The sequence below is a fragment of the Tachypleus tridentatus genome, chromosome 1 (genome assembly GCF_004210375.1).
Source record: "Tachypleus tridentatus isolate NWPU-2018 chromosome 1, ASM421037v1, whole genome shotgun sequence".
Taxonomy (NCBI): Eukaryota; Metazoa; Arthropoda; class Merostomata; order Xiphosura; family Limulidae; genus Tachypleus; species Tachypleus tridentatus.
This window is the reverse complement of record NC_134825.1, coordinates 46078663-46211661: the sequence shown is the minus strand read 5'-3', so window position 1 is coordinate 46211661 and position 132999 is coordinate 46078663. Positions and strand designations below refer to the sequence as shown.

Genomic DNA, 132999 nt, shown 5'->3' with positions numbered 1-132999 from the left:
TTTCTAATTTAGCAGCGTAAGACTAGATAGAAGGCAGCTATTCATCACCACCCACCGCCAACTCTTCGGCTACTCTTTTACCAACTAATAGTGGGATTGACCGTCACATTATAACACTCCCACGGCTGACAGGGTGAGCATGTTTAGTGCGACGAGGATTCGAATCCGCGCACCTCGGATTACGAGTCAAGTGCTTTAACTACCTGGCCATTTCGGGCCTTATGCTGTATTATGAATCACGTTATGGTAATTTTTAAAATAAGGTAACTTGAGCTTGTCTATTTCTTTTAGGAAATACCGCTTTACACCTTACTAATCTAGGTAACATACAAACTAAACTTGTTGGTAAATGTAAATTTTAAAAAATAATTTAAAAATTTAAAATATAAATGTATGTCCTTCATAGATACGATTTGTTTTCCTGATACTTGTTTAATGCAAAGAGTGGGCGAACCAAGGTATCGTACCAAAGTTTTCTAGAAATGCAAAGAAAAAAAAAGGCTTATAAAAAGCTTTTATAATTTATTGTGTCAATTTATTTAAACACTTTGCTGGAGCCAGACATTCAGAATTCAAGGTTTCCGGTTGGTCGTTCATGATACAGATAACCAAAAGATCGTTAGTTTTCTATATTTCACTCTGTGGTTTAATTGCAAAATTATTCATTCATGAATAACGTAAGTACGTAATAAGCTCGCGTTACTTATTTTACGTGTAAGCGGTATATTAACAAGTTTGATTGCAAGACTTCATATATTTCTATAGCGAAATTATTTCACATTATTAGAAACATTTGGCCTAAAAACGAATTAGAAAAATTAAATTTTTTTTGTTAAACAATAAAAAAACAACCTTCCGAGTATTGTAGTTATACTTTGTTCAATTTAGTTATACATTTATAGTTCATGTATAAGAAATAGTTAGAAAAGAAATATCTTGTTGAAGGTACTAATTTACAGAAAAATCTAAGTTTTTGATTTTAAAATGTGCTTTTCACTCGCAGTCTTGGATAATACCCACATAAATCGAACATAACTTTTAGGATTTTGCTTTTTATTAGCAATTGACAATAGTTAAAAGTGCTACTTTTATACAGTTCGTATTAAAAATGCAAATTCAAAAAATAATAAGATATTAAGGAATAAAGATAATGGCACAGTTAAATAAGCTGAAAAATATTCATTTGAAGAACCTTAAAAATGTTTACATCAGAAGAAAACCAATACAACCAATAAGTGATTAATAATAACTTTTATTTTTTTCTAATTTAAACACAAAGCTGCACAATGAGCTCTGCTCACTGCGGGTGTTGAAACCCTAATTTTAGCGTTACAAGTTGTGAAACTGCTGAGCTACTGGGAAAGATTTTGCTTCATTAAAACACTGCGTAATTCAGTCCAAACACTTGCTTAAGATGAGTGTAACTACATTTTATGCACAACACAAAGTAAAACATTTTCACGTTTCGCGATTATTCAGTTTTTAGCGGTATAAGTTCGCAGACATGCCGCTGTGCTACTGGGACCTTCTCGTTAGGGTGATAGGCTCGCATTCTGTGGGTTGTGAATCCGAATCTCGTCACCAAACATGCCCGTCCTTCAAGCAGTGGGGGCGTTAAACAATAACTGCCAATGTCACCATTCGTTCGCAGAGAATAACTCAAAAGAGTTTACGGTAAGCGCTGTTGACTGGCTGCTTTCCCTCAAGGTTTTCATTTCGAAATTTGGAACGGCTAATGCAGATATCTTTCAAGTAGTTTTATGCGAAAATTATGCGTTTGTGTTTTTCTTATAGCAAAGCCACATCGGGCTATCTGTTGATCCCACCGAGGGAAATTGAACCCCTGATTTTAGCATTGTAAGTACGTAGACTTACCCCTTAGTACCGGGGGGCATTATACGAAAATGAACAAAGAAATATACTGCATTCAGCGGTCATATTAATGCAGAATTTCGCATTGCACATAAAGGAGACTTAGTTAAAATAACAGCACTACGTTTCTAAAACACATGTGCTGATACCTTTTAGTTTACATTACAAAGTTTTGTCGATTTTTTATATAATGCAAAGGAGAAACCGTTCCACTGCTCCAAGCATATTCTGAAAAAGAGAAAAAATTCCGGAAACATATAGAGTTCGATGAGAATTTAAAGTGTTGTTACCATAATAAAATTAATATTACCTAACTAAACTCTGGGTTTTCTTGTTCTATACTTCCTATTGGATTGTGAGGTGGTTAGGGTGCTCGACTCGCTATCTGCGGGTTGCGGGTTTGAATCCCCGCCCCACTAAACATGCTCGTCCTTTTCAGCTAAATTCAAAACAAACCAAACTAATTTATTAGACTGAATATATTGTTAAAGTGTTCTACAGTAGCTCAGCGGTAAATCTGTAGGCGTACGACACTAAAATGACATTTCGATACTCATGGTGAACACAGCATAGATAGTTCAAGGTAAAGAATGAACAAGTCATGTTCTCTCAAGACGGCTGGTATGGGTATTAAAACTGTAATTAAAATAAAGTACAGAACAAAGTTTCGACGTTCATAGGTCTGTTTTTTTGTTTTTTTAATTTCGCACAAAGCTACTCGAGGGCTAACTGTGCTAGCCGTCCCTACTTTAGCAGTGTAAGACTAGAGAGAAGGCTGCTAGTCATCATTACGCACCGCCAACTCTTGGGCTACACTTTTACCAACAAATAGTGGGATTGACCGTCACATTATAACGCTCTCACGGTTGAAAGGGCGAACATGTTTGGTGCGACCTGGATTCGAATCCGCGACCCTCAGATTACGAGTCAAACGCCTTAACCTACCTGGCCATGCAGGGCCGTTCTTAGGTCATCTTCAGGTTAAGTGAAAATACATTTTTCTTCAAGTGAGTTTCTTGTCATCATGAATGAACCAGTCAGTATGTTAACTATTGCGGTTACTTTGTACGAGTAAGTTTGTTTTGTTTTTTCCTTTAATTAACGTCATTTATAACGTAGGCGTATAACAACTCATGGTAGTGAACTAGTATTCAAGTTTCTAGAAACTTTAAAGGAAGAAATAAAGTAATGTATTAGCGTTACTTAGACTGAGCACTTGATTATTTTCACCAGGTAACTTAAAATATTTCCCCAAAGATGACTAAGCTACTGCTGTTTTTTATTAACTTTGTGTATTTCAAGTATAACACTTCTGATTAAGTCTTATAAAGGCGGTTACACAGTAGTTTCAAAGCTGTATTAATTAAAAGAATTAAGTAAAAAAAAAGAAAGAGTACTTGTTGTTTCTAACTCAAATTTTGTTGTTCCGGACATTGAACTATATGAATTGGTCACTTCTGTAGCAACACCAATAGTATATGTTATGTAAAACAGTACATTATCTTTAAGTTACACACTAAATACAGCATCAAATGATTGTTAAGCTAAACTACATGATCAAAGTATTTTTTAAAAGCAAACCTACAAGAAAACAAAACAACTTAAACAAGGCATTTTAAACAACAACAGAAACATACTATCATACATTATTGCTTCTTGAAGTTACCAAAAGTGTCAACGGATATAACATATACGTAAGTGTATAAATAAAAAATGGTGGACAAATCAAAAGAATTCCTAGGGTACAGACTGTATTGTGTGATATAAAATGTACCTTAGTTCTGGAGGTGATAGAGAAGGTAGGACCCACATTCCGGTGGGGATACACCATTTATCAGTCTTAACCTTCGTTCCAGTTTCACGTGAAGAAATTATAAACAATAATAAAATAATTAAAAGAAATAGAATTTGGAAATGCGAGACGTGGGTGCTTAAGCCCACAACGTTCAACATTTATATCACCCTTCACTGCCTGCAGACAGTTATGAGAAGGTAACTGTTCTCCAAAGTAAAGAAGAAAAAGAAGTAATAATAATAATAAAATTACCTCCTGAAGTTGGTAGTCACGACCCCATAATGGTGGTAAGATACTAACAAGTGGCCCAGTAGACAAATTATACTAGTTTTAAGGATCCCAACCAGTTATCTAAACTAACTAATATAACTCCTAACCACCACCCATTAAGTTCACTGTAACTACCAATTTTCAAACTAAACAAGCCTTTATATGCAACGATGTGTTCATCCGCATAAAAGTAGTGCCAAGCTGTTTAAATGACTTTGTTAACAACTAAAAATATTTATCAGAAACTTTCAGAAAAATGTCTTTAAAATTTTCTTTTTTATATTTATTTAATGCATTTTTATATGTGTTACAGAATATTTTAATAATTTTATTTGGAGTTTCTCTATTAAATCCATTAAATATTAGTTGTTGCGCCAATAATTCAACATCAATAATAAAGTAATGTAATTTATTTCACATTTTACAAAATCTGAATAACTGTGAAGTTATAATGCTTATGACAGAAGATGATGGTACATTACTGTTAAAATAAGATAAACCATATATTAGAAAATAAAATTATTTTATTTTATCAAAAATACATTCATGTGTGTGTATGTGCGTTGATATAACTTTCATATAAATAATTCTTAAATAAAGTAGTGTTCATGCTCTCTTCTTTCCAAAATGTTTTCCAGTGGATTAGCAGCAAGTTTACGTACTTGCAATGCTAAACCTGATTCCGCGTAGTGAACAGAGTGCTGATATCCTTCTGCACTACGAAAACAACAACGGTATCCAAAATGTTGACTAGTTAAAAAAATTAAGGATCTCAGAAGTACATGTTATTTGTATTTTGTGTGTGTAACTCAAAAGAGGGAAATACATTGTACAATATGTATGTAGTTCCTCTCATGACGGGAATCTGGATAAATTAACGAACTGTTAAGTGTAGCTATAACCATATAATTTCAAACTAAATTAGTATTGGTAGTGAAATGTTTTTTACTACCATCTATGGCCATCTGCATCCTAATATTAATAACTGCATAACTTTAATATACTATAATTAATATATATAAATTTCTTATTTCACCTTAATTTTGAGTTCAGTCGTTGCTATATTGAAAGAGCCGTCAAATAGAGTTCTGTTTGCCATCCTTATAAGTGGTGTCTAGCCTTTTTGATGCTATTATTTCGTGACCTGCGTTTTTGACTAGGACTGGCTTTGTAATGAAACTTTTGTCACCAACTGATACTATGTATGTCCTGTAAAGACTCTGAAAACGTCAAGTTTGAGTACCCAAAAAAATGGAAATAGTTTTACAGAAGGTAATATGTTAGTGTACAAAAGATACAAACAGGTAATGAAAAGTTAATGTGAATATCCTAAAGATGAATAGGCAACGAAAGATCAACTGTGTGTGTTCAAAGGATACAAACAGATAATGAAAGGTCAGCATTGTTTATCCAAAAGATACAAACAGGTAATGAAAGGCCAACTGTGTTGATCCCAAAGATACAAACAGATAAACGATGTTTGTTTGTTTTAAATTTCGCGCAAAGCTACACTAGAGCTATCTGTACTAGCTGTCCCTAATTTTGCAGTGTAAGACTAGAGGGAAGGCAGCTACTTATCACCACCTACCGCCAACTCTTGGGCTACTCTTTTACCAACGAATAGTGGGATTGACCGTCAAATTATAACACTTCCATGGCTGAAAGGGCGAACATGTTTTGGTGTGACTGGGATTCAAACCCGCGACCCTCAGATTACGAGTCGAGTGCCTTAACCATCTGGCCATGCTGTGACACAGATAACTAAAGGCCAACTGTATGTATCCAAAAGATACAACCAGGTAAGAAAATACAAGCTGTATTTATCAAGATCCAAACAAGAAACAAAAAAATCAAATGCTGGTGTCTAAAAGGTTAAAAGAGATAATACAAAGTGAAATATTGGTGTCCAAAGGATACAAATATGTAACAAAAACTGTACTTACTGAGACAAAAGCACGAATTAATACCAATATTCAAGTGTTCATTTAAGTTGACATAATCGTATTTATTTATTTATGATTTTAAATAAGTGTCTAAGGAGAAAGTTTATTACAATTCAAGTTGTGTATAAGATTTGTGAACTTATTTAATTGACGTGTCACTTTTGGCTTTCACAATTACAGTCTAAAGACAATCTGCAACCTCTAGTCGTTCCTTTCACCTACAACTCGTTTCTGCAATTATATACTACTTTTTTTTTAATAATAAGTGTCTAAAATTTCGAAATTAAGTATTCCATTTTAGTCCTCGAATATTTTCTAGTTGTCATGATGTTAAGTTATTTATAAATCTTTCAGTTGTACATTTCTCATCAATCAACATGTATCTTTAAAAGACTTTCAAATTTTGGTGTGTCCTACTAATGTCTGTTTTCTCCAAAGCTAGAATTCATCTTTTTTATTTCTGCAGAAGATGAAAAAATAAGGTGCAGTTGTAATATAACGCCTGCATTTAATAAGAATAGGAAAGATAATGTACTATTTGATATTTCATACTTTTTTTTACAGTTCTCCATTGAAACATAAACTCTGTGTGTGTGTACACATTATTTATACAGTTATGATAGCTGTGATGAACAAATACACAAGCTGTATTGGGAAGTGTTTACTACACACACATACTATGGACCTAATTCACTGACAGTTGAAACCATCACAATATATCACTTCAAACGATTCCTTACTTCACGTGCACTGGAAATATAATTTATATTCTGCCGTATGGCCTACTTTCAATAGGATGAGATCACATTAACAGACTTTTGCCCCTATGTTTTCAATGTAAGACTTCTAAAAGTTCAACCTTGAAAAAGGGAACCGTTACCAATTAAAATATACAAGCTTCAACACATCGTGACCAAATTTCAGATGACGTACTACCCATGTATTCCTAGGGTTATGTGTACAAATTAATAATCTATAGAATAAACTGATGCAATATATTATACGTTCCTATGCAAAAAGTTGAGACAATATTACTCAATTGTTTTCAGTTGTTTACAACAGCAAGAAATTTATACTGTGACATACAGAACAAATAAAAAAAAACAACGTTCGGTATATAGGTACAAGACTGTTACATTTGACAAATATAACACAGCATATACCTTGTTTATATTCTTAACAGACACGTTGTTTTCACTTTCTAACCTTTGCTTTGTCATGACAAGTTCACTTACCCTTTCGTCAAGAAAAATCTTGACTTTGCATCTGTTAAAAAGGAAAAATATATATATGTAATTTACCTAATAGATGTTCATTCCTATCACTGAAGTAAAATGCTTTTTAGCTTGTGATTATGTAATTTCCCTCTTTACCCAATGTGTAGCCTCACACCTTTGAGTACTTTTGATCATTTTTATTGTGTTGTTTTGAAATCCATGCTTGATTGTGTCAGATTTAACAAAGTCCAAATAATTCATTCAGATTTCACACAAAGTTTGTGTTTAAACATAGGAGAAAAAAAAGTTTTTTCACTATCATCAGAATGGATTATGGGTTTCTCCCTTCTCAATAGTAAGATTAATTATCTGGAGTATGTGTGGGAGAAACTACTTAAGAATCTGTTTGTTTGAAGATGAACACTAAGCTACACAATGGACTAATTATGCTCTGCCCACCACGGGTATCAAAACCCATTTTTAGCGTTGTAAGTCGGCAGACTTACTGTACCATTAGGAGATTAAGAATCTGAAGAAACGGTTATGGCTTTACTTTGAAATAACCTTTTAAAATTATTTTAAACAAAAATAATTTACTCAAAATGACAGTAAATGAAATGTCTAAATGAATATATCTGCTTTACTAGAAAGTGGCTTTACAATCACATAATGAAGCTATAGTACATAGGCGGGTCTCCTCCTAGTACAGTGGTATGTCTACAGATTTACAACCCTGAGATCAGGGGGTCGATTCTCCTCGATGGGCTCACCAGATAACCTAATGTGGCTTTGATATAAAAAAAACACACACGCATAACTAACCTAATTCAGCGAATGGGAAATCTACATAACTAAACTTCCACAGCATACGCAAAAATCAGTGAAATATTTTTTGTATTTGTACGGCCACAAATTACCGCCTTTTACTTATGGAGGAGGATATTGTTTCATCGCAAAAAACATTTTTAAAAATCTCATGTAGGACACATTCGACGGAGTGTCAAGATATGCAGAGATATTAAGATATACCTGCTCATGAGAAAAGTCGTCGTATGAATCCGTGACGTCCCTATGTAATTGTAAGGATTCGTTCTAATTTTCCACGACAAATCTGCATTATTTTCAACTTCATGCTGCCTAACCTTTAGTATCTTAAAGTGATTTTAGCCGTTCAGTATATTATTCATGATATTGAACTGTTTACAAATTTCACATAATTTTAAGAAAAATAAAGACATTGCGATAGAAATGCAAATTTCATTTTAGTTTATGATACAAGTATCGTCTAGTTTTCAAATTTTGTTACAAGTTTGTTTGTTTTTTGTATTTCGCACAAAGCTACTCGAAGGCTATCTGTGCTAGCCGTCCCTAATTTAGCAGTGTAAGACTAGAGGGAAGGCAGCTAGTCATCACCACCCACCGCCAACTCTTAGGCTACTCTTTTTTACCAACGAATAGTGGGATTGATCGTCACTTTATAACGTCCCCATGGCTGAAAGGGCGAGCATGTGTGGTGTGAGGGGGATGCGAACCCGCGACCCTCAGATTACGAGTCGCACGTCTTAACACGCTTGGCCATGCCGGGCCCTTGTTACAAATTACAAATTGAGGAACGCCGTTGAGATGTACAACGGAGAACTAAACTAGGTTTGAAGTCCCATATTTGAACCTAGAAGGTCCAGATGTCCAGTGGGTTTTTCCTCACTCCAGACAGTTGAGTTACACGCTGAAATCTAATGCTGACGATTCTACTGATGTTTAAAGTAAATTACAGAGGACGTTACTGACGCAATTTGTTTATTTTGAATTTCGCGCAAAGCTACTCGAGGGCTAGTTGCGCTAGCTGTTCTTCATTTAGCAGTGCAAAGCTAGATGGAAGGCAGCTAGTCATCAACACTCACCGCCAACCCTTGGGCTACGTTTTTACCAAGGAATAGTGGGATTGACCGTCAAATTATAACGCCCTCACGGCTGAAAGGGCAAGCATGTTTGGTGTGACGGGGACTCAAACCCGCGACCCTCGGATTACAAGGCGAGCGAGTTAACCACTTGGCCATGCCGGGCTTTACTGACGCAATTAATTAGGATTTCATTGGTATTTTTCACTGATTTGTACTGGTAATAGTTTTACAAATGCTGGCTTAATCCTGGATGTTAAATTTTATTTGGGCACCAACCATAAATAGAACTTTAACGACACTTTTAAAATAATGGCTTACTACTAACCCTTTCACTGCGACTGCTCTTAACACGCAATACATCATAAACGCATTCAACATAAAGTTTGTGACAATTACACAGTCCATTTATAGATCTTATACTTAAATAAGCAATTTTATTTTATACATAAAAAATAACCCTTTTTGAATATAAAACTAATTATACAAAGAGAAAATTCCGTTGACCTAGCACTAGATGGCCTTTTAACAAAATTATCTTTATGATGAGACTAATTACATATAATGTAACTATCTTACTTTTTCATCAGTTCATTTGAATTTTGAATTTTCTGAGAGTAGAGGGTGGCGTTTGTTAAAAGACTGTCTGACAGTAGTAATTTAGTAAAGATATCATATTCGTTGCGCGTGATACTCTGTTAGCCTGTGTGTGTGTTTTCTTACAGCAAAGCTACATCAAGCTATCTACTCAGTTAAACGAGGAGAATCAAATCCCTGATTTTGGCGTTGTATATACGTAGACTTATCGCTGTACCAGCGAGAGACTTATGTTAGCTTTTGTTAGTTTACATTTTTGTAATTTAGTGGTGTATAATTAAATACGTTTGTTTATGCTGGGCACACATACTTTATTATTGGTATGATATATGCAGCATATAATATGCTTTGTATATTTTATTTATGTTTTCTAGTGAGATGCCTTGATCCTCACAAATTAGATTTGTAAGATAAAAACGTGAATCTGGTTTCTGGTTGTTGTTTAGTAAAGAGGCCTTCGTTCTTAGCTGTTAGTTGATTGCTTGGTTCTGTTAAAAGGAAGCCAGTGCATTCTTCCACTACATACGGTAAGTTGGAAAATCTATTTTTACAACATGAAGCTATTACACGCGAGCTACAATTGTCCGTAAGTTGTTACGCACGCGAGCGGTTCTTTGCAGGTCATGTCTATGGATGTAAAATATTGATTAATGTATTTTACTGGCAAATATTTTGCTTTCTATCGTTCGCAATGAACATGTAGTTTTGTTCTCACATACATTTCCATAACTGTCGATAATATATATATATAAAATACAAATTTTATTTTTAAGTATATAACCTTCTAAAATGTATAAAAACATTATAACCCGAACGTTTTAGAAAGGTGGACCTTCCTTCTTCAGGGCTCGACATGGCCAGGTGGTTAAGGCATTCTACTCGTAATCCGAGGGTCGCGGGTTTGAATCCCCTTCATATCAAACATGCTTGCCCTTTCAGCTGTGGGGGCGTTATAATGTGACAGTTAATCCTACTATTCGTTGGTAAAAGAGTAGCCCAACAGTTGGCGGTGGGTGGTGATAACTAGCTGCCTTCCCTCTAGTTTTACACTGCTAAATTAGGGACGGCTAGCGCAGATAGCCCTCGTGTAGATTTGCGCGAAATTCAAAATACAAACAAACAAACAATCCTTTTTTCAGATTTCTAGTTTTCCCTTAAAGAAGAAAGGCCCACCTTTCAAAAAAGCTCGGTTTATAGGTTTTTATGCATTTCTATCAAGACTTCTTGAATCTACGTGATTTCCTTACATATGAATAACATTCTAAAATAATATTACTACTGTATCCAGCTATCGATTTTCTCAGTAGCAAGTGGTCTTAGGTTCCATAACGTGTTTACTGGAGTTAATGGTGAGATATACTTTGGTCTTTGTTGATTATGTTTGATACAGTTTTCAGTGCACTTAATAAAACTATTTTTTACCACATTGTTCTTGAAATAGTCTATTAACCTATTAAGAAGTATGTTTGATAATATAATGATATTTGCTAGCTGAGTAGAAATGTACTTGTAATTCTGAGAATTCCGTATGCTTTAGTGATTACTAAGTTTTGTCTTATTTTCAGATTGTTTATTTTTGATATAGCTAAACTTAACCATGCAAGGCAATCATACTCTGTCATTGGAATTAGGTATGCTTTATAAATTTTCATTTGGTGTACCCTTGAGATTTGCCAATTAGACATTATACATAATTAGCTACCTTATTTTATTTGTGATTTCTTTTTTTTTTTAGCCCAATTTAGTTTTCAATGACGGATTAAAGTCACAGATTTAGCTGTTGTGGCTATATAGAAAAGGATTCTGTTCGGGTATAATTTTTAAGTGATTTTATAGATAATATAAATTTTTGTTTTAGGAGTGTTTATTTTGTTTATCTAAGTGTTACAATAGTTTTCATATTAATTCAACATTGTAAATATCAAATTAACTGGAACTAGTAAGGGCACATGTTATATTGTTAGTACTGGCCATTAGCCACACAGTCAAAGAAAATCCAGTCTGCTTAGCTATAACTAAGGCATCTGTTTTAAATGGATTAATGTCTCACATATTTTATAACATGTGTAAGTGACATAAATAATCTCCATATACAAATTTCATGCAAGTGCAATACACTCATATCTTTGTATTGTTTTGATTTTTCAAAGTTAAAGTTAAATCAACATTACTTTTCAGATTATTTGAACCTAAGATACAAATGTTAATAAGTAAAAACTCATCATTCCAACAAATAATTGGGATTAAATAAACATCATATAAAAATTGAAGACAGAAAAGAAGTAACCTCAATGAGAAAGGAATGTTTAAAAACCCGCTGAAAGGAAATGAATACGGATCTACAAGGATAAACATGAAATAACAAAAATAGAGTGCAAGAATTACGTTTATTATCATCCTATAAATCTCCTCAAGCGCCAAAATGTTTTAAACTTGCCCTTATTTGTGTAAGGCTTTATATGATATAACCAGTAGAAAACTGTGTGGACTTCCTGGCCATTCAGCAACAAGATGTTGTACCAAACGTAAAATATATATATATACATATTGGAGTGGTAGAGAAAAAAGATATGGAAGTTTTAATAAAACATTATGGTTTAATAGGAAAAGTCAGTCATCGTAAGTTGTACAAGTAAAGGAGATAAGGAAAAGATTGAAGGTCAGTTTGGTACACGATAATCTTGCCTGTTGAAACTTCTTTATTTTGATTCTGTTAGGATTACATTAATTGACCCGATGTATAATTTGTTTTGAGAAACTCAAAACATGTGATATCGGTTTAGTAATCTAAAACCTGTTAAATGAAAAGAGATGTACAAAAGATTCGAACAAAAAGAAACATTTGCAAACAAATGATTAAGATTTTCTGGTTTGTTTGTTTTGAATATTGGGCGAAGCTACACTACGGCTATCTGTGCTAGCTGTCCCTAATTTTGCAGTGTATGACTAGAGGGAAGGCAGCTAGTCATCACCACCCACCGCCAACTCTTGGGCTACTCTTTTACCAACAAACAGTGGGATTAACCGTCACATTATAATGCCCCCACGGCTGAAAGAGCGAGCATGTTTGGTATGAAGGGGATTCGAACCCGCGACTCTCGGATTACAAGTCGAGTGCTTTAAACACCTGGCCATGCCGGGCCAATAATGTATTAACATTTTTCTATATAATGTGTATATTTACCACAATAATTTGGTTACCTTTGTCATCTTTGGTTGTGGCAATGTTTTTATTATATTTCAAAGCCTTTAGATCCAAAATTATTTTGTGTGATATTATTTCAACCATAAGTGTAATTGTTTATGACCAGTCTTGAATCCAAATTGATTTTGTTTTTAGTTTTAGATGAGAGAGAAAGTTTAAGTTAGATTCAGTAACTGGGATTAAACTGTGTATGGTGTTAGTTACAATATTATTTATACAAACATTTATTTTTTGCCTGATAACTTTAACTGGCCTCATGCATTTATTTGATAATTGGATAAATTTATCGCTTTTGGATGTAGATCTATGTATAATCATTATTCTTATCAGTATATGGAGTCCAGAAAAGTAATATGTGACTTAGATAAGTATCAGATTCATTCTGTAGTTTTTATTTATACACAAGACAATCATTTCACTAGAAGTTGGTCCGGCACGGCCAGGTGGTCAAGGCGCTCGACTCGTAATCCGAGGGTCTCGGGCTCGAATCCCCCTCACATCACACATGCTCGCCCTTTTAGTCGTGGTGGCGTTATAACGATTCGACCAATTCCGCTATTCGTTGATAAAAGAGTAGCCCAAGAGTTGGCAGTGGATGGTGATGACTAGCTGCCTTCCTTCTAATCTTACACTGCAAAATTAGGGACGGCTAGTGCAAATAGCCCTCGTGTAGTTTTGTGCGAAATTCCGAAACAAACAAACAAACACTAAAAGTTTAATTTTTATTCTTCCGAGTAAGGCTTGGCACATTTGTGGATTTACACGCTTTTTTAAGGTAGAAATTTATTATTTATCTGTGTAACTTTGTTTCTGACATAATTTCTTTAGATATTACATCTTTATTCACTTCAGGCTACGTTAAAGCTGCTACTGACGGTTTTAATGATAAGCTAATTTGTTATCACATTTCTCCAATTGTAATTTGAGGTATCATAAACTTAATGGAAAGTTATAGTATTTTCATCGAGAATTAGTAAAATAAGTAATTCACTTTCTTTTGATTTTCGGTATGTATAAACTCTGATTTCTTTCCGTAGAAACGTCGAATTTTCGGAATCATTTGCAGTCACTGGTCTGCCATATATAGATTCATGTAACCCTTTATTTCGAAAAAATCGTGTGTGTTTTACACTCTAAGATACATAACTCTGACATTTTAAAGAAATAAGCTATCTTGGTTATGTGACCATAGATAGAGGATACAAACCAATCATCGTTAATAAAACTATTGACAAGAGAATTGGTAAATTTGTCTAATGTCACGACATTTTCAATTGTTTATACAAAAAAAATACATACATTTAAATGTTGTGATAAAACAACATTTTATGACGTGTAACATAACATGATATCAAAAATAATTACAGCATCCTATTGGATGAGACAGAAGTGATTTGTCCCATAAGGAATAATATTGAACTGAAAGTAAGAGAATAGCTAGAAATAATTAAACACAAATATTTCTCTTTAAATGAATGTGAATGTCCTTCAGTGACGCTTTTATCAATATTGTATGAACATATATATTTATCAACATTATATTTTTATTATTGTTGTGTAATTATGTTAAATAGACATGTATTTATTTATGTTATTTCATTAAACTGTAATCTTAACTTACAATTGACATGGACCATGTCTTAAAGGAACGATTTTATTTTTATCTTAAATGTAGTGTATGTATATTTATATACCTTTCTCGTCTGTTTTCATCTTGCTTCGTGATAGCCTGAAATGTGGTTGAAACGTGTGTATTATATCTTTGTTGTTGTTTTTTTTCAAGTAAATACATGTCGCTTGAACAACGTATTAAAAGATATGAGTAAACTAACTAAACACTTCATTGTTAAGAATTACGATTGAAAATACAACTTTTGTACGTAGGACTCCTGTTAACTGATAAACAGAATATGTGGAAAGTATATCACTGCATTGTTTCTTCCAAGGTAGAGTTGTAATAACCACACATTGGTAAAATTGTCAGTCATAACAAATTCAAGCCTAAGCAAGCTATCATATCCTATTTTCTTGTTTTTAAATTGGTGAAGAAAAGAAAATTATGGTTTCTCTTAGGGAAGAAGTTTGATATTAAACACGATTTATCTTTAAGAACTTTTAATTTTTCAAGACATCGCATTACCATGACTTTTCAGTGAAATAACCCACAAAAACTGCAATGAAGTGAAAAGTAAACATTTCTGTGCAAGCACATCAGAGAGTCTTGTTTTTTCTGTGTGGCAATCTAGGCATGTGAGAATGTGAATTACATTCAAAACTGTTACTAACAGGTTCATTTGAGTTATTTTAACGCATTTTATTATATATTTTTCCTGTACACAAACGCACACGAAGATCATTTTTAAACGGCCTGAACGATTTGATGATAGACAATATAATTTATCATTTCTTTTTCAGTTTAACTAAATACGACAGAGAAATGCGTTATTACTCGAATTTGGAACGAACTAGACATTATAAAAATGTAACTTTAACTAGAATTATCGCACCAGGCTTAAGCTAACACTGAAGTAATAAGTTGTATACTACCATACCAGCCGTTTCTGCATATAAATATTTTATTTTATTTCTGTTGTTGTTGTTTTGAATTAAGCACAAAACTACACAATGGGCTATCTGTGCTCTGCCCACCACGAGTATTAAAACCCGAGTTTTAGCATTGTAAGTCCGCAGACATACCGCTGAGCCACTTGGGAGCTTTTATTTATGAAAATGTTTTTCGTCTAAATAATATGTTTGGAATTTACAGACATTTTCATCTTTGAAAATAATTTATATTTATCACATGTGAACTTATCATTATCTAGAATACTATTAACAGAAATATTGGGTTATTTTCTGTGTTTATTGTGTAAAATTGAATCTCGGCTTTTAACATTAAAAGGTAATAAACTTACTATTGATTCACCGGGGAACTTTTTAAGGGTATCTCTCAAAAATTTAGAAATTTTAAAGTAGGAAAAGACAGAAAACTAAATCAAATCATGTGATATTCTTCAAACAGAAAGTAGATACTATCTAGTAATATTTTTTAAACTACGTTTTATGCAAGTTAGTTACATGTTATCGATGTGAAAAGGAAATAACAAATTAAAAGATATCAGTGACGTTATTCTAGCTTGGCAAACTCAGAGCTAATGTCTTTGTGCATAGTCACAAATGTGCTTTAAATCCTCCTTGATAACTCATGTTACCTACTACAACTTCTAAATTATACTTGATGTATCTAATGGTTCGTCTTTCCCTGTACGTGTTAGTATGAATTTGGAGTTAACCTTTTCTTGTATATGTGTATTAGTTTCAACACACAGTTCATTCTGGAAACAGATGTTGACATAAAGCAATTTTATAAATGATAGCGATTATATTCAGTGTGTATGAATACAAGCATGCTAGTGAAAGGTATTAAATTTAGCTCCCCTACTTTTATGGATATTGCGAATGACAGTAGATGAGTATAAGATACTCGTCTTTATTACGAAGGAAAATATATGAGTCGAGAATTTTCAGATAGAGCTTATTTTTAAGATAAATTATTTTAAGTTAATTCACACGTGCAATTGACATGAGGCTGTAGCACTAGTACAAAGTAGCCTTCAATGTTCGGTTCTAAATTATTGGAAAGACAGTCTCACATAATAATAAGAAAAAATCAATCAAATATAGTATAATCATTATTATATAAAAAAAGTCAAACTGGAAGTCAGATACTTACCTGAGTATGTCTTACACCACTGATTACTCGAACTTTTACTTAACTGGGTGAATGTTAAATAGGGAAATGAGACTGGACATAAATGTATGAAAAATGAAGGATATTTATTATCATGAAAAAACCTCAAACACAGACTACCAAATATCCAAGATTTCTTAGACTGAGAAAAATTCATATTTACCATACACAGCATGCGTTATCAACCATGTGCCTGGCCATTCATAACACATAGGTGTAATAATAACCTCTATATATCAGATGTATTTCATCCCCCGAAGTACAATAATGTTGTGAGTGGTTAAACCAAGTGACCTTTCCAGGCGTTCTTTAGTTCTCTTTTGTGGAAATTGTATTCTCAGAGAATGGTAGTTTATTATTATTATTATCAAATATAAACCTATTGTTTAGGAAGGTCAGAAATATTAAATATATATATAAGTAAATTATTTACTGGAGAGACAACTCAATACTGTGATAAGTGAACGTTGAAACTGTTTTCTCTTTCTTTGCAAAGTACATTAAAGAAGTGTTACAAAATATCAATTCTAAAATATTTTTGGGTTAAAATTCCTAAAAAATTGTTATTACTAACTTAAATTTTTAAAATAGATCTGCTGGTATGCTCTCATTTCGTGAATAGTGTTCTGTGGTCCAGAACATAGTTAATTAACACACTATAAGATACCTAAAAATATATCATTTTTTATTTCAATCTGTGTTTGTCTTATCTTTGTTTAACCCTCAAACAGCGGGAATGTTGTAGGTAGCAGCATAAGGTGAAGACGGTTGCCTTTTAAGGGTTAATGCATGATGACATACGTAGTAGAAAAGTGTAATGAACCTATGGAACCAGTATGTTGTAATTTAACATGAATAGTCTTCCCTACTTTTGTGCTGTTCACCTAAGATTAAAATTTGTGTAGATATCATACTTAACTTTCAATAAGTTTTAATATTAAATTTTTGGTCAACCTTGTTTAGACATCAAATTAAAGAATGATAGGTAATGGATGTTTACCTCTGGAATATCATCATTGTAAGATTCATATATCTGTGTATACAGTTTTTCCTTTTTTTATTTTTTAAGTTATTGGTTCAGTTATGGGACTAAGTACACCTGTTATTAACTTGTGAAAGGTTTTAAGTTTTAAACTGCAAGGGCAATCAATGTTACTTTGATCATCTTTATGGGTAGTGTTTGACTTTTTTGGTGGAAATCTTTTTGTGCATCTACAGACAGATAGAGAAGTTGAAGAGTTAGATTTCACCCATTTGACTAGGACTGGCTTTATAAGAAAGCCACTGGTCTGTGCCTACTCTGTAGAGTTTGAATTTTGTATTGGAAGTGTGTAGTTTCCAACCAGCTGTGTTTCAAAGTAATAAGATATTTGTTCTTTCTAGTTATATCAGCTGATCAGTTTGTCCACCTTATGTTGCATTACCTTTTCATACGAACATTTTCTCAAGTTTTATTTAAGGTTTGGTTTCATTCACTATTATATTGTGTTACTATTCATTCATTATGTTTTTGTTCTTATCTATGTTTTTTAGCATGTATTTGTGTCCTATGGCTAAATTATTTCATTTGGTTAACTCATAGGGACACACCTTGAGCATCCACATCTACTTTGCTAAATATTATGTTCTTGTTATTACAAGAACCTGTTGATTTAATAACCTGAGAAAGATTACTACACTGTGAACCTTCAGATGTCAACATTTCATGTCTTAACTTGCTACTGACACTTTTCTCAAACCCCAGCTTAAATAACAATATGTGAAACTGCATAGAAATGGCAAAGTACTGAGTGATTATTGTGTGAAAGAAAGGACAGGGAGGCAGCTAGTCAGTAGCAACTTATCACCTACACAAAAGAATTGACTATCACTCTTGTAACACACTTACAACTTAAAGTGCGGGGGATATTTTATGGTATCACATCGATTCATACACTGCTTGCCAACTCTGAAATACATAGTTCTACCACAGAGCCAACCCTTTCCTACAATATGTTATCATGTGTCTGTCAGTGAATATAAAACCACATTACATGGTAGTGTGTCAGTTGCTGGATGGTATACATAAACGTACTTTTTATGAATATCATATTTAATTAATAATTTACACAACATACATTTAGAGAGATTTTATAAAATTTTATTAACTATTCACACATTATATATATAGATACTGATAAATATAGGAATTATACATTTGTACACAGCTGCAAATATATAAGTAAACATCACTACATGAATCACTAACTGTACAACAAATGGGTATTCACAAGGACAGAGGAGGTGACAACATTTAGTTAGATATCACTCAATGAAAGTTTCAATAAATGCACAACTTTATACAAAGTTTTCATTTTTCTCTTTCTTGATGATTCAAAATGCAAGCATAAATATAAATCAGTGACTGAATATAATTATCAGTGGTTACATTCTATACAAACAGTAAATGACTTATATCCAACATCAGGGCATACAACTAATAACATAAAATAGTATATTACAAATGTAGCTGACAGAAAGATCAACAACAAATGTATCTGACAGAATATTAAAATGTTAGTTTTGGCAACTATATGACAGCAAGAGGAATTACTACCCAGTAACAAAACATCTGTATAACAATATAATATACTTGTAACACAGATTCTTAGGTTACCATCAGACTGTTCTTTGAATTATATTTTCTAGAGTTGGGTTGCAAATATAATAATGGTAATAGATGAAAATAAGGGTTTTCTATCTCAGTCTGTAAATACTGTTGTTTCACTATTCTACTTTAAATTAGATAAACAAGATAAATATGGCAGAATATATTATTTGAAAGTGTTTTTGTTTTATAAGGTTTTTCTAAAGGCAATTGTTTTAAAATTTCCATGCAATATCTGGTAAAACTAATTTTCAGTTTTAAAAACATCATAGCTAAAGTTTTTGAAGCTGTACTACAAACTAGTATATAATGTTGTCTATGTTTGAGGGGAAAAAACACAAGCTGTGCTCCTAATGATATAGAAACATAGGCATATAAACAACATAACAATAAAATGAAATGGCAGAAACTGTTAGATTCATATGAAAAAGCTGAAAATAAATCATCAAAGGTGACTGAGCTAAGTGATTGAATTTATGTTTCTTTGTGTAATGGCTATACTTTCAGAGAATATTGCACTACAGCAATTATTGCACAGCTGTAAGCATTGCTAGCTTTTAGTAAATTGAATTTTGTGTATTCCATGGGGTGAAAAGAGGATATATTTTAAATATCTGAAATTTTACACTTTGCTAATTTTTATTTTCAAGAGAAACAACTTTTCTCTTGACTTAAAGTTGACTTAAACATGTGCTGCTTATCACATTCACTGGAAGCCAGTTAATTTTATTTTACAAGCAACAGAAAATATACAAAATATTTAGAATCCCACCAACAAACTCCCCACAGAAAATTCTAATTATCAAATTTTACACATTTTCAAACAAAATTAAACACATTGTTTTTATTATACATATAGGTCTCAAATATAAACAAACATGGGCAGTTTAGAAGAAACTTTATATGTATAAAACACTTAAATTTTGTAAACAAACCAACAATAAACATGGTTACAGAGTCAGAGATAAACAATGTCTTTATACCATTTAAAAAACTGTTTTAATTTTAAAAAAAATATAACCTCCAAAAACTTTCTTCACTTATAAATAAATTCTGATATCACACTTCTATGTTGGCGTTGCTATCACTATCTGTACTGCAACTAGTTGCTATCACTATCTGGATTGCATAGTTGCTACTCTTTTAAATATTATGGCATCTTTGTCTATCATAACATATAAATTATTTTACCACCAATTTAGCATAGACTCAGATTGTTTTGAAATTAAAAGCTAGCTTAATATTGATTGAAAATGATTATATGCTCAGTAAAATGTTTACATTGTTTGTTCGATTATTATATTAAACTTTGTCATTTTACTTTTATAATAGTTCACAAAAGTAAATCCAGAAAATCAATGAAGAAATCCTTATCTTGTAAAATTTAATGTAAGGGTAAAACAAAATTTAAATACATAAAGTCTTTTTCAAATCAACTTTCTGATAAAGGTAAAGAAATAGTTTTTTAAGTTATTATATGTAAATATATACAAGAAAACAAATCCATCAAAAATACTGAATTTCAACTTTTTGTACAGTGGAAGATTTGTGAATTTAGGAAAGAAGGGAAGGGATGTAGAAGTGGTTGTTGTGTGTGAGGAAGAGATTAAGAAGATCCCCTACTGGATCAGAGGCTAGTAGCTTTTTAATAAAAGGACACAATAGCATGTACAGCAATTTGTGAAAAAAAAAAACAGTAAACAACACATTGTCAAAAGCCTGGTATCAGAGAAACTAGTTTTGACACATTATTTGTGTGTTCTCTTCAGTCTCACATTGACAGTTTGTTCCATTTACTCTGGGTTTTTTCACTAGTACCTTTTTTCAATGAAAAAAATACAGTATTTTGCATTTTTCACAAATTTTTGTGACACTATCTAAGTTCACCTGTGATGTAGCCATGAGCCTAAAATATGAAACAAAAATCAGACTAACATGTTTTTTTTTTCAAGCATTTCCAAACATTACTGGATACAAAACAGAGACATACTCAAAATTAATCCATTTTCTGATAGCTCTAAAGCTTAATCATATCTATCATTCCACATTAATTCTCTAATTATAATTCCATGTGCATCAAACTATTTAAAAAAAAGAAAGAAATCTAACACTTCTCTGACATAAATTTTGAGATAAAAATCAAAATAACAAAATAATGAGGTTTAAGAACTCAACTCCATTCCTTATGTTAGGATTAATGTAAAATATAATGTTCAATAACATTATTGATGAACAGTACTATAGAACAGCTTTCTAGATGTAAAACATAAACACACTGCCACTACAGTTTTGAATAAATTCATAGGAACAATAAATTATAAAGTCTTGCAATGTTATTTTCTAGAATTCCAAGCATAATTATTGTGCAAAGATGAAAATCAATAGGACATTGTTCAGTATTTGTGCTGTACAGATGTAGATCAATTAGTTATTGTAAAATCATATAGATATAATTAAAAAAGACATTACTAAAGCTAGTAATCCCACTTAATTTTTTATTACACCAAAAAAATCTGACTGACATTTTACACTATAATATACCTAAATAACTGAGAATTTAGTGGTACATATAATAGTGTTGTAGCCATTTATGGGTGTAAGTGGTCAATGGCTTGTCCATTCAGCAACCTGGCCCACCGAGTAAGAAACTATGTGATGGTTTTCTTTTTATTTAGCTTCTTGTAATTTGTCTTCAGAGGTTTGTACATTTACTGCCCATCTATTGTAACTTTGGGCCCACCCAAAATTTCACATCTGGCTATGTCACTAATGTACAAACTGTTTCATGAAACAGGTATGAATATCAGTATAAGTTAGAGAACCTATACTTGGCTTAACCTCATGCTATGTAAGCAGGTAATTTTTCCTTGTTAACAGCTAGCTAAATTGTAGAATTGTCTAAAGGTATACACTAAGAGCAAGTGTGCAAAACCAAGTGGCATATTTTATAATCTAAAACAGGTCAATGTACAACTCTGTTATAAATATTTCAATATTTAACATCGGTTTTATTACTATTATACAGTGTAGCTTTGAAAAGAAATTTTTGTGTTCAGTGTAAAGCATTAGGATACCCTCTAATATAAGACTTTTCAAAAATTATTTGGACCAATTGGAATCCAAAACTGACAACACATAACTCAGTCTTTCAGATGATTAGAACAACATTGGTTGTTATGAACTTGTAGCTATCATGTACATCTTTAGAGTTTTATATTTATTGAAATAAGTAATTACTAAAAATTAGTGAGTGCACTAGTGGTAATGAAATAAAACCAGGTAAAACATTGTACTCGATGAAATGAAATTTAAAAAAAAAAAAGATAAATGTATCAGAAATGAAACCCAATAACCTTCGTGAACTTTATAAATGGGTGATATGCTTGAAATCTTATTTGTAATTTTGAGACTTATACTTGGTTAAAGAAGGATATGGTATATAGGACATCTACTTCATTTTATATACGTAATACACCATTTATAGGAAAGCTAGTCTTCCTAAACAACAAAAATGCCTTGAGTTATATGTGGAAGACAAGGGATACAGTTATGCACTGAAAAATCAAGGTTGCTTATTTCATTTTAATATTTGTTAGTCAGTCATGCTGGGAAAAAAAAAAGGTTAGAAATGTACAGAAAACAGTTTTTAAGTCTTTTCCAATTTACAAATACTAAACAGTTTTTAGAATATACTCATAGTTTAAAAGTTTGATATACATTTAATTATTCTTAGCCTTATTTTTAAAAATTTCATCTCAGAGTCAATGTTTGCATGCATATTGGATTAAAAAAGAGAAAACTGATAGACATAATAAAATTCATACACCTTTAATAAAATATTACATACAATATCACAATGCTTTCTCTATGTTTTAAAATTATTTAAAACATACATTTATGTATGCTGGATATGATATGTATTTATATGGCACAGGGAATACACTATAAAATATAGGTTATACTTATTAACATAATATTTAGCATGATGCAGGATTACACTGATTATTGTTATTCATAATGGTTCCCTCACTATCTAGCCTAAACAACCATCTTAGACAAAAGCACACCTAGTTTACTTCACTTATTTCGAAAGTATCACTCAATATGTGAGCTTACAGGATGGAACAATGTAAAACCACCACCATTTTTTTTTTAAAATAGTCCCACCAGTATTATAGAAATTATTCACATGCTAGTTTGGTGTCAAAACTGGAGATAGCAATGGCAAAAGCTTGAAGTCCACACAGTGGATAACTGTAGTCCATACTAAAGATATCTTCTGAAACACGGCCAAATTGCATAACAGTGTAGTCCACTATAGGTAAATGAAAATTACACTTAAATACCATTCTGCTGAAACAATTTATATAAAAAATGTATAAATGAAACTTATTAAAAACATTAAAATATTAAAAAAATGTTAATATTATACTTATCATGATGTAATACAATTAGTACAAAAAAGAACCAGTGTCGAGTTCAGCCAAATACTTATGGAATTTTACTCTCTATTTGGAATTCCAAGTGAAGTGCCAATTATTTTTTTTAGAAATCAGTACAATGTTATGTTATTTTGTGTACTTCTTGTCTGTTTAGTTTGAGTGGTGCATGAAGAGGAATCATTAATTTACAAAAACCTTGACACTATTATTCTGTAAGGCCAGATCCTGGCAAAGGTGAATAGTACCTGTATTTTAATAAGAATTTCACCACTGTACAAATACAATGAATCATAGATCAACTATTTAAGGTTTCAAACTGAAATAGTTTCTAATAAATTACAGAACTTAGGAAAAACAATACAGTTGTATGTTTCACAAATACATCTTTCATTCACAACCATGGTTTTGCCAGAAAATGCATCTTCAATACAGTTCAAAAATGAAAAACCAATGTTTGAAGTTGCAGGAAGATTTTTGTGCAGTATTGAGTCAATTGTTTGTAATGTTTCTGCAAGAGTGCACATTATACTCTAAGACTTGTTGGTGCATTATAAAAGTAATGGTGAAAAACTACCATTTGATTAGAGTCCAAGAATTGATAACAAATGCACTATATTGATTCTACATTATCTCTACTCTTTCAGTTCAGTGCACTTTATACTCTAAGACTTGTTGGTGCATTATAAAAGTAATGTTGAAAAACTACCATTTGATTAGAGTCCAAGAATTGATAACAAGTGCACTATATTGATTCTACATTATCTCTACTCTTTCAGTTCAAAATTAAGAGCAGCTAACACAAGTATTGCTATGCCCAAATTTCAGAAACCAACAAAATTGTATAGGTAAAATATTTTTGAAAGCCACCAGGTAATTAACAATATAAATCAAGATAGGTTTTGTTAAAAAGTCCAGCTCAATATTTTCAGTACGTAATTATTTCTTACAAATTCCACTTTCTACTAAAACATGCTCTTTTGAAGAAATTTATCTCTTTCTTAAGTTTGCTTAATTGTACTTAAAAAGAAATCTTAAACAATAAAAATTGTTTTAATCTATAATGCGATTCATGTGACCACAAATTACAAAGTGTATCATACCAACACGTATTATAAAACCAAGGCTTTAATGTCAAATAAAAGCTACTTTCATGAAATCTTTTAAGTGTCATCCTTGGAGTAAAGTAAAGCTATTACTGTAATATCTACATGAAATCAAAACCTATACTGGAAACTGACTCGTATCTTTTGGTGCATTACAATGATCCAAGAATTAAATGGATTCTAACATTATGTTAAAAGAAAATATTACATGTATCAAAGAGATTAGACAAAAAACGCTGAGTGGCCATTCGAGAAAACAGTTTGTCAATTATTCTTTTCTTTTTTTTGCAGTTCAAGATACAAATCTTACAAATAAAGTATCCACATTCTTAGTAACTTCAATTAAGTTGAAAACAAAACATGTTACTAAATTTACAATTTACTGTTTGTTTGAAGTTAAGCACAAAGCTATACAATAGATTATCTGTGCTCTGCCCAACATGGGTATCAAAACCCAATTTCTAGTATTGTAAGTTTGTAGAATACTGTTGTGCCACTGAAGGGGGAGGGGTTACAATTGATTGATCTAAATAAAACAAAAAGAAAATTCAGCTACAACTTTTAAACAAAACTAATCAAGATACTAAAACTAAATACAAGGTTGGAGAAAATGAGATTACATAAGAAGAAAGGGTGGAAGAAATAACACTGATGTAAGACAGAAGGACATCACAACATAAATGAAGACTCAGGAAAATCAATCGGAATGACTTTCACAGAGACTTCACAAATATCAGAGTGCTAGCCTATAGATATTAATAAATGTGGGCTATAAGTTGTCAAAGAAACTTTACAGAAACATACATAATATGTTGCTTTCTTACTGGTTTCAATTTGGCTCCAACACTTTGACAATGTGACTGGTACTAACAAATTATACTTCACAGATCCAACAAATACAAATAAACTAACACTTGCAAATTTCAGTTAACTTGCAAAAAGATGAGAAATTATCCAAAAAAAACAATCCAGTAAATTCAGTTTTTTCTTCTTCATCAGAAACTCTGGATATCTGACAATACTCCATTATTTATCAATTACTGATTTTAATATTTTATCTAAAAATGCACAATCAATGATTAGGAGCCAGATTCTGACTCTTGGCTAAGACAAGTATCATATCATAACATACAAAAATTCATCTATGGCCCAGGATGTTTTGTAGATATCACTAAAATACAGAATTCTAACTTGTACTTTCCAACACCAGTCACTTAGTTTCTTCCATTAGTGAATACTTTAAATAAACATATGAATTCATTTAACACAAAATAACTGCAGAAAAAAATGCAGAAATACATAAAACTTCATAATCTGAAAAATTTAGAAACACATAATCATTAATTCATATTTGATACATCCACTATGGTAATTATTACTTGACTATGTTTTGAAATCAGAAGTTCCCAATACAGCCATACATGTAGGAGAGCTAATATATATCCCTGACCAACAAATGTGGTTGGTAATTAGCAGATCTAAGAAAAGATATTCACAGGCTTCCTTTGAATTAAAACATGTTTTGGTTATTACCACAGAGTGCAGTTAAGATAAGTGTCTGTCCAAAACAAAAAATTGTGGGACCATAACAAAACAAAGAAAGTAGCAATAGAAATATCCCAAAAATAATTTGAAAATAGTGAAAAAAAATGTGGAAAATAAAATGCCCTTTATAAGGATTTTTTAAGTTTGTTGTTATTTGTTTTTAGATACAACTATATCAAATTCTCAGTGATTAAGCTTTACTCAAATTATATAGTGCTATAATGGCTTTGATTCCAAGAAAACAAGAAGTTTATTGGCACTGCAGTAAAAGTTAATCACTTGTTTAACTTGGATGCAAACATGTATGTAAAGGCTACAATAACATACAAGGGCATTAAAATTTTAAAAAGTGCACATTTAATGAATTTATTTAAAGTTTACAAAGTGTAAAAGAATTAAAGTAATGCTAAAATTGTGCATACTTCATTCAGAACTTTTCTTTGCTCAGTAATGTAAGGATTAATGTTAGCTTAAACACTTCAAACTTTGAAGGGAATAATGGCCATTGTTTGTACTTTTACAACATAAGCAATTAAGAAATAACAAAGTTTGAAGGGAATAATGGCCATTTTTTGTACTTTTACAACATAAGTAATTAAGAAATAACACATACTATCCAGGAACAGAATTTGTGTTACACAGTTTAATTAAAAAAAGGGTTGTATCTCAATAGTGCAAGTTACAGTGTAATTAAAAAAAGGTTGTATCTCAATAGTGCAAGTTCACATTTATCCTCTATACCAAGTTTCCCAACTTATTACCCATTTGAATGAATAGCCAGGTAGTTTTAAATTGGGTTGTGCCCCACAAGTTGGAAACTGTTACTCTAAACTGATGTACATTTTTCATATCTCTCTAGCTATCTCTCTCTTCATATATATATATGATAGAAATTTGTCTTACAATAGTACTATAAACTGTTTGAAACCATCTATCCTCCAGTTTGTCACGACAGTTAGATAAATTTTCCTTTTGCACAAGTTATCATTGGGTTTCCTATTTTACATATTAAAGACAACTTACCATTACTGTCATAAACAATCTGAAAATTCTTCACTGAGGCTTGGGTTACTCTCCCATGAAAATTTAAAACATAGGACTGGGTTTCTGAAAAATGACTAGATTGTAAATTTATCCAATCTCAGAAGAGAAAATATTTAGTATTCCATGATAGCATGATAACAAAAACTAAAGTACAAATATTTAATCAAATTTGTTTGTATGAAAGTATATGTAGCAGAAAGAGAAAATAAAATCACCTTTTTTTTACATAAAAATGAATATAATAAAACTAAATTTCTGTATCAAAATTTTTTTATTTAAAAATATTAGTAGTAAAATAGTGTTAGGTTCAATTCACATTCTCTATGAGACTGTATGAGATCTAATTACTCTTTTATTATGTCTCTGCAGAGAGATGCAGTTTTCTTTTTTCTTTCAAAACATTTCATTTCCTGATAGACTGATTTAAAACTTGGTATGGTTATACCTCGGTACCTTTTTCATGTTTTGACTTAGGTCTTCAGGAATTATATGGGATGAATGTTCAAACAACTCAGAAAATGTATATTTTGGGCTCCTATGCAGTTACATTTAGAGCAATCAAAATGAACAGTTGGCACATATTTTCATGCTTCAAACACACTGACATATAAAAAAGTAAGATTTGCTCATATTGAGTATTTATAGATGGGTCAAAGGTAAAGAAACCCAAAATTTTGGGGTTTTTGGTCAATCTCTTGGCCATATTTTGATCAATTTACATGGAATTTGGTATAAAAATACTTTTCTACAGTTCCAATACATATTCATACAAAAATGTGCAACATATCATTCTGGTCATTTTAGTGAGGTTTAAAGGTTACAAAAAGCACAATTTTATTAGTTTTGATCTATTTTGGTTATGTTTCAACCACTTTAGGTGGGATTTAGTGCAAAAATACTCTTTGCATATCTCAAATAGAAATATAGACAATTTTGGAATTTTAGTCTTTTGCTAAATTTATCAGCAAGGAAAACACAATTTGGTAAGTTCGTTAAATGTTCGTGTCTGTGTCAAACAACTTACATGGCATTTTGATAAAAAATACCTTCTTGCAAGTCACAAGCAGTGATATAGTTTTTTATTTCTTTGGTGTCAGTATTGGCCATGTTGGAAATGTGTCAGAAAGATGTGTTGCATTCATTCATGAATATTGGACTCTCTAATTAATTCATAAATTTGTATAACAATTTAGTCCTTAATTCATATTATAAACAAGTTTATGATTTATATAAAGTATTTGTTTTAAAATTTCTTGTATTACTGTTCTTTTATGAGCAAATTCCTTTACAATTATCTAGAGAAAATAATTCAATATCCAGTCCACATACAAATTATAAAATACTTCATTCTCTCATTAATGTTTCTACAAGTTGGAACACTTGTACGCTACCATAAATTGTTGTAGGCCTACATTCATGAATGCCTGCATGAAGGGGCAAGACAGGGTGGGTATTCCTTAAATTTCACAAAACCTTCACATATTACAATGAAGGTAAACTAATGTTGTGGTTAAACTAAATATGATTAGTAATTTTTACTATAACAGTAAATTTCTCTTTACAATTAAGCATGCATTACACACATTCTTTTAGGCTGTTTATTTACACTATAAAAGCTGATCTCCTCCATACAATGTTTGTTACCCCTTGAACATAGTTCTGTGGGTGTCCATGCTTACATTGCAAATTATATTATTGTATAGTTAATGGAGAATATTAGAATTAAATCTACTAAAGTTTGTTTACAAGTAAACATGATTAAAAGTTGGTAATTCAGAACATGTTGTACCATGTGGTTACTTACTATTATTCCACATAGGAGCTTTGTTGTGAAGAGTCAATAAATTTTCCACATTCCCATTTCGCCACCTTTCAATTAAGGTATCTCTTTCCTAAAAGTTTAAAATACTGTCATTCTTTTTACACCAGAAAAAGTTTACCTACAAACAACTTCTGAGATAAAAACAATCTTTTAATATATTTGGGTAATAAAATAAGCAGCAACATTCTACTCAAAATAATTTTTTCATATTTTCAACATGCATAGGTTTCTGAATTTCTTAAAGTATATTAGTATATAATATCTGTATAATGTTTCTTGATTATACTTTCACATTGCACCATAACAACTTTTCTTTTTAGAGTTATGAAAGTTATTTTCATTCTAACTATTATATTAGTGCTATTTTTCCAGTGTATTTTATAAGTATATGCCTTTATAAGTTGGGATGAATGATATTACTAGACTATACTTTATATGTACATATCATAAACAACTGTATATATTAGTTTATATCATAATATTATGTTTTATGCATCACCTTATATACAGAGAATTAATCAAACTTCATAAGAATGGCTTGTATATGCAAACAGTCAGATATTACCACAGATGTGTGCTGAGAAGCCACAAGCAACATATTTAAAATATATATATTTGGTTGACAATGCAATACTGATATGAGTATATTATGGCTATAGGATACACAAGCACTTTTTCAAAAAGAAATATTCAGACAGTGAGACTGTGAGATATAATCAATAAACAAAACAGAAAAACATGCATGACAGACCATTTAGGGCAGTAATCTGGATAACACTCTTATCTGCCAAATGAAAGCTATATTATTTAAAGGAAAACCTTTGACCATGAAAAAACCATTATAAGAAGGTTGGTAAATTTTCTTGTACTACTGATTAAATGATAAACAAATACTTCAAGTTTTAAAGGTGACAAAAACTTATAAAACAACAGTTCAAAAGATTCCAAAGATATTTGAAATGTTTACATTTTTCTTGTATTTCCTTGTATTTTTCTTGTTTACATGTATTTCCAATAGATACTTTCTTCCATTCACACAAAGCTATTTCAATATTCTATCTGTCCTTTAAGCATTGCTAACACTTTTCATGCTCAGTGCACCAGTCTGTGCACTCAATCAGTTCTGCAGCAATTTTGAACATGTACATATCATGTGAATACTCTCCACTAATAGTACTTCACCACCTATAATGATGCAGCTAGCTCCTTCTGCTATTCTCACTCAGCCATCACTTTCAAGAATTGGCAGGCTCTAAAAGAAGAATGCCAGTTGTGAGAAGGAAGGGTGGGAAGTGTGTGAGTACTTATTGAAAATACATTTTCAGAAATATATTTTCAGAAAAATATTAACTTTAAATAAAGACTTACTTCTTCTCACAATAAACTAAAACCCCACATTGCAATAGTAAAGGAGCCAGTTTAGGTACATTACAAAGAAACCAAATAGAAAGCAACTGCTCAGACTGAACAAGTGTGCTCAGAGATGAAAACAAAGTACATTAGTGGAGGTACTACCATACTTTTCTAGAAGCACGTATTCACTTAACACTTGAAAGAGGAAATGAATCTGATTTGAGGAGATATAAAGGATATACACAACTACAATTTGTTCTGAGAGGTGCAATCCATAGTAAAATATAAACAGAATTAGCTACATACATGTGCAACCTCAGCTAAACAGATGAGGTTCCATAACTTGCCCTTGGTAATAGGAAGTTGAGGATCCAAAAAGATATACTGTAAGATAAACATAGTGGCTAGCACATATGGATTGTGTTAGATACATACTCAACAACCCCTACCAAAAGTAAACAGAGTGTAATACATCAAACAACCATAATTACAATAGGTAAATCAGCTTTACTCATAAAGTCCACCAGTAGTCTTGAGGCACATCTCATCTCTGCAGTGAGCATTATGGTGCAATCAGTAAATAGTGCAAGTTTGAGGCAAAGTATATACACCCAACCATGCATCTCATGTCACAAAATAGGATCCCATTATCAGTGGTAAAAATGAGGCTTGCTGGAAATAAAAGCACAAATGAGAGGAAGTTATAACTTACACTACTCAAGGGCTAAAGGTTGTGCATATAGTTGCCATGGGAGGGAGATGATATCCACCTAAAACAGATTGTGAAGATAATGAAAAATGAAGATATGAGGAGTAGTCCACATTCCAGCCAGAGCAATTTTCCACAAAAAATAGCAATGACAAGCAGCCAAAGACATAGTGATATGATGAATTTTAAGAGAAGAAATGTTTTGGAAATGGCAACTCATTATGAATAAGTCTGAAATTGCCCATCTAATAAGTTGACAAACCTAACCAGTCAACATGACAGAAGACAAACCAGAAGGAAGCAGAAGGGTGTCATGGGATAAAAAGTTAGGAACATAAAGCTCAAAAAAGAGTCAGAATATGCCACATAATATTATAAGGAGCAAACTGGATCAGAATAAGAGTATCAGTGGAAGAAAGTAGGTAAGGAAATGGATGTGAAGTTCAAACAGTCTTTACATGCTGCACAAAACTGAGAGAAGAAGGATTAGTCAGAATATAGGATTAAATAAGAAGAAAAGTAGAGGAAGCAAGTAACATTAAGTATCTGAACTATGATGTCTGCAAGCAAGGAAGTGAAGGCAGAAGATATACCACTGCCTGTGGTAAACTGACATGAAAGAAAGTCTAATGGATTGTCTAATGTACAGTCAGTACCTGGGCTAAGACAATGGACCTGACAAAACCTATGAACAAAGACAACTTGTCTGATATTTACAAAATAGGGACCGAGAAAAAAGTAATGACAGGAGAGGTTGTACAAGTAAAGAACATAGCAATGGGAATGATTGTTGCACCAGTCAATATGGAGCCACCACTTGGCTGAGACATAAAGTGGTTTGGAATAGGGATAGATGAAACTCTGTAAAGGATTGGAATAGAAGGGAAAGCATAGATGTGAAGATTCTTCCAATCTTGACAGAATACAACCATCCACAAAGTTAGTTGGTGAAGTGCTAACTGAGAAAGTAAGTAATGAGTAGGAATAACAGATAGAGATGGCACAGTACTATTGGTAGAGAGTAGTCACATTATATATATATATGTTTAAAATAAGTGGCACAGTACTATTGGTAGAGAGTAGTCACATTATATATATATATGTTTAAAATAAGTGGCACAGTACTATTGGTAGAGAGTAGTCACATTATATATATATATGTTTAAAATAAGTGGCACAGTACTATTGGTAGAGAGTAGTCACATTATATATATATATATATGTTTAAAATAAGTGGCACAGTACTATTGGTAGAGAGTAGTCACATTATATATATATATATGTTAAAAATAATGGCACAGTACTATTGGTAGAGAGTAGTCACATTATATATATATATGTTTAAAATAAGTGGCACAGTACTATTGGTAGAGAGTAGTCACATTATATATATATATGTTTAAAATAAAGTGGCACAGTACTATTGGTAGAGAGTAGTCACATTATATATATATATGTTTAAAATAAGTGGCACAGTACTATTGGTAGAGAGTAGTCACATTATATATATATATATATATATATATATATGTTTAAAATAAGTGGCACAGTACTATTGGTAGAGAGTAGTCACATTTATATATATATATATATATATGTTAAAAATAATGGCACAGTACTATTGGTAGAGAGTAGTCACATATATATATATATATATATATGTTAAAAATAAGTGGCACAGTACTATTGGTAGAGAGTAGTCACATTATATATATATATGTTAAAAATAATGCAAAATTGAGGAGGTATATAGACTGGCTTGCTACGCACGAAAATCTTTAGTAATACTTAGAGGCCAGATAGCAGATTAAAGTAGCTATGTGTGAGATGAGGTAATACTGTATCAGAATAAACAGCTTTTACTAAAAAGTGGCTGAAGAAACTAAAATTACTACAATATCACTCAATTACACCTTTGTTATTGATAAATGTAGCTTAGGAAACCATCTTTCATGTGCAATAAAGTGATAGAGTGCCTGTAAACAGTTTGTCAAGGCTTATGGTCCAAGATTAATCTTATTACAATAGAAATTGCTATGTTGAGTAATGGTATGTGAATATGGACATCAATCAGAGTACAACAGCTGTGGAGGAACTGGGTTAAAAGGCAGCATAAGATCTACATCATCATTCTTTTAGAGTGTGATTAACTCTCTTGACTTTGCAAAGCATTATTATTGTATTATATTCACATCCATGTATGTACTGTATTAAGTGCTATTATTGTATTATACATATTACATGTACATGCTCTTATCTATTTTTGTAGTATCTACTATTTCATCTTATATATTACATGAATATTTCATTATCTACTATATAAGATACTTTCATTAAACCATATATTATATATGTATTTTGATCTTTAGTGAGCTACAGTAATAAACTATTAAAGATTCTTTGTACTCTGAGACACTTTCAGTTAGTTTTTAATAATATAAATATACATTTTTATGGTTAATTCAAAATGATGTTAAAAGTAATAAAATTTCTCTTAAAAGTAAATGCTCTCACCAACATGTTTCACTTGTTATAAAACCAAATGTTTCAATTGCCTACTGGTAACTCACCACTAAGATAAAAAATTTCATAATGTCTTATAGCTATAAAACATCCTCAAAAAAAAGATTAAAAACAAAGTCACTCACTGAAACTGGATTAACATCTACTCTCTTGTGTTCAAATGTCAATGCTGGAATGATAATGGTCATTTTTCGTGGGCCTCGAAGTCCAAACACATTTGTTTCCTACAATCCAATAAAATTTCATGATACATTAAACCTCATACAATGAATCACACTGCATTTAATTCATATATATATGGCAGCTAAAATTCTACCACAAGTAAACAGGATGTGCAGAGCTGTGACAAATACCAAAATTAAACCTGCAGTAAAAAAAAATGATTATATCATTCTGCTTTCACATATGTGTTAACATTTGTTTTATATTAAAATGTTCTGCACGTTAATGCAATATTTGGTTCTCTAAACTTAGTCTTAAACTGGAAATTTCTTGTTGAAATGGTCCTTTTTAGTAGTTTAAATAACCACAAAACATCAGTCATTTAGGTTGCAAAAAAATAAACTCAAGTCCTATGAAAGTTATTAAAAGTAAAAAGAGTAAAAATGATACAGCCTAGCCTTTTACAAATTATTTTATAATGTTATCAAATTTTGATGAGTTTATGGCTAAAACCAAACTGTTTTAACATAGTTATTTTGAATTCAGATGCAAAAGTTTTTCATCAATGAACATTGATGCAGATGTGTACTGTTATCATTATGATCAAGAAAAAAACATTGTTATAGCAACCAGTTCCATTAGTTAACCTCCAAACAAATAGGTGTATGATGATCAAAGTTATGATCTAAAATGCAAATAACATATTAGTTAGCCTGCACTCATAAGAGACCATTTGGTAAATGTGGTTTTACATTTTTATAGTTCATAACATTTCACTTAAACATGGAATATGATCACCAATGTTGCATGCTTAAAATCAGTGTTTATGTGTTTCAGAGTTGTCTTTTGTAATTATTTTGACAGATGTGTTTTCAGGAATTTTCAATATTTGGAATCACTTAACAAACTATGAAAAATCTCCTAAGAGCAGCTGTTACATGCTTAATGGGAATGAAGAACATGGCATTTAATTTGGTCTATCTCTTCTTCCACAAGGAATGTTTTGGTCAGCTTAGCAAGGTGGTGTGTGTTACCACCCATTATGATGAAAAAATCATAATTAAATGCACCAGAATGTGTTAGTACAAAAGCTCATTGGACATGATCTTTATCAAATGTGGTATTAGTGGTACCATTCAGCAGAATGTAGAATTCAATAATGCTTATTCCTGTTCACATATAATATGTCTATAACCTTCATGTGTCTGTAACATTCCTGTATGAAAATGGGGTAAATCAAGTCCCAGGTGTACCCAAGATGTAAATAATCCTGTTATCTGGCTGCATGTCAAAATCTAACTTATCTGCAAAATCATATTGGTTCAAATGTTGTTTCACTGGATGTATCCCTGGCACTATTACAGGTGTGGTTTTTTACACTATTTTATGTTGTATGTGTTATACACAGAATACATTTCATCTTGCATCTCATGTACAGGCTGGTTTTATGAAGACATGTAGTGCGTGAAAATCTGGTTCTGTATCAGAACCTGTATGCTGTGATAGCATCAAGTTGGAATTAACAGACAATGATTGTCTCCTTGTGTCTTGGAGGATATTTGCCTTGCCTTAAGTGTTTAAACAACCATACCATGGATTTTAAAGCAACTTTAGTTTCTACTAATGACATTTCTGAAACACTTGGGGCCAATATGCAACATCTCACTATAGTTGGGTAGTTTCATTTGTTCCATAAATCTTGACAAGTAAAACATTCAAATGTCTTCAATGAGGACTAGTCACAATTCATGAACAATACCTAGTAATTTGAAATATATAATTCAGTTCAAAGAAACGAGACAATAAATGTGTAGAATATACTAAATAACTGATAAACAAATGCTTAATTTTCACAAGAACGAACTAATCAGGATTTATATAGTTTATAACAATAGTTTTCACTTGTTATAGTTAGTGCAAATTTCGATAGTACTCTAATCATGAGAACAGTGCAGTTTAAGAAAAGAATCAAACTTACATAAAAAACTGTAGCAACTTCACAATCTATGCTTTTTTCGTCGCCAAAAAGTCTTCGTCTTTGTGGATTATCACCACAATTGAAAACAGTAAAAGATGTACCAAAAAGGTTAGATCTATTCAAAAAACAATAGTAATACAGTGTCAAGAATATATGAAGGTTACGCACAAGGTACTTTCCCTTAATTGCTACCATGACAACTTATAATATCCAGGTGCTCATTTTGTTTTGACATACTGTAAAATTGTTTTATTACTACATTTCCTTTAGCTTCCAAAAAGGCTATGATTTCTAAAAGTCAATAAGTTTTCAGTTATACTGTGTCTTACCAAAATAAGTTCAAAGTTAGCTTCATCAAGTAAATTAAACTTATGCATCAACTCAAATAAAAGTTATATAAGTTAATCATAAGTTTGATTGGTAAAAAATATTATAAAAACACCCCGCCATTTTAAGATTGATATCTTTATTTCAATAATGGCAGTTGTCAACATTAAATACTATAAATGAAAGTGTATTTAACTATTGGGACCTACAATATGTAAAAAAAAAAAAGTTTTAGACCTCACACACAAGTGATGTCTTTTGAAATGCTTTGTTTCATAACACGTCGCTTTGTTTATTAGGTCCGGGAGGTAACTTTTTCAGTTTTTACTAAATTCAACACCCAGAATTTCAGGATATTGTTTTAATTTTAAATACTTATAGTACACCTATGAGACCTATAGTATTACCTGTTTACTATTTAATAATTATAACACTATTACGAGATCATAATGTTATATTTCCAGTACTTTAATTATTTGTTCGACAGAAAGCGCTGCTGACTTGATGATAGGAATAAAGTTAAAAGTTCATAGAAAGTAATCCTAGAATACCCAGAACGTTAATAACAAGGAGTCTTTGTAAAACATAAAAAATGAGTAAACATTGTTATTATGTACGGTTTTACTTAATAATGGGAATCGTGATGAAACAAAATGGCAGCCATATATATCAGAAGATTCGCTACTTTTAGCATACAATTAGATTTCATGGTAGGTTAACAAGAGACTCTGATTAATAATAATTTTTTTTTTTTTTGTTTTTTGAAATTCGCGCAAAGCTACTGGAGGGCTATTTGCGCTAGCCGTCCCCAGTTTAGCAGTGTAACACTACAGGAAAGGCAGCTAGTCATCACCACCCACCGCCAACTCTTGGGCTACTCTTTTACCAACGAATAGTGGGATTAAGTGCTTATCATGCTTTATCAGCTTGGCCATGCCGGGCCTAATAAAATGGAATTAGGTACGTGCAATTCCACACTTGGTATTGCCGGCACATAAAGCTATAGCTAATATAAAGGAAACAAAACAAGTACAATAACAATTAAATTTTGTGGCCAGAAGTAAGGATCGATATATTGGAAACCTAGCTAGCTTTAGTAATATATAGAAAGTTTTAATTCTACAAAAAGTTGTGAAAAAAGAAAGTCAAAACTATAAAAATTGATTTACTTTAAATGTAAAAATCATTATTCCCACTTTGGCTTAGACTTAGCATATTTGCAGAGATTTGACACAGTAGGGATAAAAGATAAATTTTAAGTAATTCATTTGTTGCAGTTTTGAAGGCGTTCGACTCGTAATCTGAGGGTCGCGAGTTCGAATCCCCGTCGCACCAAACACGTTTGCTTTTTCGGCCGTCGGGGCATTATAATGTGACGGTCAATCCCACTATTCGTTGGTAAAAGAGTAGCCCAAGAGTTGGCAGTGGGTGGTGATGACTAACTGCCTTCCCTCTAGTCTTACACTGTTAAATTAGGGACGACTAGCGCAGCTAGACATCGTGTAGCTTTGCGCAAAAAAAACAAAATTGTTTTAATACTTTTTGTAGCATTAAAATTTTCTCTCATTATATATCTAGAATGGATACGTTTATATCGATCTAACCTTATTTTTATAAAATTTAATTTTGTAATTATAATTGTAAGTATGAAAACTTGAAAAGCAACAAGTCAGTTTTCAGTTTGTTTTGTGATTAAAAGGTAGTGAAGTATTCATATCAGTGTAAGTTATGTTAATTAATTAGCCATGAAACTGTACCAGTAGTTGTGTTTTTACATTAGTCGTTGTACCATTCAGATCTAAATTTCTTAGTGAGTGTAAACTTTATTTGTGAACTTAGGCCTACAACTGTCTATCAGCAATAGTAGTCTTTATCAAACATTAAGGATTTGTTTGTTTTTTAATTTCGCGCAAAGCCACTCGAGAGCTATCTGCGCTAGCCGTCCCTAATTTAGCAGTGTAAGACTAGAGGGAAGACAGCTAGTCATCACCACCCACCACCAACTCTTGGGTTACTCTTTTACCAACAAATAGTGGGATTGATTGCATATTATAACGCCCCCACGGCTGAAAGGGCGAGCATGTTTGGTGTGACGGGGATTCTAACCCGCGACCCTCAGATTACGAGTCGAACGCCTTAACCCACCTGGCCATGCTGGGCCCAAACATTAAGGAAGAAATAAACTAATCTCTTATCATTTCATGGACTAGACTTTGTTATAATTTAAAAGAACCTGCCAAACAAAAGCAACTGCTACAACAGTAAAATTATTTCGGTTAATTTAGCCTAAGTGGAAGATGCGAATGAGGCTCAAGGTATTATTACATCATTTAATGTCTACAAATTATGACACGTCTATGATACTAGGTATTAGGTTTAATGGTTACTTATTACAACACACTGAAGAAATTTGAGATTATAATATGTTAGTTTCTGCTAATTATTCCATACATGATTGTTAGATTCAAGGTATTACTGTTTGAACGTTTGTATGCACATCTTGATACACTTTCGATTAAACAGGAAAGTTTGGTTTGGTTTAAATTTCGCGGAAAGCTACACCAAGACTATCTGCGTTAGCCGTCCCTAAATTAGCAGTGTAAGACTATAAAAGGAAGGCAGCAAGTTATAATCACCCACCGCCGACTCTTGGGCTACTCTTTTTCCAACGAATAGTGGGATTGACCGTCACATTATAACGCCGTCACGGCTACAAGGGCGAGCATGTTTGGTGTGACGGGGATTGAACCCGCGACCCTCAGATTACGAGTCGAGTGCCTTAACCACCTGGCCATGCCGAGCCAAACAGGAAGGAAAAAAACTACTTGTAACCACTGTAGCTAATATATATATTTATCATAGTGCAAGAAACAGAGGTTCTATGACATATAAATTAAAAACCCCATCAATTTAGAACAGTGTCCAAGACAAATACCATTAGCATATTCATTAAATTAGAAATTCTAAAATGAAAAGGCCTTACGTAATTGCTATAAGGAGAAAAATTTTAATTAATATTTTTTGTCCGAATTGGAAATTATTTAGAGCCACACAAGGGGTATTTGCGCTAGCCATAACTAATTTTTAAGTTATAGACTAGATGGAATGCAGTTAGTAAAAAGCAAACATCATCAACTGATCGTAATCAAATAGTGGGGTTATACAGTCTGTTATAATACATCCACAATCCGAAAATACAGAGAGCGTTTTTATTGCAAGGGGATACGAATCATGAACCCATAGATTCACAGTGTGGCATCCTAAGCACTTGGCCAAAAGTACCCTCAACTCAAGCAAAAACATATTAGTGCTATTTTAGGATTTTTAGTTTGACCCCAAGAGGGTCGTGGAAGCCATTTTTCTCTACGTACAGTTTACATCTTCAACTTTTTTTTTTTCTTCACAAGTACATACACCTACAAAATACCTTAGTTTTCCCACAAACGAATTTCCTCCTCGAGATAAGTCAGTTGGATCCACAGATATCACGTAATTGGAGGTTTTACTTTTCTTCCTCTTTCGCGCAGCAAGCAAAAAAATCTGTTAAAATATTATAACAAAGAAAATATTTATAATAATTCATTTTCATAAGTTAAAAGAATGATCATACTATTACAATAATATTAAATAGTTGTACACAAGATATAAATATTTATAATAACTCTTGCTAACTTTGATTTTACTGCTGTTTATTATGAATAAGTATGAAGATTGAAGATTTTACATAAATTAAAACCAGTAATAACGTTTTACTGCTTTATTCTGTAATTAGGAAGTAATTATCTATCGCATTCAGATATGCAAGTAACAGATTGCTTGTCGTGAAATAGATAAATAATTTAATTTTTAAGTCGGAAAATATTTTTCCACACAGGACTGTTAAAAAGATAATAATATATTTAAAATATTGGTTTGTTAAAAACTATTTGTTGTAAATATGATCAACAGATGACAGCTCTATAACAAAACATTTGCTATTTTTTAAAATCTAGTGAAGTAATTTAAGGTCAGAGGTGAAGCTAGGCGCTGGCACACAGTGCCCATATCCAGATTATACTTGAATGTGCCCTGAATTCCTACTTGGTTTACTTAAAAAATGAAAATAGAAAAGCTATAATTGATACCATGCTGAAATGTTGAAAATTTCCGCAGCTACATTCTCGAGCCCCGACACTACGAAGCAAGCACCAAGCGGCGCTTCTGCTTCAGAAAATGTTAAATTAACAACTACACGTAGAGAGCGTAAACTAATTACAACACACTGAATAATTTTAAGGTAATACGTTTAGTTTCTGCTAACTATTACATAATTAATCATTAGATTAAAGATATTACTGTTTGAACATTTTTATGCACATCTTGATACATTATAAAAAACAGAAAATAAAAAATTATAACCAATGAAGGTAATATGTACGTCATAGTGTAAGAAGTAAAGATCATTAACAACTTCATTAAATTTGAATTTCTAAAATGAAAAAAAAAAAATTCTTACGTAGATGCTCTTAGGTAATAAACTTTTTATTATTTGTTTGATTTAGAAATCACTTAGAACCAAACACGTTATGAAGATCTAAAATTACTCAACAGTTTATTCGGATAAAACAATTGTTTGTATTTAGAGTACGTAATGTATGCCAATATTGTGTATTAACATTGTACCCTTTCAAAATACGAATTATACAGACTTTCTCCTATGACCATCTGATAGGATATTTTAAGGCTTATTATTACCTTCCTTCCATCGTCTTTTTCTAAATGTAGAAAATAAGTGGGAAACAAGCCTCTATCCATCCCTTTCTTGTCACGAGTGATACAACATCGAATAACCAGACCCTGAGGGCAAGGCTCACTAACAAATGCTGGAAGATTCTCTAGTAGATATTGCAGTTTACCGAGGCCTAGACCTGGTTTAGAATTTTTTCATCAACTTGGTCATCATTGTATGAGTTCATTGAACTTGGCAACGCTGAGAAATCGTGAACCTGACGAGCAAATGTTATTGATAATTAAGTAAAAAACTGAACAAACTTTCTAATTATAACTACACATGCACACATACATATATATATATAATACCAATTTTATAGAAGTTTATTTAACTATCACATAAGCTCGTGAATAGCTCGTGAATACAAACAACTTACACACAATGTAAGAATGAAAAGAAGGACATGTTTATGGTGTGGTGTTGCACTTTGATTATTGAATTATTAGTCATATGACATTGTTTCTCTTCGGCGTGTAAACGTATTAAACTAGAAAGCCAATCCGTAGAGCACATACCTCCGCCACGGAGCGTTAATCATACTTGGCTCTTAAAACATAGGAAATTGTGTTTATATGTCAGTCGGTATCAACGGGCACGGACCACTTTTGACAGAACAATGACAAATAATAGTTTACACAAGTTCACGAAGTTTCATCAAACTCCCAATCATTGTTGACTGAGTTTATAGAGCTAAAATAGTGTGAAAAATCGGTCCCATGTTAAGAGATAGTTTTTTGTTTTTTTTTGTTATTTCGTTGTGACTTGATCTCCATAAACTAATCACTTCTAAGTTGGTTCGTAGTCTAAATGTATACCATTCTTCGTTAAAATTCATTGGGCCGTTTTCGAGATACCTTCCTGTCAAACACGTAAACAAACAAACAAAAAAAATCCACACAGGAGTAATTAGTATAAGTGTGACTTGAAATAAACTAATCAAACGCAAGTTAAGACTTAACGTCAGGTATCGAACTTTATTATAGTAACAAAGCACGTTAATTTCTTGACTTATACAACGAATTATATTGATATGTTTTGTAGTCTAAAAGAAAACAAATCTTGGAATGCATCGTTTCTATACCGCTGATCTCAATATGTTATAAATTCAATTCGTTATTGTAACTTCCACTACTAACCAAAAGAGGATTCACAGCTGGATCTTGGTTGTCGCAAGAAGATAAGAGAGAGGCATATTGAGGACTGCTATTTGACGCGACTGATCCAGATGGACTATCCGGTATAATAGGAACGATCTCCTGATCTTGATCATGATCAGCTTGAGAAGGTAATAGCTCTAGGTTTCCTAGTTTTCCCTTGAGTTCTACAAAACATAAACGGAGGACTATGATAAAAATTACATTTTTTGTCAAGGAGTGAACTGTACTTCCACGTGTCCTCTAGATTTTATTTAGAATGTAGTGACATTCTTTCAGTATTCCGAGTTTCAAAAATTAAATTATTTCCAGTAATGAAAGTTTAATTACTGACTTAATTTAAATAATTATCAACACCTGTACGGTTTATTATATTAAAAAACATCCAATATTAGAATGTAAAATATTAAACTGTATTTAAATATTACACTGTGTAATAAAATATTTACTTTTTCTTGTTCCTGGGCAGAAAGTGTTATTTCCCAATTTTTCTCTTCAAACTTTTCTTTTGTGACCTGGGAGCGTATAACGAAAACATGATGGGAGACTATATTTGGGGGCTGATACGTGAAAGTGATTTACATTACAGTCGCAAATCTCGAAAAACTACTCACTTCTAAACATTTTTGTATAACTTTAGTATAAATACATGTAAATCTTGATTCATATGTTGGTTTATTCAGACCTTATGTAAATGAAAATGTGCAAATTTGCCCATTTTTACATAGAAAATAGGTTACTTTCTAAATATCATTATCCAAGTCACAAGAGCAAAGTTTGAAGGGAATAATTGCCATTTTCTGTACTTTTACAACATAAGCAATTAAGAAATAACACATACTATCCAGGAACAAAATCTGTGTTACATAGTGTTATCCAAGATAAAACCGTTAGACAATGATAATAATAAAGGGGTACTGCAATTGTGTCTATTCCGTTAACAGTTATTAAATTTCCAAGTTGGCTCTCAGTTTAAAACCCTGAGATTGAAGATAAATTTTTTCATTTAACTTTAGTGTTTTTTGGGTAGCGTCCTCTGATGTTTCCTTCCGAAAATATGGAGTCCTATTTTCGCTACATAGATCTTAGAGACTACTGGTTTTAATAAGTTTCATTAAAAGTTTTTTGAACTTGTACTAACGATGTTTAACTAATCAAAAGTTCTGTCGCATCTTTCCTCAACAAGTACAGCATTGATATTTACGTGCAAAACTATATTGCCTAAAACGTAAGCAGTTGTAGCAGTTTCATGATAATATGGCTACTATAATGCCTACTAGGAACTGCCACTACGGTTAAGGTTTGCTGATAACCTTTTATATTTTTTCGCTTTTTTTTTCTATGAGATAAATGCTGTGTCTCTCAGTTCTTACATCCTAAGAAGAATATGTGATAAATGTGTAATACATCAACATTTTCACTGTCTACACCTGACAAACCAAGGTTATTGAATGTCTTCTGAAATAATTTATGATAACTAGGTAGAGGAATAAAGCATTTAATACTACTATAAATTGATAATTATACAGATTTAAAACACAAAACGTGAAAAACTATTCAAGATAGCTTGCTTTATTGTTGCGCTAAAATTCCTAAACAGAAATATAGTTTTACTGGGGTTTAAATGAACGTAGCGACCTCTACATTGATTAAGTGATAAAAGTTAATGCCTAGTTTTAGTTTGTTTTATGGCACAAGACGATTTTCTTGACGCTGTCTGGTAGTTCTGTGTAATAAAGCGCATTTTAACACTACAATCTTCAGGTGCGCAATAGAGTGGCTAAACCATAAAACCAATGGTTAACTATCGTGGTTCAATTACCAGTTTTGAAATCCACGCTATAAAACGTTACGATACCGTCAATTGTTCAGTAACTCCATGCATCACATTATATGTAATGCTTAGAATCATCTTATTGTTCTGTAAATGGTAGAGTGGGATAGATCAATATTTAGAAGAACATTTAAAGAGACACGTAGATATTTTATTATTACTCTATCAGTTGGATGCAAAATTTAACTTCATAACTGTGATACTACGTATTCGCTTCTTACATGATATCTATAAACACACGAAGAGTTTTCTTGCTCGATACATAGAATCGACCAACAGAAAATAACAATCACAATTTATCATTCGAGCGTGTACTTTTCAAACAAAAATTTTGAATGTCTAAAATAATTTATGACAATTGGGCACAACAGAGTGTCATAGTCAAAAGACGATATTAATAATTATCCAACTAAACGAATTGTATTATTCTGTTCATTCAACCTCTGCTAAAGCTGATTGACAGACATATGTTCCTTTAATATCAGTTCCTAACCATTATAAATCCCTTACAGTTGTTCAGCACGTGGCTATGAAAATGCTAGAAAATGACGTTGATTTCAAACGCGCGCGTTAACCTATTCAATTTCGAAGTTAGCTAGCGATGAACCTAGAGATATTTAAACCATTTATACTCATATAGAAGATCTGAATACAGAAAACTGTTTTATTATGAGCATATAGAGAGGTAAACATAAGTTGTGCCCTTAATCTTACGCGTATATTCAGTTAAAATGTATTTTTAAATCTAAATGTAGATTGCAAATAATTTGTTTAGGGTTTAAAAATTGAATATGTATATTTACGTCTTATACTGTTGTATACTATTATAAATACCCTTAAAGTTTTAGATTATATTTTACCCATTTCTAAGTGTCATCAAACTCACAAGAACATGAATGTTTTAAATCTACGTCATTTCTCCAGCGTTAAGAACCACGAGCTAAATGAATGAACAAAATCTATCATTAAAGAACAACTTAAAGCTCTCATAAGAACGAATAAAAAATGTGGGTAAAAGGATTTTGGTTTATTTTGAATTTCGCGCAAAGCTACACGAGGGCTATCTGCGCTAGTCGTCCCTAATTTTGCAGTGTAAAACCAGATGGAAGACAGCTAGTCATCACCACCCACCGCCAACTTTTGGGCTACTCTTTTACCAACGAATAATGGGATTGACCGTAACATTATAACGTCTTCACGGCTGAAAGAGCGAAAATATCTGCTGACTTACAACGCTAGAATCCGGGTTTCGATACCGGTGATGGGCAGAGCACAGATAATGCATTGTGTAGCTTTGTGCTTAACACTTCTAAATAACAGCCATGAGAGTAGCAGACAAATCGAACATTTCATCGAAAAAGAGATAGCAGTAAATGCTATTGACTATTTGCCTTCCCTATATATAGTCTTATCAGTTCAAAATTACGGATGGCTTTGAAGATGTATAGTTATAGTGTCATTTTACACTAATTTCTGAAACAAACAAACAAAGAAACTGATAGTTACTTTGGCAATCTGAATTGGAGACTTAACACTATCCATCAAAATTGATGTTTCCACTTTTTATGACCATTATTTTCATAACTAAAATTCTGTTGTGAGGTTACGTAATCACCTTCTGATAATCACAAAATTCACATAGCTTTACGGAAAGTTTGAGAACGTGTTTTAAGTGTTGTTGTTTTTTATTTCTCAGCTATTTTACTATTGATTGATCAAAGCAAGATCGCTTACAAAGTTAGTAAACAAAATGGAAATTTTGCTATTTTAACTTCACTTGTAGTCTATTCACCGGTGCTTCCTTTTACCCTGCGGGTTCGAATCCCCGTCACACCAAACGTTTCGACCTTCTTCGCTCCTCTACGTAAAATATTTTCTCAACCCAAACGAGCCGTTTTTACACATATATTTCTCTATAAGTGGGTGTTCTCGACATCACTGAAACTTAACAGAAAACTAACCAATGCTTTTTTACATCATTTTAAATTTTATGTAAATCATTCGCTTCCTTTCTACAGGCTTCAAAATTAAATTCTCTTTCTCTTCATTTTCTTTCGACATTGCAAAAGTCTGTATCACAGGAGTCAGACTAATAAAAAATATGGCGAAATCATGTGCTTATTTTGATAGCGGCTCACTGAACTGTCTCCGTTTTCATTAACACACATACAGTGTTTTCCAAAACGGTTATTTGTTGTCAGATATTCACACAAAACTACTTTAGAGTTGTTTCCATTATTCGTTTCTAGTACTGAACTGATAGACTAGAGGTAGGAAGCTAGTCAACAGTACCCAGTGTCAGCTCTTGGTCTCATGTTGTCAGACAAAGAGTTTGGTTTGAATTTTGCGCAGTTTCACGAGGGTTATCTGCGCTAGCCGTGTCTAAGTTAGCAGTGTAAGACTAGATGGAAGGCAGCTAGTCGTCACCACCCACCGCCAACTCTTGGGCTACTCTTTTACCAACGAACAGTGGGATTGACCGTCACATTGTAACGCTCCCACGGCTGAAAGGGCGAGTATGTTTGGTGCGACAGGGATTCAAACCCGCGATCCTCAGATTACGAGTCGAGTCACCTGGCTATGACGGGCCTAGACAGATAGAATGGTAAGATTTTACCATTATCTTTATATCGCACCAGTGACACCGAAGTGCACAGAGCGATATTTCATTTTTCTGTGATTGGACGTAAAATATTGACTTATAGATCCATAGTCGAGCAAGCCAACGCTTGCATCACTGTTAGCATTCTTTAGCAAGAACAGTCACGTTCAATCATTATGTTTCTATCCAATTTAGCATAAAAACTAAATACCATTTCGAGTGTTGCTAACCAAAAAATAAATAAATAAAAGAACTATGATATATATATAAATGCATATACATGTAAAACTAACTATTGTTTTAAACCTAGCAAGCCAGATCTAACGTAATAGCTTTAACTGTTATTTATCTCACAGATGAAAACAGTTCATTTAATTCCATTTGTGTCTTAATCCCTAAGAACTTCTTAAGAAAGTCATACAACTTCTGTTTTAAGTCTTATACGTGACTGCTTTGATTTCAGCCTCTTCCTCAACTTTAAAGTACCACACAAGCATTCTACATATTCTTGTACTGCAACTGAGAGGTAATTTCTTTAAAAATACGAACAATGCTTGCGTACTACAAGTGTATTCTGTCATAGCGGCAAGTATTTCATATTTTATTTTTAACTTTGTACCGCAGACTCTTGAAGACATTACAATATTTTCTCTGCTCGAAATTTTGATTTCACAAGTATGTCTTTTGTCAAAGAATGCAAAGAAATAAAATACAGACACACACGTGTGTGTGTGCATAATTTGAAACCTAAAAACTTAGTCAACTAATAACGTTAATGCTGTTCCTGTTTAGGTAATAGTATATACATATATTAAGTATAAATATATTATTTTATTGACACTTATGTATAATATCAAAATATCTGTAAGTAAATAAATAAGACATAAGATTAAAATATATGCACAATGAAGAAAAAATTCAATGATGGTCAGTCTGTGGACTCCAAAATCATCATAAATGTCATATTTGTCCCTTCCAGATATGCCATGTGACCCGGGTGTAGGTTTATTATTTCTGCATAATTATCTTAGATGTGGATATATTTGAAAAAGCCATAAATGGTGAAAAAATTAAGTCTGGTATTTAGATAAGGCATACAGATGATACATTCTTGTCATAGAGGTCTGATAATAAGGCATTAACAAGGTCTGCAAGCTGCTTGAATAACATAAAACCATCTATACGATTTACCTACGAAAATGAGAAAAATAACAGTTTCCGTTCTAAAGATGTATTGGTAAAAAAGAATGAACAAGATAATGTAGAGACGTCTACTTATAGGAAACCTTTTTTTCTGTTCTTATGCTACCCTACCAGGAATCATAAAATAGTTAAATACAAATATTCTGTGTTTTATACTTAGGTTCACGGAATTTTGAAGATACATACAAAAAAAAAGATGTTACTAATGAAATATATAATAGTTGAAAGGGGATTTAACTTAACTATTGCAGATAGAACAGTTAATCTTGCCATATGTTCCAGGATTAACTACTATTTTATTAAAAGTATCTTAAAAAACAATGTTTTACTTTATATTTAAACCGATAAAACAAATTTTAGACAATGCTAAATATAGCATCTTATTCATGGAAAAAGCGAGAATTTCTAGAATTGAATATGAAAGTTTTTATATTGGAGAGACAAAATGTAATTTATTTACATCGTTTAGCAGAACATCTTAGATGTGTAAGAAATAAAAAAAACCTGAAAATTTAGTCAAAGCCGAAAAGTGTACAAAAACACAACATAAGATATTATGGAAAGTGGCAGTAACCCTGACTCAACCAAATAATATTAGAGCCAGTAAAATACGCGAATCATAAGAAATAATGAAAGTTTAGAAAAGACCATGAATTATTAAATGGAGACGAAGGTCCAGCGAATATCTGCGTATCAATATGGTGGGTCCTCCCTTTCCAAGTATTATGCAAAAATAGTAAACCTATGTATAGTTTACAAGACATCAAGTGTCACGTAAGCTCACTTCTGATAAGGACATGGTAAAAGTCGTAACATGTAATCAACATTTTAAAGGCCGTAGATTGGTATGAATTTAGAAAAAATATTTTTAATTGTGCTTCTATTTTAACGTTGTGTGTTATTCATTATTATTATACACCGTTATACTATTTGCAACGTAAATAAATTTGAAGTTTAATAACTACAGAAAACAAGTTTGGTTAAACGTTTCATTCAACGGACATTTATCTCATGTCTAACACGTAGTTATCGTAAGTTGACCCCTGTGAGTAATTATTATTATTAATGAAAGGCAGATTTCTACTAAAATATTCACATAAGCTGCAACAAGAATTTGAGCTTTCCCAGGTGCGTAAAGAAAACCATTTTTACCAGTTCTGGGTTCACATCTACAGAACACACACTTAGTTTTTCAGCTACGCCAACTACATATACCCCAACATTTAGTTCACCTGTGAACACGAAAAAGGAAAAAAAAACCCAACCAAATAGCATTTCTCAACCTCAAGATCACAAGAACCGATACACAATTCAAAACAGAAATCTACGGGAAAATCACCCATATTAGACTAAACATTTCATGAGACTTAGAACGTGAAACAAAACAAAAACTTAACATATTAAGAAACCAAATAGACCCACCACAAATCCATGTTCACTCGATAAAATTAACCACTGATGGGTCTACGTCATTGAAAGTATACTTGTGTCCATTTACACTTCACACTGATGCATTTAGTTTCATTAACATGTGCATTAACGGCTACTTGTTTAGAATTTATTGGTGCAAAGCAACGTGGCTATCTGCACCAAACAACAGTTAAAAAGTGAAAAAGGAAGCATTTAAAAAAGCAAAAATAGATTAACAATAAACAACAAACAAACAACAATAAATCCCTAGATACAATAAATAACAAAACCTTATACTGCTGCATACCATATGATCCTGTCATCAGCGAAAAAATAACCAACATTTCGAAAAACCTTATAACAAAACTCAACATTCCAGTAAACACCAAACGTATTCAAAAATCAGGTATAAAACTAAAGTCCACACTACGTGAAAACTACACTGACGAACACAACACCAACATTATTTATAAAATACAATGCAACAACTGCCACGACTTCTATATTGGAGAAACAAGCAGAAAATTGGAAACTAGATTCAAAGAACAACAACAGCAACAAAAAAACTTTACACGTTTTTAAACACTGCAAATCAAATAAACACAACATAACCTCAGAAAACACCCGGGTACTAAGCTGGGAAACAAATATAAACAAACTCAAAATCAAAGAAGCCCTACTTATAAAACAACTAAAACCAAAATTAAACCAGTATGAAGGAACATCTTTATACCTCTAACTGCAACGCCCCCTACAGTCTTGTACCCGTTTATACTCTCGTCCCTAAGACATGCGCGTAGCAACGGTCACTTGCAAACTCTCTCTTTGTTAACCTGAAGATGGCTTAGAAAGGTCGAAACGTTGTTCTCTGCTTTATTAGTAAAAGTGTTAGTATTCATACAGCCGTTCTGAAACACATTTCTACCAATAAATTCATCTGAGTTACAACAAGAATTAGAGCTTTTCTATGTGCGTAAACAAAACCAATAACGTCAAGGAAATGAAGTGTTTTATGAAGATGTCAAGCACGTGTCAAATTCCAACTTTAAGTTTAATTTCAAACAATAAAACAACAAGAACAAAGTTTAGTTTCTTTGTTTATAAGAATATATCTGTAAAAGTCCATAGTTATATTGAGCAGGGAGTGAACTGAGTAACCATACAAAGGTTGAGACTTAATGTGAAGAAAGTAAGTAGGATGGTCACGATTTTTTTTCAACACGTGATATCATGTTGGAATACCAAAGGAAACTGATTAGATTGTTCGGACATATTTATTTCATATCACAGCTTTATTGTAGTAAAGATTTAAGAACTTATTTGATATTTTAAAATAATGTTGAGTAATAGATGGAGTCCTGACAATATACAATGTACACCCGTGAAACACTGACAGCACAATTTTTTAGGTCATTGAATTTGATTGTTTGTTTGAAGTTCAGCACAAAACAACGCAATGGGCTTCTGTGTTCTTCACATCACGAGTATCGAATTCTGTACTATAGCATTGTAAGCCCACATATACACTGCTGGCCAAAATACTAAGGCCAATGAACATAAAGATAAAATATGCATTTTGCGTTGTCAGACTTAACCACTTATTTGAATAGAGCTTCGAAAGATGAAAATAAGAAAAGGGAAAAAAAAAAACTTTTAGTATTTAATAGGGAAAATGTGAACACTATGAAATTAACGTAAATACCAGCTGATCAAACGCTTAAGACCATACCAAAAAGGAGTCCTAAACAAGGCAGGAAATGCCCAACAAGAGGTCTCAGTAGTTACTTGCACGGTCGTCATTGCGAATAACTACAAACATTTGCTTTAGCATGGTCGATATAAGCGTTTGCAGAAGGCTGGCTGGAATGTTATTACAAGTGGTGAAGATGGCTTCACGAAGATCGTGGACTGTTTGGAATTGACGTCCATTTCTATAAACTTTCCTTGCCATCCACCCCCAAACATTTTCAATGGGATTCAGTTCAGGCGAACACGCTGAATGGTCTAAGAGAATCACGTTATTCACCATGAAAAAAGTCTTTGTCCTGCGGGCATTGTGGATTGCAGCGTTGTACTGCTGAAAGTTCCAGTCATTTTCACACAGACGAGGGCATTCAGTCAATAAGGATGCTCTCTCCAACATGCCAATGTAGCCAGCTGCTGTATGACGCCCCTGTATAACCTGAAGCTCCATTGTTTCATGGAAGGAGAAAGCACCCCAGATCATGATGGAACCTCCTCCACTGTGTCGTGTAGAAAATGTCTCCGGTGGGATATTCTTATCGTGCCAGTAACGTTGAAAGCCATCTGGACCATTCAGGTTAATTTTTTTCTCATCAGAGAACAAAACCTTCTTCCACTTTTCTACGTCCCATATTTGGTGCTTCTCAGCAAAGTTTAACCGAGCTGTTTTGTGGTGTGGAAGGAGGCGTGGCCTCTGAAGACGTTTACAGTTTGTAAAGCCTTTCTCTCACAGATGCCGCCTTATTGTTCTTGAGCTGCATTCTGCGTCTGTAAGGGCCTTAATCTAGTTCGACGATCGGCTGGTATCTTGCCATCGAATCCCCTGCTTAACGCCAGCGAAATTTTTTTGGGCCGACCACTTGAAATTCTCGTTCCGTATCCCTCAGGGTTTTTAAAGAAATTTGCAACAGCAGTTTTATTACGCCCAATCTCGCCAGCGATGGTGCGTTGAGAAAGACCTTGCTTTTGCAGCTCGACAATTCTGCCACGCTCAAACTCTGTCAACTTTTTAGCCTTTGCCATGTTTTTACCCAGTGCTCATTGGCCTTAAGATTTTGGCCAGCAGTGTATATCTCTCTGCCACTGATGGGTGTACGTTATTGAAAGTATATTTATGTCCATTTACACTTCACACTGATGCATTTAGTTGCATTAACATGTGCGTTAATTAACGGTTACTTGTTTAAAGTTAATTGGTGCAAAGCAAAGAGGCTATCTGCGCCAAACAATAGTTAAAAGTAAAAGAAAAGAAGCATTACAAAAATCAAAAGTAGATCAAGTTAAACAGTGCTCATAATCAAGTGAAATATCAAATAAAATGAAAGACACCAATTGCCTTCAAAAGCTAAAAATACAATAAATCTGTACAATGTCACCATCGTCAATGACAATGTTCAACATCAGCGATGAAAAACATGAATAAAATGGCGTCACCAATCGCAGTCGTAACGAAAACCAAAAGCAAAACGTGAGCAACTATGATTCGAGTGTGAAAAAGGCCAGGCATTAGCAGATCTGTCCTCTGCAGAAAAATATAATGAGTCACAAAACAGTGGCCAATGCGTAGCTTAGACAAGACAGCATTGAAAAATGATGAATACGATTTCTCATGGTATCAGTCAGTTTGTAAGCAATACCACAATTCAAGTACTGTCACCTGGAGGAATGTTGCTCTCACATGTTTTATTTAACGTCCACAGCAGAAGTTTAATCTTGTTTTTCATTTTCCGTGTTAGTGTCATTTTAGCTGCTTGGCATCGTCTTCCTGTAATATATGGGAATATGAGACCATAGAACACTTCTTTGGAAGAGTGGTGGGAGGTGTCTCTGTAGAATAGTGATGTAAGTGGCAACGTTTAAATGGCCATCAATAATTACAAAGTCTATATTTCGGCATACCAGATGGCTAACCACATACCGTGATACTAATATTACCATGTCTAACTGTTCTCTACAAAAAAAAATAGTTGTAATTCATCGTGTGCCTTTATCCACACCCATGTATGGCTTCTGGAACAGAACTTGTGATTCATCGGAGTGGACATCTATTCTTCAAAACTCTACAGGATATGACGTATTTCAGTAGCCCAGGAAAAATCGTCACCTTACAAGCGCTGCTGTCACCAAAGGTTTTCCTCCTAGCCGAACTTGTTTAGGATCCAATGAGATGCATCCTCTTTCTTGCCTACAGTTTTTGACAGATTCTAACTAGAATTTCTTCGAGTTTCCCTTATCAGTACCCATTTGTCGAATGGTTTAATATTTGTCGGCCGTCCGATGCAATGTTTAGCAACTGTAATGCGTTGCCATCAACTTGTAAGACCAAGAGCTCGTGCACTTTAGTGACTACAACTAAATCGGCCTACTGGAGGACTCTGGTAAGAGGCGAAATAGTACGGACACCAACTGTTCGTGACACTTTCCTTGCATGTCTGACTTTTTTTATATACCTTATACGCAGGGCGGTACGAACAACAGACGGTTCCATTCTTTTCAGATGTTCTCATTGTATTATGCCAGAACACTGTAAAAATATATAGAGTAACCACAACCTCGACAGTCGTATCCATGCTCAGTTACTATGTGTCTCTATATTTCAGTTAACAAACTGACAACATTTGGAGTAACTCCAACTAGGAGATAAAGGTCTATGATGAAACCGTGTACGTCAATGACTAATCTATCCGGCTGACTGGGGAAGAGAAAATCCTTAGAACGAAAAAATATATTATTTTTACTTATATAAAATAGTACTATCATTCAATCTATAAACCTAACGGTTTTTGTTTGACTTTGAAGCCTTTATTTGTTTAATTTGGGTAGAGGAGGAATAAAACCAACGAAAACGGTCCTATGTTAAATCTTCTGTTCAGGCTGATTTCGGATGGCCTGATGTCTAAGGCGCTTGACAAGCAATTTTCAGGTCACGTGCTCGAATCCTTGTTGCAGACCATATTCACCCATGTGATGGGCAGTCCCACTTTTCGTTGTTGAAAGAGTAGCCCAAGAGTTGGCGGTGGGCGTTATTTACTAGCCACTTTCTCTCTGGTATATTACTTCTATAGTAACCCTGGCAAACGCAGATAGCCTTCGAGCAACTTTGCGCAAAATTCAAAACAAATCAAACCTGTTCAAGCCATTTGACTAAGTCTGCCTCAGTTTCGAAATAATACTTTGATCGAAGTCTTGCATCCCGAACTTTACAGAATAATAATATATTTCATTTGGAAGTTTCATTAAAGATTGAAAGAAAATTAACAGTATATGCACTGTCATTACGCATGTGGGCTCTACTTATCTCCTTTACACGGAAGGCAGTACGAGTAACGAACAGTTTAACTCCTTTCAGTTGTACGAACTGTATTCTGTTAGAGCATTGTACATATACAGACTAACCAAGTAGAAATTATCCAGCCCTCCAGTGGCACATTGGTATGTCAAAAGACTTATGTTACTAGAAACTGAATTTCGATACCCATGTAGCTTTGTGCTTAATAACAAACAATAACAATATAAATTATCCAGCTGTCCTAACTGAGAAGTGTATAGTTCACATAAAATTATAAGGACCAAAGACTATTAATAAGGCAGAAATTTTACCTGTTGTTGTCACTACATATACTTCGGGATTGAAAATTAAAATCAAGGAGTGTTAAAACTGATCAATTCTTGTACATCTATATCTGAAAGTACTGCTAATGTTATTGTAGCTTACAGACAGCCCAAAAAGTTGAACGATTTATTTTGATACAAATATAAAAATTAAAATATACAAGAAAGTATCACTAATTGTAATAACCTAAGATGTCAACTCTGTACTGTATGTTCTATTTCACAAGCCTGCGATGGTTTTATTGTCTTGAAATTGTTACATGTTATACAGCATTTCTTGTATACTGAATCCGAAAATGATATCGATTTTTCTCCATCACGTACATATTTTACACAAAACGTGATACGCACTTTTATGTAAGAGAATAATTTTCATTGAAATCGGATCACATTTTGTTGTGTTTAAAATGTTTATGACCACTGGTTATCGAGTTCTCTAGACAAATCGCAATGTGAAAGTCTTATTGATCGATCTAGAGCCTGCGAGAACCACACCACTAATATATAAACGGCCAATAGGCCGCATGACGTGTTATTTCTGGGTAGCAATTGTTTATGCGTACATTTGATAGTATTTTTTCTTTCCAGTATTATTTATTAGTCGCTATGGCAAAAAAGAGGTTGTGTAAAGGACCCAAACACATTCTGTTATATTTGTGGTTAAGTTGTTGTAAATTTAAGTAAGAATTATTTTCTACCCGATTTATAAAAAATAAATCCTTACGTGATAGAAAAAAATGAATGCTATTTTCGAAATCTGTGCAGCTGAATTATGGAAAAAAACAGTTATTAAAGACCTTTTATGAAGCTTAAATTCGTAGGCTTATGTTATTAACACCATTATTATTCAAAACATAGGTAAAAATCAGTATGTTTAAAATTAAAATATCATTTTTTTGCAATTCTAAAAAAATATTTATATGTTAAAATGTACAGTATGTTGTGTTTGTTAATTTGACTAAACCGGCCCGGCATGGCCAGGTGGGTTAAGGCGTGCGACTCGTAATCTGAGGGTCGCCGGTTCGCATCCCTGTCGCACCAAACATGCTCGCCTATTCTGCCGTGGGAGCGTTATAATATGACGGTTAATCCCACTATTCGTTGGTAAAAAAGTAGCCCAAGAGTTGGCGGTGGGTGGTGATGACTAGCTGCTTTCCCTCTAGTCTTACACTGCTAAATTAGGGACGGCTAGCGCAAATAGCCCTCGAGTAGCTTTGCGCGAAATTAAAAAACAAACAAACAAACAAATACTTTGACTAAATTGAAATGTAATGTATATAATGAGTCAACATAGTTTTATGTTAAAACCCAAGTCAGAGCCCATGAAGATGTTCTGAACAATATGTAAAATACATGAAATTAGCGATAGTTGGTAAAAAAAGTTCACACCATCTTTACTGTAACAAGCCTAACATTAAAGGTATATTTACATCAAATTGATCTCGACGTATACACGAGTGGATCACAATATGCATCGTTCTTTTTTGTACTGCTTAACAATTGCTTAGGTAAAGAAAAGTTTCAAAAGCCGAAACGTTTGTAATGAAATCTGTTCAGTTTTCTTGGTTCTTTTACCATGGTTTATCTCCTCAAGCATATAATGTTGTGATGGCCAACAAGTCAGAATCCGTTACTGATTCAGTCGTTTGTAAAATACTGAAAATACAATAACCTCTTGAAGAAGATACACAGATATTGTTAGAACCTTTTTTGAACTTCTTAAAATCTGACTTGAAACGGTTAGCTGAAGTGCATTGCCAAATATTTCAATTAAAGCTTTACTGTTATGAACACTATTGGGTATGTGTTTTCTTACAGCAAAGCCACATCGGGCTATCTGCTAAGCCCATCGAGGGGAATCAAACCCCTGATTTTAGCGTTTGTAAATCCATGGACTTACCCACCGCTGTACTAGCGGGGGCAAATAAGGTATATAAAAATTATAAACATCTAATGTACTACATGCTTATATAATCAAATTAGTACGTTGGGCTCAGCAGATAGCCCGATGTGGCTTTCCTATAGAAAAAAAAAACACACACACACTCAAATTATTAAAACAAATCGAATAAGTTGGACAATGCACTAGCAGTTTTAGTTTGTTTCACACAGAACAGTATAACTTGTTCCGATACTGCTTAAATTTACTAATCTATGATTGTAAAATATGGTTCCAAATGACTCCCACAATTCAGGAAACTTATTTATTTCACATTTGATCTTTTTTATCTCCATAAAACCATACAGAATTAATGTGGGACTTTGTTCAGACCAAGCAAGTGTTCTATCAATCTCTACTTTTTACTTTCAACTACATTTTATCATATTTGATGACTGCTTTGGATCACTGCCCAAAATGTCCTTTTCTTGAGGAAATTATATGTTCGATATAGATTCGATTGGACCTGCCAACAACCACAGTTTTGTAAATTTTGTATTAATCTCTAATACCATTGACTGAAAAGGAACTCACTTCTACTGATATCCCAGCATGCTTCAGTGTATTTTTTGTATACCAATACATTGTCTGGAGCCTAAAGCTCATTTCACCCATTTGGTTTAATTATGTCTCCTAAGCAGTGGTTTGTAAACAACTTCATATCCATTAAGGCAGCTTCGTGCTGATGTGTATTTTACAGCTCTAGGAAGTGAAATTTGCATTTGTATTCACAACGAAGTCATTAGCAAAATCTCTATTGTACCTTTGTGTATCATCTAATGAGTATACCCTGACTTACATAAATCACTTTTGAATAGTTTAGACTTCCCAAGTCAGATGGTTTCTACTAAAATCAGTACAGTTTCACTTATTCTCGTCTAAACGTCTGTTAAAGTTTCATTAAACATAAAAGTTCAGCCCAACCTGCCGCATGTAATAGGATTCACAAGCCAATAATTTGATTTTAACACATTTGACGTGCGATTGTTCTGCCTTCGGAACCACAAGAGCGTCACCTCACTACTACTGAAACTATTACGACTGCCTATACTTTTATTGGCGTTATGTTGGTGTGTCACTGCTTGACTGGCTGGATTACAACCACTATCAGTATAAGGTATCAGTAATTAACTGTTCTCTGATGGGTGGGAAAAAATCCCTCAGTATTTGTATTTTGATTACTGTTTCCAATACTTTGTATTTTATTTTTTAAAAGCTTAATATTTTCGGCTAGTATCAGTATCAGAATGAAGTTAATTATCCATATGGTGTCATACAGGCAAGCCAGGTGGCACTGTTATATGTATTTTTGCTACTAATTCCGGCACTTGCGTGTAAAATGTATTTGGCAGACAAACTACGACACAAAACAATGATGAAATATTTCAAGTAAAATTATATAAATATTTTGATGAAATTTGATCACATGTTGATTATGGAACAACAAGAAGAATCACATTCTTACCTCACTAACAGTATTCGATGTTTCATTTACTTTAGAAATATCGTGTATGTTTCCTAAATTACTATAACGTAGATATTTCTAAATATCTTCAGCCAAAGTTAGCATACGTGATATCATTAACCAACAACAGTGATAGTTCAGCTCAGCGGATGATTAATTATTAGTCAACCCTTATATCGGTGCGCGTTGATTATGTAGAAACAAATGTTCACGTTGGTTTATTTGGAATGTACGATAGTTGCACGACTCATGGCATTGAGGGTGTAAATATAATGTATTTCCACAGCTGTCAACATTCTCTCTATCTTTGTTTTGTTTTTTAGCATAAAGCTACACAACTGGCTATCAGCAATCTGTTCAACGTGGGAAATCGAACTCTGGATTTTAATATTGTAAGACTATAAACTTATTACCGACCCACCGAGAAAACTATCCTTTCAAAAGCAGATGGTCTTCAACTACAGCGAATACTATGTTTGTTCTATCGCTGTCCCCATATTAACCGAAGTAAGTAAACTTTAGCAATTGCATGCCGGACTCTAGTCTTAGGTAAGTCATCAACTGTGTAGCCTAAGGCATTTCAAACAGCCAAAAGCTGTTGAAAGTGGAAGGAACCATATATATATATACAGATTTTCATTTATCTATCAGAATCAAGCAAATAACCTTCATTATTTGATTCCATTTCCATGACTACAATTTACATGTGCTTATAATGTGTGTGTGTGTAAACAAGATAAGAAATAAAATGTTTCTAAAGCATGAATATAATAAACTGAATGTAATTATTTCTTTCTAATAGAAATTACAAAACAATTTCAGCAAAGGTTAAATCAGCAAAGACATCCATTTTTTTCTTTAGCTCTTGGAAATTACTATCTTGAAGTCCAGAGACGAAAGCAACAAACCTTTCATCAATTAATTAAGCACTACATAGAATACGGATACTGTAATCAATATTGGATAAACAATCGTCCGCTTTTCACGTATTCTAGAAATTGGCTACTTTAAAGTCACGGTTGTGCACCAACTAGAAATCTTAATAAGAGTCATTTTATCCATTAGCGTAAACTTAATGGTTAGCCTAATGGATTGGCAAGTACTTTGTTTTAATACAACCAATCCCATGTTTATCTTAACATTAACTAATGTTAGCCTTTTACTTTTAATTCATTAATCACTTGAAGAAATCGCGGCGTATTGAAAAAAATCGCAAAGTTATTGATCCATGTCTTGTTTTGTATTTGTTTGTTTATTTTTTTAATTTTGATCAAAGCTACATAAGGGCTATCTGCGCTAGCCGTCTCTAATTTAGCAGTGTAAGACTAGAGGGAAAGCAGCTAGTCATCACAACCAACCACTTTTGGGCTACTCTTTTACCAACGAATAGTTGGATTGATCGTCACATTATAACGCCCCACAGCTGAAAGGGCGAGCATGTTTGGTGCGAGGGGTATCGAACCCGCGAGCCTCGGATTACGAGTCGAACGCCTTAACCCACCTGGCTATGGTTTTATACTTGAAATTACTTATTCCGTTGTCACTTGTTCTCAGTTTTATGCTTATAATTATACACGTCAGATTCAAATCCTTGTTTACACGTGTACACAATTTGCAGGTAATCATAAGTTCAGCCATTGTTTGCGACACAGCGGTATATCTGCAGACTTACACTGCTAAAAATCGAGTTTCAAAACCCTTGGTGGGCAGAGCACGAGAGCCCATTGTGAAGCTTTGTGCTTAATTCAAAATAATCATTCAATCAATGAATAAGTAATACGGTTAATTACTTAACAATGGCATTCACTCTGTGCAGTTACTAAACAACACATCACTTACATAAAAGCCGACCTTTTGTTAGGATTTCTCTGTTCTTTGTACTATATATGGACATATTAATTATTTTCTCTATTATATGAGGCCAAACATTATACTGCGCAATGTATGCAGGTATTTATGTTTTTTGTTGCATTATGTAGAATGAAATTAAGTTAATGTACTAGTGAGTTAGAATATTGCCGTCATAATTACAATACAAAAATGTACATCGCGAGAATGGCTCCCGACCATTAGAATACTGGGAAACAAACAAACCAGCAAACATAAGAAAACATGAAAAGGTTCTGGCAAAGAGCAGAGATAGTAGAGAACGATGTAATGGACAATATTGGTTATAATAAGTCATGCTAAAGTGTGTTTGTAATGAGGAATCATTGTGTGTTATTATTTTAACAGAACAAGGTGAAACTGTCGGAAATTAAAAAAGTTAAAAACTAGGTCATGTGTCAGAAAAGCAAACAACATATGTTAACATCGAAGTGTATTTTCTGTTTAAAGATGAACAAATATCTGAAAAGAAGTCGAACGTGTACAGTGAATCAATATAAGTGCCAATTAAATACGTCTTGGAACACAACGAAATCGAATATCCGCAACAACCTCGCATGAATTTGTAGCTGTTGAAACCATAGAACTTCCTACAGAACCTACACAAGTGAGAAATATAGCCTATAACAGGTGAAGCCGATTCAAATGACGCAGATTAGAAAAGAATTGAGTCCTGAACTTACAATAAACGCATTAGGACCGAAGATATTTGTGATAAATACATCTAAAAATTAATGTTCCAGATTTTGTTCATTTCAGTCTCTTCTCATTGTTGTAATTAAACCATGATGTTTTCCACGAACCGTGATGAAACGAGTGTAAATATAATCGGATATAATTTTAAAGATTAAAATCTATAATATTGACATTCTATTTATTTTGGAGAAAAATATGCCAGAGTCTCCTTGATATATCGTTTGTTTGTACATTTCTTCTCAGATTTGTGGAGTTTGTATTGTCTTAAATTTTAAAATGGCCAAATATTAGCTTTATGAGGTTTGTTACAGTTATAGTGTTTAAGCTACTATTTATGCATGCTTACGTGGTAAAAAATGTCGTCTAGATCGCAACGTTTTTCAAACTTTTTGATATCAAGAACCGACTCGCTGCTTCCTTAAACTGTCATGGACCACTGAACTACAAATACAACGATAAAACATTTACGATTTATATGTGAGAATTCTGTTAGTTCTCGTTTATTTATTTTCCTGGAATGTTACGAACCGTCAAGGTGGTTGTTACATCTCGAAGAGGTTCCCCAGGCCGGTGGTTGAGAAACACTGGACTCTAAAGGTGTGGAACATTTTGAGAAATTAAGGTTGCATTTGCCCCTCACTGGTATGTACATGTCAGTCTTCAAGGGCAGGCTCATAAAATAAACAGGAAATGACAATTTTAACTTGTGCGCATGTCAAACACATCTTAAAATTCAGAAATGGAAATTCCAAATGTTTCGACTACTGACTCATGGGAAGACAGGCGGTTAGCGGTTTCAGCCACTTAAATGGCTTTATTCAAAGAACAGAATAAGGGAACTAACTGTCATGTTTATAACATCTGAAATTGTGGATCGTGGGGGTTCAGAACCTCGAACTTTTGATGTGTAGTTTGATAGTGTAACCACTAAACCATGGCAGGAACTGTTCTAAAATAAAACGTGTAATTAAAAAACAAAAATAAAAACAATATCTTTGTTACATTCATCTTTCAAGTTCTACGTTTGTAAAAACAAAAGAGAGGGGAAGGATTTGTTTCTTTCATGAATTTCATGAGAATCTATTTGAGGAGCATCCACGCTAGACGTACTAAACCTTGACTAGATTAAAAACAGTTAAACGCCACTAACTCTTTGGTACCTCTTTACCAATAAATAGTGAAATTAACCATTAATAATGTTTTCAGGACTGAAAGGTCAAATATGTTTCACGTTGGATTTCGGTCATGTGACACGCTGATTGTGAGTAGATTGCCTTAACCTCAAGGTCAGAATATGACAGAAATTTAATATAGAAGAGTCTTTGTTTTATTTATCCTAACTAGATAACTTGTTATAGATCATACAGGTGTTACAATACCTTTAGTTTCACTGTCAACAATAGTTTATTTTGCTATATTGTACAAAGCTGCGAATTCCATCAGAAGTCCAGCGCCTCCGTTTGTTGTTATATAAAAAAACCCTAACAATGCAAGTTTTCTGAACAAGTGATTTAATTTTTTCTTTGCTACAACTCGTATATTCCATATTGTGTAATATGAATCGACAACTAATTTCACTTGGAACCACACATGACAGCTGGGTAGTAACACAGATATCCGTGACTTTTTGATTAGTTCAATTTTATGAATTATTCTTTAGGTTTTTCATAAAACCCAGTACGCTTTCAAAATTTTGTGATTTGTTCGATGAAACATTCTGCCTTACAGAAAAAAAATAGATGTAAGTTAACAGAGAATACGAAAGCGCGTTTGAAAGTGAATTTGTTTCGAAGTGCACATTTTTTTCTTCCCTTTTTCAACACAGAAGAGTGCTTGAAAAAAATCTCTATTATTTTTCTTTCTTTTCTCAAACTCTAATCTCTCAGATTTGAGACTTGCACGTCACTGGAACAACCGTCTTCTTGATAAGTATAGTTTTTATAGATAAGTACAGTCTTCTGACTGTATATAAAATATCATATCTGTGTGTTTTAGCCAACATGACAGTAAATTAATTGATCTAATATCGATCCACGACTTTCCGGTTATGTTTCCAAAATTCTTGCATTGGTGAAAAATGAATTATTTAAAAAAAAGTAGTGCAATAACGTATTTCGAGCCAGTTAATTAACTGTCAAAAATATTTTATTCCTGACTATAAGGAACAAGAAACTGTATAATACGTGTTGATCATATGAAACATTCTCTCTTTTCACACACACATAAGTTGAAACACTGTGGAAGAACAAATTAAGAAGTAATCTCCAAAATTTCAATAGAATCATATACCTTAATTCAGTTCTGCTAATTTTTACTTCCAACTTTCATGTTACAAATATGCCATTCTTACTTCAGTATTTACTTGTTAACATTAATGTGTTTCTTTTTAGAAATTACATAACTTTTGAACAAATTTTAATATGTATCAAGAGCTTATACTAACAAGTAATAACCACCAACCATATAATTACTGACAGAATCATTAGAATCGCCATTTTGAAGTTTTAATGCACAAATTACTCATGGGTACACGAGTTTGTTGGTTACAAAATCCTAACAAAGTATTATTAAAACAAAAAATGTAACCAATAATATTACCAATACTGCAATTAATTCCATTAATTGTTGCTGTAGTTTCCTATTATGTTACACAGAACATAAAAATAATTTCACTTACTGCCACTAGTTGACTTTCAACACTTAAGGATTTTAGAACGCTACAATAATCAATAAAATATGAGCCCCAGTGTTGTGATCAATATAACAGCAAGTCGGGAATTTTGAGGGTTAAGGAAATATTTTGAAATGATAAAGTTACCTTTGAAGGTAAATTCACAGACAAGTGGAATGGGAACATAAAACTTAGCCTTCGACGTATTACAACATCTTCAGTATTTAATAATAACTCGAAAACACAGAAGATGTCTTAAAACGAATGCTATAAATACCACTAAAAATATCAAAAAACAATATTTAAAAATCAAATAAATATACCTTATGCATTGGTATTAATATTTTGAGCTTGAAAGGCACATCATAGACTAAGTGGTAAAACATCTCCTTACGCTCCATTGCTATAACTAATTCAGAACTGCTGATTAGAAGGGGGTGATACGTCACCAGAATCCTCCAATAGCTATGCAACTACTCACTATTCAATAACCAAATAGCAGGATTGACTGTCACAATTGTGACACCTCTAGTGCTGAAGAAGAGTGTGTGTTGAGCAACATATCACAGTTCGAATCTTAGACTCTCTAATCCGCTGCTCGGCACGATAACTACTAGGCCATGTTCAGCTAATTAAAACAAAATGAAAAAAATTCTATGAAGAGCCAAACGTTAAACGTTAGGCCCAAATTTTGTAAGCTTTTCATTTCATGTCGTATTTAAATCATTTCTATAGTTATACCTATATAGTAGCTACTATTTGCTTTAAATAATAAAATCAGTGATATTATTTCTCTCAGAAAATATACTGATTTTATATAGAGAGTATTCGAAAAAAAAAGTCCTATCATCGAATAGTTTATCGGTTGTATTAGAATCGTTATTTACACAGAAATCAGACAAAAAGGTTTTTCCACTTGAGTAGCTTTCTAGGTTAGAAGTTATTTTATCACCAGGCTTTTCCCTGTGGGAAAACTAACAACCTGTATATATAAATGGTCTTGTTTTTCGCGCAACAGCTTGAAGAATGATTTACAAATAAACAATTTCATGGTAAGAAAAATAATTAACCTAATTATAGTGCTTAATAATTTGAAAAATAAATATTGTAGTTAACCAGGTTAATTTAGTTCACACCAAAGTGTCTTTGTTCAAGTAATAGATAATCGATCACTATTAGCCTGGCGTATCGCATTCAGCCTGTCTGATGAAGCCTTGTATTGGAAAAACTTCTTGTTTGTTTGTTCAGAATTTCGCGCAAAGTTATATGAGAGCTATCTGCGCTAGCCTTCCCCACCACCAACTCTTCGATTATTCATTTATCAACGAATAGTAGGATTGAGCGTAATATTATAACGCTCCCATGGCTGAAAGGGCGAGCATAGTTGGTGTGACGGGAATTCGAATCCGCAACCCTCGAATTACGAGTCGAGCGTCTTAAACACCTGGCATTGCCGGGCCATAACCTCTCGTCACCAATGAATATAGTAGAAATGATGTAGTTGACACATTGTTACATTTTTAATTTCACAAGTTTTTAAATTAATTATAAATACACTTTTATCGTTTAAGTTAGTTAGTTATCACCATTAGATTATATCTAGGAACATAGGGCCGCAGTCGCTTGCGGATTCTTGAACAAGTATTTAAGTGAGTAGGTTGTTAGCCCACTGCATCGAGCCGTCCCTAACTTAGCAGTGTAAGACTAGAGGGAAGCCAGCTAGTCATCACCACCCACCGTCAACTCTTGGGCTACTCTTTTACCAACGAATAGTGGGATTGACCGTCACATTATAACGCCCCCACAGCTGAAAGGGCGAGCATGTTTGGTGCGAGGGGTATCGAACCCGCGAGCCTCGGATTACGAGTCGAACGCCTTAACCCACCTGGCTATGGTTTTATACTTGAAATTACTTATTCCGTTGTCACTTGTTCTCAGTTTTATGCTTATAATTATACACGTCAGATTCAAATCCTTGTTTACACGTGTACACAATTTGCAGGTAATCATAAGTTCAGCCATTGTTTGCAACACAGCGGTATATCTGCAGACTTACACTGCTAAAAATCTAGTTTCAAAACCCTTGGTGGGCAGAGCACAAAAGCCCATTGTGAAGCTTTGTGCTTAATTCAAAATAATCATTCAATCAATGAATAAGTAATACGGTTAATTACTTAACAATGGCATTCACTCTGTGCAGTTACTGGATTGACCGTCACATTATAACGCCCCCACGGCTGGGAGGGCTGAGCATGTTTGGCGCGACGCCGGCGCGAACCCGCGACCCTCGAATTACGAGTCGCACGCCTTACGCGCTTGGCCATGCCAGACCTTTTATCGTTTTATACTTCTTTAATAGGTTCTCATATCCCGAATGTATGCGTCACTTTAATGGTCGAAATAGTTTGGACACTAACATTAATAAAATAAACGAAGTGCATAAATGTTAGGGTTACCACTTTTGAACCATTTAGTGTATTTGCATGCGTATTAATGATGCGTTTTTAAAATGGTTCAATATTAAAACTTCGAGCATAGGTATTTAATTACAAACTTTATGTATTCCAAATTGCTTGTAAACAGTTTTTGTACATTTTGAACAATTTATATTCAATTAAATGTTCTGGTTAAAGAAACCTTTGTTTAGTATCATAGAGCTTGGACACTTTAAGCTGTGAATCTAAATTTCAATAAGCCTCTTCTTCATACTTTTTTTGTATTGAAATATAAATAATAATCCATTCCAGGAACACCATCGCTTCGATAAAGGGTGGAATATCTCCGATTATTCCATAAACTTCGTGACTAACTTCCTAGATTCCTCCACTGATGGACTTTACATTACGCAAAATCGTGACAAGCATTCTTGGAATGAAGCTTTTATCAAGTAACCTCATTCACGTAGAGCATGCTGCGAATTCCACAACGTTGGTATCTACTTCATGTAGATAACTGCACGTATTAAAATCATTTAGAATTTATTTCAAGTTCGTTTTCTGGGATTTTTAAAATAATTCTCATAATTGAAAAGATGTCAAACTAACGGTAAGTTTAGTCAGTTGTAATGTTTTTTTTCAATTTTGTGTCAAAATATTTCCAATACTGTTCAATTACCTTATGTGTATTTCCGGATTGATTATGCGCTGTGAGTATTTCATATTTCAGTTTTCAAAGCCGCCATCTGTCCACTTAAAAATTATGTAAATTATCATGTTTTAGTGTGTTTTATATCCATTTTAACATTATTAACGTTGTGTTTCTCTCTTGTTCATGCCACCTACAGGCAGCGTTTATTTCTCAGTCATGTCCTCTGCTGGGACAGCGATAAGTCTTCGAATTTACAACGCTAAAATCAGTGGACACAGCAGATAGCCCGATGTGGCTTTGCTATAAGAAAAACACAAAACATTCAATTATCAGCGGTATTTAAGTAATACAGTTACTGTAAATAAAATGGGTATTTCAAGCAAAAGACAAGGTTTTACCTTAACTTTTTAAACATACAAAGGAGAATGTACAGGATCAGTGACCTCATTTAGAGCAAGTATGTGTTTTCGTATAACAAAGCCACATTGGATTATCTGGTGTGTCCACCGAAGAGAAAAGAACCTCTGATTTGAGCGTTATAAATATAAGACTTACAGCTGTCCACCGAGGGACACCTAATTTAGTGTTTAAGTAGAAGCTCATTGAAATATATAGAAAATAACTGTTTTTTATGTGAATTTCACGATAATGGGATCGATAGAAATATAATTGTAGATGCTAGTTTTTCATGTTTTCTATTTGTTCTTTTCTAACGTTTCTACAATTATAAAGATGTAAAATAAATCCATTTTCACTTCATTTATAGGAAGGATATAAAATAAATTATTACTCTCCCTAAAAGTAAATAATTAATTAATATAAGAATACATATACAAATAAAAAATGCACATACAATAACTATGTTTAGAGTAACCCTTACGATGCCCTACTTACGTATACCCGGGTGAAATTAGGCTTCCTTCATAGAACATGCAACAACAACAAAAAATCCATATACATGGAGTCTCTTTTCAGGTAATCCAAATTTACCTAGTAATATGATAAATCAGCAGTCGAATCATAGGGCAAAATTAGTTAGTAATATTTAAGGCTATATAAAACCAAATTAGTTTCTAATTTCTAATTACACTTAAAAACGAGTACTACAGTAAAACCTGTCAAAACCTCAAACTGCACAGGGCGGAAACCTGTACAAGCCAGAAATATCAAAATTTTGCAGCATTATTTTACAATTTTTCTTATAAAAGGCGTAACGCGGACAAAAAACTATCTTTCACCTTCCTTATCTATCATTATTTTAGAATTTCGCGCAAAGCTACTCCAGGGCTATCTGCACTAGCCGTCTCTAATTTAGCAGTGTAAGACTAGAGGGAAGGCAGCTAGTCATCACCACCCACCAATTTGGGCTACTCTTTTACCAAAGAATAGTGGGATTGACTGTTACATTATAACGCCCCCACGGCTGAAAGGGCCAGCATGTTTGGTGCGACTGGGATGCGAACCGCCACCCTCGGATTACGAGTCACACGCCTAAACACGCTTGGCCATGCCGGGCCCCTTATCTATCAACAAGTGGGATTAGAACCTGAGTAAGGCGGAAAAAATGTTTTGATTAAGTATTAATTTCTTTAAATATTAATAAATTCTTGTTTAATTAATAATTTCTTTAAATATTAATAAATTCTCACACATTTTGTTACACTAAGTATTGGTTAAATATATTCTGTTCTTTTTTCTGCCGTCATTATTTTTGCAGTTAAATTAGATTCATGATTTGTAGAAACATATTTGTCTTTTAAGTGCAAAATTCTACTGTTTAAATAATTATCACGAAAAATAAATTCCTATCTTCCCTAATTTTAAAATTTAGGGAAAATTTACCATTGGTAATAGGTAAAAGTGAAAATCCGCACCGTTTCAAAAATTTAAGGAAGAATCAACTTCTTGTGGAATGAAATGCGAATAATAAAGCGTGGATGACAAGTGTCATATTCGAGGAATTTTTGAGCAAGTTAAACAAAAGAATGAAACAATAAAATAGGAATATTCTACTTTTCCTAAATAATGCAACTTGTCACCCAAAAGTTCAAATTTCAAATGTTCGTTTAGTGTTTCTACCTCCATGTACAACATCAGTTCTACAGCCACTAGATAATGGAATTATACAGTGTATAAAATTGAAATACAGAAAATTGATACTTCAGCATATATTGCAAACATGGACAACTGTAAGAGAGCATCTGAAATGACCATGAAAATTGACGTGTAAAATGCAATTGTATTTTTAAGTCATTCAATCAAATGCGTAATTAGGTGCTTTTTAAACTGTGAATTTATTCTTAATAATGGCGGAGATTGTAGAGAAGTTTGTTATGACGATTCTAGTGAAATCCAAACTCTTATTGAGAAGGTTGATGCAGATGATTCTGTGAACGCGGAAATTTTTGTGAACGTTGACAAGAATGTTTTAACAGAAACTGATGAAACTGGTTTAAAATCTATAATAGAATCGAAGAGGGTAACAGTGTGAGAGATTCAGGAGATGAAAAAATGGAAAAGATAGTGAGGAAATAGAAATTCCTACTTGATCGCAAGTGTTAAGTTATATTAACGCTCTCAAACTGAATGCAAAAATGAAGGGGCAAAACGAACATCATGAAAAAGCCCATTAAAAAAAGCACGAAACAGTTGAAATTGGATACTTTCTTCAAATAAATTTGGTTAAGATTTTGTGTACTTATGCATATTTTGAATGTCTATTTTTATTCTTATTCTAATAAATATAGCAAAAACAGTATAATAACTTTATTTACTAACGTCTTACTTCCCTTGAGTCAAGCAAGTATAACGTTCCGCTCAAAAATTATATTTTATTAAGGAAATGCATGTTCACTATATCTCAGCCGGAAAACCTACTTAAGCCGGATATTTGACTTGGTATCGTGCGATTTCGTCTTAAACGGGTTTTACTGCAGGTTGTTTTGCTCTGTTATGCTTACATACGTTTCTTGACTTGTAACCCTATATTTCAACTCCTCTTTAATTCGTATTGCTCATATGTTTTCATGTGCCATGAGCTATTACGTGAAGCCTTATTCTACATTAAACACTGGAATTTAAAATTTAGTGCTTGGCATTATGGCATAATTATAAGAAAATTTAGGCGTTTTTTATACTTTTTAAAAGAGTTTTTAGATATAATATTACTATATAATATTGTGGTTTGTTATTAAGCACAAAGCTACACAAGGGATTATTTGTAATCTGCCCATCATGGGTGTCAAAACCTGGTTTCTAGTAATATAAACCAGCAACATACCTCTGTGCCACTGGGGGAAGTGGTAAATCATTACTGCCAAAAGCCAAATATAATCATAATCTACATGATATTATCTTCGGTTATTATGATGAAACATATTTAAATGATGTTTTTTTAAACATCTTATCATAAGACATTTGCATTAAGGCCTAGTATGTTTTTAACTATATTTTTAATTTAATCCCTTAAGTTTCAAGAATAAGAAAATCGCCAAAAAATAGTTTAACAATCACACTATATTTATCATAACCATTGTCAACGACATTTTACACTCAAACAAGAGCTCTTCAGACAGGCTGGGATACAACAACAAATATACACACACACACACACACACATAAATATTCTAATGCCATCAAGTACATTAATTGTACATAGTTGATCACATGAGCACTATAAACATAATAATGAAATTAGCACAATCCAAAGACGTTCAAAATGAGACTAAAAAATCAAAAATTATTTCTTTGTTGTTATCGTTAACTCATAATAGAAAATGCCTGTGGCCATCCAACCCGAACGCTTTGGGAACATCCAATTAATCAGACAAGATTCAAATGCAGATGTCAAAGTAATCAGCAAATAAAGGTTAGTAGTCGAGTTCTTGAACCCGCAATCAGTCCTGCTGTCTGTAGCTATTTCTGGTAAGGCAGTTCACCTTAATACGTAGATATAATTTTAAAAAGTAGAAATAAACCGCCTTACATTTCTACAATGTTAAACTCCCAATCTCCACCCTTTTCTCTGATATTATAAAATCTACAAAAAGGCAAATTGCCCAAACAAATGAGACAAAATATTCTTGTAGTAGAAATCGATCACCTTATATGTCTACAGTTTAGAAGATACCTAACTTCTACCGTCTTATTTCACCACAGTGATGTTAAACATTACTAAACAAACTGGATAATAATAACTCTTAAACTCCCCTCCCCTATCTTTTAGAAACTTTAAGTATAAACGGGATAAGATGAGATAAGCCCTGCTATCTGAATTTGTTCTTTCCGTCTTTGTATACTGAATAAGTACCTAAATATTTTAAAACTAGTTACTTTTGGGTTAAGTGTGACCTTGTGTAACTAATAGCTACTAAGTTTTCCACGAAGTAGTTTCCATAATCGAGAATTTACCTTTAACACATTTTTATACTTATTATAAAAGAGTTTGGAAAACTTATTTGCAGCTTATTTATCGCCATTACTATTATTATAAATTGTTAAATCATTTTTAAGTCAGAAGCGGTGGGTATACCAAGTACAGGCAAATCAGATTCCCTTCTTTCATCAGAAACAATCACCTGTAATCACAAAATTAATGTGTAAGTAAGGTGCATGAATATCACCAATATTACTTCTTTCTATTATAAGTTATTTTGGATATATTTGAGCTGAATTAAAATTCAAGTTGTTAGTGGAGGTTAAATCATTTATGAAACGAAAGGTATAATTATATAACTTGTAGTTCAACTCATTTACTGCTAAATCGCCGTAAAGGGTACGCGCTGCGTACGGCAGTTGAGTGCAAATGTACGATGTAAAGCTTGCAAAAATTTCGTGCGCGTTTATAGCATTTGCAGTTATTGGGTTAATACCTGTTACAAAAATGAATTTTTATAGAAAAACAGATACAACTTGGCTACGTTTGAAGAGAAACGAACATCTATCGGAAAATCCACGGTTTGCTTATGCACTTGTTAATTAAAAGTAATATAATTGTTATATACAAAAATTAAATATACCTTTGCATTGATACTGAGTGAATTACAATTTTGGAAAAAAATATTTCTGTATTTAAAGAATCATAAAATAGGTTATTAAGAACCTTAATTAAGTATTTTAAATCGATTTTAACGTATAATGTATTAAAATTATAAGTAGTAGCAAGAATAGCTGTGTCTGAATAGATATAATTCGTTAAACATTCCAAAAGCAGAACGTAATCTTGAATGATCCAAAAATAGTGGTTCGAATCATTTCGTGATAATACCCTTATTTTTCTTTCAAATGAAACGTCTAGAATGTTATGATGTACAATAGAAACAGGCTTAGTAACATAAACAATAACTTAACAGGGATTTTATACAATTCTGCAATTGTATGTAAAAATGGTAAGTTAGAACAAGTTGAATCTGAACGTACATTCCATTTTTATGGCCTTTTTCAGATTAGTGTTTGTTTGTTTTGGAATTTCGCACAAAGCTACTCGAGGGCTATCTGTGCTAGCCGTCCTTAATTTAGCAGTGTAAGACTAAAGGGAAGGCAGCTAGTCATCACCACCCACCGCCAACTCTTGGGCTACTTTTTTACCAACATTATAACGGCCTCACGGCTGAAAGGGCGAGCATGTTTGGCGCAACTGGGATGCGAACCCGCAACCCTCGGATTACGACTCGCACGCCTTAACACGCTTGGCCATGTCGGGCCCTCAGATTAGTGAGAAATGTACTGATATTTAAAGTACTCTTTGTAAATATGTTGCACGCATTCCGTTAGATAACATTTGTGCAGATAATATTTCATATAGAAAACTAAAATTATAACTAGTTTTATCAATGTGAGTCATAATAAGTTGTTCTTGAGTTTCTCTAATTTCAGTTGTAAAAATATTGAAAGAAACATTTCTTTTATGTTTACATAAATTTAAAGTTTTTAAACAGGTTTTTATGGAATTAATAAATATTAAATAATATTGAAATAAAGGAAAGAACTATTGTATTGTAATAAATTTCAAATAAAAAGTATATGATGATTTATCTCTACAACATTTAATTCATAAAGTTGGTCAAGAAGAAATAGTTCCAATCAAATTATTAAAAATTATAACTAATCTTAAATACGGTAAACCTAGACAATCTCTTCTTTTTAACTACATAAATGTATTCAATAATTAACTCTTAAAGAAATAGATAATTACCTTGCAACTATATCAGTAGTGATGTTATTAACTCTTTTCATAATAATATTGTGTGAGGTTTTGTAAGGCTGGATTATTTATAATAAATGTTTATGAGTTGTTAGCAATAAATTTCAAAGATGAGCAAACATCGATACAGTCTGCTTGTTGTAAAATAACATATTAAACCTAATTAAACGTATATATAAACATCTGTTACACTGTTGGTTACCACAGTTGTATCCAGAGTTTCCAATATTTGCTCCTTTTTGTTAAAGTCCACACAGGATGATACAGTTACTTTAGAACACAACTGACAAAACGAATTATTCTTCTATGCTATGCTACTATGATACAATGCGTGATAATTTCATTTTAAAAATCGCCACTATACACTCTTTATCGCTAAGCTCATTATCATGCAGTCTAAAAATAGAACCAAATAATCATTTTTCGAAGTGTACTCATTCCTCGATAGAAGTCGAGAACATTTCACGCAATACGAGGTAATCTGAAGCAATAATATACAATTAAACCGACGAGAAACTCAAAGTTCTAAAAACGTGGCATAATAATCTTACCATTGTAAACAATCGTTAATTCATAATAATTGAGCCACACATCATATGATTCGTAAACAGTTAAAAAAATAAACTTACCGTTAAATATTGCTTCTAAAAATAACTTATTATGACACTCACGTTGTATAAACTATCTGAATCACGATGCTCGCGTAAAACTTAAACTGAAACAGTTGTGTACACTTAACATATTCTTATAGGAAATTTAAAAATTAAAAGGCATAAAATTGATTTCAGATAAACGTTCTAAACTTAGAATTAAAAAAGACAAAAGTGAAATCTTAAAATATTTTAAAATACATTGACAATCACATTATTAAAATCAGTAAAAGATATCATTATCCTGTGTTTTCATTTTGGAATAGAAACTATTTTTATTAATTCCTTAAAAAAAGATTAAAAATTTTAAATTTATCTAAATACAAGATAGATTTTTTTAATATGTTTTAAAATAAAGTTAGAGAACTTAGTGAAAAAATTGTTTGTTTGTTTGAATTTCGCGCAAAGCTACACGAGGGCTATCTGCGTTAGCTGTCCCTAATTTTGCCGTGTAAGACTAGAAGGAAGGCAGCTAGTCATCACCACCCACCGTCAACTCTTGGGCTATTCTTTTACCAACGACTAGGGGGATTGACCGTCACATTATAACGCCCACAGAGCTGAAAGGACAAGCATGTTTGGTGCAACGGGGATTCGAACCCGCGACCCTTAGATTACGAGTCCAGCACCTTAACAATCTGGCCATGCCGGGCCGTGAAAAATTTGCGTTGTATATAAAGAGTCCCCAAAATACAGTGAAACATGAATAATTTGTTCAATAATTCCCTGAATAAACTTTGAGATCTAATTTCATGGCTGAAGATGTATAGTTTCTTGACAATTTAATTAATACCGTGTGATTAGTCTAGAAACGTTAAATTTTAATAAAACATCTTAAATTACAAGGTGTTTTAATTCAAAACTTGTGTGAATATTGTTTGAATAAGCAAGTGAGGGTTTTGGATAATAAATGTTAATGTTGCTTGATTATGTATAATATCTTTACCCTACCAAACAACACTCTTGCTACACTTAAAAATACTTGTATTTTCCTCTCAAATTTAGCATCTCCGAAAGAATTTAAGTGACTAAATTGAGTAAATGTGGATGTATGTTATCCTGTGAATAATACTGAAGTTAGGAGACGAATTAATGTTGTTTTTTGTTTAAGCGCAATAGCAAATAATGGACTATACGGCCTCTGCTTACTAAGTGGATTTTATTGTTGTGAGTCTTTAAGTTTACTGCTCACCTGCAAAAAGAGGAATTAGTGCAGAGACACGTTGAATAAGCTATTGTGTGAAATCTTACAGTTAATAAATGTTTATTAAGATATTTCGAGTTCCAAATGAAAATAATTAAATGCTTAATTGGTTGGACATGCGTGCCAGGATGTGGATGATAAGGTCCAAAGTTCGATTCTGTGATACGCTTCTTAATATAGTCTGTACTTTTAGCTTTGGGCACATCATATAAGTAGTAGTAGTCATTACTACTATTTGGTTCAAAAAGAGCCATGTAAGCAGCGAGTGAAATTCACTTGTTGCTTTTCCTCTTGTACTTGAACCTTGGATTGTCTTAAACTGATAGCTTAGGCCATCTATCTCATAATATACAATTCAGATTGAAAATACCAAGTACATATTATTTAATAACAAATAAATCTTAAAATAATGAAACAGTAATAAATAAGACCACATAAAGCAGAAAGTTTGAGGAAAATAAAAATGATGTATTATCTTTTGACATGCATTGAATAAGGAGGAGGTGCTTTTGAATACAACGTTGTCTAATTGGTGTATTTTATTAAAAATTGAATAACTGGGTTTTTACATGAAACACTGACATCGCGAGCTAAATACATCAGTATTATCAGATTTTCTTTCTATACGTAAACATTTTATTAGTTGAAAAATGGAATTTTCGTATTTGAAAAACACTTTTCTATAGATAGCTTTTACTATTCACGCTTTGTGTAATTGAATTTTTACAAAAAATACTGAAAATGAAAACAAATCAAATCTACTTCTGTAAATTCCTTTTCATCCTTTGTAATGGCAGTTGAAAAAGTTTCAAGTTGATCGTTCCATTAACGACACCTTCAGGACAAGCAGGCATCTTCTCACATTTCGTGTAAAGTGACAAATATTAGGATGAATGGAATTTTCCTAACTACAGCTTGGACGATAGTGTTATCCTGATAACAGCAAATAAGACCATCCATTAGGCTTCTGTTTCTAATGGATCAGAGAATACACACGACACCCGCAAGCCTTCCTCGTGTGATAACATAGATGAAAAGTTCCTACGTCAAGTTCTGCTACATTTTATACTATCACTAAGGCTTCCCGAGTATACAACAGTTTAAAAAAATTCTTGAAATGTATTCAGTTTTCTTTTCTCCTTAGTTTATTATCTTTAGTGCAAGGAGAATTACCAATCACAACTTTCAATATCCATTACTACATGACAAATGGAATGCAGCTATTTATTTGGATTACTCCTTCGTATATTCACTAAACAACCTCTCTTGCATAACACTGTGTTCTAATATATATATATACATACATATATAAATATATATATACGCATTGTTGTCCGAATACTGTTTGTTATCGCTCATGCAGAGCTTTTCATAATAAATAATGTTAAAATAAAATACATAATCTAGTGTTGCTAATCCTTACAAAGAAATTCTAATTTGTAAACAACCTTAAATAAAAAGTAATAATGACATTTCGGTTACTTAATACGGTTCGCACCATAACAGTTATAGATTATGAAAACTAATGCTATATATGTATTGCTTAGACTAGCTGTATATTTTCTCGGATCCTAGTATTAGCGAAGGGTCTGGACGTCGCGGGATATGGCAAATATAGAGTGGTTAAGCTATTATAATGATTATTTTCATGGATTCTTAGAATTAATAAGAGATTGTGACTAGTCCTCGTATAACTGAAAATCTCTGAAATGGTACTGAGTATTATAATACTTTGGCATACAGTCTAAAAAGTTTAATTTTCGATCTACACTTATAATGTCAACAAAAGTTACTAAGTTGTTATTTTGACGACGTAAGCAAACATGCTGTGCACCTACGCAACCTACCTGAGCGGCTGGTTGCGAACTCAGAGAGTGGAACAATTTCTTTTGCATTTTCTTTTGATTTTGCAAGTGAAGTCAAATGCCGAGGTGGTGGCGTTGCGTCAGGATTTTCTAAATTCATGGTGAATTGAAGTGGACCGTCATAGCCTGCGAAATTATAAAATATTAAGTATAAAGAGTGTAAAAAAAAAAAGACCTGTGTCAGGATGGGTTTAATCTGGCTTTTAGATCTTCGTTCTAATAATGTTTATTACCAGTAGTTCAAACGTCATCAACTGGTGTAACTAAATATTCCATACTAGGCTAAAAGTGATTGTGGTAAACATAAATTTAATATACACCGTGTTCTTGCCAAGAAAGCCCGTTTTACACTGTAAATAATTATATTATACGATGTAACATCTATGTTGATTTGTTATTACTTGTTCGTTTGTTTTTTAATTTTGCGCAAAGCTGCACGAGCGTTATCTGTGCTAGCCGTCTCTAATTTAGCAGTGCAAGACTAGAGAGAAGGCAGCTAGTCATCACCACCCACTGCCAACTTTTGGCTACTTTTTTATCAACTAATAGTGGGATTGACCGTCACATTATAACGCCTCCACGGCTGAAAGGGCGAGTATGTTTTGGGGATTCGGACTCACGATCCTCGGATTACGAGTCGAGCGCCTTAACCACTTAGCCATGCCAGGCCTTGTTATTATTCATCGAAAGTGAAAACTCCGATAATAACATGTAAATTAATGACCTTACGATACTTACACAATGATAAAACATGCATACGTTCGAAGCTTCAAGTCAGTTAATTATTGCAAGTCTATATTAACAAAATATACCCAAAACTTACTTTCCAACTGTTAAATAAAATATAATATTTATATTTAATTTTGTCGGTTATTAAAATCCCTTCTCGTATTTAAACAAATGAGTCACACATAAAAGTGGTTAGTGTTATTTGAAATCCAAATGTGTAGTAAAACACAGTGTTATAATTTACTGAAAACATATTTAAGATGCCACGACACCACACTTAAAATATACAGATATATTTATTTACATTATTATCTTTCAACATGATCTTGACTCAAATGTAACCGAAACTGAAACTTACAGAGAACAGTACTGCGGTTGATGTTTCTCCGAACACTGTATCCTGCTATTAGTGGTTTCATTTCTTCTTGTACGGGTATTTTTCGGCCATTAACAGATGTTGGTTGAGTCTCAGAAGTCGTTAACATTCCGAGAGTTCGTCTCTTTTGTTTCTGTTTCTGTTCCAGAACTTGTTTCTATAAGAATTTACAACAATATTACAATCATTTTATAATATGAATTTTACGGTTTTTTTTGTATTACAATGTAAAAGTATTCAGAATGGTTTTGTCTGTTTGTTGCTAAGTGCAAAGCTTTATAATGGGTTATCTGTGCTATGTTGATCGCAGGCGTTGAACCCCGAATATTTGTATTATAAGATATCAGCCATGTAATAGTAACACGTTAAACGTTTAAATGTACGTAATGCTGCCATCGTTTATCATTATATAAAATCGTTACTGGTTCTTGTTATTTCTAAACAATCCAAAGTCAAGTTCAATAACTAGGACTCATGGTTAACAAACATTATTTTTCTCTCTTGCCAGGATTTAGCTTAAATATTTGGCAATAGTCGAGATCACAGATTGTGAATAAAGTTCCTGGTTCATAAAACAGGGGTAAAAGGGCACAGACATCGTTACAGTAAGTGGTCTAATGGTATACTGTAACATGGCAAAGTCTGGAAAGCAAACAGCGTTAACAGGACACAGACATCCCTACAGAAAGTGGTCTAGTGATATACTGTAACATGACAAAGTCTTGGAAGCAAACAGCGTTAACAGGACACATATATCCCTACAGAAAGTGGTCTTGTGGAATACTGCAACGTCACAAGGTATGGGAAGCACTAGAAGCTTATCAATCTATACGCTCTCGAGTATGGTTGCTATTCTACGGTATATATATCTATCTATATATAACTTATGGCTTTGTAAAAGTCATAGATTACTTATTATCACAGTCCTTTAAACTCAAGCTTCTGGCAAAGTAAGTTCCATTACATTTTACAAAATATGTAACTCACTTATACATTTGTAATATTATTAACACCACAGATGAGCCTTTCGATTACACTAAACTTGCTCTTGTTAACTGTACATTTTATTTAAAATAATGATAATTTTCGGAGTAAACCTGCTTGCCCTTTATTTCTATTCTAAATGGTACTTTGTGAAAATTTCTAACTTAATACTCAGATTACTTCCCCTGAGAATCAGGTACTAGCGTTCTTCTTCTTAGAACCAGCTGCAAAGTATCTCCTCATTTCCATTTTAATTGAAATCATATGTAAACTGCACGTGAATCAAACCAGTTTTAGAAAACAATATGAATGCATAATAAGTTATGATAAACACTTTGGCAGAGAGACCGCCATAATTCATTTTCAAATCAATTTCTGTAAGTGGTAACTCTTGACATATGCTGGATTCGGGATTCGTCTTAAAAAGGATCCAGATCGGGTTTAAGTTGCTCGTTCTGGTTTCTCTATCAATTAAATAAATAAGCATAACAATGAAATAAAACAAACTACAAGAATAGTCGGATGTGACCGATTCACCTGCTGTAACAATATAATCCTGCAGAAAGAGAGTGAGAAACGTCCTCTACATAATATAAATTATAGTTCTTTCTCTTTCTCTGAAACATTGTGGAGAGAACAAGAGATATATTCCCTCTTCAAAAATAATTATTGAAGACCAAATCCTTCTTTGAATCTGGTTATATTATATTATATAAATAATGTTGGTGTGGTGTTTGTCAGTGTAGTTTTTACATAGTATAGACCTTGGTTTTGTTCCTGGTTTTTCAATAAATTTGGTATTAACTAGAATGTAATATTTTGTTACTAGTTTTTGCCAAATGTTGGTTAATTTTCTGCTGACGTCAGGAATATATGGTATGCAGCAGTATTATTTATAAAAGACAATGTGATAACTGCCACGACTTCTATATTAAAGAAATAAGTAGAAAAATGGAAACCAGATTCAAAGAACACAAAAAGTCACCTTCACACGTTTTTGAACAGTGCAAATCAAATAAACACAACATAAGCATAAAACACACCCAAATACTAAATAAATAAACAAACATAAACAAACTCAAAATTAAAAAGAGCCTTACTTATACAACAACTCAAGCTCAAAATAAACCAATACAAAGGAAAACCTTTATACTTATATTAATAAATGTAATCTAATATCTAAGCACGCCCTCTACATTCCTACACTCAATTACACAACCCCTTCAAACATGTGGTCAGCTATCGGCCAGTTACCTCTTTCTTTCTTTGTGAACCTGACGATCACTGAAGAAGGTCGAAACGTTGTTCGTTCCTTTATACAGAGTTGTCTCTATCCATACCAGCCGTTCTTACATATATATTTTTCTCTACAAGTGGATTCTCGTCATCATGAATTTGGTGACCAGATGGTTAAAGAGCTTGACTCACAATATGAGAGTCGTGGGTTTGAATTCCTGTTTCATCAAATATGCTCGTCCTTTCTGCTGTGTGGGTATTATTAGGTGTCGATCAATCCCACTATATATTGGTAAAAAAGTAGCTCAGATTTGCCGGTGGATGATGATGAATGGATGCTTTCCCTCTAGTACTCCTCTGCTAAATTAGGAACAGCTAGAGCAGATAGCCTTCGTGTTGCTTTGCGCAAAATTCAAAACAAACAAACAAATGTGCTTACAAACATCATGTTTCTTAAATGCGCTTTGGTAGGGCAAACGGATGCGATGGCACCTCCTAAATTTCGCTCATATATAGATAAAACAGGATTAAGACGAAAAACAGCCTCTGAGTAATCAAAGTCCACCATTTTGTTTACGAAAGGAGCATTCTCACTGACCTCTCCCAGCGTAGCTTCATCACTCCTTTACAATCCTTTCAAAGGTAGCACCCCTTCTATGTTTCTGATTATATCTTTGTAATTATGTTAATCTATAATCAAAGTTTCACTTTTGCACTACATCTCTCTCTGTCAATTCAGTTTTACACTTTTCGCACATAGCTACATGTGCTATCTGCTCTAGTAGTCCTTAGTTTTAAACTGACAGGCCAGAAGAAAAGCAGTTAATTAATAACACCTATTCCTTCGTTTTTATAACGCACCTACGGCATTAAGGTGTAAAGCGCAATTTTACAGCAGTGGGATCTGATCCATGTAGTAACTGATTCACAGTCCAGTCACACTAATCACCATGTCACCTCAAATGTAAATTGTATAATTATTTTTCATGAATACGTAGTTCAGTTCCATAAAAAAGGACCCAACAACATCAAAACTGTATAAAGTAACAAGTTAAAATCAGACAGATATATCAAGACGGTGGTACAGGTAACGAATGTAACCTGAAGTACAAAAATTAGATGTATAGAGTCAACAGATGAAACATACAAGAAAAAAACACTGGAATTTTTGTGTTGTTTTTATTCTTCGTTATTGTTCTTTTTCTTAGCTCAAGTCAACACGACTGCCTATCTGCACTCTGTCCGAAATATGGGAATAAAATGCCTGATTTTAGCGTTTTAAGTCCGTAAACCTACCGATGACCCATTGGGAAACTTTATTACTGGTAAGTAAAGTGTAAATATTTGTCATAGTGCCTTAGCCACTTCTAATGTGAATAACTTAAAGTAAATTCTCTAATTCTTTAATATGAGTTTTATGTTTTGTTTAATTTTCTCATGTGACTCACTGGAAAGCTTGATAGCATAAAACGCGGAGCTCGGCATGGCCAGGTGTTTAGAGCACTCGACTCGTAATCTGAGGTTCGCAGGTTCGAATCCCCGTCCCATCAAACACGCTTGCCCGTGGGGGCGTTATTAATTAACGGTTAGTCCCACTATTCGTTGGTAAAAGAGTAGCTCAAGAGTTGGCAGTGGGTGGTGATGACTAGCTGCCTTCTCTCTAGTCTTACACTACTAAATTAGGGACGGTTAGCGCAGATAATCCTCGTGTAGCTTAGAATGAAATTAAAAACAAACAAACAAGCTTAAAACGCGAAAAATCCGTGTTCGATCTCTGTGGTGACCATAGTGCAAATAGCCCATTGTCCAGCTTTGTAATTAATTACAAACAAGTTTTGTTTTGTTTGTTTTTAACAGTAGTGAGCGGCATTTGTCTGTCACTGCAGTCAAATGACCCCCGTGTAAACAAGAAACCCAGAAACGTACTGCTTGCTTAACTTTCTCACTTCGTAATGTACCCATAGTTCCTCCAAAATAAAGTCAAAATACTACCGATCTGAATAGTTTATCCATTATTCAGTAACACAGATTCTAATGTCGCTAGTTACACAGTTTCATTTCTGAAACTAATATGACTTGGTATGAGACGGCTAAACTATTTCTAAATTTATCATCATATTCTTAACCTCTCGTGTTATTGACATATACAAAAAAAATCACCATTTAGTTCAATCATCCAGCATGTTATAGCCACCAAAAAATAATTCAAAAATCTTTTTGGTTCATTGAATGGAAGTTATCCATATAAGCGTCTCTTTTTATAAGGAGTAGCACAATGGTACGTCTGTGGACTTATAACGCTAGAAACCGGGTTTTGATACACGTGATGGGCAGAGCACACATAACCCATTGTGTAGCTTTGTGCTCAATGAAGAAAAAGAAAATAACAAATTTTTATAAAGAATCCACAGCTAAAAATTCAAGCTTATACTATTACACCAAGTTCGGATTTTTGAACTTCTTACTATCTATTCTACAGATAAACAGTAACGTTGGTCAAATGTAATTTCTTTTTGTTTCGAAAATAATTAAAGTTGCGTAACATAAGTCGAAAAATTGTTTTCACTAGTCAGTCGCCATTGTCACCTTTTTTTTTCCTTTTTTTTGAGGGGTGATGAGAAGGGATTAGTAAGAAAATAATGACATGATTATCCAGATAGGTAGCTAGTGTAATGTAGTTTACGTCTTCTAGTCTTTTTCTTGTAATTTACATCAGCTCGGTTGTTAATATTTTGGGTTTCAGTAACATAAAAGTGGGGGTTCGGCATGGCCAGGTGGTTAAGGCACTTGACCAGTAATCCGAGGGTCATGGGTTCAAATTCCCGTCACACCACACACGCTCGCCCTTTAAGCCGTGAGGGCGTTCTAAATGACGATCAATTCCACTATTCGTTAGCTCAAGAGTTGGCGGTGGGTGGTGATGACTAGCTGCCTTCCCTCTAGTCTTACACTGCTAAATTAGTGTACCTTTGCGCGAAATTCAAAAACAAACAAAAAACTTAGGGTGTATTAGAGGCAAATAATTATTGCTTTGCAAGTGATGTCCTTTACATTTATTTGCATATAATATTATTGATTATAACCAGTAAAGTCATCTTCATATTCCTAAAATAATTTTTGCACTTAAGAGAATTATTAAGTATTGTCAATACATTGATTTAGGACAAACCAACGTCTCTGAAGTATAACGAATTTCGTAAGTTTAACAGCTGACTGGCTGAATTGAAGAAAAAGAATTTATAGCAAAATGAAATCAGTTTATGTATTTGCAACTCACAAAATAAAACCAGTTTATATATTCGTAGCTCACAAAAAACAAGTAAATGCAACTCATTCAGACATAATGCACGAGGAAAAAAAGCAATCGTATATCTCTCTCTCTAATTGGAGAAAATGATCTGTATCATGAGAATATCTGGATGAGAATGAAGAAACCAATCATTATATACTTATAAAATAGGGTTAACTCTCTTACAGTATATGTGTTACATACTTCACATCGTTTCATTAACTAAAATATGGAAGAGAGATATTCCTAAACATCTACACGATCAATGTTACTAGCAAACATATTAACATAATTCTAAAGAATTCTCTCGCATTATCCTCCAGGAAAAGTCCAGAAATACTATAGTGGAACAGCCTTTGTCAATGTGTGACTGATATAAGAATAATGGTACCCCGTTCCAAAGCTGTTATACATTCAACGCTTGTGCAAAAACAAGACTGGCATGTTTTACAGAGATATTACTTAATCGAGGGCCCCCAGTGATACAACGGCAAATCTGCGAACTTGTACCGCTAGAACCAGGTTTCGATACTCCTGGTGGGAGAGCTCAGATAGCCAGACATCTGTTTCGCTTAATAACAGTCAACCAACCTAAATGATGATTTAACACATAATAATTACTATGTATTGATAAACACCATTACATGTTTCTAGTTCATTTGTTTATAGAATTGGCTTCATTCTGATAATCTAAAGTTTATTGTTTTTATCTCTATTTTTTATCAGAAGTTGAATGTTGTTAAAAACAAAGGAAAATTTTTGGTCAAAGCGAACGATAAGTTACTGAAGTCGTCCAATTTACTATATACTTTTTGTGTGTCTATATATTATGAAATAAATCGATGCGTGAAAGGAAAATTATGCTCAGATTCAACACAATGGTTGAGTTTTATCTTTCGAAAAAACAAAAAATTCAAGCACATTAACTGTCACGGGATCCTCTATGCAAGGTTTCTGGTAGTTTGTATATCATTATCGAATTTCAAAAAACTTCTTTCCTAGATCTGAGCACGACTGAACTTCTGTACATAGCCTGACTTAAGATACCTATTGAATGACCATCTCTCTCCCTATCTTTCTTTATATGTGTGTGTATACGCACGAACCAGTTAAACTGTAAATTTGAAGGTAGAGAGTTACCCATGTTTTTATAAGGCTGGAACTGCTAGTAATTGAAGCAAGTTAGGTTTTTTAGTGTTTATACGGCTTTTTCACCCCGTTCTTTTGTTCAAACTGCTATATTATAGAAGTGCACTTTTATCTGAAAACAAACACTGGCTAGAGGGCATCTATAGAACTACGAGCGCTAACGACGTAAACTAGAAAAAAAAAGAAATAATGATTGTTTGTTTGTTTTTGAATTTCGCACAAAGCTACTCGAGGGCTATCTGTGCTAGCCGTCCCTAATTTAGCAGTTTAAGACGAGAGGGAAGGCAGTTAGTCATCACCATCCACCGCTAACTCTTGGGCTACTCTTTTACGAACAAACAATGGGATTGACCGTCACATTATAATGTCCCCACGGCTGAAAGGGCGAGCATGTTTGGCGAGATGCGAACTCGCGACCCTCAGGTTACGAGTCGCACGTCTTAACACGCTTGGCCATGCCGAGCCAGAAATAATGAACGTCACTTCAAAATTATAAACAAAAAATAAATGAAATAATGAACGTCATTTCACAACTATAAACAAAAATGAAATAATAAACGTCGTTTCACAATTATAAACAAAAAATAAAATAATGAACGCCCCTTCAGAATTATAAAGAAAAAAGTGAAACAATGAACGTCACTTGAAAATTATAAAAAAAAGGAAAGAATGAACGTCATTTCACAATTATAAACAAAAAACTGAAAAAAGGATGTCATTTCACAGTTATAAACAAAAATTAAAATAATGAACATTACTTCAAAATTATAAAAAAAATGAAACAATGAACGTCACTTGAAAATTATAAACAAAAAGAAATGAAACAATGAACGTCATTTCACAATTATAAACGAAATACAAACGAAATGAAAAACGTTACTTGAAAAATTGTAAAAAGACAAAAACAAATAAGGAACCTTACTTCGAAATTGTAAACAAGAATGCAAACAAAATAAAGAAAGTTACTTTAAATTGAGGTGTTCTTTCTTATATACGTTTTTTGTGTTCAAGAAACACATGTACACGCAAACGGCTGCTGTTATTTGTGTCGTTTTCTTAGTTTGGGGACCATTGAAATGTGCTCTACCCCCTCCGGTGGCTCATTGGTAAGTCTGAAGACCAGTAGCACTAAAAGTCGGTTTTTCGTAACCTACCGTGGTCAAAGTGCCGACAGCTTATTGTGTAGCTTCGTGCTTAACAAACAAACAAACCAATTAAATGGTCTGAGAAGAAAGAACAGAACAAATGTTCCACATTAAAAACCTGGTCTACCAAATCATTTGTAATATACAGTGCTGGCCAAAATCTTTAGGCCAATGAACGTAAAAAACAATACGCATTTTGCGTTGTTAGACTCAACCACTTATATGAGTAGAGCTTTGAAAGATGAAAATAAGAAAAGGGAAAAATTAAAATAAAAAACTTTTTCAGCATTTAGTAGAGAAAATGTGATCACTATGAAATTAGCCTAAATACTAGCTGGTCAAAAGTGTAAGACCATACCAAAAAGAAGCCCTAAACAGAGTAGGAAATGCCCAACAAGAGATCTCAGTAGTGAGTTGCATGGCTGTCATTGCGATGAGCTGCAAACATTCGCTTTGGCATGGTCGATATAAGCGTTTGCAGAAGGCTGGCTGGAATGTTATTCCAAGTGGTGAAGATGGCTTCACGAAGATCATGAACTGTTTGGAATTGACGTCCATTTCTATAGACTTTCCTTGCCGTCCACCCCCAAACATTTTCAATGGGGTTCAGTTCGGGTGAACACGCTGGATGGTCTAAGAGAATTATGTTATTCGCCATGAAAAAAGTCCTTTGTCCTGCGGGCATTGTGGATTGCAGCGTTGTTCCGCTGAAAGATCCAGTCATTTCCACATAAGCAAGGGCCTACAGTCAATAAGGATGCTCTCTCCAACATGCCAATGTAGCCAGCTACTATTTGACGCCCCTGTATAACCTGAAGCTCCATTGTTCCATGGAAGAAGAAAGCACTCCTGATCATGATGGAACCTCCTCCACTGTGTCGTGTAGAAAATGTCTCCGGTGGGATATTCTTATCGTGCCAGTAACGTTGAAAGCCATCTGGACCATCCAGGTTAAATTTTTCTCATCAGAAAACAAAACCTTCTTCCATTTTTCTACGTCCCATGTTTGGTGGTCCTCAGCAAATTTTACCCTAGCTGTTTCGTGGTGTGGAAGGAGGCGTGACCTTAGAAGGCGTTTACAGTTTTTAAAGCCTTTTTCTCGTAGATGTCGTCTTATTGTTCTCGAGCTGCATTCTACGCCCGTTAGGGCCTTAATCTGGTCCAACGATCGGCTGGTGTATTGCCGAAAAACCCGTCGAATCTTCCTGCTCAACTCCGGCGAAATTTTCTTGGGCCGACCACTTAAAATTCTCGTTCCGTAACCCTCAGGGTCTTTTAAGAAATTTGCAACAGCAGTTTTATTACGCTCAATCTCACAAGTGATGGCACGTTGAGTGAGACCTTGCTTTTGCAGCTCGACAATTCTGCCACATTCAAACTCTGTCAACGTTTAGCCTTTGCCATGTTTTTACACAATGTAACCTAGGAGATGTCAGTGGGAGATGTTGACAACATTAATGCTTGAACACAAATGACTAAATTTCGTTACATGTTTACCGATTAACGCTTCATTTCAGTATGGTCTTAAACTTTTGACCCGCTACTATTTAGACTGATTTCATGGTGTTCACATTTTCCCTATTAAATGCTAAAAATGTTTTTTAGTTTTATTTTCCCTTTTCTTATTTTCATCTTTCGAAGCTCTACTCAAATAAGTGGTTGAGTCTAACAACGCAAAATGCATATTGTTTTTTATATCCATTGGCCTTAAGATTTTGGCCAGCAGTGTATGTGGAGATGCATATGTAGAAAACACTGGGAGACGTTTTCACACACGCATCTTAAAGCACTTCAGTGTGTCATATACGAATAAGCAAAACAAAACTGCTCCAACAGAACACTTCCTATAGAAACATTGGATCCCAAACACAGAAAACCCAAACCAGTTTAAATTTTCTATGTTAGAAAAACCCAAAGATTTTTAAGAGAGAAAATATATAGAAGCTATATTCCATTAATGAAAACATTCTAAAAATGAACAGCGATAACTAGAGGTACATGTAACTAAACCACCAGTCATAAAACAACACATTGTAGCAATACACTTAACACTATATATTTCAGTATAACACTTGCATCCTATGTAGTATTACGCATTGTTACAGTTTGTATTTAACACTGCTACTAAGCTTTGTATCTTTTCCTCTTGTTATAATTTCTTAGCAGCTTCTAATTTCTGTTTGTCTGTTTTCAGTTAATCGTAAAACGTATTATGTTTTTCCGTATTTTATTTCATATATATTTTTATTTAATTGATATTTGTCATATGTTTGTTTAGCTACATAGTATTATAACTATACTATAATAATATAACAATAACATTTTATACATCGTTAGACGCAAGTTACGACAGACGCGAGAAATAGAACATTATAAGCAGTTTTATAATTTAACGAATATTCTAACATCAAACAGTTGTGCAAATTAACCCTGAAAAAGCCGCAAAGACGAAACGTTGGTTTGAATAAAAATATATTATTTTATGTTTATCTCGAGCGCAAAGGTCGTTTTTTCTTAACTTTTACAAAATACTGTTGTTTTGACGTAACTACATCGAAATTGCTATATATTTCTTCCGCCACATATTCGGCCAGGTTCTGCATTCGTGCATATAAAGAATTCAGACCAAAGTGCTGTCTGTAACGTATGCGTGCCATGATAGCACCCAGGCAATTTTAATAACCTGTTACCACCACATGTAAAATATATAAGATATATAATATGTTGTTTTAACGTCCTAGTTTGCCACCTAAATAACAATAAACATGTGACAAGTGTCTTAAGAACTCAATAAATTAAATTTTGTTCTTTTGTTCTTAAATGAATAAGGCATTCATTTAGGGTTATAATATCACACCAGAAACTTTTTATACACAAATAAAATAACTAGTTTTATCATTTTCTTGTACAATGTCAAGAGAATATCAACTAGTTACATTAAAAGACATGCACATCTCAGGAAATTCATAGGAAGACCGTTAAGTAAATCACACACACAGAAATTATTTCACGTGATCCTGTATCTAACGGATTCCAGCGCTTCAAGGCATGAAGAGTAGATCAAAGGGTACAGCCCAGAGGAATGAGGAGGCATCTTTTGGGACAGGGAAATCACGAGATGTCATAGTTTTAGAAGGTGTCGCTAGAGTGTACTCCTAGGGTTGATAGTTCCAAACTGTGTTAATATGGGCGGATGATTCAGATATTAGGGGGCAATGACAACCAATGACTCAAAAATAAATTGGGGCCAAACACGTAAATGAAATTAGAAAAAAAAAAGGCAAATATTAAATTACGTACGACAAATTACAACAGGGGCACTATAACTGAACACGTAATTAAAATCTGTATACGTTCATTGACGGACTATGTATGCTTAGCATGGTTAAATATAGTTAAATCACACATAAATAAACAACAGACAATGAAAAGTTAATTAACTACTAAAGCACACAGAATTGCAGATCCATAAGCACAATATTTTTACACAGTTACTCAAAACTCCTTATGTTATCAGACAGATTCCTTAATAAATCAATAGACTATTTGAAAACCTTTGAACATAAATACTTCACTAAGTAGACAAAAACTTTGTCACACATAATGAACATAGCCCTAAGTAGCTCTCACCAATAAATCTAGTGAATCTTTATACCCCCTTCCCCAATGGTACAGAGGTATGTCTGAAGATTCACACCACTAAAAACCGGGTTTTGATACCCGTGGTGTACAGAGCCCATTGTGTAGCTTTATGTTTACTTAATCCTTTCAGATTTCATGACCAAACAACCGCCAGAAATTGCATATGTTTGCAAAGCAGCACGGACAGATGTTTTGTTATGTGGTTCGCTTGCTAAACACCAGAGGATGTTGTTAGTGACTAATGTCAGGCTGTATCACGTTACAGAGAAGTATAGTTTTTAGCACGATAATAGTTTCTGAATTAACGTTAGGGTCAATCTTATATTTCACTTTAATATAATATAAATGATAAATAAAGCTTTAGATACTTACAATCAATATTTTATTGTTTACAGTTTAATTAATTGTATAGCATACTTTAAGGTTTACACATATAAACTTACAACATTACATTTAGTTGATATAGTACTCATTATATTTATCTAGAGTTTAAAAATTTTGTGTATAAAGCGACATGAAACACTCTCAGAACTATGTAGATTGTAAGCTAAATTAGTGTATTATATATGGAATAAAGAGAGTGTGAACGCTTTATATTAAAACTAAAAATAGCAGTTTGCAGGATAAGGTTGAAAACTAAACTAATACACATATATATGTTTATATTTTTTACTGTTATGACGTTATATCCAACTGGTTTGGGATTAGCCGATATTTTTGTAAGCTGAGGATGTTTACATCCGGTTGGATGGTCCAGCCGACGACCATATACGACAAGCATGTTTGACGACGGAAAAGCTCCCCGCTAGTACAGCGGCAAGTCTACGGATTTACAGCGCTAAAATTAGGGGTTCGATTCCCCTCGGTGGGCTCAGCAGATAGCTCGATGTGGTCTTGCTATAAGAAAATACACACACACACGCACACACGACGTTAATTCGAACAAGCGAATCTTAGTGTCGAGCGGGACTTGATTCTTCCAGGTCTATACGACGAAAAACCCGACACGGAGCAGCGAAGCGCCGTGACTACGTAATAACAAAACGTTTTATAATTTAATTACGTAACTGTACCGTCCGTTTTAATTTAGGCTTACAAGTTTAGATAATGGTTTTACATGATACGTATAAGTAGAGTTTAAATGTTGTGGGTTAACATTGACAAAACTCCTCCATACTATTGTGAGTTAAACTAGTACAAGGATAGCCGTGAAGTACGTTATACGAGTAATAAAACAGTAATGCATAAAATATTTATTATTCAGATCTTTATTACTGATATTGAAATGGAAATTATAAAGTTAACCTAACGATAACGCAGAAAAAAAATTGCATAAAAGATAGTAATTATAACATTAAAACAAATGCTTACACTGTATTAAAAATCTACTACTTAAATTTAATACAATTCATAAAGATATCTTATACATAAAAGTCGTGGCCAGTGGTAATTGTTTGTTTTTTTTTAATTTCGCGCAAAGCTACTCGAGGGCTATCTGCGCTAGCCGTCCCTAATTTAGGCAGCTAGTCATCCCCACCCACCGCCAACTCTTTGGCTGCTCTTTTACAAACTAATATTGGGATTGACAGTCATATTATAATACCCCCATGGCTGAAAGGACGAGCATGTTTGGCGTGACGGGGATTTGAACCCGCAACATTCAGATAAGGAGTCGAGTGCTTTAACAACCTGGCCATGCTGGACCTCGGGCAGAGGTAAGCTGGAGAATTAATAACCTCTCAAAATCGGAGATTCGATATCCGTGGAAGGCACAGCTTGGGTAGTCCATTGTGCAACTTTGCGCTTAACAAAAAACAAAACTTATATCCAAAACGTCTTCTTGGATAATTTTTTGTTTGTATTTTCAGAGTAAGGAAACTACTTCTGTGTATATGAACAACTTTGAAACGTCGGGTCAATATTCTGGGTTTACTGAAATGGAAAGAGAATTACACAAATGGTATTGGAAGGTTAAAAAAATGCATGGATCAACAATGTGGTTTTAGTAATAAAACGTCAATTTGATGCCTGAAAATGTACGTTAATGTTGAATCTACAGTTAAAGAAATTACTAATTAAATATACAATACTATTTGTAATCTCCGTGATATTGCCAAAAATACATCCAAATACGGGCCCAGCATGGCCAGGTAGGTTTATAACTGTAAAATGTAGCTTTGAGTTTGACAACAAGCAAGACCAAATGAAATTTACCCTTAGCTAGACTATGCTTGATGTGAAGGGGATTCGAACCCGCAATCCTCACCCACCCCTCCCCAGTAAGACAGCGATCAGTCAATGGATGTACAACGCTAAATTTAGGGATTCAATTCCAATTGCTGGACACAGCAGATTGCCTGGCATGGTTCTGTTATGAAACACACATATACAAAACACAAAGTAGCACGTGGAGTTATTCGTGAAACAAAACGTTTAAATAAGAAATCTTATACGTTGGCTATTTTTATGTGTACTAGTTAGATAAAGAAGCGGAGAAGTTTCTATTGGTCAAAGACTAGGCATAAGAGTAGCCCAAGAGTTGGCGGTGGGTGGTGATGACTAGTTGCCTTTCCTCTAGTCTTACATTGTTAGATTATGAACGGCTAGCGCAGATAGTTCTCGTGTAGCTTTGCGCGAAATTCAAAAGAAGCAAACAAACCCACCAGGGGACTCTGTTTTGATTAAACGTCTTAGTTTATCCAACATTTTGTATCCGTCCGTTTTGTTATATATATATATGTATATATACATATGGCCGACTCATTCCCTCTTGGCTCAGCACATTCAGAATCTCCCGTTATTGTGGGATATCACAATGCTATTTAATTTTGTTTCAGACGTATGAATAAATATTTGCTACAAAATCCTGGAAAGTTCCAAGTAGAAATCCCTAATGTAGTAATCTAGCATACGCATTCATTCAGAGTGCCATGCTGCGGGAAAAAAAGGCAATTAAACATAAAAATATAAGTGTCGCACTATAGAGCTTTTGTCATTTAGGTAAATTAAAAGGTATAATTATACATACAACGCTATTTTATCAAAGTTGACATTTCATCTCTAAGGTTTTATTAGGAGGTTACTGTATGCCAGTAAACCAGGGTAATATGCATACTCGCTTTTCATTTAAGTTTTTATTTCTCCCCAGCTCGTAACATAGGTTCGTGGTACAGGTGTTAGGGTAAGTTGTAGCTTGATAGCATCCGCTTGCAAATTAACATCACTATACAACAGTGGCTACATGATTAGTATCTGCCGGTTAAGAGTAATAATAATAAAATAAATAAAACGTAAGATAACGAGTTTTCTGGAGGGAAGATAGGAAGATGATAGTTTCTATTAAATCATCTTATTTTTTTACTTTTACAAAAACTTCTTAAATTATGATATATGAATAAAAAGAAGGAGTAAAAATATTCTGTTCTATATTTTATACAATGGAAGTTTCCAAAGTTCACTTCTCTTTGTTCATTATGTGCTGCATGGGAAGACGAAACATAGGAATATAATAAAGTACGTTGATGAAATGTTTAGGACAACTTAGGTCTCCCATACATCGTGCAACTGTACTGTTATTTACATTATGTTAAGACACATTAAGCATTTCGCCTAGAATGCCTGTTACAAATAAAGGCTTAATTAATATTTAGGCATCACGTTATATTTTACACAGTATTTGCTTTTGAAATTAAAGAAACAAAAAGTAATGTTTGAAATCATTCGTTTTTACTGTATTTGCAGACACGTCTTTCCTTCTCACAATTCGGGATCTTTATGCCCTTTTAGCCATGCCTAATTTAAAAGTGAGGAACTAGAGGGAAGACAGCTAATCAACACTACCCACCAACAACTCTTGGACTACTCTTTTATTGAAGGAAAGTGAGATTAACCTTCACATATTAGATCTCACGGCTAAAAAGATGAACACATTCTGTGACGGGACTCGAACTCAAATCTAGAGCAATAATTACCAGCCCATGCCAGGCCGTTAGTAATACCGGTATGCTTTCTTCTTTTCTGAGGAATATTAAGTGATCTAATTAAGAATATAGTCTAATAAGCTTGATAATACTGTATTATGAAGAATATAAGTTCATAATGCCCTATATATAATTTAATTAGTTGATTTTGCCCATTTAACATATAAGTATACATGAGATGAATAAAAAAATTGTATCTAGGCTGAAAATAATATGTTGTTTATGTCTAATAATAACTGCTAACAATAAGAAAATAACAAAACCAGCTATTGAATAACGAAGTAGATTCTAACAAGTGTACAGTTTAGGGTATTTGATGTCTTCCAAACGAAATTATGCAGTGTAGTCTGAAAATTTTTTTTATCCATTGTTATTTTTTCTTTTTTAAACCACGAAAGAAAATACACGCAGCAAGTAGAAATAAGTAAAGTTGTATCTAGCCAAGAAAGAAAACAAGATAAAAAACGACCACTAATTTTTTATACATTTAAGTTTAACAGATGTTCATAATAAAATTTTTGAAAGGATTTTACTCTCAATGATTAGGCGTAACCAGAAAAGAATGCGCGCGATACTTCTTTAACTGCTAAGTGATTATTTTGTTCTATAACATAGAAGAATTCGTTTGTTTGTAATTAAGCACAAAGTTGCATGTGCTCTGCCCACTACGAGTATGAAAACCCGGTACACACAATGCTAGAAGCCAGATATACTGCTGTGCCACTGGAGGGCTAGATAGAAAACAGAAAATGTGAGTCTGGTCTTGTCTAATTCAATGTCTAATGAAATTCGGCAAACTTCAGTAATTTATACAATAATGACCCACTTCTAAATCTTCAAATGATTACATAAAAGGTTATCTTTACACTGTGTACAGTAAATCTTCTAAAGCAGGAATTCACAAACTTTTGGGCACGCCTCCCTCCATAGGAGGGGTGTGGGAGTGCGGTAAGACAAGCGTAATTTGTGTTATTAGATTCTTTTAACGAAAAGTTTGATGATATGACTAAAAAAAACTGTTAGAAAAACAAGCCAGTGAAAAATATTGGCAATATATATTTTTTATTTTCCTAGGTGGCATCCCTTAGCAGCCGTGACACATGAGACACGTGTTTCTGTGTGTGTTTTTTTCCACGCAATCTGTCATATCGTTGGTAATAAAAAGGTACAATTTCTCTAAGCTTAGAATAACTTACTATGAGAAAACGTAAAAATAACTGCCTCAAACGATGTAAACAAGTTATATTTACCGGAGAGAATATAAGCTTAATCTAATATATTCAGAAACTGAACAGTTTACTTTCTAGAAAGTACAATTGTGTATCGAGTGAAAACTACTATTGCCTCAAACAAGCAAAAATTGTATTTATATTATATTAATATAGTATTCAATAAGTATCTGACGTGTTAACTGCAATGTTAAATAACGGCATGAATATAAATCAATTTACCTTCATATTTACTTATTCATATACCTGTATTTCTATCAATTTTTTTCACACTGACTTAATGATAACAGATTTTGCAACGCTCCTAAGTGACTTGATATTTTCAATTTTTTAATAACATAAATTTAAAAGTTATCCCTAGTAAACACGTGAAGAAATACGCCTTTTAATGCTCTGTTGGGCAGGAACTCAGCAGAGCATAACTTCCTTCTCGTAGTTTCAGTGGCTTATATATGGGAGTGTGTGTGTGTGTGTGTGTGTGTGTGTGTGTGTGTGCGTGTGCGGGTGTGTGCGTGCGTGTCGTCCCAGTTTGTCACTTTAGCCACACAAAGTTAATGGTGCAATCAACGGTAACTGAGAGTGATAACCACATGGTACATTGGAATGTTATTGAGCACAGAAAATATGCTTCTCAAGAGAATCCATATCTTATGTTCGCTTTATTACTTCTTATACTGGTTTACCTTGTCAGTAACCTTCCTTCCATCCTACGTCAAACAAATAAATACGCGACAGCAAATACTTTCCCATGTTTCTAATTACACTAACGTAAAATATAAGACAATCAAATAATGTAAAGTATACGACATTCAAATTATAGTTTTAAAGTACGGAAGAACAGAAGTCTGAGTTATACGTTGTGATTTACTATAACTATGTAATATGTAGATTTTCTTTGATAAGTATAGGGATGTGACATCATTGGCGCAACCGATTACCTTGAAAGAACGTGAAAGGGTAGGTTTATCACATTCCAAAGCATGTATTCAATTTTAATAAATTTACTAAGTTATGCAATTTTGGTCCAAGAGTTCCTCTTGTAGAGAAAAGAGAAAGATTATTTATAATGATAGTTAATGGAGAAGTAATTTAAGGCCCGTATCAATATTAATAAGATTAACAACAAAAAGAAAAATGTTTTAGTAACTACGAGGATTTTGAAAACAATTCTGAGCTTAATGAAAGATATATATTAAAAGGTTATTACTTGCATATATATTATAATAAAATATTTGATAGATCAAAAACATGTTTAAATTATGTTTTTTGGACTATACTGTGAATTCAAATGTCCTGCTTCGAGTTCCGTTACCACAAAATCACGTTCCACACTTTGTGAATTATAAGATGACCCAATTCTACTTTTATTAGGGTAACCCAAAAGCTGAAAGTGCACACTATTGACTTATAGCTTTCTTTTTTCTACCTTACCAATTCAAAAATCTGGACGGTTAATGTTGGTAGAACGTGTGTAGCTTTGCGCGGATACCCAAAAGAACCAGGCATTATGATTATTGTGCTATGTGGGCGCGGGTGTCAAGAAACATGGTGACATCGTTCCAAGGTATGGTAACGTAAAGTAGCTGGAATTATCACTGTAAATACGAATTTCCTGAAGACGTCGAGTTCTTTTGTCCTATACCTACCCGTTGTTTGCATAAAGAAGAGTATGCATGCGTGATTTGGCTTCTCGGTTTCAAATCTGTAAAAACTGTGAAGGTTCTAATATATCAACCAAGTTTGATAGTTTTGTCATTAATCATTCTCAAGGTACGCGGATACTGTAAAGAAGGATACACAATAAATATGTCATGCACTTTCTGAAGTTACCATTAATTCTAATTATGAAAGATATGCATACTCACTAAGTTACAGTGAAACATGGAATTTCGAACCTTTTGTACAGTTCCTTGTAATTTAGTTGGCAGTTTTAACAATGAACACGAAGAAGAGACATTTTATATCAAAACAAGTATAGTGCTAAAGTACCATAGACTTGAGTTAAAGTCCAATGAATCTACAATATCCTAAAAACACTTTTCTTTTTGTACAATAATTATGACTTGAAAAGCAAATTTCTTACAGTATTCAAAATATGCACTGTTTTCTACATGTTTTCGTTTAAAACTAATGCAAACATTTGTAGACGTTGTGTATATTAGTATTAAAAAACAGTACACACACAGGCAGAATGTTTCGATTACATTTTTGGATTCGAACTCGAAAACGTCTGTTAGAAACTGGATTAAATCTTTACTGTATGCATGAAACGAAAATACAAGTTGGCCTGTTGAAATATGCAGTTTCTTACATTGTGCACTAAAACATAAACACAATTTATGCACATAACAACACACACAGACCAGTAATGCAAATTCCAAGAGTCTATCTTGAAAAGTAAAATGTTAAAACGTGCTAGTTAGGTTTAGAGAATAAAATTCATTAATTGTATTAGAAAAAAGAAAGTAAATTAGTTTACAACAGTCATTAGTTTTCTTAACCCTTTATCACTCAGTTGATTTTTTGAAGACGAATCAGACTACCCTAAAGTTTTTGTTGTTTTTAACGTGTTTTAAAATATTATTGTATTCAAGTTTCGATTAACCCAGGATAATACTAATGAAAGAAATTTAATTTCATAAGAAAATGCTAAAATTGTGGACAAAACAAAATGATCTGGGATCGTGTAAATCTCATCTTACCCTAATGAGAGTGTAGCGCTTGGATGCTTCGCCTGCTTGCACCGTTATGTCTACAGTTCACTATGGACAGTGAAGCCTCACGACAGTGTGAGAACAATAATTATATATATAAAAAAAAAACTTGTTAGAAAATCTTCTCTGGAAAGAAAAGCTACTAGTTGTGTAATTTAATAAAGCTAACAATTTCAAGTCTAGCGTGAAATACTCTCGTCTTATTAACGACTATTCCTTTAAAATAGTACCAGAAGTATTTAAACTATGTTATTAAAAGTTGAAGCGCGTAACCGTTAAAGATACGACCGTAAGTCTCATTATTGGTTGAACGTATATAGTGTTTTTTGAACTTAAAAGTGTTTATTTCTTTAGGAAAGGTCTTTCGCACATGTGTGTTGAGCAATAATCACAGAAAATATTGGGCAATAGCAAGGAATTACTTCTATATGATTCCCATAATTCCTTAAATAAAGAGCTTATAGTTTTGATACTGTGCCTTTATATCCATTATAACAATAGTAACATTTTTAGTTTATGTTTCGAATGAAATACGTAAAAGTCCGATCTCGTTCACGCTACTTTCTTATACAGCATGAAAATATGTACGTGACTTGAATATGTTTTGCTATCCAAGTTCTACTAAATTTTGTGTTGACGATATTTGAAAACTTTATGTATTACAGTATAACTGCATATGAATCTTCATGCATTTCTTACAGAACTAAGAAAATACTCTTTGAGTTTTTCTCACAAGTTTGCTACAATAACATTGAAATCAGGTGGAAAGTAGAATACCATACAACGAGTTGTACAAATACTGTTATCATACTATAATGGAACTATTGGTTATATGATACTGTAAAAAACTTTTTATTACGCAATGTACAACCTCCACTTTGCAAAATTTTTTATCCTGTGTGCATGTACATTTGCAATAGGGGTCTGATTTTCCCGTTTCGCTTCCGTTTCCTATCACGGAGAACTTTATTTCTCTCCATTCTCAGGGTGCAAATACGACGAAATGAATACATCACACGCAGATCTAATGCACTGAAGCCACGTGTAATTAAAAATAATCTTTCTGCTTACGAAATAATAGAACTGGTCTTCCAAAAATATAACTTTTAGACTAAATAGATAAATCTACATGTAGAAACATCATTATGGTTATTTGAAACTCGTCATGACATAAAATGTGAAAGTTTTGAACCCAAAACAAACGTTATATACTTTTATTACGAAAGTAGAAATACTTGGACCTTTTTATATCAATAGCACGCGATCAGGGTTTTTGAAATATAACGTCAAATTCCAACTCAACTACTCACATTTAGATAGAAGTATAGAAACCGAAGAATTACAATATGAAATACGTCTTCTGCTTAAAACAGATTGTAATATCTCTTGTTATCACGTGGATGAACAACTCAACATACAAGTTATTATGAATTAAAAGTTTATAATTCCAGTGAATAGTTAAATAATATTTATATACACTGCTGGCCAAAATCTTCAGACGAATGAACATATAGAAAATATATGCATTTTGCGTTGTCAGACTCAACCACTTATTTGAGTAGAGCTTAAAAAGATGAACATAAAAAAAGAGAAAATAAAAATAATGCGGAAAATGTGAACACTATGAAATTAGCCTAAATACTAGCTGGTCAAAAGTGTAAGATCATACTGAAAAGAAGTCCCAAACAGGATAGGAAATGCTCAACAAGAGGTCTCAGTAGTGAGTTGCACGGCTGTCATTGCAATGAGCTGCAAACATTCGCTTTGGCATAGTCGATATAAGCGTTTGCAGAAGGCTGGCTGGAATGTTATTTCAAGTGGTGAAGATGGCGTCGCGAAGATCATGAACTGTTTGGAATTGACGTCCATTTCTATAGACTTCCCTTTCCATCCACCCCTAAACATTTTCAATGGGATTCAGTATGGGCGAACACGCAGTATGGTCCAAAAGAATTACGTTATTCCCCATGAAAAAGTCCTTTGTCCTGCGGGCATTGTGGATTGCAGCATTGTCCCGCTGAAAGATCCAGTCATTTCCACATAAGCGAGGGCCTTCAGTCAATAAGGATGCTCTCTTCAACATGCCAGTGTAGCCAGCTACTACTTGACGCCCCTGTATAACCTGAAGCTACATTGTTCCATGGAAGAAGAAAGCACTCCAGATCATGATGGAACCTCCTCCACTGTGTCGTGTACAAAATGTCTCCGGTGGGATATTCTTATCGTGCTAGTAACGTTGAAAGCCATCTGGACCATCCAGGTTAAATTTTTTCTCATTAGAGAACAAAACCTTCTTCCACTTTTCTACGTCCCATGTTTGGTGCTTCTCAACAAAGTTTAACCGAACTGTTTCGTGGTGTGGAAGGAGGCGTGACCTTAGAAGACATTTACAGTTTTTAAAGCCTTTTTCTCGTAGATGTCGTCTTATTGTTCTCGAGCTGCATTCTACGCCCGTTAGGGCCTTAATCTGGTTCGACGATCGGCTGGTGTCTTGCCGGACAACCCGTCGAATCCTCCTTCTCAACGTCAGCAAAAGTTTCTTGAGCCGACCACTTGAAATTCTCGTTTCGTATCCCTCAGAGTCTTTTAAGAAATTTGCCACAGCAGTTTTACTACGCCCAATCTCACAAGCGATGGCACGTTGAGAGAGACCTTGCTTTTGCAGCTCGACAATTCTGCCACATTCAAACTCTGTCAACGTTTTAGCCTTTGCCATGTTTTTACTCAATGTAACCCAAGAGATGTCAGTGGGAGATGTTGACAACATTAATGCTTGAACAGAAATGACTAAATTTTGTTACATGTTTACCGATTAACGCTTCGTTTCAGTATGGTCTTAAACTTTTGACCAGCTACTATTTAGGCTGATGTCCTGGTGTTCACATTTTCCCTATTAATTGCCAGAAATGTTTTTTAGTTTTATTTTCCCTTTTCTTATTTTCATCTTTCGAAGCTCTACTCAAATAAGTGGTTGAGTCTAACAACGCAAAACGCATATTTTTTCTTTTATGTTCATTGGCCTCACGATTTTGGCCAGCATTGTACGTTTTAATGTAGCAGACGTGTAGGACAAAATCATATATACATTTTAAAACTGTGTATGCAACTATAATCACACAAACATAAGATTCAACTTATAATATCAGATAAAAAAAGAAATTTATAAAACTCTTTTAAAATTATAATATAAATTACAATTTGTAATGCCCCCTTCCCGATTCAGTGGTAAGCTTCAAAGATTTATGACCACACGTTTGATGATGAGGAACCCACTTGCACCTGATGACATAAGCTTATCGAAACGTTGTACGTTTGTTATAAAGTTTCTTTCACTCTGCACTCAAGCGGTGAAGAATTTGAAAGATCAAACCCTGGGCTGACAGCCAGTTATGTAACTTTGTGCTTAGTTTCAAACATACATTTGTAAACATATTTAATATCTTTAGGGATATGTAAAAACACTTACATTAAACATCATACACGAATTATACATGCAGTATATTTTGTTAATTTGAAATTTAAACGTTTAAACACGTAAACAAATGAATGAAATGAATACTGAACTAGTTAGAAATATTTATATTATTGCATTTTTCCTTTAGATATATATATATATATAGCGAAAACTAATCACTCTGTTTTTGTTTATAATTTTGGGTACATCCAGCCACAATTTCTCATCAATGAAATTTACTAATACTAATTAATTCTTTTCAATTTGGTTTGTTTTGAATTTCGCGCAAAGATACACGAGAGCTATCTGCGCTAGTCATCCGTAATTTAGCAGTGCAAACTTAGTGGGAAGGCAGCTAGTCAACACCACTCACAACCAACTCTTGGGCTACTCTTTTACCAACAAATAGTGGGATTGACCGTCACATTATAACACCCACACGACTGAAATGGTGAGCATGTTTGGTGTGACGGATATTCGAACCTGCGAGCCTCGGATTACGAGTCGAGTGCCTTAACCACCTGGCCATGCCGGCGCTAATTCCGTTCAGCTGTTTTTATTTTAGATTATCTATTTTTTGTTTCTTACTCGTATGTAAACAGCTTCTTTTGCTCCATAACAATCTTATAAATATATATTGTTTCGGTACTTTTGTATTTTCATCTTCCTAGTGTAAGCCTGACGGCTTATAACGCTAAAAATCGGGTGTTGATACCCGCGGTGGGCAGAACACAGAGTCACATTGTGTAGGTTTGTGCTCAATACAAACAAATAATTTTTTTATGCTTGTTTTAGATTTTGGTTTATTTCATACGCTTTCAGTTTGAATCGAAACGTTTAGCTTGTGCATATTTAAGGAATATCCTGACGGTGGAATTTGTAAGCTCCAAAACGTTTGATTAAATTTTACAATTTTTGTGTGGGTACTCTAAGTTCTGTTTAAAACCTCTTTCCACTTGGCGAATTAAATAAAAAAGACGGCATTCTCAGCATGTTGAAACATACTTATCCAAAGGTCTCTGCTTAATATTTCCCTTCGATTATTATTTATGTCCTTCCGTTCTTACTATTTGCTTTCTCCGACAATTGTAATGGCGAGAATTTTTCTAATTTTCTACACAATTACAAGTAAAACTTGAGTGCCTTTTATCCTTTATTTGTAATGTACTAAGGTTTAACCTTATCATGAATCACCTTAGTAAGTGTTCAAGTTGTTCGTATTAGTTATATACTCTTCAAAAAAAGAGAAAGGAATATTTTTTTAATTTTAAAGAGAAATATATGTAATAATGTTACAAGCTCAGAGTATGTGATGTTACACGTGTTGAGGCACTGATTGTCAGACCAAAATGACAATAAAAGTTGTGCACTTTGAAAACGGAGGAAAACATCGGATTTTTCGCCAAAACGCATTCGTGTCCAATAAATTTGTTTGAGAGATCTGCATGTTCTGCAAGTGCAACATGTGCAAAATCCCTATAAGAGTGACGGGTTCTCGGTTTCCATAGCTCAGTGTTAAGCCACCGACACGCAATACAGTTACGCCAAGACTGACTGCAGCACAACGCAACAACGCCATTGGTCGCATGTAAGCAGGCGAATCTCGATCAGATGTTGCCGGAGCTGTGAATGGCCACCCAAGCACCATCACAAGGCTATGGAATCGTCACCAACAACATGGATCAACTCGTGACCATCCACGATTTGGCAGACATCGTGTGACCGCGCCCGCACAAGATCGCTACCTCCGGTTACGTCACCTTCGGGATAGGACCACCACTGCGACCTCTACTGCCCCAACCATACCAGGGCTGTGTAGGATTTCCGATCAGACCGTACGCAACCGTCGACGAGATTCTTAGGCCCATGTGAAGCCCATCATGGTGAACGTCAACGACGTTTTTTCAACATGACAACGCCCGTCCTCACACAGCCCGACTCACCACTGTCTTCTTGAGACACCACAACATCAACGTTCTTCCCTGGCCCTCCAGATCACCAGATTTAAACCCCATCGAACATCTTTGAGACGAGTTGGACCGACGTCTGCGACGGCGACAACCTAAACCGCAGACTCTACCTCAGCTTGCAGCAGCTTTGCAGGCTGAGTGGACAGCCATTCCGCAGGATGTGATTCGTCATCTCATCGCTTCAATGGGCGGGAGATGCCAAGCAGTTATTGATGCTCACGGGGGGCATACTTGTTATGACGTTGAGTGACGTTAAACTTCAACAAGTGAGCGTGAACTTCGCCTTTGCAGACTTTGGATGTTCAGCAGTGAATGTGCAAAGTTTCACACATGTCATACAGAACAACCCGGAATGAACTTGTTAACAATTTGTCTCAAATTTTGCCTTTTGTGTTTCTTTTTTTGAAGAGTATATATATCCAGTTCATAGTTGTTTTTATTTTTGTGATTGCCAAGACTATGATTTTACCAGTTATCGATTGCTAAATATTTTGACCAATAAGTGTTTAAATTTGATATTGAGACTGAGGACTTACAACAAAAACAGCAAAATTTAGAGCTCGATTCTCCGCGATAACCACAGCAGATAACCTGATATAACTTCGATCTAAAAAAACAAACAAATTCTCTATATAAAATAAAGTTGTTCACCAAAGCCGTAAGCCTAGAAATAAAATGGTGCTTGAATCAGTATAATGTTTATTTGTTACAATAAGATAATTACTTACAACTCATAATTTTGAAACTATTAAGACAGTTATTTGATAAATGATACAGGCGAAATGTTTTTTTTTTTTTTTGTAAACTCTGTGTCAGTATGCAGAAATAAGAATTAATTCGAAAGTAGCATGTTACAAAGTTTGAAATAATCAGTTTATAAGAAAATAATAATTGTACGTCCTCTTAAATAATCCATAAATATATTTTGAACCCAATACGTTGAGAATTGTCTAATTTTATTATACTATTTCACTCCCGTGTAGGGCTCTCGATTTCCATAACTTAACGTTTAGAATTAGGCGTTAACACCAAAATTATCATTCAATTAGTTAAATCTTTGTAGTTTCTGATGAAAATTCATTGGTAATAATATTACAGTTTGGAAAGTTTAATATCTTGATATTTTGATTTGACCTTTTGTCATTTTGTTCTTGTAATTATAGACGTCCCTTGAAGCATACATTGTTAAGATGCAACAGATATTATTAAACAAGCCTAGGTATGACTACTGGCATAGAAACCAATTCTGAAGCGTGTTCAGCTTCTCTGTGGGTTAAATTATATGATTTGCAATTCCCTAAGTTTAATATAATTAAATTTAACTTCTCAAGAAACTTTGTTAGATCCTAATTAACTACTGCTGAATTTCAAATTTACTCTAGTTACAAAGGTCTATAGCCACTTAAATATAGCTTCATTTTGAGCTGGACAACTGTTGACTTTTAATGGCTTCTATGGAAAACAAGTTTGGAACTGCAATCTCCGTCTGAGCAGTGTATAAGTTACATACATCTTAAAGATTAGTTTTGTTATGAAGTTATCATGAAAATGGCATTAAGTTTTGTATAAAGAGAAACCTATTTTGTGAATTAAGGCGTGTAATAAACACGCTAATTGGAATGCATCATGTTTGTTTTGAATTTCGCACAACGCTACTCGAGGGCTATCTGTGCTAGCCGTCCCTAATTTAGCAGTGTAAGACTAGAGGGAAGGCAGCTAGTCATCACCACTCACCGCCAACTCTTGGGCTACTCTTTTACCAACGAATACGGGGTTTGACCGTCACATTATAACACCCCACGGCTGAAAGGGTGAACATGTTTGGCGCGATGGGGATGCGAACCCGCGACCCTCAGATTACGAGTCGCACACCTTAACACGCTTGGCCACGCCAGGCCATTTGGTTAGAATGACACGTTTAGTGTTAGCAACGTTCCTGTTATTATATTACCATATGAAGAGACTACCTAACCACAGATAAACTGACCTTACGCTGAGGACTACTTGCTATTCAGGAGTTGTGAGGTATGCTCCACTGAACGATACTAAAGTAGAATAGTACAAAACCAATTAAATTGTCTATATAATAGTATTCGGCCGACATTTTTGCTAAAAAACAACAATAAAACTATAAGCCTGTTTAACCATATTCATTCGAAATAATTTAAAAAATCAAGTCAAAATTATTACTATTCATTTTCACAAAAAGTCTGAGAGATGTTCTGAGAAGATAAAGTAATGTCATCATTATTATTCCAGCAAACTACTGAATTTCAGAGAAAGAGAAAAGTTCTGATGAGAAAAAACCTTATATAAGTTTTGATCAAATTACTTTCCTGCAAACTGTGTAGACTATTACAAATAATGACTCGAGTGGATATTCAAAACCTAAGCCAGTTGCTTAAGAAAGACATGCGGTCCTGAAACGTACTGCTAGAAAAATGTCGGTTTATGAGCGGAAAAAGAAAGTAATATGCTCTATAACACTGTGCTGGTGCTTGATCATTAAGATCTACCGGTAGAAACGTTGTAAGTCTGAGGACTTACAACAAAAACAGCAAAATTTAGAGCTCGATTCTCCGCGATAACCACAGCAGATAACCCGATATAGCTTCGATCTAAAAAAACAAACAAATTCTCTATATAAAATAAAGTTGTTCACCAAAGCCGTAAGCCTAGAAATAAAATGGTGCTTGAATCAGTATAATGTTTATTTGTTACAATAAGATAATTACTTACAACTCATAATTTTGAAACTATTAAGACAGTCATTTGATAAATGATACAGGCGAAATGTTTTTTTTTTTTGTAAACTCTGTGTCAGTATGCAGAATTTTTGTTAGAATTTTCCTATGTTCACTCGTTAAAGGGTTAAAGTAATGTACTAAACAACTGTCATACTACTTTCTTACAAAAGTTTACTCAATTACAGATGTTAAATTTCATTTTTGCCTTCCAAACACGTTTTCTCAGACTTCGCGCTCAACGCATGGTAAATTTGAAACAAGTAAAGCCCTTCGTTTTTCTTGTTCAACAGAAACGGCTAAACTACATCCAACGGATTTGTTCAAATTGAAATGTGGCTAAGAGGAAAGTAGTGAATATTCTGTGAAAATCAGGAATCTCAAAGCGCAATTAGTTAAGAAAGATGGCAGCCATAACTAAATGCACTTTGAAACTTACGGAAATTAGCCTTAGTAATTGCACATTAAGATGTCCTGAAGCTTATGAAAAACTAGCTTTATTAAGTACACCTTAAAATGTTAAGAATCTGGTAAAATCTAGTCTTTGTAACCGAAAGATTCGAAATCGTGAGTGCTGTAGCACCCACACTTTCATATATTTGGTTTATACAGTAACTGTAAGTCATACTAAATTCCTGGGGCATGTCCCCAGACCACCCTAGAGTAACCTTCCTTTGGCAACTCCTTATGTTTTTAATCACTCATTATAAAATGTGCATGTCTTGCCAGTCACCTCTGCTTTGCCACTCCTTCCTAAGCCACTTGTAACTGCACGTTAAAATGTCCCAAATCTGGTGAAAAACTAGCCTTAGTGACTAATTGTTGAAATAATAGCCACAAATTAAAATACCTTGAGGCTTTTGAGCTCCTAGTCTTAGTTCCTACAAGTTACAATGGAAGAATAACTGCTACATCTTTATTCAAGACGCGCTTTAAACAAAAGGCCAGATTTTGAAACTGCCATACTTTTACTTGATTTTTTTGCCCGATTTTTATTAAGCCTTATATTTATGGCTTCTTATTTTCAGTTTTAAACAATAAAACACTTCAAATAAAAAAAAGCGGTGTTTTATTCAATAAAGAGTAGGAAAACACTAGGAATGGTTTTTATTCCGTTTACTTTACGTGATCAAATGTCCCGTCTCAGTAGACCATGAATTATGTATTTTAAAAGTTTAAATAGTAAAACACAAATTTACCCATATTTATAAAAGTAAAGGACAGCAATTAGATTTTTCATACAAAATCGGAAGGCCGCTGATATGTTTTCAAGTATAAAATAAACTTTCACAAAAGGAAAAACAACACGATATTTAGCAACCTACCATTGTTAACAGCAACAAAGGCATCATGATTAATCGAGTCGCTTCTTAACACAGTATTACAGAGAGTTTACAGCTTTTCTGAAGTATATATAACAATATATTTCGTGAATATAGTCCTTGTAGCTAACCACTGAGTATGATTCCAAGTTACGCTTCTATATATTGTGTGAGGGAGGAATCAAAAGCTTGTTACATCTTCAGCGTGCGCGCGAGACGGAAAAGCAGGGAAGTGTGTGCACGCGCATTGCACGAGTATGCTGCTCCTTGTGTGTGACAGCCTCAAGTTATATTCAGGTGTTTCAGTGGAATACATGCACGGAAGCACACACAAAAACGAACTAATAATTTGTTACGAATCATGAACATACAAGATATGGTATAAAACTTACGGATAATAAATTGGATGTTTCACTTCTATTTATGCATTCATTGTTAAGCAACGATATTCCGAGTGAAACACATGGCTTCTTCCAGCTCATTTAATATATAACGAGGACCACCTCTCTTCAGTAAAACATAGTTCCGTGCTATATACACTTTATTCTTTGTTCAATAACAAAACAGTTTTTTTACTACCTACCATACAGTTTACTCAATATGTAACATATTTACTGCTGTACAATTATTTTAGTGTCTACGTTTGTTTCAGTATAGTTTTATGCATGTGATATATATTATTGGATATGTGTTGCATAAGTCCCGTTTGTTCTTTAAATGTGTAGAAAATTCTTGAGAGTATGAATCAACAATATTTGTTTTAAGAAAACGCTAGCGTATTTGAACATTGTTGAACATTCTAGAAATTTGCTTTACACTATATAAACCAAAACGCCGAGAGACAGTAATAGAATATTATTAGTCAGCTGCAGTCAGTGTACTCTAGGCCTCTGAATCTATAATTGTGGCCTATTAATCAGAAGAGTACAGAATTTGATCAGAAATGTTTATAGATTTCAAATTCAGTGAATTAGTTTCGGATGTTTGTCTCTACGAGGACATTAGATATTTTCGCCGGTGAAAACTAACAGGTACTTCAAGCTAGCTAGGCGTCAAAAGAAGTGTACAGGTGTATGAACAAGGAAAGAATTTGTTCTCCGTGAATGTCGATAAAAGATTCAGTTCCAGACAAGATATAAGACTCACTATTGTTTGCAAATTTATAAAACTCCTATATATAAGCCATCATTTGTAATAATTATTACTAATAACCGTTATTATAAATTGTATTGTTTTTGTTAGTATATTAAAATATACTTGTGTTAAAAAGAAAATTGTGTGTATCAATTTTGTTGACAAATACAATAAATTTGATACATATTAACATTTAATTAACTTCTAAATTCAAACATGAATTTCCAGTTATTTGAAATAGTAATACGTAAAGTACGTAACATAATAAATTGGAGATTCGTCCAAAATAAATTATAATACATAACAATTAAAACAAACGGTTTCATGTGTTATGTATCTACTACTAAATAAGGATGTTTTCTTCAATAAATATTACGATTTCGTCTGTTATGTATTTTCCTCAATAGAACAAATGGTTTCGTGTGCTATGCATATTTTACTAAGTACTGGTTCTTTGTTCAGTGAAAGAAAGTTTCGTCTGTTATGCATCTTTTATTAAGTAATGATTTTTTGCTCAGTGAAGTACACGGTTTTGTCAAATATCTATTGTCCATTTTATGTAATTATCCCTTCTTGAATGCCAAACGCTTTTCTCTAGATCCTTTACTTAATGCTCTCCTCAGTGAAATTCAAATTTGTCTACAACGTGTCTTTCTTTACTAGTCAATGAACACATTTGTATGCAAGTCGGTTTCATTTATGAGCTCACGTTTCCATTACCAGATGATCAGATTCTCCAAAACAAAACACTTACACTCTGGAAGCTAAATATTCCTCCCGTTTTATCTGGTACAACTTACTGATAAATAGTCACATCTTAGACAGAAAAACGTTAAGAAGTCCTGTTAAGTTCATTTCTGATGATACGTATGGTCAGTTGGTTATTAGTTGCATGTAATACTGTTTTTATGTGATGAGACATGACGCATAGATTATTTATTTTTTCTGTCTACGGTATATTAGAAATGGCGCTTTTTTCAATTTTCTGTTACTCTTTATAATGCAGCCACACCGTCTTCCGCGTAACGTAATTAAAATCCTTGCGTTAACGTGGGATGCCACAATAACACTATTAATCTCTTCACACAAATTATTTGAATAATTAAAATATTTATCAAATCTAATATACAAAAAAGTAAAAAAAATCATTTCTCATACCAAGTATTAAATAATAACTGTGCTTAAAGTGGGTACATAATAGCAACGTGTAAATCAGAATTAACACAACAATACACTAGACATTAAGTGAGAAGTAAATACTACAGTCACGCTTTCATATCCTGAAAACTGAAAAATAACCGACAATAATACCTTCGCTTGACTGTTTAATGGATTAGAAACAAGATAATTTATAAATATTGGATACATTTTCATTTGCATATGTCGGTTTACGTAGTTTGGGAAGATAGAAAAATTTTAACTGTGACTTTTTCATGTTGTGAAACAAATTGAAAAAAAAATAATCAAATGCTAAGCTAAATATCACAGTAAATCAGCTATCTTTCCCACAATTCAGATAACATAGATATAGCCAATTATGCTCTTTCAAGCAAACATTAGAAAGCATTAATAAAAGAAAGTGGGAGGGATGAATTAGGTCTGTAGTCCGAAAGTGGTTCAGAACGAAAAGGAAGTCATGCTGGTGTACAAGAACTAAGAGGCACGACGGCTCGTTCATGATAGGAACTTTAAGACGATTAACATGTTTTTTATTAAGTTACGAAATGTGTGACAAAGCTAAATACAAACATTGCAGCAGCAAACGTAATTCATAATTCAGTAATGACTAAATATGGTATAAGTTTACTGAATACAATAAGCAGTTTTAGGTCGTGTCAGGTTTCAAACGAAGAGTAATGCTATGTGAAATTTTGAAAAGTACAAGAATACCAATACATTTCGAATGTTTTACTTAAATTAACAAGGCATCTTCTGAGCACGAATACTAATAATTGGTTATATTCAAAATATATGAAAAAGTCTAGTCATGCCTATCTGCCATGACCGAGAAGGCAAAGTGGTTAGCGTGTCTGGACAGTAAATCTATAGATTGATGGTTCACGTCCCATTGCCACATAAACGTGATTTTCAATTTGGCCTTGAAGTGCGTTATGAGAATTAGGGTAAAACCCACTACTCGATCAGATTAAAATAGCCCCAAGGACAAGCAGCATGTGCTTCATTCGATCACGTTAAAGTAGCTCTAAGGACTGAAGATGTGTGCTCTACTTTCTCAAACTGAAGTAATCTCAAAGATTGACGGTGTGCTCTCTACTCAATCAGGTTAAAGTAACTCAAAAATCGAAGTATGTGTTCTATTCGATCAAGCTAAAGTAACCCAAGGATTAACGGTGTATACTCTTATACTCATGAGAATTAGATACTTTTTGGCAGAAACAGCATCTTGTGTAACTTTGCGAGAAGAATTACCATAAAAAAGCCTGTACGATTTCGAAATACCTCGCTACAAGCTTAAAAACAGTATTTAGAGAAATAATAACGTCAAAGAGTTTTTCCAAATATACTGATTAGTTAACAGTGAGCAAAATTTGCTATATGTATATACTAATGGATTGTAAAAATAATAATGAATAATAACAGCAAAAAATTGTTTACAAGCCAATACAATCACAGATATGTAAAGAAAGGTTTAACAAGGTATGTTATCTCGTTACAGAAATATAATGCATCATATTATTTTACAAATTCTATTCTAAAGTTATGATACCTTATTATCGAAAACTCTGTTACTTTTACTCACTTTTTCCTTTGGCAGAGTATTTTGCACGTAAACCGTACTAATTTTAACCAAATATATTGGATAAGACAGCTTAAAAATGTTCGACTTTTGTTTGTCCACGATGACATCATACAAAGAAAATACCAGTTAGTAACACGGTTCATTAATACTTAGCGTGTTGGCTAATAAAAGAAAGTAGATAGTTTACTTCATTAATGTAAACATATATATATCTTATAGAAGAGAGAAAGTAAGAGAGGAAACAGAACTTATTATGAAAATGTATACATTCGAGCATGCTTATTCCTACTAATATTTTATGATCGAAACAGGACATGAAATGCCATTACATCTTTTTTTCTGAACTCACGCAAATTTTTATTTTATGATTTTGCTACCTCGCTTTTACATAAGAATATATAACAAAGTTTCTGAGAAGTTACATAGTCTCTCGATTAATAATACAATTTTGCCGCAATATTACTTGAAAGTCATTGTGAAATGGAAGACATAATGCTCATAAAGCTTGTTTGTTTCATTGTTAACCACAGAGCTGCAACGGGTTATCTGAGTTCTGACAAAAGAGGTAGCGAACTCCAATTTTTTAGCATTACAAGTCATTAGAGTTCCCGCTGATCTAACAGTGTCATTTTAAACAGAAACCGTAAAAAAAAGTTACTTCCCATATTTAGAGGAAAGAAATTGTGAGTTCACGTGCACGACATTTGTTTTAATTCCCTGTTCTTCACCTTCATTAAGATACATGTTTTTGTTCTTACGGTCAGTTTTGTTGAGCTATATTTTACATAGGCTTAGAATACAAAAAAATTATATTCTTCAAAATTATTATTCTCTTTATGCCATAAGGTTTCTATATATATATATAATGACCCCTGATCGACGCATATTTAACTGAAAGCTTCTTCAATTGACCTTTGACTCAAGCTTAAATTGGAACACAAAAAATAACTCACTTTTCTGAAACTGTTATTATCTTTACTAGTCTAGAGATCTGCTCCCTTAACAAACTTCTTGCAGCAATGTTTCTGTAGGGTTTGTTTTTAAACTTCGGGCAAAGCAGCATAAGGACTATATGAGCTAATCATTCCTAATTTATCAGTATAAGATTAGAGGGAAGACAGCTAATTATCGCTACCCATCGCCAACTCTTGGAATACTCTTTAGCCATCGAATAGTGGGATTGATCGTCACCTTTTAAATCCCCCACCCGGCTTAAAGGGCGAGCATGTTCGATGTGACAGAGATTCAAACCTGCGATTCTCAGATTACGAGTCAAGCACCCTAGCCACCTGCCCATGTCGGGTCTAACTAAATAGGGAAAACAAAAAAAATCCTCACTGGAAAAATAAATAAAGCCAGAACTTACAGTCGTAAGATGTTACTCTAATGTAAGATACTAAAAAAGTAGTATTCTAAATTTAACTGAAAAAAAGGTATAATGACGAAAGTTGAGATTCCATTCAAGCACTAAAATTTAGGTAGACAAAGTGGTAGACTGTAGACTGCCTGTTATGCTAATGTGTCGCGCTTTCTTGTTTCAGAGGTCGTAAATATAGAGGTTTTCCCTATAACATCCAAACGATAATGGTTATTATTCATATCATAAGATGTATGTTTACCAGAATACAGTTTTAGGTACACGGTGAAAGGCTAGCAGACAGATCACAAACAAAACATAATTAATCTTTGTTTTTACAAGCTCACATTGCGTCAATAAACGGTGTAAAAGGGGTAATTGAAAGCTCCCACTATAGTCTACGAAAACAATTTAATTATCTTCTTATATAATGCAGTTCATGCAACAATATTACCCGGATGAATGTACAAAACAAATGTGTCATATACTCTACATTTATATACTTCTCATTCCAAAATTATAATCATCTGTGAGTATTCTGTCCATTTGTATACCTCAGTCAATATCAGTCATCACTACATATACTATATAGTGAAAATAGTTACATTTTAATGAAGTTAAATAGTATAATCACAAGGAAGAACTGCCTTAAAAACAGCAAATCCAAACATCTGATTAAATATATAATTCGTTATTTTAAATATCAAAAACAAGCAGAAACTGATCATAAATAGAAAGTTGTACATTTACAACTGAATCATCAAATAGTTTATCTTCCTGATTTCGTTACAAATCCGTTTGCATGAAGTTCGACAGTCATCCAAAAATAATGACCGTCATAAAGTACAAAGGTTCGACGATAGAGATGCGTTCATAAGTTTGAAAATAAACTAGTAAAAGCAGTAAAATTATAACAATATAGAGCTGGAAGGACTTTCTTTAAAAATAACCTATTTAGTTCTCTTTCTTTTGAAGACACAAAACAGTGCAAGAAACAGGTCTACCATGGGTACTTCACCTGTCAACCACAAAGGACAACTTGGATCTTACGTTTATAACACGTGCTTGCCTGCAATCACACAGTTATATACAATACATATAAACAACTCTGAGTTCGTTTCTCATTGCTATTTCTGTCGTATTTTGAAGTCTATTGTTTTTGATTGATGGTTCATATGTTACTACTAACGTGATGTTCTGAGATGAGTTGTTGCCTCAAAATTTAAAACCGCAGATAACGACACGGAATACTCTAGTTTCAGATCCCGGATACATTCTGTTGTAGCATCAACCAAAATTAAACGCTATTTTCAAATGAGAGCGTCTTGAGCGCAAGGAATTTGGTATCCTAACACACTTAACACATGCATGCGCATTTTACAATAATACGGTCTCAAGCATTCTATATATACGTGACATGATAAAGGAAAGTTTCTCATAAGTTTATTTTACGGATTTTAACAATAACAGGTGTATACAATAACTTTATTCTGTTAAAGTATTCTACTTTATGGTAAGCAGGAAGCAAGGAAAGTAAAACAATAAGAAGAGATTTACTGATAGAAAACAAAACTCTGTAGATAGAGTTTCACAATTTCTCATTTTCTCACTGTTAATGTGCTCAGCTGACTGATAAGAATTAGTCTAAGAAGAGAACTATTTTCATGACGTGGAAAGTTGAAGCTTGTCGTACTATACAGTTTCGTTTGCTTGTTTCAAACATCCCTGCAAAAGTAAATAAGGGTTATGTACACTGGCAGTCTCTAATTTTGAACTGATAGCCTAGAAGAAAGTCAAATACTCCAAAGAGTCACCCACTAACTGCTAGTATACTCTATAACAGACTTGTAAGACTTTATGTCATTCTTATAACACAAGAACACTCTCGAAGTGCAAATCGCGCGTTTGCAGCAAAGGAGACGCGACCCATAACTACAAAAAATAGATAATGTATTGGCTATCTGTAAAATGTACAACTCCAGTCAAGTATTTTTACAGATATGAAGACGTGAATGTCATATTAAAAAAACAGCTATTGAATTAATTTATTTGTACCTCTTTTACAAGTAAACGTACAACCAGTTTTGATATGAACATAAACAGAAGCATGCAGATATTGCTAATAAATATTTTGTTGATGATTATGTTAGAGATAAAGCGTCTATAACGTATGAAAGAATGTGTTGTATTCCTTGAAAATAGCTTTCCTCTCAAACACCTAAGAACACGAAAGCTGTATTTCAGGTATAAAAGTACGAAACGTAAAAACAACAACACAAAACTTATGAAACCTTCCCTGTTATTATATTTCTCTCTTTTCATTCCAGTGATCGATTGTTATGGTAAATATAGTTTCTTTATCCAATCCTTGTTTCCAGTCCTATACACTTTACACGCCCAAGCATGTGATACATAATGATTAAGTAATATATATATGCACACACACACACACAGAGTGTTTTTATGTTGTTTTCTATCGATCCTCAACGGATACATGTAACCTATATTGAAAGCTGTAACTGACATATAACGACATGTCAGATTGTTGGTTGTCATTGTGCTAAAGGGTCCTTCCTTATTGATCGCTCAGTAGGCACATGTTCATCCTTCAGTGGTTCTATTCATGTTGACGTCTAGTATCACGAGTTACGAGCTCTTCATACACTTTACCGGAATATGTGCACCTGAGCAACAGTACTTATAGCCACTGCATGATCTGTTAACAAAGTTAGCTCATTTGTACTGTTACACTTGTTCAAGTACATCGTAAAAATTAGGACAGGTTAGTTTGAATTTCTATTAGATGAACGAATCTTCCCATTATATTTTTTTAACTGCAGAATAACGAAAGTCTCGTGCTTGATTAATTTGTTTGCATCATACACATGGCGTCTCTGTTCAACGTTTTATTAATGAAGCAAAATTAATACAAACTTTTCGTTCTCTGTATAACAACACATATATATATCACACTTTCAAGTCACACATTCAGTTTTAAAGAAAATAAGGTTTACCTGCTGATCTCCGGTTTCATTATTTTATGTTAAACTACTTAAGTGCTGTACTTATTCAATGTATATTATACCTCGTCGCTATTTGCTTTCGGGAACATTTTTGAAGGTGATGTTTACCCATACTCATATGTTTGTGGTAAGAACATTGGAAAGTAACTGGGAGACGGTGGTCAACTATCACAGAAACGTTCATAGTATCACAAGAATCCCCACTTTTTATAGCATACCGTCAAAAAACTCAATTACAGCACATTCATAAAATATAGATCAGGCAACAAACTGTCATGAAACATTTCTTTCCCTTATCCATTTAATATAGTTTGAAGACAATTTAAGGGCATTATTAATTTGGTAGTTAGCGAAAATTATTGATATAACACATTCTTTAACATAAATTTAATTCTACCGCACAACGTCTTATGCACTAGTGTCAGGAAGCCTTAAGTTATATGATCAACCACAGTGTGTGCAGTACTTCCCCCTTCCCTACAGACTGGGCAGTATACAACTGAATCAAGACTAATACAATGCATAAATTTCCAGCATCCATTCATGATTGGATAGCATATAACTTAATCAAAACCAATCGCAATGTATCAGTCTGCAGTATATCCTTTTGTGAGTGGACAATATGTATCTTATTGAAGACTAAATCTAGAATGCGTTTCAACTAAACCAAAACTTCTTGTTTACTGACAAAGAGTTCAGTTACTAACGCTGTCATAACTTCTTATTATAGTCTAATTTCTTAAAGTAAATGGCACATCTAATGGAGTTGAAACACGCGTCTAGAAAACACTTGTTTAAATATTCAGAGCTATTTAAATTAATGATGCTGCTATATATATTAAGACCCTAAGCGGAATTTAACTTGAGGTGAAATAAATAAAAATTATTATCAAGGTCCTCTTTATGTAGAGAAGATAAAGTTAGTAAGTCATGTGATAACTAAAGCCGATGTAATATCACATTGGAACGTAAAGCTTACCAATTTTGAAAAGATATGTAACACGAAACGTTTTTTTTCTTATGCAAGTTATAAATAAACTGAAACCATAAGACATGCTTAGATCAAGATTGAGTTCTCGAGATGGGAGCATTCAGTGTACTTACTAACATTAGAAAACATAGAAAGACGGATCAGTTTGGGTACACTAGGGCCATCCACACAGAGACCTAAAACAAGTCGTATTTCAGCTGTGATAAGCAGAGTGCCGTATATTGTAACAGATGTGAACCTATGAAGATGGGTGTTAAGTACAAAAGGTCTCCGCGTGGCCAAGGCAAGAATATCCAACATAATCAAAAATAGTTACCGTGCAAGCAAATCACGTGTATAGAAGTTACTTCCACGATAACAAAAATAAGAAATCAAAGCCACATGTTGAATTTAACTCTTAAGTGATAATAATAACACTTACGCACATATGAACTATTTCCAAATTTGATGTGCAACCACACAAAACGTACATTTAATATAGTTTGAGCTTTGTATTCTTAAAAGTAGCATTTGGTGCTTCTGTAGGTTAATATCAGGTCACCCCATAAGTAATGTCCGAAAAATTAATACAGAAAGTGCATCATCATTTCTGTATTTGTAGAAGACTTTAATGACTAAAATTTGTAGTAGGACGTGTATAAAAATGTTCAGATAAATAACAGAAACTAACCCAATTCCACTTTTTCAGATCGTTAATCAAATAAACCCTTATGAAGATGGATGTGTCTGAGGAGCACATTAGGCATATAATGCTTTATGAGTTTTAAAAAAAGCAATAATGCAGCAGACACTACACGAAACATTCAAGGTGTTTATGATGCAGAGTCTCTCAATGAAAACAAAATATCGAATGTGGTTTCAGAAGTTCAGATCAGGTGACCAGGGCTTAAGTGATGCGCCATGTTCAGGACATTCTCTTAAGTTTAATGATAGCTTGCTACTGGCTGCACTTGATGAAGATTGTGCTGTATCAGATGAAGAACTAGCACAGAAGTTTAATTCAACCCATTCAACAGTTCACAGTCATCTTCTACAGCTTGAAAAGGTGTTAAAACTTGGAAAAATGGGTCCCCCATGATTAGACACAAGCCAACCTCAGAGCAAGAGTGGACATTTGCACTTCTCTGCACTCTCATGAATATAACCCATTTTTTATGGACAGGTTAGTGACTGGAGTTGAAAGGTGAATATTTTATAAAAATGTTAAGCGCCGCAGACAATTGCTAAGTGCAGGTAAACTGGCTAAAGCACAGTCCAAATGGGCCTCCAACCTAGAAAAGTCTTGTTAAGCGTTTGGTGGGATATTGTTGGTGTGATCCACTTTGAGTTGTTGCCACTTAATGTAACGATTACATCAGACTTCTATTGTTAACAGTTAGAACGTTTGAATCTTGAACTGAAAGAAAAGGCCCCCTGCTAGTACAGCGGTAAGTCTACGAATTTACAACGCTAAAATGAGGGGTTCGATTCCCCTCGGTGGGCTCAGCAGATAACCTGATGTGACTTTGTTATAAGAAAACACACACACACACTGAAAGAAAAGATGCCTGCTTTGATCAGTTGTAAAGGTGTTGTGTTATATCAGGATAATGCACGGCCCATACAGCAAGGATCACATCTGCAAATACTGAAGGGCTAGACTGGGAAAAACTTCCACATCCTCCTTATTCTCCAGACCTTGCTCCATCTGATTATCATCTATTCCGAAGTTTTCAGAACCATCTTAATGGAAAAGACCTTGGAACACATGAAGATGTCAAAACTACCCTCTCTACATTCTTTTCCTCCAAACCCCAAGAAGTTATATAAGTGGCATTCAGCTTGTGAATCGTTGGCAGAAAATAATTATCAATAATGAAACATACATTATTGATTAAATAACATTAAAAGCGTTTGAAATCCTTTCTCTTTTTCTGAACCTAAAATAGGATATTACTTAAGGAATGACCTGATATACATATATATGGTAGATTTTCATGTTAAGCCATTATGAGCTTTTGTTTGTTGTGGAATAAAACAGAGATTGATCATGTACGTTAAATTATGCACCGAAGAGTTAAAAAAAGAGAAAGATTTTATAAATTGTTAGGATAGTTCAAACTTTAGTTAAAGTACGATATCTATACGTATTTACTTTATTTATTCATCTGATTACACTGCAAACTATTTTAATATAATTCTACAAAATATACTTTAAGTTATAAAGTAAATGCTACCCAATGACTAAGCGATAAGACTATAAACTTACACCGCTAAAATCCGCGTTTCGACACTCGTGGTGGGCATAGAACAGATAGCTCACTGTGTAGATTCGTGCTAAAAAACAAACACAATATAAACAAGAAATACAAGAACAAAGTACGAGGTTTATTCATTAAAACCACGTATGGTAATAAGTAATATCAGTTTTTCATTAAAACATTTGCTCGTCGAATTTCGGAACTCCATTAAGTTAATTATACAAATATTCTAAGTTCACATAGGTTAATCAGTACATGAACTACGTACTTTTTCGTCAGAGCAAGAAAGATAAAGTTTCTTAAAATAATTCGAACTCGATAGTTACAAATGATAAATTAAATTGTAATTAAAATGCGCATAGAAATTTGTCACTAGTTTTAGGTTATTTCAGAAAAACTCCTCAAATGTAGTGAATAGTTTCATTTTCTACAAGAAAAAACTACTGAAAGAAAGTGAGAAAATGAACTGAAAATAAGCTGGGATTCCAGACACCTTTGTCAGTAAGCCCAACATGATGTGTCTGTATAAGTATATAATTAATTTTGTATGTTTCGCAGTGTGGTATGTTTCAATACCATAGCCCAAATTTAAAAAAAAATAACACTTCTATATGAATAAAAACAAAAGATTTTTCTGTATATTTATATGATGTGCACTATCACCGCCACTTCATATGTCGTTAGAATCTTGCCAATATCTTTGGCATATGTAATATATCTTTCTCCCTTTGAATAACTATTACTTATTTCATTCTTTTCCAGATTGTTCGTGTTACGCTGATGCATTTTCGTTATAAGTGTAATGTACCGAAAAGACATTTTATGTATACAGTTGTTAATTAGTATTCTCTGATAATTATCTTTCACTAAGAACGTGTGTAGGGTTCCGATAATGTCGAAAAATGTTTTACGCAACCTTCTAATCATAGTGAAATTGATTAGTAATTACGTTTGCATGGTCGAGATAAATTTGATGTTTTAAAATCTCATACACAACATGCTAAAATCGTTTATATATACGTGTGTGTTTGTGTGGAGCACTTATACAGTAGCAACTGGTTGTTTGTTTTCGCACAATCCTACTCAAGGGTTTTCTGCACTATCCGTCCTTAATGCTAATCTGACAAACTGTAGATAGGATAACTTGTTAGCAAACTCAGGAGCTGCTCTCTTCTGACTGAATAGTAGGATTTGACCGTCTCTCTTATAATGCAACTAAAACTCCAAATTGAAGTGCGCGAATTTTTTAATCGGTAATGGGACACAAACATTGAACGCACAGATTCGTTATTTTGTTCTTGTAACAACAAATCTTTTCAAATTACATACTACAAAAGAAATTCAAACCCTGTCGAGCTAGTGCTGAACGTTTCTGTAATATTGAAGAAAAACAATGTTATTTAATAAAATAAATTAAAATAAACATCAACCATAATTTTCCCTCATACAAAATGTGCTTAGTAAGGAAGACAAAAGTGGTGACTATCCACTGTGTCCTCGGCGGGAAATCGAACTTTAGATTTTAGCGTTGGAAGTTGTAAACTTATCGCTATACACGAGTGAAAGGACGAGAATGTTTGATGGAGTATGGATCAGAAACGGCGACTCTGACCTCGAGAGGAGCGCTCTAACCAACTGGTCATGATTGTGTAATTTTATATAATACATATATAGTTAGACTAAGACAACACAACCCCGTGAGAAAAACAAATTTTAATACAAGAAAAATAGCCTTAAAAAACGCATGCGTCTGAAACATCGCTATAAATACATCTTAAGGATATTTTAAAGTAACTGTTATACAAAAGGGTGTGTATTACTTTTTACTCCTTCACTTCGTATATAATGTAAGAGTTGACTCCGGAAAACACCTATTGTATAGTGTGCAAAGCATTGCGTATCTACACGTTATAGTATGTAATGTTAATTTATTATTGGCTGGTAATTTCTGTTTCACCATGTAATTAAGCTTTTTAAAGGAATACTATCTATCTCTAAGAAGGGTTAATGATAACATCATTTACACTAGAATTATAATGTGTTTACTTAAACAAAATATAGAAGTAAACAATTCAACTTTTCTATATCCCTACGATCTTCCCAATACCTTATTTAGTAATTTACAAAAGGTTCGGATACAATATACCAAATCACTTTTGTTGTAGACTAGCAAGAGACTAAGAAAAATTACAAAAGAGATGTTTTGAGTGGATTTTCTTTTCCTTGTAAATTATAAGTCTAACATCCAGATTTTTATGCATTTTTATGTTCACAGCCTTCGCAATCAACATTAAAAGTTTTGAAGTGTTATTTGAACTGAATCCTTACTTTTTAAGATTTTGTGCAATTCCTTGATATCCCTATTATGAACCACTACCGTTGTTCATAATAACAAAATGACATTCATGCCTGCCCTTGAAATTAACTAAATTTTGGGCATTTTTTATGAATGTGAATAAGATTGTATACATAAATGTGTGTGTATGTGTATGTAATTAATAACTTTTCATGTTATTTTTATTAAATATGAATGTGCTTTCATTATCTGATTTACTATCAACTTTTTTTATATTTAAACATAATAAATAATTTGTTAAAAAACTTCAGAATCTTACAGATAAAAATAAAGTCTATGTATTCGTTATTATATACGCATATGTTCAAGATTGAAAAGAAAAAACAGTTTAATGTACTCTTCTAGAAAAAAAAAAGAGTAGAAAACAAACTTTCCTATTTCACTAAAATTAGCATCCGCAACCGTACGTAAATGTTTGAATTGTTTTCTATATTATATATTATTAAAACATTTATAATAATACATCAACTTCGTTTTATTAAATAGAAATAATTTATCATAATAGGCCCTATATTATGTCCCTCTTAAATTAATGGTACAATAATTTCCCTTTTAATGCTTTGTGTAGGTAACGTATGTAGACATTAAAGTTATTTACCTAGCTTGTAAAACATGAACATAACTGACTTTGTTGAAGTGTTTCTAATGGTTGGATGTAAAGAGGTGTGATTTGATCAACTAATATAATCTTAGGGACAAACTTCTACTTTAGTTCTATAACGTCGAGGGTTCTTCGTGAGAGGTCTTAATGCTCACTAAATTCTTTCACTTCTCCAACAAATCTTTAGTTAAGAATTTTGAATACAAGTCCTTACATACATAATGATTAACGTAAATAGTCATTTTAAACTATACTAACTTAAATAATAGGCCAGCACCACCTGGCTTATGATCCCCTAACTGAATAAAGACAGAAAGTAAAAAGTAAGCAGGGACCTTACGTTTTTCTCAGAATATTTACTACTCCGAACACATGACCTTAAAAATAAATTTCATAATTATAGCAAGAGATTAAAATTCTTCTAATTATTGCACAATATCATCCTTGGTATGCCAATTTTAAACCATAACCTCTGTATTAAGTATTTTTAAGGCTTACTTTCGGAACTCAAGTCCGGCATGGTGAAAAAAAATACAAGTCTACAGCACAAATTATTTTTAAAAACTATAACATCGCACACATAATACGGATAACCAGTACTATGTCCAAACAATGTAGAAAATCTCGGAAAGAAAAACAAACAAACATGCTTTTAAAACCCACGAAGAAGATTAATTTTATCAACTAACAACAGGTTGACCGGAGTATATTCAACTAACTAAGCTCATAAGGGACAAACAGGGTCAAGTTATTATTTGGAAAAGATTCTTAACAAAAGCTGAAGGGTACATACGAGCAACTATGTTCGTAATCTGAAAGTTTCCTTTAGAATGAAGAAGTGATGATGTTTAGTTTATCAAACTCCTTGAAAACACTTGCATTTAAATCCAAACGATGCAATAGATTTGTACATATATAGAACAGACACTTTGTTATTCCAATAACACATAAAAAGCTGAGAGAATACAGGAAGAGTATGCATTATATCAGTACCAAGTTATATCGTAATTCATATTCGAAATATTTAATCTGTGTAGCAAAATATTGCCAGGAATATTTAATCTAAGAGAAACGTTAATAATACATCAGTTTTGAGTTAAAAACATAAAACATGGCACTAAGTAATTGATTGGAAATGCTCGTTATTTAATTAAGAGATATTCTGTGAAAATATAAGAATATTTTACGAATTGTGGAGGATATAAAGTACATCTTTGTAAAAGTATTAACACCATTACCAGGTTTTTTGAAGCTCTATAGGTACTTTCGAGTTTATTTTATGTTCTATACAAACAAAGCGACATCTTTTGTAAATATCCTACGTTACGAATAGTGTGGAGCTGTGTACATGAGAAATGCTCCATCCAACTGTCTGCTGTAGTTTTCTGTTTAACTGAAGCATTTATTAAAATACAGATAATGACAGGTCCTGAATATGTATGTTTAATACCGTAAACTTGGTGGTCAAAAAAACGTTTATCTTGAAGGTCTTCCTCTCAACAAAATCATTGTTTTCTTCACAGATTTAAATCGCTACCCATGTTTTCTACCTTTATAAGGCGTATGGCACTTTGCATGTAATGTGCGTTCATGCAAAGCAATTAGCAAAAGTTCAAATGAATGTTATTGATATAATCAGTGTTAAGAACCAATGAGGCTTTGGTATAAACATGCGTGTGTGATATTAAATAGCAGGTGTACTTCCGCAGGGTCCTCGAAAGTGTTCTGTTTCAAGAGTAAATAAATCCAATATTACGAGTAATAAATACTTTTATTCATTTCTTTTCAAATTCATATATCATGGTGTGTTGTAGACTACAGAATATATGTTTCTTCTTGAGATTCATGGCATGAGGACGTTTTAATGACGTTACGCCACTACAAACTGCAACGTTAAGCGTCCGTTGTGTGACGTCGTATTAGTGTCTACGGACTAACTAACGGACAACACATCACTATATAGTGGTACGATTGGTTTAAACAGGTGATGGACAGGTGGGTTAAGGCGATCGACTCGTAATCTGACAGTCGCGGGTTCGAATGCCGCTTGCACCAAACATGCTCGCCCTTTCAGCTGTGGGGGTGTTATAATGTATGGATCAATTCCACTATTCGTTTTCGTTGGTAAAAGAGTAGCCCAAGCGTTGGCGGTGGGTGGTGATGAATAGCTGCCTTCCCTCTAGTTTTACACTGCTAAATTAGGGACGGCTAGCGAAGATAACCCTCATGTAGTTTTGCGCGAAATTAAAAAACAAAAAAACAAAACAGGTGACCCTTTCCACTAGGCCTTCGATTCTCTTTCTGGGAAACAAGTTGCTGATAAAACATAAATGTGTATGACGTAGAAAATATTCCAAATATTCGTATTTGATTGATTGTAATTTCAAGTGATACTACAACCGTTTTTGGAATACGTATATATTTTAAATATTTCTACATCGAGCTTCGTCATTCTGACTCTGTATATCAAACTAACATTGTTGTTAAGCGTACCAAGCTGAACATGGTCAAGTGGTTAGGGCGCTTGATTAGTAATTTGAAGGTCGCGGGTTCGAATCCCTGTTATACCAAATATGCTCTCCCTGTAGAAGCGTTATAATTCCAGTCAACCCCACAATTCATTGATAAAAGAGTAGCTCAAATGTTGGTGGTGGGTCGTAGTGAGTAGCTGCCTTCCCTCTAGTCTTACACTGCTAAATTACGAACTGTTTGCGCGAAATTTAGAAACACACAAACTTAAGTGGACCAGCTCTCAGATTTACGAGCTATTTTGTAGAAATAAATAACTGCCTAGTGCTGGAGCCTGTAAGTGTATTCTTACAGCCAGGATACGTGAACTTATGGATCACAAACGGTTTGCGGAAGTGCAGAACATGGTGGCCTAATGGTTAACACTGCCCTAACGTTTAGTGAAAGGGTTCAGAGTTTCGTATCCACTTTACTATAAAATGTGAATTCCAAACTTTGGAAAGGTGTGTGTGATAAAAGTGGTAAAAAAAATCTCATTATTCCCGTAGACAAAAAACACCCTAAAAGTTGGCGATAGTTGCTTTTTAACCAACTGTCTTCCATTTAACCTATAGGCTAAAAGTCTATGAGCGGATAGTTCCCGTGTAGTTTTGTGCAAAATTTCTGGGACAAACAAACAAACTTCCAGGTAACATTCTTCAGATACATATATATGTATCCTAACAACCCACACAGTTGATTTATAATTTTTGGACAATTTCTCTCTCGTAAAATACGTTAGATTCAATCTTGGGCATAATCTACCAAGATATACAAACTGTGTGAGTGTATGTTTGGATGGAATGTATTATATATATACATTTCACTTCAAAAATGTCATTCCTTGAAAAAACAACAGTCGTTTATCTATTAATGTTACTTATACTGAATGTGCAAACGGATGAGTAAAAATAACTATACTTAAATATCCATCACTATTGTATGTTTTAACAAAATGAAATGTTGCTATTACAACCAACGATTTTTTATGGTAGTTAATCGACCTGGAGATGAACATCAATTATTAATTCGAAAAAGTTCGATTATTTTTGCAATGAAGCAAATCTAGGCTAAGTTACTTTCCTTTAAGTTGTAAGTCTGTTTAAATGTTGAATGTTAGTAACTTCCTTTCTTACATTTAGTTAAGAACATTAAACAAAACACCTTGAAGCTGGGAAGGTAACGACGCTAAGAGAGTGTTGCTAGAGAAGTGTTTTTTATGTCTTCTTTAACAAGTTTATAGTCATTATTAGGTTAAGTCATTAGGGACTAAGTGTTTGAGAATGTGTCGTAAATACAAACAATATTTAAATATCTGATTGTTGTTCTTAGGAGCACCAGACTTTAGTGCTCTTCTAAAGCTACCAAGTCTCTAAATGCCTATTGCTAGTATCTATTTCAGTTTAATATAACACACCTTTGTCATATAGAAACTGAGATTATACCACATCACTAACAAACTGCAACACTTAATCCATTATAGTATGTGTTATAGGACTAAATTAAAACTGATGCATGAGTTACCTGCAAGAAGCTTTTCAGACAGTAGCTATTTTTTTACATATTTAATTAAAAGAGAAGTGAAATAAAATTTACTAAAAGCAGCTTTTGCCAACGATTGTTAATTACAGTCACCTATTTATAGTCCATAATTTAGGTAGGTTTTCCTTTATACATTCTGATTTAATTTTATTCAGTTCAGCTGTACTTCGAGAATTAATTATGTGGTTACGTTATTTATTAAAGTCCCATGATTTAGGTAACTTTCTCCATATTACTTTGAATTGCTGTTTCAATTGAACTATACTTCGAGCGTTAATTATATTGTAACCTTTTAAATACTATAACTTAACATTTTTTCTCTATTAAAAAACTAACCACATTGATTTCAGACTTAGTATGTGAATCAAAAGATTCTCTTTTATACGAAAGATTTTTTTCATCGTTGACCCATGGAAGGACCTTAAACAAAATATAATTAACAGTAATATCACATTCTTCTAAAACATGTTCTAATATATTTGACTGGGTGGGTGATCTCGGGTTGACGTGTTCTTAAATACGTGTTGATAGTTTCCTTCATGTAGAACAAATATAGCCTTACTAATAGCAAGGATAAATAAATTTATAAAACTATTAACCATGACTGTAAAGTTCAAATCTGATCCTTCGGATAATCTTTTTCAGTTGCTTCTTGGTAATCTGCATAAATACAATAATATTGTTTGTTGTCTTCCATATAACTACTTCACAGAATGTAGAGTTTACACGTTTTCTACCATCTACTTCGCTCCCTCTTAACGGATTTTCACTAAATTTGGTAGTAAGGTTTGTTAGGTCCTTGCAGAGATACATAAAACTTACAATTTCACGTTTTGTATTTTGTAATTTTTATGGAAGTTTTTTGCGTTTACTACAATTGAAAATGAAGGAAGGTACTTTTAATGTCATAACATAACCTTTAATTAATCATAAATTTACATAACTTCCATTCATCTAGTATAGAATACAAATCGATTGCTTCGATACAGAAAATGTAACGAAAATACAATTACACTATGTAACAAAATTTTTACTTTTTCTTGTTCCTGGGCAGAAAGTGTCATTTCCCAATTGCTTATGCCTAAAGTAAATGGAAAAGGTCTATTTTGCTCTTCAAACTTTGCTTTTATGACCCGAGTAATGACATTTTCAAATTTACCTATTTTCCAGAACATTTCAGAACTTTAAAAAACTTTCTAGAATGTTGTAGAACTTACGAGAATTTTGAAGAACGTTTTAGAATTTTCTAGAACTTTCCATAGTAATATATATATATATATACAGGAGCTAACCACTCAACACTTTATTTTAGTTCTAGCTACTTAAGTGAACACATAGATCTATCTGATTTTATCAGAGATGGCATCAAGAAGCTACAAGCATTTCCAGACGCATTCTGCTATGTATGTGGCCAATTTATCAAGACAAGAGCGAAAAGTACTCTGTGACAGCATCTGCTAAAATGTGTGAAGCCTACAAGGCATATCTCGGCATGCCTGTCAGGGATCACGACAAACCCTGAGCACCTTATTTTACCCACGAGCACTGCAAAAAAAAAAAAAAACTCTAGTAGGTAAGACAGACAATTTTTGCTTGCTTAAATAGTAAGATTTTATGCTATGCAAATTCTAAACCTTGTAAAATTTAAATATATTTTAATTTATTTTTTTATTTCCAATAGCATAGAAAAATATCACATATAAAATATTTTGCATGAACCTCTTACACATTAGTTGTGGATTAAAAATTCATTCTTCATAGTAACAATTTTATTTACTCTTTTGCATGATGGTACAGAGAGGAAAAGACAGATATGAAGTTCGCTATTCCAAGAATTTGGCGTGTATCCACTGAACACTCAAGCAATTGCTACTTCTGCATGGTGGACCCTTCCAAACGTCAGGCTGACAAGAATGCATCTGCTATCATGTATTCGGATCTTCCATCATCCATCGCCCCAGTGCCACAATACCCTGAGCTCCCTGTACCCACTCCTCCAGAGAAAAGCAGCCATCCTCAGAAGAGAGCAACAAATCAGAAGAGGAGGTAATGTTGAAGATCCAGATTACAATTTCATAGGTGCAGTTGGTGAGAGAAATCCATACTTCCTAACCAAAGAGACCTCCATAACTTGATCAGAGATCTTGGTCTTACAAAGTCAAATGTCGAGACTATATTTGGGGCTAAAACGTGATTTACATTACAGTCGCAAATCTCGAAAAAATACTCACTTCTAAACATTTTTGTTCATTTTTGTATAGCTTTAGTACAAATACATGTAAATTTTGATTCATATGTTGTTTTATTCAGACCTTATGTAAATGAAAGTGTGCATATTTGCCTGTTTTTACACAGAAAATAGGTTAATTTCTAAATTTCATTATCCAGGTCATAACAGCAAAGTTTGAAGGGAATATTGGCCATTCTCTGCACTTTTACAACATAAGCAATTAAAAATAACACATACTATCTAAAAAAAAAATTTATGTTACATAGTGTTATAGATATTATGCTGAGAAAATAACAAAGGAACTCTTCATACTTTGAAAAAACATTGTAAAATTAATGGTTTAATTGTACATCGAAACTGTGTTTGTGTAAGTTTCTAATTATTGTCTTTCATTTTACATTACAAAGTACGTTGAATAGTTTGGCTACCTAAATGATTGATTATACTAATCAGAAGGGTAAATAAGAGTTTAGGTCTTATTCTATACAATGTTTTTTTAAAACCTGTTGTTACAACAGTGTTATTGTTTTACATTAAAAAAAAGAGACTACGCATGAAAGTGTTCGAATTCATACAATAGTTTCCACCATTAATGTAAAACTATAACATTTTTGTAATAATAGGTTTAAAAAAAAAGGAACAAATTGTTAGTGTTCATATTATGTTGAGAATTAATATATTTAAATGTTTGTTCGTAATAATTTCATATTCATAGAATGTTTGAAACCAGTGCGTCTTTTTTTTCATTATTAATACCTTTATGCATTTGAGACGTATTGTTACATGAAAAGTGGAATTTTGATTCATTCCGTTTAAAAAACGGGTAAACATCGACTCTCTGTTCAGGTAACATGAGAACTGTTTTATTCAGTTAAACCATACTTTTGAATCTCTAAAATAAATCCTTCATTTTGTTTGCTATTCACTTCACGATTTAGTAATTCTGAACAAATGTTGAGAATTTTCCTGCAGAATACGATTGAATGACTAGTAGTTTATGGCTGAACGATGTCTTGACAAGTATTGTGGAAGCCTAGTGTTTTAAAATCCAGAAATCCTAATAAACTTCGAAACAATAACTAAAAACATTACTGTTACCTTTATATCTTAATAATGTTACTAATTGCATAACAGGATAGTACTGCAGTATAGGAGTATAGCATAGAATTCTCTCTTTCTATAGTACAACTATTTATTCTATATTTATTTTTAGTTGTAAATACGTGTCGGTTTTGTTAAAGATTAAATTGATCTAGTTTAAACTTTCCTAGTTTCTCTGTTATCTTCTATGAAAAGCATACACGTACTGTCTGTCTGAATAGACATTGCTGATCTGCCTCAGGTAATCAAGGGTGATTTTCTCTCTAAGTTGAACAGGTAACGTTAGGAAGTCGGGTTCCAACCAACGTGGAAGAAAAATTACCCGTCTCTGGTAGCACTAGTCAAAGAGTATAAATACAAGGTTTCTTTCACCCTAAAGTAAGGAGCTCAAGGCAAGGCTAGGAATAGTCTGAGCTGAGCCCAGGTGAAGTAAAAGTACGAAGCTTTGTATTATGAACTCTGACTGAGCCCGTATTCTTTAGAAAAGATACAAGACCATTTTATTTTAAGTATATAATAAATATTATTAATTTTGTTTGTAAGGTTTTGTCTAGTTTTTGTTTAATTTAGCATAATAAGTTAATAAGCATTTCAGTATTGCTCTGAAATTTTGTAACTTGACAGAATCTCTCATTTAGCGACAATATCCTGCATAGCTCTCAACTGATAATATCGCAGTAGCTCATTTACAATTTCTTAGTAAGAAAAAGGGTATTAAAAGACCAGAGATATTTCCTTAAACCTGAGGATCATAACTAAACAAAACAAGATCTTATAACAAGAGATTTAAAAGCAAACGATTGTTGGAAGTTATGTTTGTAAGTTACTGATGTCGAGACTATCGAACGTGTGCAATCCATTGATGTTGAGGATATAAAGATTTCTAGAAGGCCTCAGTGACAGATTTATATATATGTATATATAGCAGTTAGCCTTACATCTTCTAACTTTTCTCTGGTCGAAACTCTTTTTCGTTCGACTTGTCGTCATAGTAGTGAATAGCTTAGCAGTTGTTATGGTAAAGTGAAATTAACAGTTTTCTGACATTTTAGAATAATAATTTTTTTCTCGTTAAAGAGTGTTATAAAGCAAATGAACCTGAATGTGCGGACTTTGATAAAAAGCAGATGATTATGTGGAAATAGAACTGTTTGCAAAAACTAGACTTTTATCGGAAGTAGGCCTAAATACAAAAAACAGATGAGTATCGGAAGTTCATGATAAATTGAGGTAACTCAGCTACAGCGTAAAAACTGTTGTGATAAGAATAAAAAAAAGAGATGAGTGAAAAATACGGAATAAAATAATTATACACTGACAGTGTTCAAAATAAAAATAAAAAAACAACATTTTGACTTATCAAATGAATTGGCCTAAGTGGGCTTTAAACAAGAAGATGAGAAGTATATAGTGCTATGATAAAACTATGATATACATTAGTGTAAAGAATGTTTATACATACGTTTAATTTGTTCCAAGTGCATATTGTTCGTTTACTTTTTTAATTTATCGCTAGCAAGCCACAGACATCTACTGCATACAAATCCTCAGCCCAACACACCAATATACATATTTTAACTAAGTTACTACATACTACTTAAAAAGTAAAAAAAGTTACCTGACAACACTTCTTGATTTTCATCCAAATGTTATTTATAAGTGCCAATGTATAATATTTTAATGTATTCAACGATGTCAACTGATAAAAATATGACACTTACTGAACAATGCCTTATTTATAAAACTATGTTCGATTATAATTAGTAAGGTTATACAGCGTGTATGTGTATTCACGTCAAATAATTTTGGAAACAGATAATCATAGTTTACATCCAGTAAAAAATAATATACTATAAAGGTGGAAAAACTGCGTCACTTCGTTGAATAAAAGTATCATAATCATCATCAGAATGGAAAATAAATTAACACGCACCACATACATACAAGTTAAGTGAGGCTAATTATGCAACAAAAAAGCAGTCACTAAACTGAGACCTTTATCAGCGCAGCGACAAAAGGGTTGTCTATTTTTAAACTCCAAGCAGTTGCACACCATAAAAACTTCAAAGTCAGTATAGTCCTTGAACCCACTTAACATAAAACTGAAACAATAACAACCAATAATAATGTGGTATACACTGCTCAAGATTTTTTGTTATCTTAACTGTATGTTACTGATTTCCTTAATTCATTTTATTTTTCCTTAAATAGTGCTGATTTCATTCAACGAAACTTTTCTCTTTAGATTTATGACAAGTATTGTTTCTAGCATTTCTTTTCTTATGTACTGATGATGTTTGCCATCTTGTGTCCAGTTTAAAGTTACAGAACAGTCGCGTTGTTAAATGTTTTTATGAACTTCAAACGAGCACATTCGAATTTTTTACCATTCGAATACTGTTCTCCGAAACTCGTTTTAGCAACAAATTAACTGACAACAAGTTCTTCGTTTTTTCATATTGTATATTTATTTCCACAGTGATTGAATTCCGACATAAATAGAAATTAAGTACATTATAGTAAAACGATTTTGAATATGTATATCAACATTTTGTTTAATAACTAAAGCCTATATAAAGTCATGGTTACAGTACAACGGAATGCACCATAACTTTAACATTGTTTGGGATTCGTAGACACCGTAAAACTGCAGAAAATTAATCATTTTTGGAGGATTATGTAACAGCTGTTTCAGACGTAAAATATTCATACATTCAGTTCATAAAGATGTTTTCATATCAAGTATTTATAATTTCTAAAAGAAAGTTTCTCTTTTAAATAATGGCAGTGGAAAACAAAAGAATGTGAATCATTTTGGGAAACCACATCCATATGACAAGAGCCTTACACCAAATCGCATCACAGCTGTGATAATCAAAGTGCTTGTTCTATAATAGGTGAGAATCCACAAAAATAAAATCAGTAGCAAAAGTCATCCACGTGCTCCATAAAACAGTACAAAACATAATAAAGAAGGTGCAACTGGAAAAATAAATGAGTATTAATATTATTCCATACGAAGACAACAATCAAGACACTAGATATAGCGTCTATGGATTACTGTGTTATCGTGGTCTTGAAATAGGCACTGTAAAACAGAGGTTCTTGTACTCTTAGATATGTTGTGAAAAGATTTCAAGGAGAGGTGTTGTGCTTTTGATATTACAACTTTTCGACGGAGCCTTCTGAAATCAATACTACGCTGTAGAGTTATTGTCAAAATTCTCGGTCTTCTAACAGAGTATAAATAGGCGTTTGTGGTGGGAAAGTTTAGGTTGATGTAACAAAGATGACTACTGGAATCCGGTGGACTTATTTACTTCATCCCGATGTTCACGTTATTTTAAAATTATGCTTCAACAACCTGCTTGTCTAAACGCCATCGATATACGAGCAGAAATATATGCTTCACGAAGTTGGTGTCTTATAATAAGGTTTTAAATTTGTAATCCTGCCTAGAACAAATACTTTGTTGGATTTCAAGCTTGCTTTGAAAGGGCAGAGATAAAACAGTAAACAATCAGAGGTACGAAGCAATATCCTGAATTGCGCCTTTACGTTTTCCTGCACGTATACATATATAAAAAAACAGATTCAGTTATCCAGCTGATTTAAAAAGTGAAAATCAAGATTTTATCACTAGAATTCAAAATGTTTTTCACAAAAAGAAAAACAATTAATGAAACTTGAGACAAATATAACTTAAAGTTCAAGAATTTTGGTTTATTTGAGAAATTCTTTTAGTTCAGTTGCATCATTAGAACACAAATGAAATTGTTATTCAACTTGCAGAAATAAACTAAATGTATAAGCACTATTTTATTTATTTAAAAGCTCTAATACTAAGACTTTTTCCCCTGTCACAGTAGAACAACGGAATGTCTGTGGACTTCCAATGCTTGCAACCAAGTTTAGAAACCCCAGCTGAGCAGAAACTTTCTTTGTATGTTTTAGAAACACAAAAATAAACAAAACTAAGACTTTTTGTATACACATCTCATTTGTTTCTTCGCTTTACCAACCACACCATGTTACAATATTCGTTTTTTTTTCTTTTGATAAAGCTTCAGTTGAATCAAAATCTTATCTTGTTACTTCTGAGATTCGCCATTATTCTATACTTATGTATTTTAATTTAAGTTTTGGAAGCAGTTTATTACTAATGTTTTGTGTTTCTCCAAAGTTATGATAGAATTTGCATGTAGATATTTTGAAGAAAAAAAAAGAATTATTATTTACTACAACTAAATGACCCTTTACAGAAATCTACCAAACTCTATTAAAAATGGAATTACCACACTATCCTCAACGAAAACTGGAATAATTGCCACAGTGGATGTTGCTTTCCGAAAAGAAAAGTTAAAACTTCATACATACATTAATCACATGATTAATAATTCAGTAATACCCACAGTGCCTTTCTTTATTCGGTCCCTTTTTAATTTTTAAAACTCCATCTTTTTACACCTTTACTCTGACCCTTCTTTAGTACATCATATCCACTATTATAGGTTTTATCCTATCACATTTTTAAGACTCTTTAATTTTACTTTTGAGATCTGCTTCAACTTTGTCGCTGATAAAAATTCGCACCTCGTTTTATTGTACTGTACTAAAAAGTTGTATACAATTAAACATGGCGTCCAGAAACGAAGCTAATGAATACATTACCCTAAGTAATGAATTTTTATCATAACTTCCGTATATCTTAAATAACCTTATACTAGGTCTGTTCAAAAAATACGCGGACTGACGTCATAAAAACAAAATGTACTTTATTTATAAGTTACAGGTCTGGGACCCCTTCGAAGCACTCTCCTCCCCAACGCACACACTTATCCCAACGGTGTTTCACTTGTTGAAACAGTCCTGGTACGCTTCTTTTGTAATGTCCTCCAGCTCCTTCGTCGCATTTGCCTTAATCTCGGGAATCGTCTCAAATCTTCTTCCTTTCAAGGATCTTTTGAGTTTGGGGAACAAGAAAAAATCGCAAG

The 132999-nt window shown here is 33.3% G+C and overlaps 2 protein-coding genes across 2 annotated transcripts; both read right to left on the bottom strand.

The window, feature by feature from the left end:
* Positions 1-17310: 17310 nt before the first annotated feature.
* On the bottom strand, positions 17311-41066 carry LOC143247459 (tubby protein homolog). The gene is made up of 7 exons (XM_076495612.1): positions 40938-41066; positions 39631-39743; positions 35877-35991; positions 33862-33960; positions 29134-29221; positions 27309-27392; positions 17311-23510 (listed from the first exon to the last, which is right to left on the bottom strand). Exons 1-7 carry the CDS (start codon positions 40995-40997, stop codon positions 23377-23379), a joined length of 693 nt encoding a protein of 230 aa, XP_076351727.1. The 5' UTR covers positions 40998-41066; the 3' UTR covers positions 17311-23376.
* Positions 41051-106299, bottom strand: LOC143247463 (uncharacterized). The gene is made up of 5 exons (XM_076495627.1): positions 106165-106299; positions 77286-77460; positions 76181-76324; positions 42111-42295; positions 41051-41188 (listed from the first exon to the last, which is right to left on the bottom strand). The coding sequence occupies exons 1-5, from the start codon at positions 106189-106191 to the stop codon at positions 41105-41107; spliced, it is 615 nt and encodes a 204-aa protein (XP_076351742.1). The 5' UTR covers positions 106192-106299; the 3' UTR covers positions 41051-41104.
* Positions 106300-132999: the final 26700 nt, after the last annotated feature.

Coding starts and splice junctions, on each gene's coding strand:
- LOC143247459 (XM_076495612.1), bottom strand. CDS start 40,997: ATGGATAGAGGCTTGTTTCCCACTTATTTTCTACATTTAGAAAAAGAC. Junction 27,393..29,133: donor AGCTCCTATGTGGAATAATA/GTAAGTAACCAC, acceptor GTCATTTTTCAG/AAACCCAGTCCTATGTTTTA. Junction 23,511..27,308: donor GATTGTTTATGACAGTAATG/GTAAGTTGTCTT, acceptor ATTTACCTATAG/TGGACTACACTGTTATGCAA.
- LOC143247463 (XM_076495627.1), bottom strand. CDS start 106,191: ATGATGCCTTTGTTGCTGTTAACAATG. Junction 76,325..77,285: donor CAACCGCAGTACTGTTCTCT/GTAAGTTTCAGT, acceptor ATAATTTCGCAG/GCTATGACGGTCCACTTCAA. Junction 41,189..42,110: donor CAGCTGTGAATCCTCTTTTG/GTTAGTAGTGGA, acceptor TTTGCTCGTCAG/GTTCACGATTTCTCAGCGTT.